The sequence below is a fragment of the Oncorhynchus nerka genome, linkage group LG22, assembly GCF_034236695.1.
Source record: "Oncorhynchus nerka isolate Pitt River linkage group LG22, Oner_Uvic_2.0, whole genome shotgun sequence".
Lineage (NCBI taxonomy): Eukaryota > Metazoa > Chordata > Actinopteri > Salmoniformes > Salmonidae > Oncorhynchus > Oncorhynchus nerka.
In genome coordinates this window covers 38,964,695-39,086,590 of record NC_088417.1, presented here as the reverse complement: position 1 = coordinate 39,086,590, position 121,896 = coordinate 38,964,695, and the positions used below count along the sequence as shown (strand labels likewise).

The 121,896-nt window shown below is 42.8% G+C and overlaps 5 protein-coding genes across 7 annotated transcripts in view; 3 read left to right on the top strand and 2 right to left on the bottom strand.

Moving 5' to 3' along the window:
• The first annotated feature begins 3,838 nt into the window (after positions 1–3,838).
• Positions 3,839–8,883, top strand: LOC115105155 (uncharacterized). Its single transcript, XM_029626826.2, has 6 exons — positions 3,839–4,021; positions 5,519–5,584; positions 7,030–7,158; positions 7,577–7,687; positions 7,947–8,088; positions 8,420–8,883. The coding sequence occupies exons 1-6, from the start codon at positions 3,854–3,856 to the stop codon at positions 8,476–8,478; spliced, it is 675 nt and encodes a 224-aa protein (XP_029482686.2). The 5' UTR covers positions 3,839–3,853; the 3' UTR covers positions 8,479–8,883.
• Positions 8,884–9,805: 922 nt separating this feature from the next.
• LOC115105152 (acyl-CoA dehydrogenase family, member 11) lies at positions 9,806–78,601 on the bottom strand. Its single transcript, XM_029626819.2, has 20 exons — positions 78,332–78,601; positions 78,128–78,227; positions 75,847–75,972; positions 75,511–75,672; positions 75,222–75,386; positions 74,906–75,047; positions 74,567–74,688; positions 66,718–66,824; positions 66,495–66,609; positions 66,019–66,096; positions 65,629–65,767; positions 65,041–65,148; positions 61,953–62,051; positions 22,854–22,923; positions 20,467–20,552; positions 18,627–18,698; positions 17,848–18,002; positions 15,784–15,900; positions 13,847–13,956; positions 9,806–10,378 (listed from the first exon to the last, which is right to left on the bottom strand). Exons 1-20 carry the CDS (start codon positions 78,457–78,459, stop codon positions 10,264–10,266), a joined length of 2,316 nt encoding a protein of 771 aa, XP_029482679.1. The 5' UTR covers positions 78,460–78,601; the 3' UTR covers positions 9,806–10,263.
• Positions 27,308–35,230, top strand: LOC115105154 (atypical chemokine receptor 4-like). Its single transcript, XM_029626823.1, has 2 exons — positions 27,308–27,477; positions 33,640–35,230. Exon 2 carries the CDS (start codon positions 33,667–33,669, stop codon positions 34,798–34,800), a length of 1,134 nt encoding a protein of 377 aa, XP_029482683.1. The 5' UTR covers positions 27,308–27,477; positions 33,640–33,666; the 3' UTR covers positions 34,801–35,230.
• On the top strand, positions 78,224–84,577 carry LOC115105153 (ubiquitin-like modifier-activating enzyme 5). Of its 3 annotated transcripts, XM_029626821.2 has the most exons (13): positions 78,224–78,321; positions 78,934–79,116; positions 79,270–79,315; positions 79,502–79,591; positions 79,726–79,835; positions 80,073–80,159; positions 80,530–80,614; positions 80,724–80,828; positions 81,327–81,454; positions 81,705–81,840; positions 82,739–82,817; positions 82,913–83,019; positions 83,397–84,577. In XM_029626821.2, the coding sequence occupies exons 2-13, from the start codon at positions 78,938–78,940 to the stop codon at positions 83,478–83,480; spliced, it is 1,236 nt and encodes a 411-aa protein (XP_029482681.1). In that variant the 5' UTR covers positions 78,224–78,321; positions 78,934–78,937; the 3' UTR covers positions 83,481–84,577. The 3 variants fall into 3 exon arrangements, with proteins under 3 accessions (XP_029482681.1, XP_029482680.1, XP_029482682.1); XM_029626820.2 differs by lacking the exon at positions 78,224–78,321 and having other exon boundaries at positions 78,812–79,116; XM_029626822.2 differs by lacking the exons at positions 78,224–78,321; positions 78,934–79,116; positions 79,270–79,315 and having other exon boundaries at positions 79,502–79,586.
• Positions 84,578–113,350: 28,773 nt separating this feature from the next.
• LOC115105150 (sickle tail protein homolog) overlaps positions 113,351–121,896 on the bottom strand; it is a 165,480-nt gene continuing 156,934 nt past the window's right edge. Inside the window, 5 exon segments of the mRNA XM_065007142.1 lie at positions 113,351–115,005; positions 116,254–116,394; positions 116,965–117,971; positions 117,974–118,682; positions 120,331–120,414. Coding sequence (XP_064863214.1) covers positions 114,469–115,005; positions 116,254–116,394; positions 116,965–117,971; positions 117,974–118,682; positions 120,331–120,414 — 2,478 coding nt within the window. The 3' untranslated portion in view covers positions 113,351–114,468.

Here is a 121,896-nt window from a genome sequence, read left to right as displayed (position 1 = left end):
TGGTGGGTGGTATAAGGTGCTTTAGTGACAAAGCGGATGGCACTGTGATAGACTGCATCCAGTTTGCTGAGTAGAGTGTTGGAAGCCATTTTGTAGATGACATCGCCGAAGTCGAGGATCGGTAGGATAGTCAGTTTTACTAGGGTAAGCTTGGCGGCGTGAGTGAAGGAGGCTTTGTTGCGGAATAGAAAGCCGACTCTTGATTTGATTTTCGATTGGAGATGTTTGATATGAGTCTGGAAGGAGAGTTTGCAGTCTAGCCAGACACCTAGGTACTTATAGATGTCCACATATTCAAGGTCGGAACCATCCAGGGTGGTGATGCTAGTCGGGCATGCGTGTGCAGGCAGCGATCGGTTGAAAAGCATGCATTTGGTTTTACTAGCGTTTAAGAGCAGTTGGAGGCCACGGAAGGAGTGTTGTATGGCATTGAAGCTCGTTTGGAGGTTAGATAGCACAGTGTCCAATGACGGGCCGAAAGTATATAGAATGGTGTCGTCTGCGTAGAGGTGGATCAGGGAATCACCCGCAGCAAGAGCAACATCATTGATATATACAGAGAAAAGAGTCGGCCCGAGAATTGAACCCTGTGGCACCCCCATAGAGACTGCCAGAGGACCGGACAGCATGCCCTCCGATTTGACAGTCTTAGTTTTAGCGGAGCCGGGGTTCTCCTTGCCACCCCAGCAGCCAACTTGAACGCTCTGCATGGTATTGTGAAATTTTATTGATAAGGACACATTAGGAAAGCCTCAGTCTCAACAGGACTTGTGAGGCTGTCCTAAAAAGGAATATTCTTATTCTAACCAGGCATAGACTATTGAATAAAGATACAGTAGAATATCATGTTGTATGAAATAGATAGGGCCAGGAAGCTAAGGGCTTTTAGTATGCAGACAGCGTAGGAGACTAGTATGACAGACAGTTTTGTCTCAGTTCTGAAATGGAAAACAAACACAGACAATCAGCTTTTACGACATTTCCATAATAGGAGGTTCTATCTATCCCATCCACTCCCGTCAGACTAGGAGTACTAACATTTTATCTGTGCTATCTTAACTGACACACTTGACTATAGATACATGATAATGTCTACTACCCATTCTAAAGAGGCTTTGTTTGATACATAGTAATCAGTGCTTAAGGTGGAATAAAATGGGTGCTCGTACTCATCTTAAATGTAGGTGCCAATACTCAACATATTTTAAGCCAATATTCTATTAGAGGTGCCAGTACTCAAGAATATTTGCCGGTTCTCAGTACCGTGTTCCGGCCCAATTCAAACACTGATAGGAATGAAGTATGATATATTAGTATAGTGAATTTAAACTACATGTTTTTGTTATTTACCCCATGATTCCCGTGACATTTACGCCCCCCCCCCCCCCCCCCCTGGCTACTTTCATCACTAAACTCAATCTACCCACTGAGCAGACACTGTCGTTTCCACGTCATTTCAATGGCAAAAAAAAAAAAAAAACGTGATGGCTGATTCAACATGGAAAACTGATAGGATTTGCAAAAAAGTGATCAATGTAATGGAATTTCATATTGTTTTCACTCAACCTTTAACCTAAATCCAATGACATGGTGATTTTTTTGTTGAATTGATTTTAGCTGACAACTCACCCGGAAATGTTTTCAAAACTAGACGTTGAAATGACATCTGTGCCCAGTGGGTATTGTGGTGCATGTAAGAGGTTCAAGTGAAACTCCATACAGGGATTTGAATATTATACAAAGTACTGCCTCTTCATACTGTATTGCCACTTCTCAGGAGATAGATCGGTATTACACATCTCACCATTTCCCTTCATTTTATTAAATGGCATTGTTTGCCAACTCCTTGCTGCCATAGCAACGCCAGCATAGTGGCTGGATTATAAATCAGCGGAGATAGTGACCTTCACGATGTCTGTGCTCACACACACACACAATCACACACTCACATGCAAGCAGGGATGCTGCAAGGGACCACCCGAAAGTGTCTGAATGTTTAATAACGCTTTTCCTGCTTGAGTCATTACTTGTAAACACTTGATATTCATCAGCTCTGTAGTGTTGAGTACTGAGTGAGATAGACACACAGCCATTGCCTCCAAGGCGTAAACTTTCTGCCTCAGCTACCCTTCACTGAGAGAGGGAGAGGGTATAGTGCGTAAGTGTCTGTGCGTGTGGGCATTTCTGTGTGTGCGTGTGAGCGTGCGTGAGTGTGTCATTATTTATCTCTACTTGTTTGGAGCTGTCGGGGAAATGCCAGAACATCATCACATCCCAGCAGAGCCTCTCGGCGGCCCCAAATGACCCCTTCATTCATAATCTGGCAACCTGACTCTTTCTTACTCTCTAACTCTCTCTGTCTGCCTCGCAAATGGCACCCTATTCCCAACACGGTGCTCTGACTTTGCCATTGATGATGTATTTAAGCACACTTCAATACCAAGTTTGACAATCAGTCTCAGTCCAACACACTTGCTGGCATGGGTGCACAGGCATAGGCACAGAGGGGATGTTGAAAGAGAGAGCGACAACAAGCTTCAATAACCTTGTCCGATGACAGATGCACAAATAACACGGTATAGGTTTTCTTGTTTGTTTCCACCTGAAAGAAGGCTGCGTGCTTCATGCTTCTGTCACACCTCAAAATAAGCTGTTGCTACTGAAGCAGCCACTCGATAAAACTGAGAAAGCACTTTTGGAGGAGTACGGATTGTGATTCAGACTCAGAAGCCAGGTGCTAGCCTTACCTGCAAACAAGCACCGCAAAAAAAGGAAAGAGAGAAAATTGTGTTAGCTAACCTGAGCAGGCTATACTGGGATTAGTACTTGCATGACACAAACAGGGCTGAGGCACACCAGGTCTGTTAATGCTCTCGCTCCTTCCACACACACACACACACACAGCAAACATAGGCATATATATATATATATTATATTATAATGATATGACATATTATCAAATTTCATTTTTTTCACAGCCATTTTATCTATGATGAGGGTCTCATGAGGCGGTAGTTAGAATTAATAAACTCACACTATGTTCAGTATTTCACAGCAGCACGTTTCCAATCACAGCTGAGGACAATGTAATATTCCCTTCTAGCCAAGAGGAACAGCGATAGAAGTGTGAATACAATCGGCCTTTACTCTCCTCTCTCCCTCCTCACTCAATCTTTCCATCCAGCTCCCCCTTACATTCATACACTCTACTTGGATACAGCCATATGCTTGCCAATTTGTTTAAAACAAACAAAAGGTCTGACGAAATCTAATCACAAAAACACACCAGCATAAAACATGTCTTGATAAATTTACAAGCGCTAAAGTTTCCTTACAACTGTCCATTGTGACTTACTGTAGACGAACCCTTACATTGATTGATGTACTTCTGGAAATGAAATACTATATGGGTGGACTAAACATGCCCTCGGCACAACCAGAAGCTCCAAGCCAACAGAAAGGGTTTAAAGGGGCAGTCTACCATGAAAATATTTCAAGACATTTATTTCATTCGGGCGAGGTTGAGCAGTGTGAACCCAGTTAAAAGATCGACGCCTCTTCAGCAAACCAAGGAACAAACTCAAACCTACTGCTCTCTTCCAGGATATTCTGAAAAGAGAGCCACCAATATTTCAAGTGTTGTCAACAGCCTGTGTCCCACACACACACACTTTCTTTCTCTCTCTCTCTCTCTCTCTCTTCAGATGACTGATGTGTTTTTGGAGAACCCGCAGAACCGCTGGCTGGGTTGCGATGTTGTGCAACACTGTTTGTCTGTGTGAAGCTGGCAAGGCCCCCGTTTCTCTGCATCTGGTCGTCATTACGTAAGGAGGGGAGGGTATAAAGCAGGGTGATGACGGGGCTGGGCCCCAGTGCCTGGACCATCATGGAGGTTGCTCTTTGGGTGTGCCTAAGTTTTCTCTGCCTGCAGGGCAGCTTGCCCCAGCTCACACATGGTGCAGACTGTACTGGGACATCACAGGAAAAGAACTGTGTCAGCGGGCAGACCACCGGAGGAAAGGTAAGGGATCGGGACTCCAGGCTGTTCTGTTTTGGGGGTGAGCTCCTTTGATCAGATAGATGGAGTTGAAAAGTGTTGGTGCCGGAAGGAGAGATCCGGGGTGAGTTTTTTTTTTTATTGTACGGATTTTACTATGTATTTCATTATTTTCATGATGAAACACGATGAAATGGCTTTTTACGAGCTATTCAAGACACTTCCCCAGACACTGCAGTAACAACATTAGCTCAGAAGCCAAAGGAAGCCAGTAACTGCTATGGAAGGTTTCTGTTTCCATGGAGTGTGTGCATGTATAGTGGTCGAGGATGTGATATTTTGAGTGGAACACTTGCATGGAGTTAAACAGAGTTACACATTCCAGTAACCTGAAAACAAAGTCTCATAGTAACCTAGTCTCCAGTCGTACTATTACCAAATGCACCCAAGAATAACCTCGATGGAACAAACTCTCGGCAGACCTTTCGTGTGGCCACAGAGCTGTTTGAGCTGCCATTTTTGCGGTTGACATTCTTAGTGGACATTCGCCATGCTCTGTCCAACGGAATCATCCTCATCTGGCCAATAGATCCAGCAGACGCAGTATTTCAATTGCTGTGGATTGTCACCCACAACATGAAAGACTTTTGAGTCGAGATTTCTTTTCCGTGCGGAAGGTTTTGATGTGTTTTGAGTGTAATTACACTATTCCAGTGTGTGCAATGATAAACTGATGTGGTTGGGCTCTCTTTTGCCTTGGGCAACATTACTGAAGAAATCTATTTTGCCTTGGGCAGCATTACTGAAGAAATCTCTTTTGCCTTGGGTAGCATTACTGAAGAAATCTCTTTTGCCTTGGGTAGCATTACTGAAGAAATATATTTTGCCTTGGGCAGCATTACTGAATAAATCTCTTTTGCCTTGGGTAGCATTACTGAAGAAATCTCTTTTGCCTTGGGCAGCATTACTGAAGAAATCTCTTTTGCCTTGGGTAGCATTACTGAAGAAATCTCTTTTGAACAGGGCGAGTCCGTGTTTTGAACAGGGCGAGTCCGTGTTTTAAGGGACATGTGACCCTGAAGAGCACTCCACCTGCACTGGATTGTGGGGTGTACACGGCTCATGTACTGACCTTGGTACATTGTATGACGTCCATATAGGACAGCCTTATCTGTCTCAGCAGAAGTGACCTCAGGGAGAGATATGTCTATGGAGGGGATGTACACCGTGAAGAGAGGAAATACAAAACTTTCTTCGAGTGAAACCTACTCCTAACTCCAACAATGTGGTCACTGTTTTACCTCACTCATCCTGACAGGATATGGTTTATGAATTGTCTTAGTTAACCTAATGGTTAAACTTTTTATTTATTTTTTATTTAAATTTTAAGTTACTGTTATACCTATGTAATAACAACGTAACGACGTACAAACATGTTGTAATTGCATATGAGTGGGGTTAGGGTGTTATTACATACACATAAATACTTTTTTTTCATGTGCTAAAACGTTCTTCTCACAGAATGAAGGGCTTGTGCGCCTGAAGCAATCTGCTGCAAGAAAGACCCATAACCAGAAACAGCCACAGGTATATGAGCCTCTCCCCCCACAAAGACATCCTACCACAGCCTGTTCTCTATCACAGAGGGATCCCACTTTGTACTGGATTACTTCCCACTCTGGGTTGGTCGTATGCATGACATATGGCTCTGTAATGATAACCTCCCAGGAGACATTTGATTCCAATGAGACACTAAGATCAATGCAACTAAAATGCTTGTTGTCCTAAGATATTGACTATTAATATTAAATATAAATTCAACAAATTCATGATACACACACACACACACACACACGATGCATGTGGATTCAATAGATAAGACATCTGTCTGATGTTCTGACTCTAGGCAGATGTCTTTGGCTGCACTTAATACAAGTACATTTGCGGAAGGCGTTTCATTTTTCCCAAACTGCATGAATTAATTTAATGGAATAGCTTTCTTGTGCCCAACAGCGAGGACAACTTGGGGCACTCTCTGCACTTGGTGTAAGCATTTATATAAAGACTACCAACAACTGTAATACACTACAACCAATTGGTCTACTGTAACTGTCCATAGTTATACAACACTACTGTATTGCAGAAGTCACACCCTTACGGAAAAACCACGATTTCACCTGTGAAATTTCCACGTTTTGCACATGGAAGTTTCACGTGGGAATATTTTTCACATGATATTTCACAGATGATGCCCTGAAAACCAAAAAAAGTGTAATTAGGACACACACACACAAAACAGTGCTTTTAACGTAGGGTTTGCAATTGACGTATTTAACACACGTTGACATACATGAACCACAACCTCTAGTTTCGTGGCATTCCGATCTTCCTGCTACGCCGCCATATCTGTGTCAATGACTGATTTCACCGGTATTCCTGCACTTTGGACTTACTTAAGTAAAACCTCAGCTTTGTTTCAAATACACTCAAGAAAAACTATTATAGTTATCATAGTAATTCAGGAGTAACATTAAAACAGAATAATATTGTGCACAAACAGCAGACAACTATTCAGAAAACTTTTAAATAGCTGAAATAAGTACAATTAAATCAATGGCAGAATGGTTGGATTAACTGATAACTGGACATGCCTCTAGCACTGAGATGCAGTGCCTTAGACTGCTGCGCCAGTCGGATAAAAAAACATGTATAATTTGCAGTGACACATGCAAAAATTGCATTTAGCCGATTTCACAAGTTGAGCAGAAATGTTCACATGTAAAAATCAAACTCTCATGTGGAATTGCATTTTGACGTGAAAAACTCATGTTGTCACATTTATTTCACAAGATCATGTTTTCACATGTGTAGTTTCGTGTTATCACGTGTAACGTGTTGCTTTTCCCATTATCACGTGAAATTTGAGTTGTTCTTCCTGTAAGGGCAGTGCATGCATATTATGCTTTTCAGCCCTCTAAAATTGCTCCACATTCATTACGAATGTAATGAATGCCTCATTTATGTCTTAAAAGATGTGGCTAGGTGACGACTTGCCATCGGATGTGCTATTGGACAGACAGAAGAAACAGTTGGGGAGGAACTCCCTTCTTCCTGGGTCCTTCTCAGCCAAGGGCTTCCCCAACACACTCATCAAAGTTCAGGTAAGACTGGAGAAAGGGAAGGAGGGAGGAGAGATAGATGAAGACAGGAGGGAGAGGTCTCAAAAGATCCAATGGGGCTGTTGTGTTGTCATTTTTTGCGATCCCTTAGAAACAGTGGAGTAAGCAAGAATGCGAAGGTGCACTGGAGTTTTTTTTTTTAATCCTGAGTTGCTTTCGTGAAGCACTTGGTGTGCTAACACACCAGGGATGGCTGGTGTCATTGTAAATAGGAGGGGCTCATGCCTGGGATGGAATAAATGGAACCGCATCAAACACGGTTTCCATGGTTTCTTGATACCGTTACATTTATCCATTCCAGTCATTATTATGAGCTGTCCTCCCTTCACCAGCCTCCTGTGTAACATACAGTATCCCCTTCTAGTTTCTAAATGATCCCACGGGAATGTTGTTCCTCCAGACAGAGCGGGCCAGGAGACACCTAGGCCAGTCGGGGACCAAGAAGAACAAGTATAAATCCAGAGTGGGATCCTTCTCTCTCCTCAGCAACAACCCCAGTGCCTCCCTACAGGTACACAACATACCATGACAACACAGGATCAGACCATCATATGATACGGGTCCATATGTTAATATCAGAACTGTTTGTTTCGTGAGATCCTCAAACATACTGATGACATGACACGGTACATGTACAGTGTCCATATTAGGACAGCCTCCGTCTAAGCAAGAGTTGCCCAAGTCTCTGAGAGGCTACCTTAGCAATGCTCGGTCGACCTGCATTCAACCTTGTGTCATTGAAGTCTTACGTCATGTCATTGCTCTTCCAGGTAACCAGAGTACGGAGGCAGGTGCAGAATGAGAGGAAGAAGGGGAAGCCAAGAGGACGAGCCGGAGCGTATTCCGTTGCGGGACGAGTCGACTCATCCGACAAAATCTCCCCCCTCCCATCTGAGTCAATCAATCTTCCAGGTAACCAGAGTACGGAGGCAGGTGCAAAATGAGAGGAAGAAGGCGAAGCCAAAAGGACGAGCTGGAGCGTATTCCATTATGGGACGACTCGCCCCACCCCACACAATCCCCCCATCTGAGTCAATCAATCAAACTGTTTTTGTCCCCAGAGCTAAATTCTGTTTGCAAGCAGGGTAAACATGTTAAACATGCAGAGTTCATCCAAAACATTTAAAAACCAATTACACAAAATAGTTCAAAACTGTTCACCAATCTGTTACATTTATTTGTGACTCTCTATCGAAAGTAAATGTTTGACGTGAACAATTAAATAACTTGACTCTTTCCCCAGGGACAGAGACGCAAGAGGAGCGCACGGAAGAAAAAACTTTGTTTGCTGAAGTGAAGTGATTTGCTGAAGCGCTACTGCTTTAATGAACTGTACTTTATATATTATCTTCGTAAACATATTGGTTTTTACATGTATTTTAAAATGTTATATTATAATATATACGTATAATGGAAACACATTGCTGAGGACAAGTATACAGTATCTTTGAGAGCCCCTTTAATATGGTCTTTTATGATCTGATGATTTACACTTTTTTTGTTTTTTTACAGAATTGTATTTTTGAAAAGGTGATTCTTTGGTAATTCTGTGCATATATCGGATTCAAATTTAGTCCAAATGTAGGAGGATACGTCATGAGAGCTTGCCCCAGCTTCTACATCTGCATTGCTTGCTGTTTGTACAGCGCTTTCTGACATTGGCTGATGTAAAAAGGGCTTTATAAATACATTTGATTGATAAGTCTACAGAGGGTTGTTATTTTCAGTTTAGTCTATGACAGAGTTGGGCTTCACCTTGACAAATGGACTAGTACATTTCACTATTCCCAAAAAAACAGGCTGTTCCTTTAGTCCAATAAATCTTCCCTATTCTCCCTCCCTGTTGCCCAGTGCAACACCTTGAATTCCCACACAACGGGATCTGAGAAACTGCCAGAAGTTATTCAGAAAATAGGGGGGGGGGTGTCACTGAGATTCAATTACAGATGTCAGATCCCCAAATGGCACCTTTATCCCTACATAGTGCACTACCTTAGACCAGAGCACTATGGGCCCTGGTCAAAAGTAGTGCGGTATGTAAAGGAAGAGGGGGGCCGTTTGGGCTGCAGAAAGTGAATGCCCAAGGCAAGGAGGATCAGGGGCAGAGTCTAAACTAGCAGGCAAACATTTGTGCTGAGAGGACGACTATTCTGTAACATTTATGGGCATTGGACCAGTTGCTAGCGGGGGAAAAAAATCCTCAAGATGTAAAACTGTGTAAGCCATCTGTTCTAGAAGTCCAACTTAATTTGGTAGAAAGAAAGAAAAAAAACATTTTTTAAATTAATTTCTCCAGCACTAGGAAGCTCATGACAATGGAGATGCTCATGACAACTAATGGATATGGTTTTGAGTGTTTTTGCACACAAGTTAAGTCTTGAATGCCCAGCAAATCTACTGTGTGAACATACTATCAGAACAAGGGCTTGGTGACTCCAGGGCAAGGATCCAAGGTGAGGTCCAAGTCTAAGGTGTCCATATTAGGACAACTTCAGTCTCAGCAGGTGTTTCAGTTAATCCCTGGCATTATAGCCACAATGTAATTGTAAATACTTAAACATTTGTGTTGTGAAACATGCCTCTGAAGGAGTCCTTGCGATAATCATAATGAATTCAAAAAATGATGCGATTTACCACATATCCAAATCTTTATTTACATATCTTATGAGCATATTAAGGCAGTGTATGTCATTTTAGTTATAAATTACTCAATTCTATTGAATCAATAAACACAATACCCCATTTTGTTAGCGCCATCTGTAGTCCAGCAGACAACACTTTCTCTACCAGATCTTCATACCATAATACAGTAGGCTGCTATTCCCCCACAATAACAAGAGTTGATCATGATCATGTTTCAGATAAGCAAATCTCAGAATCTCTGTATGTGGAGATCTACGATTGGCATCCACAGTGATTAGTAGGTGAGATTGGCCTGTCAATCAATCGCCGTAGCTCCCGTGACAGATGAAGCTCCTTCACGGCACTCTTAATCTGTTAAAACCTCTATTAACCCTTCCGCTTCCCTGCGGTCTGTCTGAGGGCTGCCTGTGTGTTAACCCATCCTGTTAACCCCTTTGCAAGACCTCACAGCTTGGCCTGGGCTTTTCTCATCTGGTCCCTGAGCTCCAGATGGGCGATGGACGACATGTGCACCTCGTCTGGCCCGTCTGCTATGCGCAGAGTCCTGGCGTACGCATACCTGTGGAGGGACAAAATGATAATAATGATAATAATTGTTGTTGTTTAGATGGAGTATGACAAGGGTTCATTCATCAGTGCACACTCCAGCAAAATGTACCAAAACGTTTTGAAGGCGAAAACAAGCGCTTCTTAACTGGACATGTTCCGGGAGTGCCTCCCTGCTTCAGTCCCTTTTCTTCCGTTTGGTGCCTAATAAATACGACCAAACGGAAGAAAAGGGACTGAAGCAGGGAGGCACTCCCGGAACATGTCCGGTTAAGAAGCGCTTGTTTTCGCCTTCAAAACGTTTTGGTACATTTTGCTGGAGTGTGCACTGATGAATGAACCCTTGTCATACTCCATCTAAACAACAACAATTATTATTTAGAACATACTGTAACTGATTGTGGTGATACAGCAGCATCCTAACATGCAATAGAAACGTGTATGGCTTAAGACCTCACAGAGACAGTTAAATACCCTGTAGCCTTGAGGTGAGAGAGAGAGAGAGAAAGAACTTGACCACATTGTGTGGCCATTGATACACCTTGTAAAAAAAGATCCCACACAATGTTAGCAAGGGGACAATGTCAACTTCTGTGCAATATGTACAGTACATTGGCTCCAGACTGGAAGATTAGGCTAATACTGTGTGTTAGGATGGAAAGGAGTAATTAGCCTATTATCAGATGAAAGTGTCATTTGTCTTTCTGACAATAGACTCTACTTGTCACGCCCTGACCGTAGAGAGCTTTTTTATGTCTCTATTTCGGTTTGGTCAGGGTGTGATTTGGGGTGGGCATTCTATGTTTTTGTATTTCTTTGTTTTTGGCCGGGTGTGGTTCTCAATCAGGGACAGCTGTCTATCGTTGTCTCTGATTGGGAAACATACTTAGGTAGCTTTTTCCCCCCATGGGTTTCGTGGGTAGTTATTTTCTGTTTAGTGTTTGCACCTTACGGGACTGTTTCGGTTTAATGTATTCTCTGGTTATTTTATATTAGTGTTCAGTTCAATAAACAAACATGAACACTTACCACGCTGCGCTTTGGTTCCGACTACTCTTCCTCATCCGATGACGTAAACCGTTACACTATTAGTACTGTAGTTTGCATTTGAGACACACAAATGGTAATTGATCATTGATATTCAAAGCTGTTTTCCCCTCTTCTTCCCCATTGGCTGTGTATCTTCCATTGTAAGCGTTGAGCTGCCACCCATCACTGCCTGCATGGCTGATGCTCAGTGGCAGCCTGCCTGCCGACCTCATGAGAAAGCATTTTTCCATCTCAGTGTTTGTCTGCTGTGACTAGAGCTGTTGCGGTGACCATATTACCGCCACACCGGCAGTCATGTACCGGTAATATGTCACTCTGACATCAATGCAAATGCAATCAAAAATCTAATCAAACTACTTTTCATCGAAACAGTATCCTTGCTTTTAAAACTCACCTGTGATGATACATTTGAAGAAAGAATTTCAACACCAGGTTGAAACTGAGTGGAAAACTTGGTCATTGTGGGTGTTTCGAAGCCTAACAAGAAATGGACAGTGCTTTCTAAATGCTCTGCCATTTCCTGGTTGTTAAAATTCGAATAGTTTGCCTAATTTCTGGACAAAACAAGCAAGTATGGTGTAGAGAATCATTGCACCATCTGAACTGCTGTGAAATATATTTTATAAAAAAAGATCGTATTTTCAGATGGTGTATAAAACCGAAAGTAAAAGATGCAAAATAGAAATAGCGCACATAGAACAGATCTACTGCGTCTTAGACTTGATTTCAATGAGAATGACAGATCTATAACTCTATATTCTATGTGAATTTGTTCGGGTAGCCCAAAAAGTGACATATTGCTGCTTTAATTCAAAACACCCAAACGCATATTACAGTTTATGCAAAAAATAATGATTGTGCAGTCATACAATACATAGCCTACAGCATATTACGCACAGCAGAAAAACATGAAACAAAACTGATTTAAGATGTCTTTGGTACAACTTTCTATCCACGAGTCTGGGAGAGAACGTGTAGGCCTAGGCGATGCTGTTGGTTCATTGATTGTGCAGGGCGTCTTACATAGTTACCCTACAATTATACTACATTTCTATATGCAATCCCATGTGAAAGCAGATTTTTGATGGTTGCCACAAGAAAGTGGAGGATCACAGCTGCTACTACATGTATTTCTCAGCTGTTCATATTAAATACATTCTCCGCTATAAAACCAAAGTAGCCTACCCCACATCGGTGAAAAACTAACCAGAGGGAAAGCGGCAACCATTCGCTATTGGAGTGCATACGGAGGACGTGTCTTTTTTCTCCTGCCCCTGTTCCTGCCCATTTGATAAGCCATTCTAAATCGAAACAAATGTCCCATATTAGTGAAGACAGGATTATATTGAGAATAGCCTGATAGGTGAAAACATGATCACCTTTTGAGAGAACTGCGTGTGCAGGCTGAGGCAAGCTTTTTTAAAGCGAATTTCTCAAATCATCAATAGCCTAAAGTCGCATCATGAAGACCATATATTTTTTGATTTCTAAGACATTCTAAGGTTTGTATCATTCACAATTAAAGTTGCCAAATAATTCTAAATCTAGCATACAGGGCCTGTTTCAAATGACCACGTTTACGCTCCACATTGCCACTTCATATGCGCACTCGCTCCAGAATTGGAAAATATCATGTCTATTATATTCCGCTAAGTTCAATTATATTCTTCTTAATATAAAATAATTTAATATAAAATAAAGGCATATATTGTCTACTAAAATGAGCAAGCCTACAGCCTATGGCCTGGTACATAGCCAGATAACATACAGTAGACCAACTCAAAATGTGTTCTGAAATACGTTTTCTTCATATCATAATTTTTCTTTAGACCTGCCTTAAATAAATAATGGTTATATTGTGATGGTGTATATTAAATTTATTTCTTAGACTTTTATTAATGTAGATGTTCCAATGGCACGTAATCAGTGGCTGGTGTGTGGCTTTGTATGGGTGGAGGCCTGGAGATGCTAAATGTCTTTATGTTAAATGAACGGCCAATGACCGTGAGACCGGCAGTCTTTTTGCATGACAATAACAGGCTGCCAAAATGTCATGACGCCACAGTCCTAGCTACAACTGTAGACATTTTCTGAGGAAGCCATTTTCTGAGGAAGCTGGGGGCGAGAGGACAGGTCAATTGTGACATTGTAATGTGCAGCACTGCAGCACCGCCTGGCAGTGTCTGGATCAAAACAAACAAGGGGCATAAGGAAATGCCACCAGCTGTATCACTAAATGAACATTGATCAAGTTTCCTTTGAATGATTCTAACGAAGCTAAAAAAAAAATCAATACTGATCTATCAAAAAAAGCAACAAAGCAGTCACATCAGTTTTAAAAAAAGCAACAAAGCAGTCACATCAGTTAAAAAAAAGCAACAAAGCAGTCACATCAGTTAAAAAAACAACAAAAGACAAAAAAGCTACTTACATCTGAGCGAGGGGGAAGTCTCCGGATACACCCGCACCCCCATACACCTGGATGGCAGTGTCCACAACCTTACACACCATCCTGCCAGCAACCACCTTGATCATGGCAATCTACAAGAGACCATTATTAAGAAATGAACAGGGGGACCAGTAACACTTGAGGTTCGTGAACTGTAATACTACATAGGGAATAGGGGCTCCATTCAGGGTACAGGCTGGGCGAGCCACGCGTCCCAGAAAGAAGCTGGCTGGTGGAGTGTTCAGCGTTGCCGAGGGCTTTGATCATCCAACCCCTGGGACATCTTTGTGCCTGGAAGAGATATCTCATATTTCTCAGAAACAGCACCTGGCCTTTAGATGAGAATCCCCTGTATTCATGTGAGCGTTCGGGAGAATCACAGCGTGTTATTCAAGAAACGAGGTACTCCAGGACACCACTCCTTGTCATAACTCCTTACACTGATGGTGGTGGGGTGTGTGTGTGTGTGTGCTGCTGTGACAGCTACAAGCAGGACATCGGGCGGTGTGGAGCCGAGCGTAAGCGGAGTGCTACTCAAAGCCCTGCAGGATTCGGCATTGTGGGTAAATCTCCACGCCGTGAAACTGATGGAACACAGGCAGGGGTGTGGCGGGATTGACACACACGCACGCACACACACACACACACACACACACACACACACACACCAGTGGAACTCTAGGATAATGGCGAAAGGTTGTTAACATAGTGCTCTATAGCCACTAATTGAATAGGCCTCAGGTTCTCCTGTTCCATTTGCACAGCTGTTCCAAGCTATTTCAACTACTGATGACTCACTGTACATGGTACTGAAACATCATCAACAGAAAAGGCCAATGTATCTCGTAGCATTCCATTCCCTTGGTTACATGAGTAGAATAAGTACTACATTATCTGCTTAGCTCTGACCCAGGCTGTTACGTGCGGGTTGCTGATGCTGAGCCTTGTCAGTGTCAGCAATCCGTGCGTATCGCCCTGGATCAGAGCTACTATTTGTCCAACCCTACAGTATCGTGTCTGTGAGGGGACGTGATATGATAGATGTGAGTGACGGCTCTGTATTCCTGTAGTCACTCCTTAGTCCATCTCTGTTCTGTTCTGACCTCAGACACGGGTCATGCCGCGTCTTCCCCTCTGTCGTCTCCCGCGTCCCCCTTATCAGATTAAACGTGGGGGCGCTGGCTCGGGCCCTTCCCTACCCTCGCTCCTTCACTCACCTCATGGTGTGCATCCCAAATGGAACCCTATTCCCTATATAGTGCACTTATTTTCATCGGGGGGGGGCCCACAAGGCTCTGGTCAAAAGGAGTGCACTATATAGGGAATACAGTAGGGGGCCATTTGGGATGCAAATATGTACTAATCTACCCTCGGGTCTCTTATCCCTCCATCTCCACTATCCTCCATTCACCTTATCCTCACCTCTCCTGTCAGTGCACCTCAGTTCAGCTCTCACATCAGGCTGATATCATGTCAATCATATTATAGAGTCCTAATATGTGAGATACTTCGGGTGACTCTTCACCTCTGTGTGTCCCTTGGTTGGTTTTCGAGTTCGGATAGGGACAGGCCAGCTCGGAATACAACCTAGTGTGTGTGTGTGTGTGTGTGTGTGTGTGTGTGTGTGTTTTTGTGTTTGTATGACAGATCTGAAAGCCTCTGTGTATGCACAGTGACTGATAATACAGATGTGACATGAGAGCCATATCAGGCCGACCTTTCTAAGCAGGAAGCAGACGGCTGTAATTCATATTTACAACCCATTGATATTCTGACGTTTTCAGACACACGTTTACATAACCAGGCGGTCTGTTTCAAGCAGGCACAGTCTTTACGCCATATTACATTCAGAACGGTCACATAACAGTTAGGGAGACAATTAGGCGGTTTGTTCTGCTAATGAGGTGTGCGTGTGTTACCTGTTTCCGGGCGCTCCTGCTGCCCAGTGTGTCCAGAGCGTGAGCAGCATGCAGGGTCAGTAGGCGAGTCTGGTCTATTGCCAGGCGACACTCTGCTATCCAGTGGGCCACAACCTCCTGGACACAGACACACACACAGAGATACAGACAGGCAGAGAAACAGAGAGAGAGCAAATAGACCAGATACAGACAGACAGAGAAACACAGAGAGAGAGCAAATAGACCAGATACAGACAGAGAAACACAGAGAGAGAGCAAATAGACCAGATACAGTACAGACAGAGAAACACAGAGAGAGAGCAAATAGACCAGATACAGACAGACAGAGAAACAGAGAAAGAGAGAGAGCAAATAGACCAGATACAGACAGACAGAGAAACAGAGAGAGAGAGAGAGAGAGAGAGAGAGAGAGAGAGAGAGAGAAATAGACCAGATACAGACAGACAGAGAAAGAGAGAGCAAATAGACCAGATACAGACAGACAGAGAAACAGAGAGAGAGAGTAAATAGACCAGATACAGACAGAGAAACAGAGAGAGAGAGAGAGAGAGGAGCAAATAGACCAGATACAGACAGACAGAGAAACAGAGAGAGAGAGAGAGAGAGAGCAAATAGACCAGATACAGACAGACAGGGAAAGAGAGAGAGAGAGCAAATAGACCAGATACAGACAGACAGACAGAGAGAGAGAGAGAGAGAGAGAGAGCAAATAGACCAGATACAGACAGACAGAGAAACAGAGAGAGAGAGCAAATAGACCAGATACAGACAGACAGAGAAACACAGAGAGAGAGCAAATAGACCAGATACAGACAGACAGACAGAGAAACAGAGATAGAGAGAGAGCAAATAGACCAGATACAGACAGACAGACTCACTCAATCACAATGTACAGCTCATGAAACGTTTTGACAGTAACTCAATTGGACCTCTAGGTCTCAGCAACTAAGCAGTTTATCGAGCAATGTGATTACCTCAATTGAATAAAAACTTGATAAGATAAAATACATGTTCCAATAATGAGTTATTAGGGTTTCTGTCCAGTTGCTGTGCTGTGGGCATCTGCACTGGCTAAGCAACGCACACATCCAGTGATTCCAAATGCAACAAAAATTAGCATATTTCACTTGGCAACAACAGCGCTAAAAGCCTTAGCATGGCATAAATCCAAATTTTATACACTCACTATTTCTAATCCTCACACTGTAAAGTTTTCATTTGGCACTGTCAGATCAACTCCCTATGCCAGGGTATCGAGCACTAAGAAATTCCCATCACTACCCCTTTGTCAGTTTAGCACTAGCTAGATTTCAAAATGTTTAAGATAAACTTGACACGGCAGAGCCTTGAGCACCACTACGTTTCTCAGCTCCAACGCAGACAAATCTGACAGTGGCGGCGTCCTCAATGGCACCCTATTCCCTACGTAAGTGCACTACTTTTGACCAGCGCATTAATGCTAGTCCCTGGTCAAGAGTAGTGCACTATATAAGGAATAGAGTGCCATTTGGGACTCAGCGGTGGCATCTCTGAGGTGATTAATCCCATCGGCTGTCACTAAAATGATGGATGCTTGCTGAGTCACTACTATTGGCCCAGACTCTGTCATGGGAGCACATTAAGACAGGAAATAGTGCTGAGTATGACCTGATGCCTGTTCTGATGCCCCACTATGGGCAGGGAGTCCCAAATGGCACCTTATTTCCTATGTAGTGCACTACTTTTAAGCAGGGCCCATAGAGACACTGATTTATTAAGAAGAGAATATTCCGGGACAGGCGAGATCAATCTGGTATCTCAGAATAAGCTGCTGGCACAGAGAAGTCAGGGAGCAGCACTTCTGTTGAACAATAGATCTTAGACACACGGCTAGACCGATGCGGAGCCAGAGTTGAACTTGGTACGATTACTCTGACGTTGTGCAGCGACGAAAGCCCATAACCATTAGGAATGTCGCTCCACGATGCCCTTGTGGACAGACTACGTAACATAAATGGTATGTTAACGTCTGTCAAATGACTGTGGGATAACATACACATACACACCCCCCCCCAACACACTCACATGCTGGTAGAGTTTCTTGCCGAAGGTTTGTCTATGCGCAGCACGTTGGCACAGCAGCTCCAGTGCCCATTCAGCAGATCCTACGGCCCTCATACAGTGATGCAGTCTGCCAGGACCAAGACGACCCTGGGCTATCTCGAAGCCTCGGCCCTCACCTGCACGGGGACAGACACACAGACAGTATTACAGACAGACACAAAAATGACATTTACTGTCGACTGTCTTTTACAGGTTCCGCATCTCCCCATTAGTTCCATAGATTAGCAGTCGTTGGCTAAAGCTTGTTTAAGTGAAGTTGTAGTGGCATTGTTTGGCAGAAAACGGAACCATGCATTACAGTTTCTCCTGGCCTACAGACCATTTTCAGGCTGAGGAACCATCTAACATTAAAGTTGTAAAATACCGAACTTCCCCTTTAAGGGTCATGCACAGTGTGTATACAGTGGATCATACTAGAATCAGATTATGATTATTTTCTTGAGCGGATTGTCAATCTGTAGACTGCAAATTGACAGCAAGAAACCCAAACAGATGTAATATTTGACAAAACAATGACAATTTCAAACCTGGCTTACATTTGCATACAATCACATCATATTATGTGTGCAAATACTGTACTTGGGAACAGACTACAATCACTTAGGACTGATTTCCTGGTGTTTACAGTGTTATGTCCAACAATGAAAAATTCTCAACGCAAAATAAAACCCCCAGTTGGGGAACCCCAGTGATAGAGCATGTATACCCTGTGTCAATAACGTTAGTATTTGGTATCTTACCCAAAAGAATGTTGGAAGCAGGCACACGCACGTTGTCAAAGTGGATCTCAAAATGTCCGCCGTGAATGGCATCTGATACAACAGATCATAGGGAATCACAGAGAGAGATGAACGACTGACATAACAGCATGTTTTATGTGCATAGAAAGCCTGATCTAATCAAATCATGGCTGCGTCCCGAATGACACCCTCTCCCCCATAAAGTGCACATAGGCAATCGGGACGCACTCAACCGTATGGGGAATGAGTAATCTGCCTGTTCAGATACAATAAATGACCAAAAGTATGTGGACACCGGCTTATCAAACATCTCATTCCAAAATCATGGGCATTAATATGGAGTTGGTCCCCCCCTTTGCTGCAATAACAGCCTCCGCTCTTCTGGGAAGGCTTTCCGCTAGATCATTGCTCCAGGGACCACAAGAGCATTAGTGAAGTTGGGCACTGATGTTGGGCGATAAGGCCTGGCTCGCTGTCGGTGTTCCAATTCATCCCAAAGGTGTTCGATGGGGTTGAGGAACATGGCTTTGTACAGGCCAGTCAAGTTCTTCCAAACAGATCGACAAAACATTTCTGTATAGACCTCGTTTTGTACATGGGGGCATTGTCATGCTGAAACAGGAAAGGGCCTTCCCCTGTTGTAACTTTAATGTGTTACAGAGTTCATGTTTAAGTTAATTCATTGAGCTGTATCTAAAGATATTTCTTAACAGTTATTTACATATGTAATTGTATTGGTTAGTATTGAATTACGCTTTTGACTGCAAGTTCCAGAATGCCTTGCGACAGGAATGAGAGATAACGCGACAGTTATGTGCAGGTGCAAGGTGATTAAGCTGACCTTTCCGCTAGCATCTTACCTGCATTGCTCTGTAGAATCTAAAGTTGTTAAATGTAACGTGAACAAGTATTATTACTAAAAATAAGCTTTCATATCAAGCCCGACGTCCCGAGTCATTACTTTGAAGACAGTTCATCTAAAATCCCCAAACTGTTGCCACAAAGTAGGAAGCTCAGAATGTCTAGAATGTCATTGTATGCTGTAGTTTTAAGATTTCCCTTCACTGGAACCAAGGGGCCTAGCCCGAACCATGAAAAACATCCCCAGACCATTCTTTCTCCTCAACCAAACTTTACAATTGGCACCATGCATTTGGACAGGTAGCTTTATCCTGGCATCCGCCAAACCCAGATTTGTCCGTCGGAATGATAGATGGTGAAGCGTGATTCATCACTCCAGAGAACGTGTTTCCACTGCTCCAGAGTCCAATGGCGGCGAGCTTTACACCCCTCCAGCCGACGCTTGGCATTGGGCATTAGGATCCTATGCTTGTGTGCAGCTGCTCGGCCATGGAAACCCATTAAATTAAGCTCCCGACGAACAGTTCTTGTACTGACGTTGCTTCCAGAAGCAGTTTGGAACTCGATAGTGAGTGTTGCAACAGAGGACAGGCGATTTTTTCGCGGTATGCGCTTCAACCTTTGGCAGTCCCGTTCTGTGAGCTTGTGGCGCCTACCACTTCGCGGCTGAGCCGTTGTTGCTCCGTTTCCACTTCACAATAACAGCACTTACAGTTGACCGGGTCAGCTCTAGCGGGGTAGAAATTTGACAAACTGACTTATTGGAAAGGTGGCATCCTATGACGATGCCATGTTGGAAGTCATGGAGATATTCAGCAATGCCATTCTACTGCTAATGTTTGTCTATGGAGATTGCATGTCTCTGTGCTCGTTTTTATACACCTGTCAGAAACAGGTGCGACTGAAATAGCCAAATCCACTAAGTTGAAGGGGTGTCCACATACTTTTGTATATAGTCTATGAGGGGAAAATATCCTACCGTCCTGTCCAAATACGGTCAACGGTCTGATCACGTTCACACCAGGGGTGTCCAGTGGGACCAGGATCATACTGTGCTGACCGTGTCTGGAACACAAAAACCACCTCACAACCAGAGCTGCATAGATCTGAGCTGACCACATTCATACCACAGATGGATAACCCTTGTCAGTAACACAGAGACATAAAGACCATGACCAAGCCTCTAAAACTGACACAAGTTTCCCAGTCAGCTACAGTTGGAGGAAAGAGAGAGAGAGAGATAACTTATGATCCGGCTAACTATGCTTTCTATTTCATTCCTATTCTCTTTTCTCTGATGCCAAGGTCGTTGCTGACAGAGGAGCAGAGAGGAGAATAGAGAGGGCAGCAGCAGAGGTAGCAGGCAAGCTCTGAATCTTAATAAGCCAGAAACTTCCACGAAGAAGAGAGAGGCGAAACGTCTCAAATATAAATGAGGTGAAGTTCGAGCTGATTCACGGATGAGCTTTCGGGCACAAAATGGCCACCATGGCATCACCCAGGTGGGCACTACAGATGGGTAGTGGATGAAGTGAGTCAGCCAAACAAACCGTCTACACTCTGTCCCAGGACTAACTGAGCAGGATGGGGGAAAGCATGTTTCCTTCCCTTTCTGGCTCTCTCTCTCTTTCTCATCAGCCCTGCGGTTGCCAACGGGAGCTCGGCGTGGATGAGTCTGCTGTGCTGCTGTAGCAACGGAGATCTGAGAGACTTCCCGTCCAGTAACAAAGCTTAAAACAAGGATGGGGGTTGATACTCACAGTTAACTGACGGTAACGTTATATAAACTTCACCCATCTGGCTTAACGTAAGCACTGAAGTGAAAATTACAGACGATCTATCAAGAACATCTATGATAAATGTTTTTTTAAATGTATTGGAAGAAGAGTGCATCACCGAGGTTACTAGGCGGTGGCGCTGGATTTGACAGTGCACCGTTTATTGGCCAACACACCTCACTGGGGTAGAGGGGATGAGCCTTTTCCAGTAACTGGGTGGCGCGCCCGCGTGTGTGTGTGTGAGTGAGTGAGTGAGTGAGAGAGAGAGAAAGGGAGAGAGAGAGAAAGGGAGAAAAAGAGAAACCAAGAGAGAGGTGGTGAGGTAAACAGACAGAGATAGAGAAGAGAGAGAGGAACTTGTCTCTACTTTTCCAGAGAGAGAGATAAGGAGAAGGCGTTTAAGGAGAAACAGATGACGTGGAAGAGAACACACAGTTCTGATTACCGACGCTAATTAGAGGTCTGAATCCTGGTAGGGGACAACACAGGCTGAGTCTCAAATGGCACCCTATTCCCTAAATAGGCTAGTGCACTACATTTGACCAGGATCCATAGGGCTCCGGTCAAAAGTAGTGCACTATATAGGTAATAGGGTGCCATTTGGCACATGAACGCAGACTTAAGGAGAGACCGGAATAAATGGGAACTGGGGGTAGGTTAGAATTTATCTCCATCTAGCTTGCTGTCCTTCTCTCTCTTTCCCTCTACTTTTCTCGCTTTTTCATGTCTCAATCCCCGCCACATCCGAGCTTTGGGGTCATCTGTGCACCATTGCAATAGAAACACAGGAAGCATTCTCCACAGCATTGTGAATGTCATCATCCTCAATGGCCCGAAAAGAGAACCTCACGTCAACGGCCCTGCTGAAATGATATAGACCTCAAGGCCACACCGAGGTCTCTGGGCCACAGAACCGTGTCCTTGGCCAAGGTCAACTATATGTTATTGTTCCACAGGTGCCAGAAACACCTTTTTCATTCAAGACTACATCTGGGACTGGATATAAATGGAGAGCGGATTCCAGCAGAGGCTGGTTGGCAGGAGGAGAGAGAGAGGAGAGAGCAGTGTGTATTGAATTTGGAAAGTCATAAATGGCTGTTTGAATAGCACATAGTGGGTGGTTTTTAGAGATGGCTGCCAAGGTAGATAAATCATTTGGAGGTGTTAGTTGGAACACACACACACACACACAGTTCTGTATAAAGCCTTCTCACAACAGGACTTAAACGCAACTTTTACCACAATCAGACGATTGATTTCCTTCCGACTACACAGGAGCCAGGGGTTTGGACCCAGAATACAAAACTAAACTAATTATATTTTCTATCCTATCGGCTTCTTCTTTGCACTAATATCCCGCCAGGAGGCTGTCTGAGAAGAGTGAAACAAGACAGAAACACTGTATGGAATAAAAGCAATCCAAAACTTAACCACATAAATTTCACCAGCATTGTTACTGATTGCAAACAATACACCTGTTGACATAAATGCGCCCCACGATATCTGGAATGATCCCTAAGGGCTGTGTACCCGACACTTCAATGGACTCCGGACACTGTTTGTGACATGGCTGTGTAGTGTAACGTACCTGTTTCGAGTGCTATTCGACTTGCTCTTGCACATCACGATAGCCACCTTGCACTTTGGGTTACCAGCACCTGGAGGAACAGTCAGACATGTTAAATCAACGTTAAAACAACATGAAAACAATAAACTCCTCTACCTTATAGGAGTGGCCCCTAAACCAAAATAGATTATTTATTCTCAGCTTGGGATGTCTGGACATAAAACCAGTAAGCAAACATTTTCACACTCCCAGAATATACAATCCATGATTATTTTCAGTATGGTGGACTCAGTAGACTCAGTGTTCCTTCTGACGAGCGTGGGCGGAGCTACAAACAGACAGGTCCAAAACGGGGACGCAACCCCGTTTTTAAAAATTTAACTAGGCAAGTCAGTTAAGAACAAACTCCTATTTACAATAACGGCCTAGGAACAGTGGGTTCTGCGCCCCTGCCTTGTTCAGGGGCAGAATTACAGATTTTTTATAGTGTCTGCTTGGGGATTCAATCTAGCAACCTTTCGGTTACTGGCCCAACGCTCTAACCACTAGGCACTACTTTTAACCAGGGCCCATGGGGCGCTCGTCACAAGTAGTGCAATATATAGGGAAAAGGGTGCCATTTGGGATGCAAGCCTATAAGTATTCCCAACTGGAACCACATCCATTTGATCTACACAGTACAGTTCTATTTGACACGTTTCTGTTTCCCTTCTGATGCTTTAACTTGTTTTTAAAAAACTCCACAAGCTTCTCTATCACCACTGAACTCTTTATGGTTTGGCTGGTGTGAGCGTGTTATTGATTGTGAAGAGATTTTTACTATGGCAGAGTAAGTGGTCCTGATAATATGGCTACACTGTAATATTATTACAGTAATGTCAATGGAAACACTGATGAGATGGGGAACAGCCACTAGAGGGCGATATCTATCCTTCCTCTTACTACCATTTTTTTTTTTTACCTTTATTTTAACAGGAAAGATATATTGAGGCTCAAGACTCTTTTTGAAATGCGCCCTGTATAATACAACATAAATATACACATTATACAACACATATACACATATATATATAAGTGGAGGCTGCTGAACGGAGAATGGCTCATAATATTGAAAACCATGTTTTTGATACCAATTTATTTACTCCATTCCAGGCATTATTATGAGCTGTTCCCCTCAGCAGCCTCCACTGATATATATATATATATATATATATATATATATATATATATATATATACATACATACATACATACATACATACAGTACCAGTCAAAACCTACTCATTCAAGGGTTTATTTTGGACTATTTTCTACAATGTAGAATAATAGTGAAGACATATAAACTATGAAATGACGCATATGGAATCATGTAGTAACCAACAAACCAACATGCGTAATATATTTTGATTTGTTGTTATCCACAATAGTATTGAAGACATCTGCAGAAAGGCTCAAAGCTCAATCAGGTTAAGGGATAGCTGAAATACAATCCAGGTCACTAACATAAAGATCACGTAAAAAAAGGCTGTTCACTGAAGTTTTTAAAAGTTCCTATTTGTGATGACACAAGGCTTAGATTTCGGTCCTCTCACATCTCTAGCACAAACAACTGGCCAATTGTCACTAATGTCTTGGGTGAAGACACCGGTAGAAACATATTTCTCTGGTGTATTCGTTAAAATAAGATCAATTAGAGTTGACTTTGAAGAGTTGACTTTAGTGTATAAGGCTTAGTCACCAGCTGGGTTAGGTTTAGATCATTACATATGTCTTAAATTGTCTGAAGCCTGCATTTCCCAATCATAATTGAGGTCACCCAGGATAATAACTTCTGATTCGATAAAAGAAGACAAACAAACTAGTTAACTTCCCGATTGCACAATGGTTAGCTGAGAGAACACAGTAGACACCTTTTACAGTTATGGATACATTTTAAACATAGTAGCTAAACATTTTGGGCATGGGAAATGGATTTCGGTAAAGAGAGAAAGGGAAAGTAGAATGGCCACTCCACCACACTTCTACCCTGTCTGTCAGCTCTAAACACAATATAACCCTCACTATTAATATTCCAAAATGTCCCTAGATACCAGAATGTCCGGATTCATCGGCATAACCCAGATCTTAATGTAATCCAGTTTAGGAAGTAAGTCTTTCACGATTTTTGTATTTTTATTTTATTTTTAATTTTACCCCGTACGGGCTCGGGAGAGACGAAGGTCGAAAGTCGTGCGTCTTCCGAAACACAACCCAACCAAGCCGCACTGCTTCTTAACACAGCGTGCATCCAACCTGGAAGCCAGCCGCACCAATGTGTCGGAGGAAACACTGTGCACCTGGCGACCTTGGTTGGCGTGCACTGCGCCCGGGCCGCCACAGGAGTCGCTGGTGCGCGATGAGCCAAGGATATCCCTACCGGCCAAACCCTCCCTAACCCGGACGACGCTAGGCCAATTATGCATCGCCCCACGGACCTCCCAGTCGCGGCCGGCTGCGACAGAGCCTGGGCGCGAACCCAGAGTCTCTGGTGGCACAGCTAGCGCTGTGATGCAGTGCCCCTGTGAGGCCCTTTCACGATTTTTAAAGTCACATCGAGTCTCCAACTCAAACAAGCTACGTTCAGTTGGCGGTTGCAGGTCTTGTCTGATGGTTGATATTGATATAGTTGGTATGGCTATACGATTGCATTAGAACTGCGCCATTTGGTCTATCCCTATTTGTAATGAAGGAAGGAGTAGAAGTTGAAATGACTTTTCCAAGGTCAGCACCGTAGGGCCTGAGGCCGCAAAATAGGTGGGATGAAACAATCACTGAGGTCTCTGAAGGTGGTAGCCACCAATCTGGAAAAAGTCATTTTCCCCATATGGCGAAAAGTCAGTTAATAATCCACACAAATAAAATAGGTTGGCGAGGAATCAGCTAAAGGTCAATCAATCCACACAGTGTGATAGTTAGTTTGATTGAATCACAACAGTTCCAGGCAGAATGCCAGAACCCAACCATAGACTAGAAATCAGCCAGCACTAGGACCCACAATAGACACAACCAAGGCACAAAACTAGCCAGCATAACAACAGCGAGGAGCGACTTATTCAATGCGTTTAAATGCTGGGGCCCATCAAAACAACAATGCGATAGAGGCCATTTTACCAGTATGATAGCCAGGAGAGAAGCACCTTGGAGGGGATGTAGTTTCCTGTATAGGCCTGCGGAAGCCGGCAGGGAGGCAAGCGCTACACTGAGCCGCGGGAGATAAAATAAATATCTATCCAAGTAGGCTAAAACCAAGTGGAGATCAAGTTTAGCAGTAGCCCAAAAACATCCAAAAGGCACAATGTCAAGTGGAAGGATGAAAACAGCAGTAGGCAGGTGTCTGCTCGGATAAGTAGGGTGCCCAGGTATATCAAAGTCTTGTATGTCTCCTTAAAAAAAACTGTCCAATGTGTTCATAGCCAGACGAAACAAAGCTAAATGGAGCCAAAACAATCCACGAAAACCTTGTCAGCTAAAAACACTGATCAGAGAGAGAAAAAAAAGACATGCTTGCCGCCATCTTGAAAAGATGCTTTGAAATGAGTTCGGAGTAGGGTGAAGCTGGGGTGGGGTGGGTTGTGGGTACACTCTGGAACGCAGAGATCCAGCAGAGTCCCTGGGGCGAGGTGAGGAGGTGACCAAAAGCTTGGCTTCCTGTTTACTGTCCTGCTCTAGTGACCGTACCCTGTCCCCCGGGGACGGACGTGGAGTCACAGACATATGGACACCAGATTATTACAGGATCACACAACTGTAGACCAAAAAAAATCAAATTAATTAAGTCCTGTGGACAAAAGTAGGCCCGAAGCAAGCATGATGTGATTCTATAGTGTGAACTGTGTTGTGTGGAGAGTATCACACACACAGAGAAAGGTGTACTGCACACAATAACAAAAATTCCCTTGTGCTGGAAAGATACTAAGAAAATATGTTTCACACTTTTATGCCCACACTAAATTGTCACTATGAACACACCTGGTCTCGGCCCAATCCTGAGGTTCTCCTTGTGTCTAGGTAAGCCTGTTGTTTGCCCAGGCGAAGACTGGGGTTTTGTTTTGTCATGTGATGTGTATGTATGTATGTGTCTGACAGACTAACATACGCTACATGACCAAAAGTTAATAAGACCAAGATGTGGCCATTTTATGAAGTTTATTGTTGTTTCTTCATCTCATATTTTATATACATCCTGTGAAGACAGGGGAGAGCAACAGGTCATTCACAAAGCTTAACTCTCCTGTAAATAATAGCCAATAAAAAACTATTTTTAAACGCATAATCAAACAATTAATAAATGGCATATATTTAATCTGCAATTACCTAAAAAAATATACTTCAGCATGGAAGCCCCGCCAGCTGTGTGTGTGTGTGTGTGTGAGAGCTAAAGGCTCACACACACAGCTGGCTAAAGGCTCACACACACACACACACACACACACACACAGCAGTGAAAGGTGCTCCCAGACTGCGGGTCATTGTAGGGAGGGGAGGTGGAGCATTGGATTTACAAACGGGCTGACAAAAACTATGAGGAGCGCAGTACCATACCACTGGATGTCTCTCCTGGATTAATTACCACTGCCTCAACATCTCCCACAGGAAGACACTGAGGGTAAGACTCAACCACCTCCTTTATTTACTTTACGTTTATTTACTTTATACACTAAGTTGAAAATGTATTATTTGAAAATAGTTACAAGTATTCCTCACTTACCTACTGTATATGATTCTAGTGAGGGCAGTAACATTTATAGAAAGACTATGACTAGGGTTGCAAAGCTACCGGTAGTTTACCAAAGTTACCGGAATCTTCTGAAATGGCAATTTATGTTAACTTTGGTCATTTATATTCAAATAACTTAAAAAAATATATATATATGTTTTATATACACTGAGTATTCAAAGGATTAAGGCTGACAAAGTGAATCCAGGTGAAAGCTATGATCCCTTATTGATGTCACTTGTTAAATCCACTTCAAATCAGTGTAGTTGAAGGGGAGGATTTTAAGCCTTGAGATATGGATTGTGTATGTGTGCCATTCAGAAAGTGAATGGGCAAGACAAAATATTTAAAGTGACATTAAACGGGGTATGGTAGTAGGTGCCAGGTGCACCGGTGTGTGTCAAGAATTGCAACACTGCTGGGTTTTTCACGCTCAACAGTTTCCCGTGTGTATCAAGAATGGCCCACCACCCAAAGAACACCCAGCCAACCTGACACGACTGGAGTCAATATGGGCCAGCATCCCTGTGTAATGCTTTTGACACCTTGTAGGGTCCATGCCCCGACGAATTGAGGCAGTTCTGAGGAAAAAAACAACAACAACTTAATATTTGTTCCTAATGTTTGGTGTACTCAGTGTGTGTCCATATTGTCCAAACGTTTCTAGTGGATAGACCATATGGTTCAAAAGAAAATAGCCTAATTAATTAATAAGGCATCTGCAACTCTGCAACTCTTCCAACTATTGTATTTTTTTCACAACTGCCACCAGTTTTTCCCCCAAAACATTTACAACAAAGACCTCAAGGACATAAAAAAAAAAAGTGTCAACAAAAATATATAACACCAATGGTTTTCACTAAGTTGATGGTTAATATTTAGGATAATGTTTTACAGCTTTGTCATTCTATTTGACATTTTTAAATAGTCTAATTTGATGTTTTATATATACTCTATATTACATGTGACAGGGCCAGTGATAATAACAATACCCAAAAAGGCCACTAGATGTCATCTGATAAAATTCTATATATTCCTTGAAAGTTATCACTTTGAAATTTTCCAGTAATATACCCTCCCTTTGCAACCCTAGCTATGACTCATAAGTTCCGAAGTTCAATTGTCTGAACAGTGATGGTTAGGACTATTAAAGTTCAAAGTTCTGTAGTGTGTTTATGATTGAACCTAACCATTCTCTGAAATGATGGCATATTCAGTCAGACAGAACATCTAAGCCAACAAATTAGTTTCAGCTGGTTTTCACATAATTTATTTCTATTTTTAAAACACCTTTTGACACAAAATGCTCCTTGAGGTTTAATATCTCGTAGTTAATCAGAGATGGAATATTAATGTGTTTTTGGCCATACATCTCAGACAGAGATCTCAACCAGTAGGAAAGAACAGCTGCGACAGCTGAATATTTGAGATATTTCGACATGAGAACAGACGTTCTGTACAAACACTGGCAGCTCTACGGCTCATTTCTCTCTCCCGCTAGCAGCAACATGTTGATGGATAAGGTAATAGACCTGGAAGCCATCCTAAATACCTATGTTTTTAAACTCAGGTGGCAAAGGAGACGATGCCTCACCTGTTTTGATGATCTGTTAGAGAGCACATGAATATTAAAACACATGTAATACTGTATCTAGCTAAATACTGCCCGGTGCAGTGAAACACGCACACACACACCTACTCGTAGAAAAACTCTCCACTAGGGCTGTTACGGTGACCCTATTACCGCCAGTCACGATTCATGACCGCAGTCAAATTCCACTTGACAGTTTAGTCACGGTAACTAGACTTCGCCAAGTTCTGATGCTGCTGATGGTCAATAGTAGCCTACTAGTAGCCTGCTGAGTGCCTGGTACTCAGCACTCTATTGTGCCGCTAATACACTCTGACATCAATGCAAATGTAATCGAAAATCTAATCAAACACTTCCCGAGAGCCCATGAGCTCGTGTTGCACACCATTTCTATAGGCTAGGCAATTGCGTCAGAAAACAGAGTTTTGATGGCCTCTATTAAAAAGAGGAGGATCCCATTAGCTTTCTATAGGCTAGACCTACTGTATTCATTTCTCAGCTTTCCTAATATTAAGCATATTGTTTTGCTCTACAGCAGGAGTACAGCCTGCCTGGATAGCATGAAAATGAACCATGGGAAAAGTGTCCTCCATTTGCTATTTAAGTGCATAGATGACATGCATTTCTTTCCCCTGCCCCTGTTCCGAGACAGGTGCACGATAATGGTCCATTCTAAATCAAAACTAATTTCACACATACAGTGTATATTATTTAGCATATATAAAAGACTAAGATTAAATTAAGAATAGTCTGATGGGTGATATTAGCCTATCACTTGTGAATGATATATTATCACTTGTGAATGATGTTCAGCATGTGCAGTAAGACAAGAAACAGCGCCTGCTTTTTTGTTGTTGTTTACTTTTTCAAATCATAGTCGCACAGCTCATGTAGCCTAGCCTATACGTTTTGATAAGGTTTGTAATCACAATCCGCTTTACAACTGCTGTAGAACCTAACTGGCATACATACAGTAGGCTGTGCGTGAGTTTCAAGTTTTGGGGATGATCATTTTTACCATAAAAAAAGCAGCTTTATAATAAAACATTACATGCATAATAGCATTCGTGGTCACATGAGAACAGTGTCTTCCCACTAATTGATTGCATTTTGGAACATTCACGCTTATAGCAGTGTGCACACTGCTGCGCTTATAATACAAAGAAACAGCATCATAGTTGATGAACATGTTAGACTAAACGTTCTGATCTGTTGATTCAGCCTCATTGCGGGTGGTTGTATTAATTTGCGATCTATCACATCCCACAACTGTCCCAGAGTATGTTTGGAATATTTATTTCTCGCACAGAAGGACAAGTTGACCAATGGAATAGGTAAACCTTTGTACTATGGGGGAGAGTAGATTGACATAGGCTAGTGCGTTTGCTGTTCGTTAGGCCTACTCATCTTGTTGGCTGACGAAAAATAAATGAAGACAGTTCTTCTAACATCATTAATATGCACCTCAGAATTCGATAAGAAGGATGCACACTCTTGCGTCTGTTTGGGTCTGTTTCACCTGTAGCTTACTTCGGAGCTGAGATGCATGTGAAAAGGACCCAATTAGGTGACAGGCATTGGCCGATAAGAATTGAGATCTCTGAGAGAGCCATGTGAGTGAGCGGTGCTTCGGAACACAGCCGGAAAAAGGGAATTATAGTTATTATATTCAGCCCAAGGGCACAACGGGCACTTTGGCAGCAAAAGGAATGGCTATTTAAGGGGCCATTACGGCCACACAAGGGGGATGCCGCTGTGAAATTCGAGGCCCGGTGAGAATATTATCAGGTCTTGTCAAATTGTGAATGAGAGACTGATGAAGTGTGTGCAGCCTGCGCAAGAAACAAGGCCGAGCTCATGCCTTTCAAGGAACTTTATTTCAAACCATCATTAGAGTCACATCACGTGGCCTTAGAATGTATTAAAATGTAAACGTATAGCCCAACGTTTGTATCACAACTAAAGTTGCAAAAATAACTCCTAAATTAAGCATATAGGAGGACCTTTTTCTTCGTTAACCACAACACAGAATAGCCACATTCGCACTCCCTCTGAAATTGTTTGGAGAAATACCCTTTATTTTATTCACCTATATTCAATTGTATTCTTCATGCTATAAAATAATGCCACGGAATTCTAAGCCAATCTTGTCTGCTAAATGAATTAGTGTACAATAGCCCACAGCTACATGGCATAGCCAGATCAGGGCCTAACATAAGGACAATCTCAGAGTAGACTATTCTGTTCTTCATATCATGGTTCCTTAGACCTGTTTAAAATAAATAAATGGGTTTATTTTGATGGTGTAGGCTATAGTCGTTATAATTGTTTTAAATGTAGATGTTCCAAAGGTCTGCATCAGTGGCTTGAAGGCAATGCGTGGAAGCCAGGAAATGCTAAACGTGTTTATGTTAATTAACTGTAAATTACCGTGAGACTGGCAGTTATTTGCTTGACAATCGCCGACTGACAAAAAGTCATGACCGCCACAGCCCTACTCTCGGCCAGCGGAGCTTCATCCACACAAGTGTTCCTTTGTTAACAATAATACGTGAGAACAATCTGAAGTCAGATATTAACCCAAACAGAGATTCTGGTATGATTTGGTCCATTTCCAGGCAGAGTAAACACAATTAGAGTCAGTATGAATGAGGAACAGCAGCAGTCCTGATGGAGTTGTCTGTTTGGGCACATCCTCACACACTGTGATCTGTAAAAACACACACACACACACACACACGACACAACACACGCTTCCCGCCTGACACAAATGCAGGCACGGTGTATGGATCTAATCCTCAGAGCTCTGCTGTTAAGCTATCTACAGATCTACATCTACAGTAGGGGAATGCAAACCCTTTGATAAGCCCCCCCCCTCTGGCTTCTACCAAATTTGTGGGGAAATTTCCCAGATACAGATTAAGCCTTGTTCTGGACTAAACAGTAAGATTATTGGATAACCTCCATTTAAAAGTGCTATTTAGTCCAGGACTAGGCTTAATCTGAGAAACCACAAAGAGTGTTTAAAGATTAGTCTGATTTTTCTGGGATAGTCACCTTGTCCAGGGGAAAGGAATTTTACAGGGTAAGGAATTTTGTTGTTGTGTTGGGTGTACTCGTGTGCAAGTGACTCCAACTGACAGGTTTTGTGAGGGAAATCAAGCTAGAGAGATTCCTAACAAGAGGGAGCTTAATGTTTGCACTCACGTAGGTATTTGCTCGCACACAAGCGCACAGGGAGTTTTTTTTTGGATAAAGATTAACGGAATAGAGCTAAGCACAGGCAAAATCCTACAGGAAAACCTGGTTCAGTCTCCTTTCCAACAGACACTCGGAAACAAATGTACCTTTCAGCAGGACAATAATCTAAAACACAAGGCCAAATATACACTGGAGTTACTTATCAAGATGACATTGAATGCTCCTGGCCAAGTTACAGCTTTGACTTAAAATCGGCTTAAAAGTCTATGGCAAGACTTTAAAATGGCCATCTAGCAATGATCGACAACCAACTTGACAGAGCTGGGAGAACTTTTTAAAAGAATAAATGTGAAAATATTTTACAAACCAGGTGTGCAAAGCTGTTAGAGCCTTACTCAGAAAGACTGGAAATGGAAATGCTGCAAAAGGTGATCCTAAACATGTATTGACTCAAGGGTGTGAATACTTCATGTAAATGAGATATTCCATTTTGAATTCGGGCTGTAACAACAAAATGTTGAATAAGTGAAATGGTATGAATAGTCACCATGTCAAGGGGTAAGGAATTTAGTTGTGTTGGGCGTACTTGACAAGAAGGAGCTTATTGTTTACGCGCACGCAGGTATGCGCACACACACACACACACACATGCACACACACACACACACACACACACACAGTGGAGGCTGCTGAGGGGAGGACGGCTCATAAAAATGGCTGTAACGGAGCAAATGGAATGGCATTAAACACCTGGATTCCATGATATTTGATACCATTCCACTCAAACCATTAACACGAGCCTGGCCTCCCCAATTAAGGTGCCACCAACCTCCTGTGACATGCGCACACACACACACACACACACTCCTCACCCTGTCAAGCATTGGCCACAAATTCTACCCAATATAAAAAACCCTACGGGTCAGAAAGAGGGACAAAAAGCAGTGAGGGGGAGGAAGGATAACAAAAAATCTATAGTTGTTGACAACTTGGATCGTCATGTTATTGGCTGTAAGTGCATTACAAACTTTCAGATGGATGGCCATTCTCTAGTTCTCTACTAATATATGTTTTCAGATAAAATACACATTTCATATTATGTGATACATTCTGTCTAAAGTATGTGATTGATAATCATTTTAACCAGCAAGCCTTGTCTATAACAGAAAATAGTGATCTTGTCTCTTTTAAGTTAATACAATGCAGCAGTATAGACTAAACTGACTTGATGTCATTCCTAACATGTCATGTTCCTTTAGTCCCTTATATCTCAGAAAACAGAGAGGATGGAGGAAGAGGACTACGACTACGACAACTCCAGCTCCAACGACAGTGACTACTACGACGACTACCACTCGGTGTGCGACAAAGCGGAGGTGCGTTCTTTCGGCCGGCTCTTCCTGCCCGTAGTCTACGCCTTGGCTCTGGTGGTGGGCGTGGCAGGCAACGCTGTGGTCGTGGTGGTGTATACGTCGCCACGGCGACTGCGGACGCTGACAGACATGTGTATCCTGAATCTTGCCGTGGCCGATTTACTCCTTCTCCTCACGCTGCCCTTCTGGGCGGCCGACGCTGTGCACGGCTGGCGGATCGGAGTGGCTGCCTGCAAGTTCACCTCCTTCCTCTATGCCACCAACTTCAGCTGCGGCATGCTGCTGCTAACCTGCGTTAGCGTGGACCGCTACCGTGCACTGGTCCACAACGCTGGAGGCCGGGCCGCGAGTGGCCCGCGGGCCAGGAGACAGTGGATATTAGTGTGTGTCGTGGTGTGGGCCACGGCGGTTTGCCTGGGCCTGCCTGACATGCTGTTCTCCACGGTGAAGCACTCGTCTCATCGTCTAGCCTGCGCGGCCGTCTACCCCCTTAGCATGGCTCGGCCGACCAAGGCTGCCCTGGAGCTGCTGGAGGTGCTGCTGAGCTTCCTCCTGCCGTTCCTGGTCATGGGGGTGTCTTACTGTCGGGTGGGCCTGGCGCTGGTTAGGGTCGGAGCCAATGTGTGCAGGGACAGGAGGCGGCGGGCCCTGCGGGTGCTGCTGGCCGTGGCGGCGGTGTTCCTGCTTACCCAGCTGCCCTACAACCTGGTGAAGCTGTGGCGGACGCTGGACGTCATCTATGGCCTGGTGACCGACTGTGACCTCAGTAAGGGTCTGGACCGGGCTCTCCAGGTGACGGAGAGCCTGGCGGTCACACACTGCTGCTTCAACCCAATGCTCTACGCCTTCATAGGCTCCTCTTTCAGAGGACATGTCCTCAGGGTCGTCAAGCGCCTCGGACAGCGCCTCGGGGGGAGGTGGTGCGGTGGTCACTACGGCAATGAGGAGAGGGCGTTGGAGATCTCGCTAAATACACACACCCCCGCCAGGCAAACACACTCACACTCTGTCTCGGAGGACGAGGACACCAGCACCTTCACCATCTAACATGTCTAAAAACTCTGAACTCTCATTATGGTGAGAGTGGCTCACTACGGATCGTGGTGACCGAGAGGGCAAATGCACAACACTTCTATTGACTTTTCTGAAAATACTTAAAGGGGCAATCTGGGATTCAAAAGGTCCAAAAATGAATGTACCAATCACAGATGTCCCCCTTTTTTTTTTAAAGCAGTTGCTCTATACCAGCATTTCGAAAAGCCGTTGCGATACATATATAACTGTTAAGTAACTTTGACATCAAGATAAATCTGTATTTATCTAAGTAAATAATATATTACATCTAGTCAATCTTTAGTATAGCAGAATCTTGTGTAAATAAAATAAGTTGTTATTATGTGATCCCCCCCACTATTTCTCATATATGAAAACATCAAATAAATCTAAAAATGAGAAGGAACGGCTCCCTCAAGCTAAATCTCTCGTGTTATTACTCATCCTCCATTCAACCTCAAACAGCCATGGTGCCTGCAGATAGGAAGCATATGATTTCAATGTATTATGTGGCTTTGGGAGAGAAGAAAGCAGGCAGTCTGATTGCACAGCGGGTTGCCAGTGAGAAAAGGCTGGAGAGATCCGCCAAATAAAGACAGAGAAGTTGACAGGGAGTGTGTGTGTGTGAGTGTGTGTGTGTGTGTGAGAGAGAGAGAGTGTGAGTGTGTGTGTGTGTGTGTGAGAGAGTGAGAGAGAGAGAGAGAGAAGGCGAGGTAGAGAGAGATCAAGAGAGAGTGAGGGTGAGGGAGAGAGGGCTTCCATCCGGCCATCACACAGGCAGGAAGACCGTACTCAAACAGCAGGCTTCTTCTTTAAGGGTTCAGTCTCCAAAGGCACCCAAAAGTAGTGCACTATATAGGGGAAAGGGTGCCATTTGGGACACATTACCCATGAAGAGGATTCCAGCATTTAAATTACCCTGCCTGTCCTCTCATGTTTCCCCCCATTTAAATAATCTGGGCTTAGAAGTGCAATAGAAGTTGTTGTTGAGTGCAATGCATCGAACAGGGGTGAACCATTTCAGTATGGCCATTTATCCTCTTCCTTAAAACTCCTCTTCAAAAGAGGACTTTTATATTAAACCCTTTGAAATCGATAAGGCACATCATATCACGTTTAACTCCAGCGGGCTCAAAACTCCTTTGACAAAATGGTGCATTTAATTTATTATTATTTTTATTTATTTTTAAGCAAATGTATCCCATGAATAACAAAGTCGGCCCCCCAAAGCATAGTCAGATGCATTGTATGGTGTGGAGAGTTAAACAGTGTCTTACTGAAAACCTTTACACCACCACAGGAATGATTCAGAGGATCTTGTAAAAGCGGACAAACTCCTCAGAACCCGGAGCCACCAGAGATAGAGCTACAGTAATATCCTCAGTGTTTACCTCCTATTCTCTTACAGGATGTGTTAGTCAGACTGTTCTCTCTGCTACTGCACGGCAAGCGGTACCGGAGCGCCAAGTCTAGGACCAAACGGTTCCTTAACAGCTTCTACCCCCAAGCCATAAGACCGATGAACAATTAATCAAATGGCTACCCAGACTATTTACACTTTTACTTAAGTTTATTTACTAAATATTTTTCTTAACTACATTTCTTAAACTGGATTGTTGGTTAAGGGCTTGTAAGTAAGCATTTAAATGGTAAAGTCTACACCTGTTGTATTCAGCGCATGTGACAAATTAAAACGTGAATTGATATCCTGATAAACTCAAACAGCAATCTCCTCAACTTTCTCCCAAAACACTGACAATGACTGATTTGGTGCTGTTTTTTGTTGTTGTAATAACTTATGCCATGTTAATATCATAGTGAGAATGACTAAATCTAATTGGGGGCCCCCTGGAAGTCAGGGCCCATGGCACAGGCCCTGTGTTGGTATTCGGCCATGATTACTACAAGTTTAGATGGCTAGACATGGCTAATTGAGTGACTGTTGGTGACTGTCACAGCAAGAGAAGAACTGCTGATAGGCAAACAAATTTCAAAATTGCACCGGTTGTATTTGACTATTCTTTCAATAGTAAGTTGAAACCCAGACGGAGTTCCCCCATCAAAACAAAAAAATGAATTGTTATTATAATTGTAATTTCATGTGCCACAAAGGCCTGGAACCGACCCCGCATGAGGGACTTCAACCTTAACGCTGGCTAGAGACTAGATGATTTTTGGCCTGTCTGCAGACTCCCAGTGATCATGTCTTACAACAATTCCGAAGGTGCCTGTTCAACCGATAATCGATCCACTCTGAGGTAGTGTAAGCCTCATACTGATAACCAGCTCAGTACGATTTGGCTTGACTGACTAGTTCAAATGTGAGAGGTTCTCTGAAATGAAGATTGAAAAACATTTAAGGGTGTGTCAGGTCAGCAAGAGTGACATACTACTACACCCTAAACCACATGTGTCAAACACAAGGCCCACAGGGCCGAATCCCGCCAATGACGCATTTCTATCCAGCCTGCGCAATGATTTGGGTTGTCAATTCATTTTGGTCCACTTCAATACCGCCAGCCATATGGGTCATTCTACGAAAATGTTGGCTTTCCTGTCCCGGCCTTATTCACCAGGAAAAACACTTAAAAGTGTGAGATAATGACACCCCAAAATGTTTATTTATTTTTTATTTATTTTTATTTAATTGAAGTGTTTTATTATTAATCAAACATATGTAAGAGCGTTATTATTGCAAACAATTGTTTTTATATATTGTAGAGCACGGTCAGTACCATGAAATTAGCTTGTCCCTCAGGTCCTTAGTCATGGTTTAATGACATATTTTGAGTTTCAAAATATACATCTTTCTCCCTCTTTAAATGTCATAATACAAAGTAATATAGTTATTTAGTGGACTACTTAAAAAAACTAAAATATCAACTAAATATTACAAATAATTTACAAGTAATAGCTGTCCCTCAATTTCATGTCACTGGTGTTAAAATGTATAAAAACCACCACTTTGAAAAAATGCAACATCCTTGCCAAACTCTTCCTGGGACAAAGGTTTATTGGAGATGGGACTGTCTTGAAAAGCACATGGTGAGTGTGCACTCTCTCTTCATATGTTAACAATTTGATGATTAACTTGGTAATTTAATGCGAGGACTTAAGATGTGTCACTGGTGTTATACAGTTTATAGTAAGGGGAAAGGAAATTGGATTAAAGTTATTGATAAAATTGCACGATTAAGTGATTTATTTACAATTTAAGAAGTGTGGTTTGAGCAAGTGGCCACCATCTTAGATATTAGTGTGTAACCCTAACCTGGCATCTAAGGAGCATGAATGAATCCTATGATTGCTGATTAGAGGTAGAAGTGATACTTAACCCGGTGTTCTTCAATGTGGCAGATAGTTTGGTCCTAAAGGGTTACTTCACTTGAATTATTTAACATACTATGAATAGTCAGTGTTTCTACCTCGGAACTGCAGCTCAATTTCTTTCTCACCCACCCCACCACACACTGGAGAGACTTGGGTCACTCTGATTTCATATATATATTATATATATATATATATATATATATATATATATATATATATATATATATAAAGCTCAAGCACAAAGGAGATAAGATTGCAATTTATGTAACACAAATGCTTAGGTTATTTACAAAAAAAGTACATTTACAAAAAAAACACTGCAATTTGACATACCAGGTATCAAGTAGAAATGGACATGAAAATGTCAAATAAATTTGGTGCCCATCAATATTAAACTTACAGTATCATATCTCTGTTCATATATATTATGTTAACTAATAGCAAAGAAATTTGGGGGAATTGGCCTAATCAAGACCAAATTAAATCTGTGATTTACCCTTTGGATTGATCATTTTAGAACGTCAGTGTACTAGTTAGGACACAGTGCAGGTTTTAAATCATGACCAGAGGGACCGCCTGAGTGCCAAATTATCCCTGGTAGATTTAATAACAGCATAATTCTGTGGTTCAATGTTTCACAAACTCATCCTTGTTGAGGGCGCGTGCCCCCCTCGACTCAACACTGAGAATTCCGAGGTGACTTAACCTGTCATCGACCATTGTTGTTTTAAAGATGAGAAACTTCTCTCGCAAGAAGCACTGCCGACTGGAGTAACAGCAGAAATCTTACAAAGTCAAAATAGCTCATGGAAGACCTCTTTTTAAGGTTCTAGAAACACAACAAAGTCAAGGAGAGTTGACAGTCTGTCCCTTCCACTTCTCTCTCTCCTATCAAGAAGCCTCATGTTTGAGGTCCTCCAAATCTGACTCAAAGGCCTGAGCAAAGGCAAACAGAGGCTCCTCATTCAAGAATATTGTCCTCTTCGGGTTGAGAGACTGGACCCCTTGCATTATCTCACAATTATTCTTTGAAAAACACCTCTGCAGCTCAGCTGTGAGACTGTCAAGAGCTTGTTCTTCCGATGGCATTGAGGAGTACACCACATCAGTCACTGGCTTTATCAATAAGTGTATTGAGGACGTCGTCCCCACAGTGACTGTATGTACAGTGGGGCAAAAAAAAGTATTTAGTCAGCCACCAATTGTGCAAGTTCTCCCACTTAAAAAGATGAGGCCTGTCATTTCCATCATAGGTACACTTCAACTATGACAGACAAAATGAGAGAAAAAAAAAATCCAGAAAATCACATTGTAGGATTTTTTATGAATTTATTTGCAAATTATGGTGGAAAATAAGTATTTGGTCAATAACAAAAGTTTCTCAATACTTTGTTATATACCCTTTGTTGGCAATGACAGAGGTTAAACGTTTTCTGTAAGTCTTCCCAAGGTTTTCACACACTGTTGCTGGTATTTTGGCCCATTCCTCCATGCAGATCTCCTCTAGAGCAGTGATGTTTTGGGGCTGTTGCTGGGCAACACTGACTTTCAACTCCCTCCAAATATTTTCTATGGGGTTGAGATCTGGAGACTGGCTAGACCACTCCAGGACCTTGAAATGCTTCTTACGAAGCCACTCCTTCGTTGCCCGGGCGGTGTGTTTGGGATCATTGTCATGCTGAAAGACCCAGCCACGTTTCATCTTCAATGCCCTTGCTGATGGAAGGAGGTTTTCACTCAAAATCTCACAATACATGTCCCCATTCATTCTTTCCTTTACACGGATCAGTCGTCCTGGTCCCTTTGCAGAAAAACAGCCCCAAAGCATGATGTTTCCACCCCCATGCTTCACAGTAGGTATGGTGTTCTTTGGATGCAACTCACCATTCTTTGTCCTCCAAACACGACGAGTTGAGTTTTTACCAAAAAGTTATATTTTGGTTTCATCTGATCATATGACATTCTCCCAATCTTCTTCTGGATCATCCAAATGCTCTCTAGCAAACTTCAGACAGGCCTGGACATGTACTGGCTTAAGCAGGGGGACACGTCTGGCACTGCAGAATTTGAGTCCCTGGCGACGTAGTGTGTTACTGATGGTAGGCTTTGTTACTTTGGTCCCAGCTCTCTACAGGTCATTCACTAGGTCCCCCCGTGTGGTTCTGGGATTTTTGCTCAGCGTTCTTGTGATCATTTTGACCCCACGGGGTGAGATCTTGCGTGGAGCCCCAGATCGAGGGAGATTATCAGTGGTCTTCTATGTCTTCCATTTCCTAATAATTGCTCCCACAGTTGATTTCTTCAAACCAAGCTGCTTACCTATTGAGGATTCAGTCTTCCCAGCCTGGTGCAGGTCTACAATTTTGTTTCTGGTGTCCTTTGACAGCTCTTTGGTCTTGGCCATAGTGGAGTTTGGAGTGTGTCTTTTATACTGATAACAAGTTCAAACAGGTGTCATTAATACAGGTAACGAGTGGAGGACAGAGGAGCCTCTTAAAGAAGAAGTTACAGGTCTGTGAGAGCCAGAAATCTTGCTTGTTTGTAGGTGACCAAATACTTATTTTCCACCACAATTTGCAAATAAATTCATTAAAAATCCTACAATCTCATTTTGTCTGTCATAGTTGAAGTGTACCTATGATAAATTACAGTGGGAGTGGGAGAACTTGCACTGACTAAATACTTTTTTGCCCCACTGTACATACCCCAACCAGAAGCCATGGATTACAGGCAACATTCGCACTGAGCTAAAGGCTAGAGCTGCCGCTTTCAAGGTGAGGAACTCTAACCTGGAAGCTTACAAGAAATCCTGCAATGCCCATCGATGAACCATCAAACAGGCAAAGCGTCAATACAGGGCTAAGATTGAATCATACTACACCGGCTCCGACGTTCGTTTTGTGTGGCAGGGCTTAGACTACAAAGGGAAGTACAGCTGCGAGCTGCCCAGTGACATGACAAGCTAAATCACTTCTATGCTCACTTCGAGGCAAGCAACACTGAGGCATACATGAGAACATCAGCTGTTCCAGACGACTGTGTGATCACGCTCTCTGTAGCCGACGTGAGTAAGACCTTTAAACAGGTCAACATACACAAGGCTGCGGGGCCAGACGGATTACCAGGACCTGTGCATGTGCTGACCAACTGGCAGGTGTCTTCACTGACATTTTCAACATGTCCCTGATTGAGTCCGTAATACCAACATGTTTCAAGCAGACCACCATAGTCCCTGTCCCAAAGAACACAAAGGCATCCTGCCTAAATGACTACAGACCCGTAGCACTCACGTCCGTAGCCATGAAGTGCTTTGAAAGGTTGGTAATGGCTCACATAAACACCATTATCCCAGAAACCCTAGACCCACTCCAATTAGCAACACATCTGCCACACTCATCCTCAACACTGGAGCTCCACAAGGGTGCGTGCCCAGTCCCCTCCTGTACTCCCTGTTCACCCACGACTGCATGGCCAGGCACGACTCCAACACCATCATTAAGTTGCAGACACAACAGTGGTAGGCCTGATCACTGACAATGACGAGACAGCCTATAGGGAGGAGGTCAGAGACTTGGCCGGGTGGTGCCAGAATAACAACCTATCCCTCAACGTAACCAAGACTAAGGAGATGATTGTGGACTAGAGGAAAAGGAGGACCGAGCACACCCCCATTCTCATCGACGGGGCTGTAGTGGAGCAGGTTGAGAGCTTCAAATTCCTTGGTGTCCATATTCCCCCTTAGGAGACTGAAAAGATTTGGCATGGGTCCTCAGATCCTCAAAACTTTCTACAGCTGCACCATCGAGAGCATCCTGACTGGTTGCATCACTGCCTGGTACGGCAACTGCTCGGCCTCCGACCGCAAGGCACTAGAGGGTAGTGCGTATGGCCCAGTACATCACTGGGGCTAAGCTGCCTGCCATCCAGGACCTCTACACCAGGCGGTATCAGAGGAAGGCCCTAAAAATTGTCAAAGACCCCAGCCACAGACTGCTCTCTACTACCGCATGGCAAGCGGTACCGGAGTGCCAAGTCTAGGACAAAAAGGCTTCTCAACAGTTTTACCCCCAAGCCATTAGACTCCTGAACAGGTAATCAAATGGCTACCCGGACTATTTACATTGTGTGCCCCCCAACACCTATTTTTTACGCTGCTGCTACTACTCTGTTTTATCATATATGCATAGTCACTTTAACTATACATTCATGTACATACAACCTAAATTGGGCCGATCAACCTTTGCTCCCACACATTGGCTGACCAGGCTATATGCATTGTGTCCCACCCACCACCCACCAACCCCTCTTTTACGCTACTGCTACTCTCTGTTCATCATATATGCATAGTCACTTTAACCATATCTACATGTACATACTACCTCAATCAGTCTGACTAACCGTCTGTATGTAGCCTTGCTACTTTTATAGCCTCACTACTGTATATAGCCTGTCTTTTTACTGTTTTATTTCTTTACTTACCCATTGTTCACCTAACACCTTTTTTGCACTATTGGTTAGAGCCTGTAGGTAAGCATTTCACTGTAAGGTCTACACCTGTTGTATTCGGCGGACATGACAAATACTTTGATTTGATTTTACAGACAACAAATCTGTTGACACATTTTAGTCAATAAGCTTTATCTTTTGGTCTAAATCTTTGACCAATAACCCTCATTTTATTGAGCAAATTAAAATCAACCCTCTTATTAAATCTGAGATTATTTGTAATTAAAAAGATTAATAATAAATTGATCAAATTTGTTTGAAATAATCTTGTTTGTCATTGGTGTTACATTGCGTCACTGATACTGCTGTACTGTTCTGGCATCAGAGTTGCCCAATTTAATTGTATATGGTTTTTGTATCTACATAACTGTAGCTACACTCATTAGTAAACATTTTAAGGATATGATCATTCAATGTGATGAATCAACCTCAATTATTTCTAACGTTACAAAAACAAGAATAGTATAAATGGAAAAATGTCAGACAATAAAACTTTACACATGCATGTTTAATGTAAATTATTACTAATCCAAACAATTTCTTAGTATTATCATTAACCCTTTGTCTTTAATTATAATCTCGGCAAAAAAAAAAAAATTGCCTTTTTCAGAACATGCAGGTGCCTTGGTGGAAGAGTGTGGTAACATCTCACAGCAAGAACTGGCAAATCTGGTGCAGTCCATGAGGAGGAGATGCACTAGAGTACTTAATTGCAGCTGGTGGCCACACCAGATACTGACTGTTACTTTGGATTTTGACCCCCCCCCCCTTTGTTCAGGGACACATTATTCAATTTCTGTTAGTCACATGTCTGTGGAACTTGTTCAGTTTATGTCTAGGTTGTTGAATCTTGTTGTGTTCATACAAATATTTACACATGTTAAGTTTGCTGTAAATAAACGCAGTTGACAGTGAGAGGACTTTTTTTTTGAGTGTATATGCAAATTAAGACTGAAATTACATTCTAGCCTGAATTGTCATCTAAGGTAACACCAGTGACAAAGGCACCACAAGCATTTTTTAAATGTAATATTGTAAAAAAAAAAAATGCTAAGCTGTCCATTTATGTTGATTTATAATGTTAAGAGGTTAACTTTTCTCACTATAAATTTTGACTTTATTTTATTTTAAATAATTACAATTTGTAAAAGTTGGCTGTTCTCAAAAGCCACCATTTTCATATGCTGCATTACAAGTCACAGAAAGCACTGCCAAAGTGCTGCATGCCAAACGACAGTGCATTGCCACACACACACCTCCTCCCATATACACACACACACACACACACACACACACACACACACACACACACACACACACACACACACACACACACACACGAGCCAGACAGTGCGCGCTGTATCATATCATCACTAATGGCACTGACCAAATCTTCTACCAGCCCGAAAGTTTGTAGGCTCAACTGTAGCCTACGAGGAGTTAAAACGTTCAGTCTGGTAGAAAATTCAGTCAGTGCCATTGTCCATGCTAAGTTTCGGGTTCCAACGACTGTAGCCTAAAGAAAATGTAATATTGGTTGTCAAAAAATGATAAAGTATTCACACGCAGGGTACAGTATACCTTACTACAAAAGGACAATAGGACACACAAGGGAGTATAAATGCGACAACAGTTTTTTTTCTTCTTCTGAAATTACAGCCAATTTGCTCTGCTGTCGTGTGTTCCGTTTACAGCGCGCAGCAGAGGGAAAGTGTACAATATGGCCAGAACGCTGATTGAGTTTGACACCTCTGCCGTAAACCGTCAAGTGTGGTTAGTGTGTAGGTAAACAAGCAGACGTTATCTATACTGTATCTATCTATACATACATATACTGTATCCATCTATACATATATCTAGACATATCTATACTGTATCTACCTATTCATATTTACACTGTACATTATTCACTAAGATCAACCTCTCCTTTTCAGACCAACCTGTCTTTCTTCATCCATCACTTTATCCTTCGTTATTCTACTTTGCTCCCTACTGTCACGTCTCTACTCTATCCATCTCATGAAAAGGCCTACAAGTACAATACAAGCCAGGATAACAAGCAAAACCAATCAGGCTCATCAGTGGCATTAAAGTATCCTTTTCTAAGCTGAGCTAAATTGTCATTTCCCAAGAGGTTTAACCGAAGAGCTTAACCAATTCCACATCCTCTGATAGTGAGCCAGAGGAAAACGACCAAACAGCCATTCTACTGTACACCACATAGTCATCATTCATAATATCCCATCATAGGACCCATGTTTCAATGAACAGAGAGTCAGCCTAGGTATGAGCAGATATCAACGAGTCTTGCATGGAGTCGATGAGTCCAGATGGTTGACATCTGGGTCTGCTTGTAATGCCGGGGTCACTATGGCCTCCAGATAAGAGGCTCACCATGGGTCTGGGAGTCATTGGAGTAAATTACCACACTCCTGGAAGTGTGTTACAGCTAAAACTACAATCACCACACACACACACACACACACACACACAGTAAAGGGCTGTAGTCGTCACGGTCACACAGCTCTGAAATGTACCCCAAAGCGACTCATTTTAAAAGAGAAGGAAAAAGGAGATCAAGGGCAGAATAGAAAGAAAAAAAAAGTGCAGCAAAAAAATAAAATAAATATATATATATATACAGTATATGAGTCCAGATTCCTCCATAAAGAGAGGGTAGATTTACATGAGTCCAGGGTCAAATCAGGTCATTTCTAGTGGCACTGTTGCAGTCATGATAGAGAAGACAAACCACAACTATCCCATTTGGGAACAGTGTCAATTACTCAAATCAAACGCAGCATGGAAACGAGCTGTTTTTCTCGTTAAACATCTCCTATGGATATAAGTGGGAGAAAACATAAATGCTGGAGTTATCTATATATAAGTTGTAGGCCTATATCTGGACAATATTATGATGCAAGTAGAATTTTGAATCCTATAAGAAGAAGTGGTGACAAACTCTAGACACTGAATGTACAAAACATTAGGAACACCTTCCTAATTGAGTTGCACACCCATTTGACCTTAGAACAACCTCAATTTTTCAGGGCATGGATTCTACAGTGTCATTGCGTTCCACAGGGATGCTGGTTCTATGTTGACTCCAATGCTTCCCACAGTTGTGTGGGTGTCCTTTGTGTGGTGGTAGGCCATCATTGTAAATAAGAATTTGTTCTTAACTGACCTGTTTAGTTACATAAAGGTTAAATAAAATTTTAAAAATACTAAAATACTCATTTTAAAAGGACCTTAAATATTTGGTCTTGTCCATTGATCCTCTGAATGTCACACATACACAATCCATGTCTCAATTGTCTCAAGGCTTAAAAATCATTTTTGGATTTGTCTCCTTCTTCTACACTGATTTGAAGTTGATTTAACAGGTGACGTCAATAAGGGATCAGATTTTACCTGGTCAGTCGATGTGATGAAAGAGCAGGTGTTCCTAATATTTTGTCCACTCAATATACGCTCCCAATAATTTAAGGGGTAAGGATACAGTGATGGCGAAAATAGTGTTACGTAGGACATCAGTTACTTCATCTACTGGGACAGCGTCATCCCCAAACAAGGTGGAACTGAGGAGGACGTAAAGGCCAGAATACAAAAAGAGAGTAACCTCCCTTACATGCTGACCAGATCGGACACGTCGGGTGCGCGAGCGTCGCGAAATACATTTAGAAATCCATGTTATTCAATTATTGCGCGCGTCTGCGACGCCAAGGGCTAAAATAGAACTCATTCCTATTTCTGACGCAGATCGCGCTGCAAGTCCTGGCTCTCCCATCTCCTCATTGGTTTATAGAAGCAGGTACCCACGTGCCATCTCCTCATTGGTTATACCCACGTGAGTGACTTTAAAGACAAACTTTGTTGCCGGTTGTCGTGGAAATACAATGAAAGTTTAGATGGATCGCCATATAAATTCAAAGATGAAAAAGCCTGGAAGGAGGAGAGATGACTAGAAACGATTCGGTTGGCCGTTTTATGTGTGCATTAATTGTCGGAGTAGAGGTCCTTGTGCATTTCAGGTAAAATAACTCAATGTTTATATCCCAGGACAAATTAGCTAGCAACAGCAAGCTAGCTAAATAGGACAAATTAACGTTAGCTAGCAGGTGCAAGCTAACTAGCTAAATTGCCATACATGTTTAATGCTTTTCGACCTGTCCCCAAATTAATGTCATTGGTTCAGAGTTTTGTTTTGATATTTTAGCCTGCGCACTTGATCGCGTTTGGTGTGGGGGGCAAAATACATTTATGCACGATAGCGCACGATGGCGCACGCTCGCAGCCGGTTTGGGTTCCGTGTTAGAAACATCCGGAGCTACAAGAAAATAAAAAAAAACACCCCAAAATATAATTTCAACACTGACATTAACTCAGTGCTGTTGTGTGGCCCAGAAATATGGAGGACAACAAAAATCACAATAACAACAACTCAGACCTTCATAAACAAGTGTCTGCGATGCATCCTTAACATCAGGTGGAAACGCCAGCAAGAAAGAGGCAGGATGTCACTTATACTCCCTCTCCGGCCTCTAGGTCATCAGGCTGCTAATTAGCCCGCACACCTGTCACCATCGTCAAGCGCACCAGCGCCTCATGACACTTACCTGGACTCCATCACCTCCTTGATTATCTTCCCTAAATCTGTCACTCCCCTTGGTTCTTTCCTCAGGTGTTATTGACTCTGTTTCATGTTGGTGAGTGTTTCAAGTTTATTTATTTAAAAAACACTCACTCCCTGTACTTACTTCCCAACTCCCAGCGCAGTTGTTACACAGGAGAGCGAGCTTCCTGGTGAGACTAAAGCGAAGGGGAAACCAGCCACTACTTCCCGCCATTCTATTGGCCAAAAGGAAAGTCACTTGATAATAAGATGGATGACCTCATATCCTGGATTTGCTATCAACAGGGCTCTCATAAGTTCAAAATTCCTAATTTTTCTGAAACATGGCTTTCGGACAAGATACTCAACATGGCTATCCAACTCGATTGATTCTCCATTCACCGAGTGGACAGGACATTGGATTCAGGGAAATCCAGATGGGGAGGGGTATATGTATATACAGTGCCTTGCGAAAGTATTCGGCCCCCTTGAACTTTGCGACCTTTTGCCACATTTCAGGCTTCAAACATAAAGATATAAAACTGTATTTTTTTGTGAAGAATCAACAACAAGTGGGACACAATCATGAAGTGGAACGACATTTATTGGATATTTCAAACTTTTTTAACAAATCAAAAACTGAAAAATTGGGCGTGCAAAATGATTCAGCCCCCTTAAGTTAATACTTTGTAGCGCCACCTTTTGCTGCGATTACAGCTGTAAGTCGCTTGGGGTATGTCTCTATCAGTTTTGCACATCGAGAGACTGAATTTTTTTCCCATTCCTCCTTGCAAAACAGCTCGAGCTCAGTGAGGTTGGATGGAGAGCATTTGTGAACAGCAGTTTTCAGTTCTTTCCACAGATTCTCGATTGGATTCAGGTCTGGACTTTGACTTGGCCATTCTAACACCTGGATATGTTTATTTTTGAACCATTCCATTGTAGATTTTGCTTTATGTTTTGGATCATTGTCTTGTTGGAAGACAAATCTCCGTCCCAGTCTCAGGTCTTTTGCAGACTCCATCAGGTTTTCTTCCAGAATGGTCCTGTATTTGGCTCCATCCATCTTCCCATCAATTTTAACCATCTTCCCTGTCCCTGCTGAAGAAAAGCAGGCCCAAACCATGATGCTGCCACCACCATGTTTGACAGTGGGGATGGTGTGTTCAGGGTGATGAGCTGTGTGTTTTTTACGCCAAACATAACATTTTGCATTGTTGCCAAAAAGTTCAATTTTGGTTTCATCTGACCAGAGCACCTTCTTCCACATGTTTGGTGTGTCTCCCAGGTGGCTTGTGGCAAACTTTAAACAACACTTTTTATGGATATCTTTAAGAAATGGCTTTCTTCTTGCCACTCTTCCATAAAGGCCAGATTTGTGCAATATACGACTGATTGTTGTCCTATGGACAGAGTCTCCCACCTCAGCTGTAGATCTCTGCAGTTCATCCAGAGTGATCATGGGCCTCTTGGCTGCATCTCTGATCAGTCCTCTCCTTGTATGAGCTGAAAGTTTAGAGGGACGGCCAGGTCTTGGTAGATTTGCAGTGGTCTGATACTCCTTCCATTTCAATATTATCGCTTGCACAGTGCTCCTTGGGATGTTTAAAGCTTGGGAAATCTTTTTGTATCCAAATCCGGCTTTAAACTTCTTCACAACAGTATCTCGGACCTGCCTGGTGTGTTCCTTGTTCTTCATGATGCTCTCTGCGCTTTTAACGGACCTCTGAGACTATCACAGTGCAGGTGCATTTATACGGAGACTTGATTACACACAGGTGGATTGTATTTATCATCATTAGTCATTTATGTCAACATTGGATCATTCAGAGATCCTCACTGAACTTCTGGAGAGAGTTTGCTGCACTGAAAGTAAAGGGGCTGAATAATTTTGCACGCCCAATTTTTCAGTTATTGATTTGTTAAAAAAGTTTGAAATATCCAATAAATGTCATTCCACTTCATGATTGTGTCCCACTTGTTGTTGATTCTTCACAAAAAAATAGAGTTTTATATCTTTATGTTTGAAGCCTGAAGTGTGGCAAAAGATCGCAAAGTTCAAGGGGGCCGAATACTTTTGCAAGGCACTGTATATCTTCATCAACACCAAATGGTGTGCAGACGCTAGCGCAGTGGAAGTCTCAACCTATTGTTCACCTGTCTTGGAATATCTGATGATCAAATTCTGACCCTTCTACCACCCAAGGGAGTTGTCATCTGTTATTCTGACTGCTGTATATATTCTGCCTCAGGACAACAACAACAAACTGTACAAGGCTATAAACAACCCAGGAGAACAAGTACCCGGAGGCTGCTTTTCTTGTTGCCGGTGATTTTAATTCCGAGCCACTAAGACATGTAATGCCCAACTTCTATCAACACATCTCTTTCGCCACTAAGGATGATAAAGACCACTGTTACTCAACCCACAAGCAAGCATACAAAGCCTCCCCCCCCACTTTCAGCAAATGAGATCATGACTCTATACTCCTGCTTCCTGTTCAGAAACAAAATCTCAAACAGGAAGTACCAGTGGCATGTTCCGTTAAAAGAAATGTCTATCGAGGCGGACGCTTTGCCGCAGGACTGCTTTGCTAGCGTTGACTGGAATATGTTTAACATTTAACATTTAAGTCATTTAGCAGACGCTCTTATCCAGAGCGACTTACAAATTGGTGCGTTCACCTTAAGACATCCAGTGGAACAGCCACTTTACAATAGTGCATCTAAATCTTTTAAGGGGGGGGGGGAGAAGGATTACTTTATCCTATCCTAGGTATTCCTGAAAGAGGTGGGGTTTCAGGTGTCTCCGGAAGGTGGTGATTGACTCCGCTGTCCTGGCGTCGTGAGGGAGTTTGTTCTACCATTGGGGGGCCAGAGCAGCGAACAGTTTTGACTGGGCTGCGCGGGAACTGTACTTCCTCAGTGGTAGGGAGGCGAGCAGGCCAGAGGTGGATGAACGCAGTGCCCTTGTTTGGGTGTAGGGCCTGATCAGAGCCTGGAGGTACTGAGGTGCCGTTCCCCTCACAGCTCCGTAGGCAAGCACCATGGTCTTGTAGCGGATGCGAGCTTCAACTGGAAGCCAGTGGAGAGAGCGGAGGAGCGGGGTGACGTGAGAGAACTTGGGAAGGTTGAACACCAGACGGGCTGCGGCGTTCTGGATGAGTTGTAGGGGTTTAATGGCACAGGCAGGGAGCCCAGCCAACAGCGAGTTGCAGTAATCCAGACGGGAGATGACAAGTGCCTGGATTAGGACCTGCGCCGCTTCCTGTGTGAGGCAGGGTCGTACTCTGCGGATGTTGTAGAGCATGAACCTACAGGAACGGGCCACCGCCTTGATGTTAGTTGAGAACGACAGGGTGTTGTCCAGGATCACGCCAAGGTTCTTAGCGCTCTGGGAGGAGGACACAATGGAGTTGTCAACCGTGATGGCGAGATCATGGAACGGGCAGTCCTTCCCCGGGAGGAAGAGCAGCTCCGTCTTGCCGAGGTTCAGCTTGAGGTGGTGATCCGTCATCCACACTGATATGTCTGCCAGACATGCAGAGATGCGATTCGCCACCTGGTCATCAGAAGGGGGAAAGGAGAAGATTAATTGTGTGTCGTCTGCATAGCAATGATAGGAGAGACCATGTGAGGTTATGACAGAGCCAAGTGACTTGGTGTATAGCGAGAATAGGAGAGGGCCTAGAACAGAGCCCTGGGGGACACCAGTGGTGAGAGCACGTGGTGTGGAGACGGATTCTCGCCACGCCACCTGGTAGGAGCGACCTGTCAGGTAGGACGCAATCCAAGCGTGGGCCGCGCCGGAGATGCCCAACTCAGAGAGGGTGGAGAGGAGGATCTGATGGTTCACAGTATCGAAGGCAGCCGATAGGTCTAGAAGGATGAGAGCAGAGGAGAGAGAGTTAGCTTTAGCAGTGCGGAGCGCCTCCGTGATACAGAGAAGAGCAGTCTCAGTTGAATGACTAGTCTTGAAACCTGACTGATTTGGATCAAGAAGGTCATTCTGAGAGAGATAGCGGGAGAGCTGGCCAAGGACGGCACGTTCAAGAGTTTTGGAGAGAAAAGAAAGAAGGGATACTGGTCTGTAGTTGTTGACATCGGAGGGATCGAGTGTAGGTTTTTCAGAAGGGGTGCAACTCTCGCTCTCTTGAAGACGGAAGGGACGTAGCCAGCGGTCAGGGATGAGTTGATGAGCGAGGTGAGGTAAGGGAGAAGGTCTCCGGAAATGGTCTGGAGAAGAGAGGAGGGGATAGGGTCAAGCGGGCAGGTTGTTGGGCGGCCGGCCGTCACAAGACGCGAGATTTCATCTGGAGAGAGAGGGAGAAAGAGGTCAGAGCACAGGGTAGGGCAGTGTGAGCAGAACCAGCGGTGTCGTTTGACTTAGCAAACGAGGATCGGATGTCGTCGACCTTCTTTTCAAAATGGTTGACGAAGTCATCTGCAGAGAGGGAGGAGGGGGGGGGGAGGGGGAGGAGGATTCAAGAGGGAGGAGAAGGTTGCTAGGGTTAGAGGCAGATGCTTGGAATTTAGAGTGGTAGAAAGTGGCTTTAGCAGCAGAGAGAGAAGAGGAAAATGTAGAGAGGAGGGAGTGAAAGGATGTCAGGTCCGCAGGGAGGCGAGTTTTCCTCCATTTCCGCTCGGCTGCCCGGAGCCCTGTTCTGTGAGCTCGCAATGAGTCGTCGAGCCACGGAGCGGGAGGGGAGGACCGAGCCGGCCTGGAGGATAGGGGACATAGAGAGTCAAAGGATGCAGAAAGGGAGGAGAGGAGGGTTGAGGAGGCAGAATCAGGAGATAGGTTGGAGAAGGTTTGAGCAGAGGGAAGAGATGATAGGATGGAAGAGGAGAGAGTAGCGGGGGAGAGAGAGCGAAGGTTGGGACGGCGCGATACCATCCGAGTAGGGGCAGTGTGGGAAGTGTTGGATGAGAGCGAGAGGGAAAAGGATACAAGGTAGTGGTCGGAGACTTGGAGGGGAGTTGCAATGAGGTTAGTGGAAGAACAGCATCTAGTAAAGATGAGGTCGAGCGTATTTCCTGCCTTGTGAGTAGGGGGAAGGTGAGAGGTGAGGTCAAAATAGGAGAGGAGTGGAAAGAAGGAGGCAGAGAGGAATGAGTCAAAGGTAGACGTGGGGAGGTTAAAGTCGCCCAGAACTGTGAGAGGTGAGCCGTCCTCAGGAAAGGAGCTTATCAAGGCATCAAGCTCATTGATGAACTCTCCGAGGAACCTGGAGGGCGATAAATGATAAGGACGTTAAGCTTGAAAGGGCTGGTAACTGTGACAGCATGGAATTCAAAGGAGGCGATAGACAGATGGGTAAGGGGAGAAAGAGAGAATGACCACTTGGGAGAGATGAGGATCCCGGTGCCACCACCCCGCTGACCAGAAGCTCTCGGGGTGTGCGAGAACACGTGGGCGGACGAAGAGAGAGCAGTAGGAGTAGCAGTGTTATCTGTGGTGATCCATGTTTCCATCAGTGCCAAGAAGTCGAGGGACTGGAGGGAGGCATAGGCTGAGATGAACTCTGCCTTGTTGGCCGCAGATCGGCAGTTCCAGAGGCTACCGGAGACCTGGAACTCCACGTGGGTCGTGCGCGCTGGGACCACCAGATTAGGGTGGCCGCGGCCATGCGGTGTGGAGCATTTGTATGGTCTGTGCAGAGAGGAGAGAACAGGGATAGACAGACACATAGTTGACAGGCTACACAAGAGGCTACGCTAATGCAAAGGAGATTGGAATGACAAGTGGACTACACGTCTCGAGTGTTCAGAAAGTTAAGCTTACGTAGCAAGAATCTTATTGACTAAAATGATTAAAATGATACAGTACTGCTGAAGTAGGCTAGCTGGCAGAGGCTGCGTTGTTGACTATGTAGGCTAGCTGGCATTGGCTGCGTTGTTGACACTACACTAATCAAGTCGTTCCGTTGAGTGTAATAGTTTCTACTGTGCTGCTATTCGGGGCTAGCTGGCTAGCTAGCAGTGTTGATTACGTTACGTTGCGTTAACCTGTTGCTTCTACTCGGGACGCTTGCGTCCCAACTAGAGCTCTGGAAATGCAAATGCGCTACGCTAAATGCTAATAGTATTAGTTAAAACTCAAAAGTTCATTAAAATACACATGCAGGGTATCGAATTAAAGCTACACTCGTTGTGAATACAGGCAACAAGTCAGATTTTTAAAATGCTTTTCGGCGAAAGCATGAGAAGCTATTATCTGATAGCATGTAACACCCCAAAAGACCCACAGGGGACGTAAACAAAATAATTAGCATTTCGGCGTTACACAAACCGCACAATAAAATAGAAAACATTCATTACCTTTCACCATCTTCTTTGTTGGCACTCCTAGATGTCCCATAAACACTATTTGGGTCTTTATTTCGATTAAATCGGTCCATATAAAGCCTAGATATCGTTATATGTAGACTGTGTGATAAACGAAAAAAACATAGTTTCAAAACGTAACGTCATTTTTTAAAATTCAAAAAGTCGACGATAAACTTTCACAAAACACTTCAAATACGTTTGTAATGCAACTTTAGGTATTAGTAAACGTTAATAAGCGATAAAATTCATCAGGAGGCGATGTAAAGATCATTAGCTGTCCGTCTGGAAAAATGTCCGGCTAGAAACTCAACGAAAATATCCGGTCCTAGACCTGAAGAAATACGGTGCCCTGCATGTGTTTGACCAAGAAAAAACTCGAAGGGAAATGACAAGACTCTAGACACCGTGTGGAAGCTGTAGGTACTGCAACCTCAGTCAATTAATTGTGGTTCACCTTTATCAATGGGTTCAAGTAGCGCATGGATATATTTTCCCATTTTCAGTGATCAGTTTTTCCTGTGCTTTTCGATGTAAATGCCGTTCTGGTAAAGCCACAGCAGTGATTTAACCAGTTTTTTAAACGTCTGAGTGTTTTCTATCCACACAGACTAAGCAAATGCATATACTATATTCCTGGCATGAGTAGCAGGGCGCTGAAATGTTGCGCGATTTTTAACAGAATGTTCAAAAAAGTAGAGGGTCGACTTAAGAGGTTAAAAGAACGACAATAGCTGGCTAGCTAACCTAGGAAATCGCTCTAGACTACACAATTATCTTTGATACAAAGACGGCTATGTAGCTAGCTACGATCAAACAAATCAAGCCGTTGTACTGTAATGAAATGAAATGAAAAATGTGATACTACCTGTGGAGCGAAGCGAAATGCGACCGGATTGTTGAGTGCGGAAGTTCTGTTCGGTAGACGTTGGCTAGCTGTTGGCTAGCTAGCAGTGTCTCCTACATTAAGGACGACAAATAGCTGGCTAGCTAACCTCGGTAAATTAAGATAATCACTCTAAAACTACACACTCTAAACTACACAATTATCTTGGATACGAAGACAGCAAAGACAACTATGTAGCTAGCTAACACTACACTAATCAAGTCGTTCAGTTGAGTGAACGACTTGATTAGTGTTCATAGCATGTAATAGTGATCTTGAAAATGATCTACCCATTTCCAAGCTCCCTTGCCTTGCGAAAATACTAGAATCATTGGTCAACAAATAGCTGTTATTTTCAATCTGTAAATGTTATTCGTAATGTTAATCTGGATTCAGACCTAAACACTACTACGGCTACCATGCTAGTTGTAAATGAAATTACAAATACCTTAGATCAGTGGTTCCCAAACTTTTTATAGTCCCGTACCCCTTCAAACATTCAACCTCCAGCTGCCTACCCCCTCTAGCACCAGGGTCAGCGCACTCGGTTGTTTTTTGCCATCATTGTGAGCCTGCCACACACACACACACACACTGTACGATACATTTATTAAACATAAAAATGAGTGAGTTTTTGTCACAACCAGGGCACAAATAATAATATATTAATAATCAATAATTTTGCTCTTTATTTAACCATCTCATATATAAAACCTTATTTGTTCATAAAAAAATTGTGAATAACTCACTACAGGTTAATGAGAAGGGTGTGCTTGAAAGGATGCACATAACTCTGCAATGTTGGGTTGTATTGGAGAGAGTCTCAGTCTTAAATAATTTTCCACACAGTCTGCCTGTATTTATTGTTCATGCTAGTGAGGGCCGAGAATCCACTCTCTCAGAGGTACGTGGTTGCAAAGGGCATCAGTGTCTTAACAGGATACTCTGAGCGTAGCCCAATCCAGAAATCTGGCAGTGGCTTCTGATTAAATTAAATTGATCATATTTGACATTGTCCGTAAACTTGTTCATTTGCACACAAAAAAAAAATCATACATTGATGGAAAGACCTGTGTGTTTTCCTTGTTAATGCAGACAGAGAAGAGCTCCAACTTCTTAATCATATATTCAATGTGCGGGACAAAATTGAGGCTAGTTGCAGAGAGAGTCCATGTAATCCTAGATTCAGATCATTCAGGCGAGAAAAAACACCACCCAGAGAGGCCAGTCGTGTGAGAAACTCGTCATCATGCAAGCGATCAGACAAGTGAAAATGGTCAGTGAAAAACTTTAAGCTCATCTCTCAATTTAAAAAAATACACGAGAGTTCAGGGGCCTCGCTTTAACAAAGTTAACCATTTTCACTGTAGTGTCCAAAACGTCTTTCAAGCTGTCAGGCATTCCCTTGGCAGCAAGAGCCTCTCCGGTGGATGCTGTAGTGTACCTAAGTGGCGTCGGGAGCAACTGCTTGCACGCACATTACCACTCCACTGTCTCCCTGTCATGGCTTTTGTGCCATCAGTACAGATACCAGCATGAGCAGCAGCTACTTTTGTCTACATACAGACCATTAGTGGAATTCCCGCGAGAGAGTAACGGTTAATGTGATTGGATGTTAATTATTTGAGTATACCTGTATATGACATTGTGTTGTTATTTCGCTGAACACTAGATGGCTAAATGTTATTTTTGGCAGTGAAACGAAGCTACTCAGGCGAGGGGAAAAAAACTCACCCAAATGTATTGCCCTGTTGGAAAATAGAAATGGACTGTCTGAAAATGTGAAGACCCCCCCCCAAAAAAAAAGTTTAAAAAATTGTGAATCACATTTTTATTTGGCGTACCCCGACGGCATTGCGCGTACCCCAGTTTGGGAATACCTGCCTTGAATGATAGAAATAATTGTGCTGCCATATTTGTAGACTGATGGTTTCATAATTATCTCAATGACGGAACTCAGGCCATCAAGGTAGATGGGTTCAAATCTGAGTTCCTTGAAATACATAGAGTGGTGACCCAAGATACGATACTCAGCCCACTACTGTTTACAATTGATATAAATAACAATGTTAACAATGTAATGTTATTAGATCTAAAGTTAGTGTTAAGTGCAAACAAAACAAAACAAAACGCATGCTTTTTTTCTAGGTCCCATTACCCAGATTTACATTACATTTCTAATGACTACTTACAACAGTACACAAATGGAGAGAGTTCCTTCCTACAAATATCTTTGTATCTGGCTTGATGACAAACTGTCTTTTAAAAAACATGTCACTGAGCTGGTGAAGAAGTTGAAGTTCAAGGTTGGGATCTTTTACGGAACCAAAGCATGTCTGACTTTTGTTAATAGGAAGGAAATTGTCCAGGCCACTTTTATGTCTATTATAGATTATGGGGATATTATCTATATGCATGCTACATCATCTACACTTAAACCACTAGATACTGTTTTCCATTGTGTCCTTAGGTTGATTACTGGTGATGGTTATAGAACTCACCATTGTGTTTTGTATCAAAAAAGTGGGTTGGGCCTCTTTGTATGTAAGGAGAGAGCAGCATTTTATTGTGTTTATCTACAAAGCACTCATGCAGAAACGTTCTATGTATCTATCATCATTAATGCAATTTAGACTTGACAAATGACCAAAGCCGGTCTCAGGCTTGGAGAACACTGGAGGCCCCTTCAGTCTCCACAGTTGAGTAAAGTTGATTTTAGTTTTTTTTTGTGCCCTTCATGTGGAACAACTTCCAGTTCTGGCCCCCCTTGGTCAGTTCAGAGTTATGATCAGAGACCTCTATGTTGATAAATATGTCCATTTTTCTTCATATGTTGTGTAAATTGTATACGTTTGATGTATTTATGCAGGGCTCATCTGTTAGAGAGACCCTTGTCTCAGTATGACTTCAAAACGAAGGTCATTTTTTCAAAATAAATGTGCAGACCAGCTGGCAGGCGTCTTCACAGACACGTTCAACCTCTCATTGTCCCAGTCTGTAATCCCCCACATGTTTCAAGCTGACTACCATCATTCCTGGTCCCAAAAACTCTATGGCATCCCACCACAATGACTACCGCTTTGTAGCACTCACATCTGTAATTATGAAGTGCTTTGAAAGGTTGTTCATGGCACACATGAACTCCATCCTCCCAGACACCCTGGACCCACTCCAATTTGCATTCTGCCCCAACAGATCTGCACCAACAGACGACACATTCTCAATTGCACTCCACACTGCCCTCTCCCACCTAGAAAAGAGGAATACCTCATGTGAGGATGTTGTTCATTGACTACAGATCGGCGTTCAACCCCATAGTCCCTTCCAAGCTGGTCACCAAGCTTGGGACCTTGGGACTGAACACCTCCCTCTGCAACTGAATCCTGGACTTCTCGACCCCCGGGTGGTAAGAGTAGGCAACAACACCTCCGCCACCCTGACCCTCAACATGGGGGCCCCCAGGGGTGTGTACTTAGCCCCCTCCTGTACTCCCTGTTCACCCACACGCGACTCCAACTCCATCATCAAGTTTGCTGACGACATGACGGTGGTAAGTCCTATAGCCTATAGAGAAGAGGTCAGAGAGCTGGCAGTAAGACCAAAGAGCTGATCATGGACTACTGGAAACAGGGGCGGGTGCACACCCCCATCCACATCGACTGGGTCGAGAGCTTCAAGATCATCAGTGTCCACATCACTGAGGACTTAATATCATCACTGAGGACTCAACACCAGCTCCGTTGTGAAAAAGGCACAGCAGTGCCTCTTCTCCCTCAGGAGGCTGAAACAATTTGTCATGGCTCCTCAGATTCTTAAGAACTTTTACAGCTGCACCTGACTGATTGTATCACGTGCCAACTGTCACTTCTGTGCCAACTGTCACTTCTGTGCCAACTGTCACATGATACGACTCAAGTATCTTGACACTTGGTTTAGTTGGTGAAATACATTTGCTCTGCTGTCATTACTGTATAACACCAATAAATAAACAGCTGTAAAAAAAAATATTTGAATATCTACCAAATGCAAGGCCATCTCTAAGCTACATGTTGTGTAAAGTATACACATTTATATTATAGTCGAGAAATTACCGTCTCGGTAAGTGATTGGCATCTCTCTATATCATCAATGACTAAATGCATAATGTTCCTCCTTCAATTGAACCCGAATGCTGGAAATCCAGGAGAACCACTAGTTTCCAGGATAATGATGTCTCGGTTATTCACTCAGACCACGACTCTGTTTGTTCATGGGTTTAGAAACCACCTACATGTACATCCAATTAGACGTTGTCAAACGTGATAGGAAACGTCACTGGCATTAGAGACAGTCGTCTCCGCAAAAAAGTGAACCGTGAATTAGAGGCTTTAGAGGGAAAACAATGCGGGCACAGAATGTATTCATATCCAAAATATGTTATCCAATGCCAGAGAACATTGTGTGTTCAATACAGTGTCAACACCGTCATACCAAGTGTTATCAGATGAATCACAGGTAAATGGGCAACATAATAATATATGCCTTTTAGAAGACTTTTATCCAAAGCGTCGTACAGTAGGGCGCGCATACATTTTCATATGGGTGGTCCCAAACGGGAATTGAACCCACGATCCAGTCATTGCTCTACTAACGGAACCAGACAGGACCATACATTCTCAACTTCTCTCAGATTGAATTAATACAAGACAGTCTTTTTAAAATATTTTTTTACTCTTTAAAAAAAAATTAGCCCTTTTTTCTCCCCAATTTCATGGTTTCCAATTGTTTTTTTAGTAGCTACTATCTTGTCTCATCGCTACAACTCCCGTACCACTGCGCCACCCGGGAGGCCCTTTACAAGACAGTCTTGAAAGGGTTAAGGATATGTTCCGTGCCGATACTGAAAACAACAGGCCAGTGTTCCAAGAGAATGTTTAAATGAAGAGGGCCTCAAACCACAGTTTGTGAGTGGGGGAACATCTGTAATATGTCCTACAGCGGACAGTGATTGAGGGGGTCAGTTAGCAACATCTACAGGCATACAATGACTTCGGAAAGTATTCAGACCCCTTGACATTTTCCACATTTTGTTACATTACAGCCTTATTCTAAAATAGATTTTTTTTTAAATTCCCCTCATCAATCTACACACAATGCCCCAAAATGAAAAAGCAAAAACAGGATTTTATATATTTTTTTGTAATTCACTAAATAAAATATAACGGAAATATCGTATTTACATAAGTATTCAGTACTTCACTCAGTACTTGGTTGAAGCACCTTTGGCAGTGATTACAGCCTTGAGTCTTCTTGGGTATGACGCTACAAGCTTGGCACAACTGTTTTTGGGGAGTTTCTCCCAATCTTCTCTGCAGATCCTCTCAAGCTTTGTCAGGTTGGATGGGGAGTTTTGCAGCACAGCTATTTTCAGGTCTCTCCAGAGATGTTCGATCGGGTTCAAGTCTGGGCTCTGGCTGGGCCACTCAAGCAGGTTTTCATCAAGGATCTCTCTGAACTTTTCTCCATTCATCTTTGCCTCGATCCTGACTAGTCTCCCAGTCCCTGCCACTGAAAAACATCCCCACAGCATGATGCTGCCACCACCATGCTTCACCGTAGGGATGGTGCCAGGTTTCCTCCAAACGTAACGCTTGGCATTCAGGCCAAAGAGTTCAGTCTTGGTTTCATCAGAGCAGAGAATCTTGTTTCTCATGGACTGAGAGTCTTTAGGTGCCTTTGGCAAAGTCCAAGTGGGCTGTCATGTGCCTTTTACTGAGGAGTGGCTTCCTTCTGGCCACTCTACCATACATACCTGATTGGTAGAGTGCTGCAGAGATGGTTGTCCTTCTGGAAGGTTCTCCCATCTCCACAGTGGAGATGAAGCTCTGTCAGAGTGACCATCGGGTTCTTGGTCACCTCCCAGATCTAGGAAGAGTCTTGGTGGTTCCAAACTTCTTCCATTTGAGAATGATGGAGGCCATTGTGTTCTTGGGGACCTTCAATGCTGCTGACATTTTTTGGTAGTCTTCACCAGATCTGTGCTTTGATACATGCCGGTCTCAGAAATCTACGGACAATTCCTTCGACCTCATGGCTTGGTTTTTGCTCTGACATGCACTGTCAACTGTGGGACCTGATATAGACAGGTGTGTGCCTTTCCAAATCATGTCCAATCAATTGAATTTACCATAGGCGGGCTCCATTCAAGTTGTAGAAAGATCTCAAGGGTGATCAATGGAAACAGGATGCACCTGAGCTCAATTTCGAGTTTCATAGCAAAGGGTCTGAATACTTATGTAAATAAGGGATTTACGTTTTTAATACATCTGCAAACATTTCTAAAAACCTGTTTTCGCTTTGTCATTATGGGGTATTGTGTAGATTGCCGAGGAAAAACATTTATTTAAATTAACTTTTAAATAAGGCTGTAACATCAAAATGTGGAAAAGTCTAAGTGTCTGAATACTTTCCGAAGGCATTTAACAAGGCACTTAACAAGGCACACCTGTTAATTTAAATGCATTCCAGGTGACTCCCTCATTAAGATGGTTGAGAGAATGCCAAGATTGTGCAAAGCTGTCGTCAAGGCAAAGGGTTGCTACTTTGAAGAATCTCAAATATAAAGTATATTTTGATTTGTTTCATACTTTTTTTGGTTACTACATAATTCCATGTGTGTTATTTCATAGTTTTGATGTGTTCAATATCATGCTACAATGTAGAAAATAGTAAAGATAAAATAAAAACCCTTGAATGTGTAGGTGTGTCAACTTTTGACTGGTACAATTTTTTGTTTGTATCATTGTTGGACATAAAAGACTGCAAAAGCACCAGGAAATTAGCTCCAATTGATTAGAAAAATCGTCCCCGGCTGAATCTAGTTGATGATCCCTGGCTTATAGGGTGGAGATACTGTTTGGCCGGGGAGTAACTGGTATCTGCATCTTTGTCAAAGATCCCACAAATAAACCTTTTCATTCACTATATAAAAACTGAGTCAATATAAGAAATAAACAGTCACACAATCCTTAAAATGGCCTTTAAAAGCACAAACTCACACGTCACAATGTTTAACATGGTCCTTTCAGTGTTTGTTTGTCTTGGTTCCATGAATGAGTTCTGTAAGCCATGTGTGGCTGAGAGGATAAAATGTTTACCTCATTAGTGTGTTTGGGTAGAGAGATGAAAAGAAGCGCTGCTTTTGGGTAGTAACTGCTCTCAGGCAGTTAGAGCATTGTTCAAATAGCACGGGAGGAGTCACAATTAAGCTTAAACACTTTAGGCCTTTCTGCTTCGGTGGCATGCAAACAGAGAGAGAGAGAGAGAAATGGAGAGAGAGCCCTTCAATATTTATTCATTCGCGACTCATTTAAGAGTGTCAATGGTCTATTTTGGAGTAATTGAACAATGAATAGGCTTCCCTGCTTACCCAGTCTCCAGCTGGAATTATAAATAAACCCGGAATTCAAAAAGTGAGTGAGACAACAAGTAGGTTTTACGCACCACTGCTCCACCACTTCCTCCCGTGGACGATGTAATGGTCTTGGTCCCTCTGAAGGGTACACTCCATGTTGGTGGCGTCACTGGAGGCCACATCAGGCTCTGTTGACAGGGTAAAACGGCAGAGCTAAAATTGTGTGGGAGTTATTGGTACAGTACATGTTTTTTTTACCGACTATGTCAACTTTGGGGCTGTAGCTGCACCGCAAACAGGAAAAGCATGGCAATGTGCGGGTTAACCCTTTTCTTAAGTCTTGTGGACAGGAAACGCACCCACCCAGAGATCACTGGGTAGTGTTTAACACAGCGGGACACACTACCTCTCTGTGTACGCGTGTGTGTGAACCGCTCTTTAATTAGTCCAAACACTGATCCACTCTAGAGTGAAGGTTTCTCTGTGCACAGTAAATTCCCAGGAATGTGTACACAGAGTGTACACAGGAGTGGGAGGCTCATCTGAAATCAACCAGACCGATGACGCACACAAACACCTCGGAAACAACATCTGTGTTTGCAGGAACACAAGGGAACCTAACGCCCACTATCGTCCCTTCTGACATCATTACATTACTATTTATGTGTTCCAAATGGCACACTATTCCCCACTTAGTGCACTATTTTTGACCAGAGCTCTAACATAGCCCCAGGGACCCTGGTCAAAAGTAGTGCACAATATAGAAAATAGGGTGCCATTTGCGATGCATACAATTTCTCTGTAATGGGTAACAAACAGAGGGGGATGGCTCATTCTCAACATTCTGACTCATGGTGTGGTCCCACAGGCCTCGCTCAGAGTGTTCAGTGTCTTTATGGAGATAGCTCTACTCAGAGCTGGGATGAATATACAACCTCCTCTCCCCTCAGGTGGGGTCGTCTGAGTGGAGGCAGCACCCCCACAAGCATGCTAACAGGGTTATTACACTCGTAGAAGAGGTAGGGTTCTACCAAGAACCGTTTCGATCAGAATAACCCTTTTTGGAAGGGTCTCTTGACTTTATATTGCGATTGGCAACTTTCATAAATTAGGTGCATTACCGCCACTGACCTCGTTCGTCTTCAGTCACCCACGTGGATATAACAAATGAGGAGATGGCACGTGAATACCTGCCTCTATAAACCAATGAGGAGATGGGAGAGGCAGGACTTGCAGCGCGATCTGTGTCAGAAATATAACTGAATTCTATTTTTAGCCCTTATACCCGGACTACACCGCTCGCGTCATGTGTGCCAGCGTTGCAAAATAAATTAAGGAATCTATGTCATTCAATTATTGCACCCACACTGCTCGTGCACGTCAACGAGCGTCTGAGATTCCTATTTCTTTTTTTTACCCATTTTTTCCTCCCCAATTTCATGGTATCCAATTGGTTGTAATTACAGTTTTGTCTACAGTCTTGCTTCTTGACACAATGCCCATCCAACCCGGAAGCCAGCCGCACGAATGTGTCAGAGGAAACACCGTCTGCGACAGAGCCTGTACACCTGGCGACCTGGTCAGCATGCACTGCGCCCGGCCCGCCACAGGAGTCGCTAGTGCGTGATGAGACAAGGATATCCCTGCGGGCCAAACCCTCCCTAACCCGGACGACGCAGGGCCAATTGTGTGCCGCACCATGGGCCTCCCGGTCGCGGCCGTCTGCGACAGAGCCTGGACTCGAACCCAGAATCTCTGGTGGCACAGCTAGCACTGTGATGCAGTGCCTTAGACCACTGTGCCACCCAGGAGGCCGTCATTCCTATTTCTGACGCAGATCGCACTGCAAGTCCTGCCTCTCCCATCTCCTCATTGGTTTATAGAAGCAGGTACCCACGTGCCATCTCCTCATTGGTTATACCCCTCGTGGGTGATTTGAAAAGACAAACTTTGTTGCCGGTCATCGTGGTAATACTATGAAAGACCTTGTGCATTTCAGGCAAAATAACAACTCAATGTTTATATCCCAGGACAAATTAGCTAGCAACAGCAAGCTAGCTAAATAGGACAAATTAGCTAGCAACAGCAAGCTAGCTAAATAGGACAAATTAGCTAGCAAAAGTGCAAGCAAGCTAGCTAAATTGCTATACATGTTTAATTCTTTTCGACTTGTCCCCAAATTAATATAATTGGTTCAGAGTTTGTTTTGATATTTTAACCTGCGTGTCGTGATCACGTCTGGTGTGGGGGACAAAATAAATGTATGCACGCACGCAGCCGGTTTGGGTTCCGTGTTAGCAACGCAACACTCGTTGGCGGGCGTGAGCAGTGTGGGTGCAATAATTGAATAATATGCATTTCTAAATGTATTTTACAGGCTGTACTCAGCCTGTAACACCACTATGTTGAGGTATAACTAGACCCTCAAAGAAAGGTCTTATGATATATGTAATGTACTGTCTGAAATAACAAAATGTTAAAGCCTAATAAGGCTGGTGGAACTGCTCATAAGAGGGTTCTAGGAAGAACCATCCAAAGATAAAAGGGTTCTCGGTAGAACCCTTCATAGGCGGTTCTAGGAAGAACATTTAGATGATAAAATGGTTCTTGGTAGAACCATTTATAGAGGGTTTTAGGCAGAACCCTTCATAGAGGGTTCTAGGTAGAACCATATACAGGGAGTTCTTTGAAGAACCCTACATACAGGGTTCACCCCAGCACCAAAAATGGTTCCCCTGTGGGGACAAACTGAAGAACCCTGTACGGTTCTACTTAGCACCTTTTTTCTTCTTCTAATAGTGTACTTTCCAAAGGGTCATGTGTGGTGAACGTACTGCCACAAAATGGCTGCCATTTAAGCATGTCACTAGTCTATTTATGAGTAAGAGAGCTTTCCTAGCCTCCTGTCGAAATTATAAATCAAAACTTAATTAAAAAGAAGGAGGAGCGAATTCATTTAAGAGTGCATATTTGTGGCACAAGGGATGAGTTATCACCATATAATGTTTGGCGACCTTTACTAACTTTATTAATGCGATCCATCACGTCATATCGTCTTGTGCTACGTGAACTGACACGACTAGGATGAAGCAGAGCCTTATATAGAGATACATGAATACACAGCAGGGATATAGTGTAGCCATATATTAAAGCATGGCCCTGGGCCTGAGGGCGTACCTGTCATACAGAAGCAGGAGCGGATCTGTCCACTGAGCAGGGGCTGGAGCCACTCTCTCTTCTGCTCCTCAGTACCAAACATGTGGAGGACCTCCATGTTCCCGGTGTCTGTAGGGGCAAACACAACCATAGATCTAGGAATTATCCAATGACACCATCATATCAATGCAACCTAATTTATAAATCATTTGTACACTGCAACTTGACCACAACTAAGCCCCAAAATAAACTGCTTATTTAAAGAACACTCATTTCATACCTTGATTACATTGAGACACGATCACACACTGTATGCCTCTTTTTATTCATAGGAATACTTGGGAACAGATTTCCTAACTTAAACACATTTGTTTTTCTCAATTCCTGGTGATTTTACAGTCCGATGTTATAACTCATCATGACTTAATTTATGACATAATAATTACGTAAACATGAAGCATGATTCACATCATTAGATAAGATACATATATTAATCATGAATGGCTCCGAACATGAAAATCATCTACCTGGTGCATCAGCCTGGTGCATCAGCAAAAGACTATCAGACAGTAACTTCAACAGGCTTAGTCAGTGGTGACCATGCCTTACCAGGGGCCTGGCAGTTGAAGAGGTCGGGGGCGTAGAGGCATCGTCCCGTTTCCTCTGCGATGTGGGCGTAGTCTAGCTGACTGAGACCGCTTACTGCCGGCAGGAAGAGGTTCCAAAGCCCCGCCTCTCTGGCCTTCGCCTAGGGGGGGGGGGGGGACATCTTAAATGACCTCTGAACTCAAACACCGCTCTAGGGTGGAGTTTCCCCGTTGGTACAGATTAGGATCAGCTTCCCCTCCCCCAATCCTAACCTTAAGCATTAATGGGGGTAAATGCTAAACTGACCCAAGATCAATGTCTAGGGGCAACTTCACCTTATTCCGCAAACACTCTACAAGAGCTGACCATCAAAAAACACCAACATCACCCCCCCACCATGTCCTTCCTTACCTTCAAATCCTCTATCACCTGCGGGGGGTGCCATCTCTGGGGCGAGTGGGCGTGTTTAGAGTAGTACTCTGATACTTCCTGGGGGAAAACAGTCAGTCATCCACTGGTGAATATACAAAGCGTGGACTAATTCAGGAGGTTGCAACTTCACAATACAGTACATTTCAGACAGAAATGTATAATGCCCACAGAAGAGACCGACTCAATGAGGATATGGAATCTTCAGCTCTTCTACAAGCGCTTGTCTTATATCCGCCGTGGTTTCCATTTAATACGTCCCAGATGCTCTTTATGAGGCATGTGACAGAATGAACAATTTTGTCTCTTTGTTGACGGATGTAAGTGTGAGTGCACTTAGCTTGCTCCCTCCGGCACTCTCTGTACCTCATTACCCTGACCGCCACTCTGACTCATACAGTGCCCTGTAATTCCTCCTTCTGTCTTCTCTGCTCTTGACCCCTGACCTTTCAACTGACCTGCTGAGCAGGAAGCACGTGTTGTTTCATGAACTCTGTGACCTGCTGGTGGACAGCCTGGCCTTTAGCAGTCTGGAGGAACAGTCTGGCATCAGCAGGGCCCGACCTGGAGGGGCTACAAACAGCCAGACACGCACAAACATACCATTTCACACCATATTACATACAGGCACTAGTATGAGATGATAAGACTGTAGTTTTAGTATCATGTCAACCAACATACTTCTCTGCAATCTGCAGCCCAACCTGGGCCAACGGCTCCACACTCTGGCCAAACTGGGCAGCATTGGGAGCACTGGCATTGCCCAGGAGGTGGCGCGCATAGATCCCCTATAACAGAGAGAGAGAGAGAGAGTGAGCGAGAGAGAGAAGGGGTTACAGACATACACACAGAGACAAGATCTTCTGTGAGCAGAGACAGTCTAGAGAAATATCTCAGTCCTAGGAAGTCCTCTATTAGTAAGATAGTATTATCAGCAAGAAAGAGGCAAAATGGTGTCAAAGACAGATGAAAGCTGATTGATGAAAAATAATGATTTGTATAGATCATAACACAGGAGTCTGCTTTGGTTTGCTGTGTTCAGGTACAGAATAAAGAATGAAAGCAGATAAGACAAAGTGTGTGTGTGTGTAGTGTGTCTTGATGAGATAGATGAGAATGTGGACCTGGGAATAGTTTGAGCTCATTAGCTGCCTCTTCAGCCGAACAGTGCCAAAGAGATGACAAGTAGAGAGATACAGAGAGAGAGAGAGAGAGAGAGAGAGAGCATCAAAAAACGGTTACTGTGTGTGTGTGCGTGTGTGTGTGTGTGCGCGCGCATATGCGTGTTCCTTCATTTACACCAGTCCATTTGGCATTTCAATGGCCATCATGTGCCATCAGTGAAAAGGTGCATCTTATCTAGTGGTGTAAAGTACTTAAGTAAAAATACTTTCAAGTACTAATAAGTCGTTTTGGGGGGGTATCTGTACTTTAATATTTATATTTTTGACCATTTTTACTTCACCAGATTCCTAAAGAAAATAATGTACTTTTTACTCCATACATTTCCCTGACACCCAAAAGTACTCATTACATGTTGAATGCTTAGCAGGACAGGAAAATTGACAAATTCACACACTTATCCAGCGAACATCCCTGGTCATCCCTATTGCCTCTGATCTGGCGGACTCACTAAACACAAATGCTTCATTTGTAGAGATGTCTGATTGTTGGAGTGTGCACTTGGCTATCTATAAATAAAATAGAGCTGTAAATTATTTATATTTTTACTTTGATATTTAAGTATATTTTAGCAATTACATTTACTTTTGATTACTTACAACCTCACCCTAATCGCATCAGTCTACGTTAGCTAAACCGCCCCGTGGAAGGGACACCGATCCGGAAGAAGTTTTAAGTAAAAAGAGAATTTCCCAAGACATAGACATATCTGATATTAGCAGAAAGCTTAAATTCCTGTTAATCTAACTGCACTGTCCAATTTACAGTAGCTATTACAGTGAAAGCATACCATGCTATTATTTGTGGAGAGTGCACAATTTTGAATAAACAAATTAGGCACATTTGGGAAGTCTTGATTCAAAACTTTTAACAGAAATGCATTAGTTCATTGGATCAGTCTAAAACTTTACACATACACTGATGCCATCTACTGGCCAAAATCTAAATTGTGCCTGGGATGGAATAATACATTATGGCCTTTCTCTTGCATTTCAAAGATGATGGTACAAAAAAAATACGAAAGAACGGCTTTTTTTTTCTTTGTATTATCTTTTACCAAATCTGTCGTATTATATTCTACTACATTCCTTTCACATTTCCATAAACTTCAAAGTGTTTCCTTTCAAATGGTACCAAGAACATGCATATCCTTGCTTCAGGGCCTGAGCTACAGGCAGTTAGATTTGGGTATGTCATTTTAGGCGAAAATTGAAAAAAAGGGGCTAATCTTTAAGAGTTTTTTTTTTTTTTTCAATTTAAAGTTTCTTAAAGTTCTTGTTTTTCAATCAACCAACAAAACACATTCCACATTCACAGATGTGACAGGCTTTAAAAAAATAAAAAGTCAAAAAATAATAATACATTTGAAAAAATTAAAATACAATTAAAATGAATGATAAAGTCAAATAAAAGCATTTATTTTTCTTAATCTATATATTTTCCTTGGTACCTGTATATACATACATACATACGCACATATACATACACACACACATACGTACTCAAAAACTAAATTAAAATAAAAACACACACACAACAAAAAAAAACATACCACTTGCAGCAGCACTATCAAGGTTCTTATCAGCTATTTCAAGCATTCGCTGAGACGATGGGCCAATAATTCGTTTTTAGGTTTTACAGTACCTTACACAAAATGTATCTGCGCATTTCCCTAGTCACCCCGTTCACTCTGTCCAGTTTGAAATATAGTTGAATAGTGGGGACCAGAGTCTATCAAACTTGGGCTGTCTCTTGTGGAGGTCATAAGTGAGCTTTTCAAGAGGAAGGAAGTCAACAATCTGGTCAATCCACATTTTAAATGTAGGGGGGGTATTAGAGGCCCACAATAGAAGAATACATTTCTTAGCAAAGTATGTAATAGTCATAAGCAAATTTTCTCTGTCAGGATCAAGAACAAAGTCCTGCTGGGCATTAAGAAGATAGATACATGGGGTCATATCAAACTGTACCTCTAGTATTTTCTGTGCAGCGGTATGTACAGATTGCCAGAATCTGGCAATCTCCCTACAGCTCCAAAATACATGCATATAGGTTCCACATTCAGAGGTACATCTTTTACAGTTAGGAGACATATCCATTTTCATTCTATGGAGTCTCAAAGGAGTATAATAAAATTTGTACAAAAATGTGTAATTAGATTCTTTCATTTTTACACTGGTAGAGGAGCAGTATACCTTGTCGCAAACCTCCGCCCATAACTCATCACTAATAGTCAGACCAAGGTCATTTTCCCAGATTATTTTCAAAGGAGTAAAGGAGGAGCTTCCTTTCTCAGAAAGGAGTCTATAGATGCAAGATATTTTGCCTTTAATGGATTGTGCTGTGACAAGAAGGGTTTCAACTTCGTTCAACTGAGTTCTAAACCTCCTCTTGGAGGTAAATGAGGAAATGACATGTCTAATTTGAAGATATTTAAAAAAAAATGGGATCTTGGCACATCGAATTCACTGCAGAGCTCTTGAAAGGATTTCAGTGTAGTGGTTTTCTGATGAAATAGGTCTGAAAAGGTCCTGATTCCTAGAGTATGCCAAAGATTAAAGTTGGCATCCCTCAGGGCTTTTGGCAAGTCTGGGTTGCCTACTATAGGTGAGTGAGAACATATTTGGGAGGAAATGCCCAGGTATTTCTTACAGTCCCTCCACGCTAGTAGGGTGCTGTAAATCACAAAGGATTTGGCTATGTTGCCCACTTCACTAAAGTTATTAATGAATATAATTGAGCTTAAGGGCAATGAACCACAGGATTGGGCTTCTATCTGAATCCACGTTGACTCTTGTCTGTTTGTGATCCATGTTAGCATGTTGCAGATTTGGGCAGACCAGTAGTACAATTGAAGGGAGGGAAGGGCAAGGCCACCTTTAGATTCGGGTTTTGATAAAGTGGAAAACTTGATCCTAGGTTTTTTATTGCCCCATATAAATTTGGTGATGCTTTGGTTAGTTGTTTTGAAGAAGGAAACTGGGAGATAGCATGGGAGCATCTGAAATAAGTAGTTCAGTCTAGGGAGGACGTTCATACGGATTACATTAATTCTTCCTACTAAGCTAATTGGGAGGGAGATCCAGGTTTGGAGATTGTTCTTGATTCGATCCAGGAGTGGAAGATAATTTTCCTTAAAAAGGCTATTCAGATCTGGTGTTATGAAGATCCCGAGGTATTGAAACCCCTGTGTTTTCCATTGGAAAGGACAAAGTGTCTTCATAGAGCTGGTGAGTGTAATATTGAGAGGGCAGACAGTGGATTTGTTAAAATTGATCTTATAACCTGAGAACTTGCCATACTGGGCAATTGTGTCTAAAATGAGAGGGAGGGATTTCTCAGGGTTGGATATGTAGAGCAAGACATCATCCGCGTAAAGCGAAATCTTGCCACCTGCAGAAACACCCATAATACTTGGATTGCTCCTTATCAGCTCTGCCAGAGGCTCCGCCCCCAACAAGTAGAGCAGCGGGGACAGCGAGCACCCTTGTCTTGTGCCCCGCTCCAGAGGGAATCTGTCAGAGTTCAGTCCATTAGTAGTCACCATGGCATTTGGATGAGAGTATAGTGATTTGATCCATTTAATAAAATTTGGGCCCATATTGAACTTTTCTAAGACTGAAAACAGAAAGCTCCACTCCATCCTGTCAAACGCCTTCTCAGCATCCAGTGAAGCCAGCAGGACAGGGGTCTTTTGTGCGTTTACTTGATCAATAATATCAAAAAGACGGCGAATGTTATCAGAAGAGTATCTGTCTCTAATAAATCCAGTTTGGTCCGCTTTTATTATTTTGGGAAGAAGAGTGTTTAGTCTTATGGCGAGCAATTTGGTAATTATTTTATAGTCGAAATCCAACAAGCTTATGGGCCGGAAGGACGAGCAGGATAGGGGTCCTTGTCCTTTTTTAGCAACACTGTAATGCGAGCTGTGTGCATTGAGTCTGGGAGAACTCCGTTTTTGCAAAAATCCTCCAGCATTGGCATGAAGATAGGGCTGAGCTGGGGCCAAAAAGCTTTATAGAACTCTCTGGAGAATCCATCTGGGCCTGGGGACTTATTAGGTGGCATGGAGGTAATTGCCTCCAGGATCTCCTCAGGAGTGAAGGGGGAGTTGAGATCTTCCTGGTCGGTCTCTGATAGTTTAGGTAGCGAGATTCCCTCTAGGAAAGAGTGGAGTTCTGCCTCCGTGTGTTTTCTCTCAGAGGTATATAGTTTGCAGTAAAAATCATGGAAAGTTAAATTGATATTTTTTGGGTCATATGTGACCTCGTCCTCTGCTGTTCGGATAGCCATGATTGTACGCTCTGACTGCTCCTTTTTTAATTGGTAAGCAAGCAATCTACTGGGCCTATTGCTATACTCATGGTATTTCTGTTTAGTAAAGAAAACTTTTTTTTTTATCTCCCGAGTGTAGTCCAAATTCAGTTTGGCTTTGGCTGCTTTAAGATGACTCCAGGAAGTGCTGTCTAGGGATTGTTTATGTATTTTTTCACAGCATTCCAGCTCCCTCTCAAGATCTAGCCTGTGTGCTTCCATTGCTTTTTCTTAGAGGAAGCATATGCAATTAGATGACCTCTTAGTGTGGCTTTAGCAGCGTCCCACATTGTGGCCGGAGAAACAGGGGAATCTTTATTGTCTTGTGTGTAGTTGTCTATCCATGTAGTTACTAATGTATGGAACTCGTCATTTGATAGCATGGAGGTGTTGAATTTCCAGCTCTTTGACCTCGGGATGTTTTTGCAGAGGTCAAAGCGGAGGTGGACAAAGGCGTGATCTGAAAGTGCTATGGGTCCGATTGTACAAGTGGCTGAATTTATGAAACTCTTTGGGATAAAAATGTAATCTATACGGGAGTAGGTGTTATGGACATTAGAGTAGTATGTATAGTCCATAGATGAGCTATTATTCTCTCTCCAGATATCTATCAGCCCCATCTCTTTAGTAAGAGAGTTCAACATCTTTGCAGATCTAGGATTTGTGGTGGGGACTTGAGATGATTTGTCTAGGGTTGGGTTAAGGGTACAATTAAAATCTCCGGCCACCACACCAAAGGAGACACAATGCTCATTGAACAGGGTTATAATTTTTGACATGAAGGCAGGAGTATCTGTGTTAGGGGCGTATATGTTTAATATAGTAATTGGTTGACCATATAGTGACCCAGTTATCAAAATAAATCTCCCGTCCGGATCAGATATGTTTTTGTCTATTATGAATGGAACATTTTTATGGATAAGTATGGCTGTGCCTCTACTGTTTGATTTGAAAGATGAGAAATAAACCTGTCCCACCCAAGCTCTGCGGAGTTTGGCATGTTCAGCATCACAGAGGTGTGTCTCTTGTAATAGCGCATGCTTTTTTAGAGCACATAGTATCTTTTTCCGTTTTATTGCATGCCCTAGACCATGGCAGTTCCATGTCAATAGATTTAAGGTACTAGTCATCGTCATCGAGCAGTAATCGAACTTTAGTGCAAGTCATCGCTGGGTAAAAGTGGATAGTAATTACAGCTGCGTTCACATAAAAGGAAAATAAATGGTGTACATAAAATAATAATCTCTGAACACCCCAGCCGAGTTCCCAAACAACTCGACACATCCCGTTGGATCTATTACCCCCCCGCTCAGTCTCAATTCTGTGTTCCGAATAAAACAAAACCGGGAACAGTTAGCAACGCACAACGTCTCCCTCGCCCCACCAAAGAAATGCCTCATCCTCTCCACCCCGCATTGAGTAAGTAACACAGTTGCCCTCGTCCAGACCTCAGTAAAAGAGGGGAGAAAAATAAAATCAATAGCCCAGCCTACATATACCTACCCAAGGGACATAGGGAACCCCAGGTAATAATAGCAACAACAACAAAAAAACAGGGAAATAAAAGTAGGCTGAAACATTAGTAGGCCTAGGTTAGGCTATACAGCCCATCCCTCTCAGTTAAAGGAAAATAAATATAAATTGGACGGCTGTAATGACATTTAGGGGGTGGGTCTCTGGATATCGGCTATATGTCGTCTTACCTCCTTTAGTAATGGCATTAATCGCATTTAGTCATTGGTCTGTTTCTCATTGGCCAGGATTGTCTTTCAAAAAACGTTTTGCCTCTTCGGGAGTTTTGAAGTGTCGCAAGGCTCCTTGGTGAAGAATCCTGAGCTCGTTTGGGTATTTGAATCCCCTGAAGATGCCTCGGTCAATGGAGTATTTCTTCACTTCGTCAAATTCTCGGCGCTTTCGGCGTATTCCAGCTGACAGGTCCTGGTGTAAAGCGAGTTTGGCGTTTCCCACTGTGATGGTGTTGTTTTTCGCCGCCTGTAGGACTCGTTCCTGGTCGGTGAATCTCAGGAAACGTATGGTGATTGGGCGCGGTGGTTGTCTGGCTGCTGGTGGGGGCCTCAGTGCTCGGTGAGCTCTCTCGAGTTCTATGGGCCTGTCGGTGGGCAGGTGGAGCCACTCGGGAAGTTTGTCTTGCAGGTAGCGGATCAGTGGCATGTTTCCTCTTCTTTTCGCCCAGATTGAATAGAACACAATTATTCCTTCGCCCCCTGTTTTCCAGGTCCTCTGTTTTCTCTTCCAGATGCTCGATTTTCTTTTTAGCATATGCTATTGTTTCCATGGCATCTGTCAATAAGTTTTCCATGGATAGGATTCGCCCCTCTGCCTCGTCCAGGCGCCCGCGTTTATGGTTATCTTGTTGTTGATGTCAGGCAATGCGTTTTCCAGGATTGTCACCTTGCCCCCTATCGCACTGAGCTGAGAGTTAATGGCATCTAATTTGGTGTTTAGTTCTGTACGTTGGGATCTCAACTCAGAGAGGATGTCTTCGACAGAGTGCGAGGTTGGCATTCGTTGTGCCTCGTGGGGGAGCGGGTTCTCTTGCTCCTGGCTAATGGCGCTAGTTTTTTCTGAAGCTAGCTTCTTCTTGGAGGCTTTTTCCGTCGCTAATACTCGAGTCCGGGTAAAAATGTCACCTGTAGTGTCGCCTTTTGTAGCCGCCATGACTTTTTCTTACTAAAGCTAAATGAGTGTGAACTTGGAATGGAGGTAAGATTAGGAATTGGAAACTACTTGTGCGGAGCTCTTAGTTCACGCGGCCATCTCGTTCAAGGGTCACGTGATCCCCTCCTTTAAGAGGTTTTAAGTATATTTAAAACCAAATACTTCTAGACTTTTACTCAAGTAGTATTTTACTGGCTGACCTTCACTTTTACTCGAGTTATTTTATATTTAGGTATCTTTACTTTTATCACCACTGATCTTATATTATCATATTATGTGTGTGTGTGTGTGTGTGTGTGTGTGTGTGTGTGAGAGAGACCGACAGAGAGAGAGAGAAAGAGAGTGTGAGCCAAACCTGAGCGATCCCTGCCATCTTAAAGACCGAGAGGGCCAGGTAGAAGTTGAGCTGATGCAGAGAAGATGGGATCTCTCGGCACCGGCAGTAGATGGAGATCAGGTCCTCAGGAGAAGGTATACCTGGCCATTTGGAAATAAATAGACAGAAGAAAAAAAAAAGAGAGAAAGTTCATCAATAGCATTACACAGATGAAAATCAAATCAGGGCACATAAAATCCAAGCTGTAGAGAACAGAGTAGGATTACGTTGCGTTCTTGCTTCATGGTTTAAGTTAGGGTTTAGAGCTCGTAAGCTGATCCTAGATCTGTGTCAGATATAAGAGCTCAGAGGTCATACCTTCCACACCCCTGAGGCTGCCCATGCAGCTGAGGAGGCTGAGGCCGCTGGGCAAATAGTTGGGCATCAGGAAGTAGGCCAGGTCTGCCATTGGCTGGCCCGTGGTGGAGAGCTCCCAGTCCAACACAGCCACCACACGAGCCTAGAGAGAAAGATAAAAATTTGTCTATTAGATATGCACACTTCAGTCATCCACTTTCTCTACAACATTAGTCTCATATACAATGAAAAACACTTTAGGAAAAGTGCTATAAAAATGCTAATATGTTTTACAGTATTATTACTGTTTAATGTAAGCTTCAAGCCATGTTTCAACCTCAGTAGGATGGAAAATCAGGTTGTCCACTCGAAAGTCCCCATGGACAAGGGCCACTTCATTGTCATTGGTGGGCAGGTTGCTCAACAGCCAATCAGAGAGCTTATCCATGACGGGAATTTCTTTGTGGGCAGCTGCTCTGTATTGCTTTGTCCAGGTAGACACCTTTTGGGTAATAAACGGTCAAAGTGAAAATTATATTTTAAGACCAAAGTGGGATGCAAATGGGAATAGAAAGGGGGTGGAATAAAAATGGAACGGGAATAAGTAGAGGATATCTATCTTCTACCTGTCTCTTGCAGTAGCCAGGCCCTTTCCCGTACCCCTCTAGGTCCATGGTGGTTAGGTCCAGGGAGTGAAGACGGGCCAGAACCTCCACTGCAGACACATACAAGGCTGCCCTCTCCGCTGCACTCACCCCTGGGAGCCTCAGGTCCTGAAATATACGCCCCTACACCACAGAGAGGGGAACACAATGATATCTGACCAAACGATATACAAAACGTAATACCGCGCTCATCAACCGGACATAACAGAGGGAGAGTTTGTGCGTAACTCCTACTACAGCTCAACGGTGCATTTTAAAGGCTCACACAAGTTTGTGCGCTGAGCAGCATTGACCTACTTGTACATGCTCCATCAGGTAGAACTCGGTTCCGATCACCTCTGCGTCAGTGCAGTGTAGCAGTGGCTGGGGTACTGGGAACCCAGCAGAGAACAGGGCCTTCTGCACTCGATATTCCCTGTCCACCTCGCACACAGAAGACAGAAAATGTGATCGGACAGCCCAACGGGGGGGTGACGCTAGTTTCTACTTCACAGTAGGGCCGTTTTGCAGAAATGCCTTCTTGAACATGTGAACTTTCATGTGCCTTAATTGCAAACTTGTATGGGATCCATAAATATCAATACAAATGTTAAATGACGAGCCTAGTTTAGCCAAGGAGAACGCACTGAGCTATAAATCAAATCAAACGTTATTGGTCACAGACACATTTAGCAGATGATATTTCAGGTGTAGCGAAATGCATTTTTTAAATATCTTTTTTTGATTGTTATTGTATTTTTTTAATGTAATAACACAAAAATGTTTTGGGCTAATAATGTAAGAAACAATAATACACACAAAAAAACTAAACACTGCAAAGTTGCTTAGGTGCTAGAAGCAGTGCTGCCATGTCTATATAGGGAGAAAGGCAGGATCCTTCCTGGCTAGCCATGATTGGCTGAGATAAGGGGAGGGGTATACCATGCGTTTATATGAGATGTTGAATGGGGGCGTAAACAAAGTAGAGCTCTCTAGCACTCAACACAATCTTTCAAGGACATTTTTTTCTCTTACTTGTCTCCTAAGTGGGATAACAAATGTATCAACTTTCACATGCACACAGTGTATGATATGCCATTTTGGCGCTCTGAAACTAAATGTTTGTAATAAAACATTTAAAAACTGTCGGGATTTTTCGACATAAGCCTCGGTTGGGACGGGCTGTCACAAATGTCAATGCTTCCAAATAAATAAAAGTAATGCATACATTACATAATGTACACAATCAAAAGCAATTTGTTGCGGTATTATTACTACATTCTCTAGTCTATCCCAAGCATTGACAAAACTGTAAAATAAAAAACAGCAAAAAAGCTGTAAAAACTAAGATATTTGTCCTCCGAAGAAGGGGGGTGGTGGAGGGGTTCATATTATTATATATATATTTTTAAATGTTAAACACTCCAGGGACCCGAGCTATAGACTGTTCTCTCTGCTTCCGCACGGCAAGCAGTACCCGTGCATCAAGTCTGACACCAACAGGCTCCTGAACAGATTCTATCCCCAAGCCATAAGACTGCTAAAATAGCTAACAAAAATTGCTACACGGATGATCTGCGTTAACCCTTGTATTTACATATTTATTTTTGCACTGTCTCCATGCACACTCACATGACTTTACATATATACGCACACTAACACACATATTTATCCTGATGCCTAGCAGTGGTGTAAAAATACTTTCAAGTACTAATAAGTCGTATTTTTGGAGTATCTGTACTTCACTATTTATATATATTTTTTACAACTTTTACTTCTACTTCACTACATTCCTAAAGAAAATAATAAACATTTTACTCCATACATTTTCCCTGACACCCAAAAGTACTCGTTACATTTTGAATGCTTAAAATGGTCCAATTCACACACTTATCAAGAGAACATCCCTGGTCATCTCTACTGTATCTGGTCTGCTTCATTTGTAAATGATGTCTCAGTGTTTTAAGTGTGCCCCTGGCTATACATTAAAAAAAAGGGAAAAAAAGAAAATAGTGCCGTCTGGTTTGCTTTATATATGGAATTTGAAATTATTTATACTTTTACTTTTAATACTTAAGTATATTTTAGCAAATATATTTACTTTTGATACTTAAGTATATTTAAAACCAAATATTTTTAGAATTTTACTGGATGATTTTCACTTTTACTTGAGTCATTTTCTATTAAGGTGTCTTCACTTTTACTAGATTATGAGAATTGGGTATTTTCTCCACCACTGATGCCTAGTCACCTTACTCCTATCCAGATCTACCTCTACCACTCAAGTAGCCTATCCCTGCACATTGGAAATATGGTCCCTGTATATAGCTTCTTACTTTCTCGTGTTTCACTTGTTTTTATTTCTCGTGTGTTTTGTTCTACCTTATGCTGTTTTTTTTAGTACTACATTGATATTGTGTTGGGTTTAGACCTTGCAAGGCATTTCACTGTACTTGTAACGTTAAACTTTGTCTCCCTCTACTGGAGAGAAATAATACAGCTAAAACAACTAAAACTGTGTCAAAGAGCACAGTGCCTTTTACTACTGTTCTTGCTCATTATTTATCTAATTATTGAGAAGGTTTTGCATCATAACTACCTTGTGAGCCCCTGGCAGAAGCATACCCGGCGGTTTCTTTCTCAGGACATAGCTGTCAGAAGGGGTCTGGATAAGGAAGGTGGGGTTGGATTGTCCAGCACTGGAATGATCAGACACGGAAGGCATGGACAGTGATTCACTCCATTTTACGAAGTATGCTCATTTCTATGGAACTGGAACACTTCAGATAAAAGGTGAGCATACCTGTATTGTCTGACAGTGAACCTGTCGTTGTTGGACACACCTCGTGTCTTTCCAGCCAGATATCGCTGAAGATTGACGGTGTTGAACCTGTGCTGCTCCCGAACAGGAGTTGCTGTTTGGTCTTCCATATTTCAGTGTGGATTAATTATTTGTCAAAGTCGTAAAATTGAACGAATTAGCTAATCTCGTACAATATGGAAAGTCGAATGGTGTCGTTTTGGTCAACGGAGGTGAGAGTCAGTGTTTTGCAGATCAAACTTTGCGCAATCCGCAGTTTTCTGTAAAACGTCGCTACAAAAGAGTGACTGAGCTCATCTCACAGATCGGTAAATGCACAGATTTGCTGATTGCACGCACTGGCCGATGGTCGAATTTTTAGATGCCGTAGAGATCATGTATTTATAGGACTTAAAAAACATTTTTACTCAACGCAGCTTGTTTCTGCCCGGACTGTATTTACAGAAACTCGGGTTGCCAGTTGATTCGAACTGTGTAGACGTGTACTAGCCCGTCGCTTGTGGTCTTTATGTGATTGTCAAGACTTTTCAATCCAGGCATTTTACACTTGAACAACGGAGTAGTGTGGCTTATTCTTTTTATAGAAACATGACCTCAATCGAAGAGCTGAAGCTGCGAGTGAGGGAGCTTGAGAATGAGTTGATCAAGTGTAAGCAAAAGCGATGTACGGCGATGTGTGCCGAGGAAGCTGCCGACAACAACCAACCTCATCACAGACCAAGGATCGACAAAATGAGTGCAGAAGTAGTGGATTCAAACCCTTACAGGTATATGTAGCTGTCGAAATCTAACTGCCGCAAATTGAGTCATTTGTGATCATGAATACATAAGAGAGTACATGATATGGTTGACACCCCAGAAATAAGGGCCACATACCGGCATATGGTGTAAACTGCTTACCTCGCGTTCTTACCTTGCAGTCGTCTGATGGCTTTGAAGCGAATGGGCATTGTTGAAGATTACGAGGTAAGATACAATCGTATGTTATATTGTTATCCGATACACATCGAAGGTTGCACAATGTCCCCAATATTCTGAGGCTTTCTATAAATCCCTATTGGAGGAGTCCTGAAATTCGGGCATTTTAAAACCCTACACCGATCTAATATGACAAAATGGGCATGCGTTTATTTATATTCTACTGTTAAACAGAAAATCAGGACGTTCACTGTAGCTGTGGTGGGTGTTGGAGGAGTTGGAAGTGTGACTGCAGAAATGCTCACAAGATGTGGCATTGGTAAGGTAATACAAACTTCACGTTACTAAATCAACATATCTTTATATCGTTCGTTTTCAACCTTGTGTTTCCGATGGACAATCAATGCAACAACGTACACCGAGTCATTCTGCCTTGTTGCCATCATCTCTTTACACAGCTCATCCTGTTTGACTATGACAAAGTGGAGCTGGCCAATATGAACAGGCTGTTCTTCCAGCCTCACCAGGCCGGCCTCAGCAAAGTAGAGGCAGCTGAACACACACTCAGGTACAGTAGTGACCTGAGGGGGCCACGTTCAGTAGGCAAACGTTGTGGAACGTTGCCAGAATAAAAATGTCATCAACATAAATCCTCATTCTACATGTCAGAGATGTTGGTCCTGCGTCATATATTTACATCTGAACATACCACAACATCGTGTCCTGCAAAACGTACCACTGGTCTGATTTATATTATGTAACGTCACGATAAGGTGCTTACATGTTTTTACGTTCGGTCAAACAGGAATATCAACCCAGATGTGCAGTTTGAGACCCACAACTACAACATCACCACCATGGAACATTTCGCACATTTCATGGATCGCATAAGGTGAGAACTTGTGTCCTCTCCTATCTCATAAGTGCAGTAATAATACTGCTTTTGTGGTCATTTCCGCAGAGCATTTTCAGTATTGAATTGCTCCACTGTGCTGTCCCATGACAGTGTTGCCTCTCAGTTCTCTGACTTTCAAGTTGATTTAAAAATTAAAAATAACTAATTGCATTACAGTATGACATTGGATGCTTTACTTTACGTGATGAGGACAACTGAAGAAAACACATACAGATCACACCAATAAATCTAGAAGGCGAGGTTGTTTTTGTTCAACTTTCAAGATCTACCATAACACATAACTTCTGAAATGTCCACGTGATCGCCACATGGTCATTCTGTTTCTAAGTACTCTGTGTTGTCTCAGTTATGGGGCGCTTCAGGAAGGAAAGGCCGTAGACCTGATTCTGAGTTGTGTGGACAACTTTGAGGCCCGGATGGCCATCAACGCAGTCAGTACTAAAATATATATATATACATCTCCCTCATTCCCTGACAATAAAACATACAGTATTGAGTTGAAGATCAGATGATGAATGTTGGTCATTTTCTCGTTCCTAGGCGTGTAACGAGCTGGGTCAGATCTGGATGGAGTCGGGTGTGAGCGAGAACGCTGTGTCTGGACACATCCAGCTCATCATCCCGGGGGAGACGGCCTGCTTCGCAGTACGTCACATCACACACTTAGGATGGGTCCCAAATGGCACCCTTTTCCCTATTTATGTCCAGGGCAAAACAATTATTTTGACCAGGGCCAATATGGCTCTTGTTAAAAGTAGGGCACTATATAGGAAAAAGGGTACCATTTCCAATATCACTGTTCTACTTAAAGACATGCTCTGGTACTTTGGCGACTACTAAGTCTCTTTTAAACCTTCTGCTTTGGGCTGGATGTGTCGATGTCTAGTTCATGTTTTACCTCAATTAGCCACGCAACCCCAGTTTGAAAGCGACAATGAGATTCAGCCCCTCGCCATTTGAGTGACAGCTAGCAAGTATCACACCCAGCAGAGCGAGAGCAATGTCGTGGCGCACACATCTGCACTTTTGGCTCGTGGGCACTACTTTCAGAACTACCGAAAAGTATACAAAAGTACCGGACAGTCCCTTTAATTGAAACGGATGGCACGTTGCAAACACAAGCTTTGATTGTCCCTGTGACAGTGTGCTCCTCCCCTGGTGGTGGCGGCCAACATTGATGAGAAGACCCTGAAGAGGGAGGGGGTGTGTGCTGCCAGCCTACCCACCACCATGGGTGTGGTGGCAGGGATCCTGGTCCAAAACGTCCTCAAGTAAGATCTGGGTTACATTTGCTTGTAAATGGGACCTGGGTCATATTCATTAGGCCCCACATGGAAGAAAACAGAAAGAAACAGAGGCACTATCAGAACTTATCCATTCAATAGGAAACACTTTGTTTTCTTTCGAGAAGCATTTTGCGACGGTGTGGCCTAATGAATACGACCCTGATCATAGCCCAACACAAAGACCCATAACGGGGTTGCCTATGAAGATATCCTAACAGTGGTTCATGGTCCTCAGGTACCTGTTGAAGTTTGGCACAGTCAGCCATTACCTGGGCTACAACGCCATGCAGGACTTCTTCCCCACTATGGCCATGAAGGCCAACCCCACATGTGATGACCACTACTGCAGGAAACAGCAGGACGACTATAAGGTGACTGACCAAGGAGGCCCTTTCCTCCTTTTTCTTTCTGTCTCTCTACTTCATATTATATTTCTTTACAGTTATTTACATATGTAATTGTATTGGTTAGTATTGAATTACGCTTTTGACTGCAAGTTCCAGAATGCCTTGCGACAGGAATGAGAGAGATAACGCGCCAGTTATGTGCAGGTGCAAAGTGATTAAGCTGACCTTTCCGCTAGCATCTTACCTGCATTGCTCTGTAGAATCTAAAGTTGTTAAATGTAACGTGAACAAGTATTACTAAAAAATAAGCTTTCATATCAAGCCCGACGTCCCGAGTCATTACTTTGAAGACAGTTAATCTAAAATTTGGTGCCGAATCCCGGGATATGAGCTGCGACGAAGAAGCGGCTAAAATGGCTGAGGAGAAACGTTGGCATGAAGCAGAAAGAATGAGACGAAAGCGGGGTACCATTCGAGGCGCCACAACGAGGATTTTGAATCAGATTGACGTGGAAATAGCCCAGTCAAATCCGGATTACCGATCACTTCAGTACATTGTTGGAATTGCTATCAGCTAAGGAGGACAGTTCGTTTGAACTTGATTGTGGAATTGAACAGTATTGAATTACGCTTTTGACTGCAAGTTCCAGAATCACCTTGCACCTGCACATAACAGACTCGTTCTCTCTCATTCCTGTCGCAAGGCATTCTGGAACTTGCAGTCAAAAGCGTAATTCAATACTAACCAATACAATTACATATGTAAATAACTGTAAATAAATATCTTTAGATACAGCTCAATGAATTAACTTAAACATTAACTCTGTAACACATTAAAGTTACAACACCCATCATGACCTGGGGTGTGTACAGGACGGGGTACAGTTGTAATTCAGTGGTGTGCGTACTTTGTGGTCCACAGAAGAAAGAGGCAGAGCGACCAAAAAAGATTGTAGAGAAGGTGGTGGAGGAGGAAGTGGTTCACGAGGAGAACGACTGGGGTGAGTGTAGCTGGAGCGTTGATATTGCCTCAATGTATTGTCCATAGCAAGTGATCCTGTCTAGGGACCATTACTGACCTATGTTGCTCTGTCAGGTATTGAGCTGGTGTCGGAGCAGACAGAAGAGGAACTCCATGCGGCTTCAGGCCCCGTCCCCGACCTCCCAGAAGGCATCACTGTGGCCTACACCATCCCTGAGAAGGTCAGTACCATACAAACCTCATAAAAAATACTATGATATTCTTTTTTTTTTTTTTGATGAACGCAGACAATGCATAGCCCCTTGAGGGTCATAACGCCTATCACAGGAGATTGGTGGCACCTTAATTGGGGAGCACTGGCTCGCGGTAATGACTGGAGCGGATTAGGTGGAATGGTATCAAACACATGGTTTCCGTTCCGGCCATTATTATGAGCCTCCTGTGATGACTTAAGTAGGCAAAGTTTGTTATAAGCTACTCTGTATGGTACAAACAAGCTAAGTCACTATTTCTGGGCCAGTGGAAGTAACCGGTACAACCTCAAGGAGGCATCTCAAGCCAGTTTGAACTAATAATGACCTCTGTCCTCCTTTTCCAGGAGACCGGGGCGTCAGGAGGGGAGACGGTGGAGGAAACAGAACAGAGTCTAGAAGAGCTGATGGCGCAGATGAGGAAGATGTAACCGGGACCAGGAAGACACCTCAACTATCAGACGACCATCATCATCGTCGTGCATCCGCGTATCTCCGCAACATTGCAGTGAACCTACCACCCCTTTTTTTAATAACGGAGCATTGACACCGTACAGTATACCCCCTGCAATGGAGCTTTGCATCTCCATGTTCTTAAATCAAGCACGATTTGTAATACCCACTATACGTACTACAGTATCAATACGACTTAATGCATGTACTTCTGCTCCTTTGACATGAAAGGGAATGCATTGCATGGTTGATGAACTCAAGTGCTGCTGTTTATGATCTTCATATTCCCCAAGGCTGTAAATTTACTAGTGTAAGCCTGTTCAATATGGAAGCATATAACTGTTGAAATTCAATTCGAATATCAGCATCGGAGAGCACAAACTGGACGCTGAAATGTATGTAATTATCTTAAATGAACTTTTGCTTGATGTAATGGACCAGGTACGTACAGATGTAAGCTATGTAAGTCATTATGCTTGTTGGCCGAGAGGAAATACTGTTGTAACACTCAGCGTTGAATAAGTAATTGCTGTTATGGATAGTCTCGGACCAACTATTACTACTGTATGGAATGCTAATTAATTAAATTGTTAATGCATTACATCCTTTCTTCTAAAACATTTTGAATGATGGCGAATGAGGTCTAATGTTTCTCTGCATGACAAACCTGCCTTAAATGTATCTGTTCCATGTCTAGCTCTGGTCCGCAGTGCGATAACGAGTGGCCTCTGCTACATGTTGTGGCGCTATGGGGCGGCAGAGTAGCCTAGTGGTTAGAGCATTGGACTAGTAACCGAAAGTTTGCAAGTTTAAATCCCCGAGCTGTACAAATCTGTCGTTCTGCCCCTGAACAAGGCAGTTAACCCACTGTTCCTAGGCCGTCATTGAAAATAAGAATTTGTTCTTAACTGACTTGCCTAGTTAAAGGTAAAACAAACACAAAAAAAATGGACCAGTGCTACTCTCAGCTGTTTAAACTGATATAGCTGAAACTGAAGCTTTCTCTGCTGAAACTGTACTGACTAACTCTCTGTTTCCACACTTTGTTTCAATAAAGTATTTATTAGCCAGTTGATTATAGTTTATGGTACTCCCTTAATTTTCTTACACAATGATGTGTGCCATTCAGAGGGTGAATGGGCAAGACAAAATATGTAAGTGCCTTTGATCGGGGTATGGTAGTAGGTGCAAGGCACACCGGTTTGTGTCAAGAACTGCAACTCTGCTAGGTTAACAACCACTTCCCGTGTTTATCAAGAATTGTCCACCACCCAAAGCACATCCAGCCAACTTGACACAACTGTGGGAAGCATTGGAGACAACATGGGCCAGCACAGGGATGCTTTCGACACCTTGTAGAGTCCATGCCTCGATGAATTGAGGCCGTTCTGAGGGCAAAATGGCGGGGGGGGGGGGGACATCTCAATATTAGGACGGTGTTCTTCATGCTTTGTACACTCAGTGTCAATTCTATTAGCATGGTATAATCCTGACAGAGATGATTGTGTTGTCCACAGGAACCTGGAGAAGGCTTTGTACAAGCAGGTTCTGGATGTCAGGGAGTTGTTGAGGGACTGGGCACATTCAAGGTGATCTGGCCAACAGATGTTGACGCATCTCCAGCGAACGAGTCAGGAACATTTTGGCTGCCCTGGAAAACACAGTAGGGAGGGGCACAGCTTTGTATTTGCCAAGGCAGCAGCTACTCTTCCTGGGGTCCAGCAACATTAAGGCAGTAGTACAATTTTTAAAACATTACAATACATTCACAACATATTAAGTGCACTCAAACTCCTACTCTACTACCACATATCAACAACAAAATCCATGTGTACGTGTGTCTATACTGCGTATGTTATCGTGTGTTTGTATGCATGTGTCTGTGCCTATGTTTGTGTTGCTTCACAGTCCCGCTGTTCCATAAGGTGTCTTATCTGTTTTTAAAATCTAATTTTACTGCTTGCACGAGTTACTTGATGTGGAATAGAGTTCCATGTAGTCATGGCTTTATGTAGTACTGTGTGCCTCCCATAGTCTGTTCTGGATTTGGGGACTGTGGAGAGACCTCTGGTCTTGTGGGGTATGCATGGGTGTCCGAGCCTTGTGCCAGTAGTTCAAATAGACAGCTCGTGCATTCAACATGTCAATACCTCGCACAAATACAAATAGTGATGAAATCAATCTCTTCTCCACTTTGAGCCAGGAGAGATTGACATATTAATGTTAGCTCTCCGTGTACATCCAAGGGCCAGCAGTGCTACCCTTTTCTGAGCCAATTGCAATTTTCCTAAGTCCCTCTTTGTGAAACTGTACCTACTGACTCTCTGTACACACTTTGTTTCAATAAAATCTTTTAGTAGTCCAGGTGCAACAAATCTAGGGCCTGTAGTACCTGCCTTGTTGATAGTGCTGTTAAGAATGCAGAGCAGTGCTTTATTATGGACAGACTTCTCCCCATCCTAGCAACTGCTGTACCAATATGTTTTGACCATGACAGTTTTCAATACAGGACAGTTTAGTCTCCTCAACTTGCTCAATTACAGCCTCCCGGTTGGCGCAGTGGTCTAAGGCTGTGCCACCAGAGATTCTGGGTTCGAGCCCAGGCTCTGTCATAGCCGGCTGCGACCGGGAGGTCCATGGGGCGACGCACAATTGGCCCAGCGTCATCCGGGTTAGGGAGGGTTTGGCTGGCAGGGATATCCTTGTCTCATTACGCACTAGCGACTCCTGTGGCGGGCCTGGGCGCAGTGCACACTGACCAGGTCGCTAGGTGTACGGTGTTTCCTCCGACACATTGGTGCGGCTGGCTTCTGGTTTGGCTTGTGCATTGTGTCAAGAAGCAGTGTGGCTAGGTTGGGTTGTGTTTCGGAGTGATGAGACAAGACTGTAATTACTACCAATTGGGGAGAAAAATGGGTAAAATTTAATTAATTAATTAAAAACTTGCTCAATTACCACATAATTCATTACAAGACTTGGTTTAGGGTTCAGTGAATAATTTGTCCCATATTTAGGACTAATTTATTCCTTGCCACCCATCCCAAACTAACTATAGCTCCTTGTTTAGTATTGCAGTCATTTCAGTCGCTGTGTCGAGTCATCCGCATACATAGGTTTTACTCATGTCTTTAGTAAAGATTGAAAAAAGCAAGGGGCCTAGACAGCTGACCTGGGGAATTCCTGATTCTACCTGGATTTTGTTGGAGAGGCTTCCGTTAAAGAACACCCTCTGTGTTCTGTTAGACAGATAACTCTTTATCCACAATATAGCAGGGGGTGTGAAGCCATAACACATACATTTTTCCAGCAACAGACTATGATCAATAATGTTAAAAGCCGCACTGAAGTCAAGTAAAAACAGTCCCCACAATCTTTTTATCATCAATTTCTCTCAGCCATTTGTGTAAGTGCTATGTTTGTTGAATGACCCTCCCTATAAGCGTGCTGAAAGTCTGTTGTCAATTTGTTTACTGTAAAATAACATTGTATCTGGTCAAACACAATTTTTTCCAAAAGTTTCCAAAGGGTTGGTAACAGTCTGATTGGTCGGCTATTTGAGCCAGTCTTTACTATCCTTAGGTAGGGGAATAACTTTTGCTTCCCTCCAGGCCTGAGGGCACACATTTTCTAGTAGGCTTAAATTGAATAAGGAGTGGCAAATAGGAGTGGCAATATCATCCACTATTATCCTGAGTAATTTTCCATCCCAGTTGTCAGACCCTGGTGGCTTGTCATTGTTGATAGACAACAATCCTTTTTTCAACTCTTCCACACTTACTTCATGGAATTCAAAATTACAATGCTTGTCTTTCATAATTTGGTCAGATACATTTCAAGTTGGAAGTTTACATACACTTAGGTTGGAGTCATTAAAACCTTTTTTTCAACCACTCCACAAATTTCTTGTTAACAAACTATAGTTTTGGCAAGTCAGTTAGAACATCTATTTTGTGCATGACAAGTAATTTTTCCAACAATTGTTTACAGATAGATTATTTCACTTATAATTAACTGTATCACAATTCCAATGGGTCAGAAGTTTAAATACACTAAGTTGACTGTGCATTTAAACAGCTTGGAAAATTCCAGAAAATGATGTCATGGCTTTAGAAGCTTCTGATAGGCTATTTGACATAATTTATGTCAATTGGAGGTGTACCTGTGGATGTATTTCAAGGCCTAGCTTCAAACTCAGTGCCTCTTTGCTTGACGTCATGGGAAAATCAAAAGAAATCAGCCAAGACCTCAGAATAAAAATTGTAGACCTCCACAAGTCTGTTTCATCTTTGGGAGCAATTTCCAAATGCCTGAAGGTACCAGGTTCATCTGTACAAACAATAGTTCGCAAGTATAAACACCATGGGACCACGCAGCCGTCATACCGCTCAGGAAGGAGACGCTATCTGTCTCCTAGAGATGAACGTACTTAGGTGCGAAAAGTGCAAATCAATCCCAGAACAACAGCAAAGGACCTTGTGAAGATGCTGGAGGAAACAGGTACAAAAGTATCTATATCCACAGTAAAACGAGTCCTATATCAACATAACCTGAAAGGCCGCTCAGCAAGGAAGAAGCCACCACTTGAAAACCGCCATAAAAAAGCCAGACTACGGTCTGCAACTGCACATGGGGACAAAGATCGTACTTTTTGGAGAAATGTCCTCTGGTCTGATGAAACAAAAATAGAACTGTTTGGCCATAATGACCATCGTTATGTTTGGAGGATAAAGGGGGAGCCTTGCAAGCTGAAGAACACCATCCCAACCGTGGAGCACGGGGGTAGCAGTATCATGTTGTCGGGGTGCTTTGCTGCAGAAGGGACTGTTGCAATTTACAAAACAGATGGCATCATGAGGCAGGAAAATTATGTGGATATATTGAAGCAACATCTCAAGACATAAATCAGGAAGTTAAAGCTTCATCGCAAATGGGTCTTCCAAATGGAAAATGACCCCAAGCATACTTCCAAAGTCGTGGCAAAATGGTTTAAGGACAACAAGTCAAGGTATTGGGGTGGCCATCAGAAAGGCCTGATCTCAAATCGTAAAGAAATGTTGTTGGTAGAACTGAAAAAGCATGTGCGAGCAAGAAGGCCAACAATCCTGACTCAGTTACACCAGCTCTGTTAGGAGGAATGGGCCAAAATTCACCCAACTTATTGTGGGAAGCTTGTGGAAGGCTACCTGAAACATTTGACCCAAGTTAAACAATTTAAAGGCAATGCTACCAAATACTAATTGAGTGTATGCAAACTTCTGACTCACTGGGAATGTGATACAATAAATAAAATCTAAAAATAAATCACTCTCTCTACTCTCTCTCTCTCTATTATTCTGACATTTCACATTCTTAAAATAGTGGTGATCCTAACTGACCTAAGACAGGATCAAATGTCAGGAATTGTGAAAAACTGAGTTGAAATGTATTTTGCTTATGTGTATATAAACCTCTGACTTCAACTGTTTACTTGGATGTGTAGTGTCAGTGTTTGTTGCTGGCATGTCATGCCTAAATTTGCTAATCCTGCCAATGAAAAAATCATTAAACTTGTTGCCAAATTCAGTGGGTTTTGTGAGGAATGAGCCATCTGATTCAATGAATGATGGAGCGGAATTTGCCTTTTTGCCAAAAATTTCAATTTCGAAATGAAAAAATAAAAAATTCGTAATATTAAACATTCATGAAAATACAAGTGTTTTACATCGGGTAAAATCTTAACCTCTTGTTAATCCAGCATTTTGTCAGATTTCAAAAAGGCTTTAAGGCGAAAGCATACCATGCGATTATCTGAGGACAGCGCCCCCGCATACAAAAGCATTAAAAACATTTTCCAACCATGCAGATGCATCACGAAAGTCAGAAATAACGATAAAATACATCACTTACCTTTGAAGATCTTCCTCTGTTTGCAATCCAAAGGGTCCCAGCTACATCACAAATGGTTGTTTTGTTCAATAAAGTCCTTCTTTATATCCCAAAAAATAAGTTTTGTTGGCGCGTTTCATTCAATAATCCACCGGTTTCCCCTCGTTCAGAATGCATACAAAATGAATCCCAAATGTTACCAATAAACTTTGTCCAAACAAGTCAAACAATGTTACTAATCAATCCTCAGGTACCCTAATATGTAAATAAACGATACAATTTAAGACGGACAATAGTATATTCATTACTGGAGATAACTAACGAAGTGCACCGGAATGCGCTACAAATACTACAGCCAAAATGGGAGCCACATAATAACGTAATGAATATACCGGAGATAAATAGCCAAAAATTACGTTTTGTTGGCGCGCTTGACTCAGTAATCCACTGGTTTCCCTTGTTCAAAATGCATACAAATGAATCCCGTAAGTTACCAATAAAAGTCTTCCAAACAAGTCAAACAACGTTTCTAATCAATCCCCAGGTGATAACTAACGAAGTGCACCGGAATGCGCTACAAACACTACAGCCAAAATGGGAGCCACATACAAAAACTACAAATTCTAGCTCATTTTTCAAAAACCAAGTCTGAAACTATTTCTAAATACTGTTGACATCTAGTGGAAGCCCTAGGAACTGCAATCTGGGAGGTATTCCTTTTATATTTCCATTGAGAGCCATAGTAATCAGGGGTGTGCTGAATTTTTTTTCTGGATGGATTGTCCTCGGGTTTTCGCCTGTAATATCAGTTCTGTTATACTCACAGACATTATACTCACAGACATTATTGTAACAGTTATTTCCTAGCTTCTGGGCCTGAGTAACAGGCATTTTACTCTGGGCACCTCATTCATCCAAACTTCCGAATACTGCCCCCTATCCCGAAGAAGTTAAGATGCTCCAAAGCTTTTTACAATCATTCTTCATGTAATTTATATTTGTTTCATAGTGTAGTTTCTTCCTCTTTTTATTCAGTTTAGTCACATGATTTCTCAATTTGCAGTACATTTGCCAATCGGTTGTACAGCCAGATCTATTTGCCATTTCTTTTGCCTCATCTCCCTTAACCATAGTTTTTCAATTACTCATCAAACCTTGGGGATTGAACCATTTTAACAGTCATTTTCTTAATGGGTGCATGCTTATTAGTAACTGGGATAAGCAATTTCATAAATGTGTCAAGTGCAGCATCTGGTTTCTCCTCAATACACCACGGACCAACAAATATTCTTCACATCAACAACATAGGATTCGCTACAAAACTTATTCTATGACTCTCTCTATCTTATATCTTGTTAAGTCTTAATCTTAATGAGTGCTTGTTTCCTTTGAAATGGGGTCTGTTTGAATGGACTAAAATGTGACCGACTGGCTCAAATCGGTCTTATGTAGTAACATTTGAAATGACGTTTTTTACATTGGATAACAGTAGAGATTCAGGGCTACAAAATGGTATATCATACACTACAGTTGAGGAACAATGGGAAAGTAATTCTGCTTTGAAAGTTGATAAACTTGTAAACTCACTTTTGAGAAAATGGCCTTTCAATGTTTTGGCACTATTACTGGAGAGCCCTTCTTTGTCTACACCCATTCAGCATCGTTCACACCCTCTTAAGCTTTAGCTCCACCCGTCTCTTTAAGGGTTGATCCGAGTGTTCTGTACTAACAGCAGTCAAGCACCCAAACTAACTTGCTAGCTGCTTCCAGACACAAATGAGAGAACAGCTCACTGAACATTACTGGCCCTAGCAGAGCTGGTTAGGCTGTTATGTTATCCAGAGCATTTTTTGACTGCAACTGTGCGGTCAGATTATCCGTTCGTCGGATGCCATGTTTGACCTTAGTTTGAAGATGTTAGCCGGAGGCAGGTGTTTTTCCATCTCCTTAGCTATCATACTCAAATTCCAGAAAGGGGAGAGCAACACTTATGCAGTTTTACTATACAATACTTTTTTTTAAAGCAGCGTTAGACAGGATTACCTAGACATATTGACCAGCTCAAATGGACAGACGCGTGCTGTACTCATCTCTCGGCATGTCCAGCCCATTCATTATCTCAGCCAATCATGGCTAGCGGGAAGGTTGCTAACTTTTTCTGTGGCTAAACCAACAAGGCTTGTAATTTAACAATTTTATTTGTATTTACAGATGGCATACACATTTGTTATTAAGGCAGGTGAAAGTTCACATGTTTGAGAAGCCATTTCTGCATCAAAACACATTTAGATTTTTTTTAAACGTTTACATTCACATGATTCTCCTGTGAAGTAGTGACCCGTGACATACACTTAGTTTCCTGAAACGGGTCACAAATGAACACCTTTGTATATGTAAACAAAAAATACATGACATGCTCGCTCCATCCTGGTGGCGCAGTGGACTAATTCCATGGATAGAGAATATAAGATCATAATTTTGAATCTCACTGATGTCATGACACAATAAAACAGAAATGTGGTTGCATGATTAATTCCTCAGCAAATTCATTTCCATGTTACACAGGTCTTTTCACCCCAGATCTTTTTCAGAGCTGATCTGATTGGTCAGATAACAATGAAAGAAATGTCTGCCTGTGTAAACGCAGCCCATGTGTCCTGTTTGTGCTTGGAGTTCAAAACGGTTCACCCAATCTAAGCTAACAGTCTTATTGAAACATGTTCTCAGAACATTATTTAATTTCCTTCAAATATCCTATGATTCCTGTTCTCCGAAGGTTAATAAAACCTCCTATGAAAACTTCCAGGAAACCATAGTAAAATGTTCTCAGAACCTCCTCGCAACCAAATCATTTTTGTTCCAAGAATAGGCGTATTTTTCACTTCTGTTCTCAGAACATTTAAAAAACATACAATTTAACTGGTCAGGAAACATATGGCATCATTCCCAGAACCAATAGGAAACTAGAAACGCACATTCCCTCAACTTCCAAGGAACCAAATGTGCTAGCTGGGATGTGACAATCAACCCACTGGGCACACATTGGTTGAATCAACGTTGTTTCCAAGTCATTTCAATGAAATTATGTTGAAACAAAGTGGAATAGACGTTGAATTGACGACTGTGCCCAGTGTAAAATGTAACAACAGGGTTGTATTGATTAGTGCACACCATAGAAAAACGTATCAAAATAATTGTTTCTTATTGGACGAGATAGTTCCTCCCCGTTTCAATCCATTTTCTTCCACTTGGTACCTATTGAATACGACCCACATGTAATTTTGAGGGTTCAAGAAAGTTGTCACCAAATTCTCTGATCTAACATCATAACAATCACATGTTGTTGTGGATCTACAGTGGTAAGTGTGTGTGTGTGTGTGTGTGTGTGTGTGTGTGTGTGTGTGTGTGTGTGTGTGTGTGTGTGTGTGTGTGTGTGTGTGTGTGTGTGTGTGTGTGTGTGTGTGTGTGTGTGTGTGTGTGTGTGTGTGAGACTCACTCCAGGTTGTTTAGGAGGTAGTGGAGGACGCGTTGAAGGCTATAGTCTGCTGGGTCTTTACCTAGAATCATCTGCTCTAGCTGGAGGGCCCGCCGACGGATCAGAGTAAAGCCAAACTGTACAGAAAGAGACACACACAGTCAATTCATTGTTAAAACATATACATTACACAACCAACCCCCCCCCACACACACCGAAGCCACACTGCAGAGAAAGACACAGTCAATACACTATTCATGTATATGGCAATTCCACTGTGACAGAGTGATGCGGAGACTCAGATTTTCACTTTAAAATGTATGTCAAAAAAAAAAAATTATTGCAAAGTTAAACCATACAACTGTATCCACAACGACTATTTTGATCAATTTCCACTACACTTTAAGTGAAAAAGAGTCTCAGTATCACTCTGTACGGGATCGGTGTCCCTAAACCGGGGCAAGAAAACATTGTATACAACAACCAACTTTCAAATCAAATCAAATGTTATTGGTCACATACACATGGTTAGCAGATGTTAATGCGAGTGTAGCAAAATGCTTATGCTTCTAGTTCCGACAGTGCAGTAATATCTAATAAGTAATCTAACAATTCCACAACAACTACCTAATACACACAAATCTAAAGGGATGGAATAAGAATATGTACATAAATATATGGATGAGCGACGACCCGAGCGGCATAGGCAAGATGCAATAAATGGTATAAGATACAGTATATACATATGAGAATTATAATGTAAGATATGTGGCATTATTAAAGTGGCATTATTTAAAGTGAATAGTGATCCATATATTAAAGTGGCCAATGATTTGAGTTTGTATGTAGGCAGCAGCCTCTCTGTGTTAGTGATGACCTTGAGATAGAAGCTGTTTTTCAGTCTCTCGGTCCCAGCTTTGATGCACCTGTACTGACCTCGCCTTCTGGGTGGTAGCGGGGTGAACATGCAGTGGCTCTGGTCGTTGTTGTGCTTGATGATCTTTTTGGCATTCCTGTGACATCGGGTGCTGTAGGTGTCCTCGAGGGCAGGTAGTTTGCTGCGTTGTGCAGGCCGCTTCACCCTCTGGAGAGCCTTACGGTTGAGGGTGGTGCAGTTGCCATACCAGGCGGTGATACAGCCCGACAGGATTCTCTCAATTGTGCATCTGTAATAGGTTGTCCTGACAACCTGTCTTAGGTGACAAGCCACATTTCTTCAGCCTCCTGAGTTTGAAGAGGCGCCGTTGTGCTTTCTTCACCACGCTGTATGTGTGGGTGAACCATTTCAGTTTGTCTGTGATGTGTACGCCGAGGACATTTACACCTTCTCCAGTACTGTCCCGTCGATGTGGTGAAGGGGGTGCTCCGTCTGCTGTTTTCTGAAGTCCACGATCATCTCCTTTGTTTTGTTTACATTGAGTGAGACACACTCAGAGTGCCCTCACCTCCTCCCTGTAGGCTGTCTCGTTGTTGTTGGTAATCAAGCCCACTACTGTTGTGTAGTCTGCAAACTTGATGATTGAGTTCGAGGCGTGCATGGCCATGCAGTCATGTGTGAACAGGGAGTACAAGAGGGAGCTGAGCACGCACCCTTGTGGGGCCCCAGTGTTGAGGATCAGAGAAGTGGAGATGTTGTTTCCTACCTTCACCACCTGGGGGGTGGCGGGGTTGAGACCCAGTGCCTGAAGCTTAATGATGATCTTGGAGGGTACTATGGTGTTGAATGCTGAGCTGTAGTCAATGAACAGCATTGTTACATAGGTATTCCTCTTGTCCAGATGGGATAGGGCAGTGTGCAGTGTGATGGCGATTGCATCGTCTGTTGACCTGTTGGTGTGGTTTGCAAACTGAAGTGGGTCTAGGATGGCAGGTAAGGTAGAGGTGATATGATCTTTGACTAGTCTCTCAAGGCACTTCATGATGACAGAAGTGAGTGCTACAGGGTGATAGTTATTTAGTTCAGTTATATTTGCCTTCTTGGGTACAGGAACAATGGTGGCCATCCTGAAGCATGTGGGGACAGCAGACTGGGATAGGGAGTGATTGAATATGTCCGTAAATACACCAGCCAACTGGTCTGCGCATGCTCTGAGTACGCGGCAAGGGATACCGTCTGGGTCAGCAGCCTTGCGAAGATTAACACGTTTAAATGTCTTACTTACGTTGGCCACGGGGGAAAGGGGGGCCCACAGTCCTTAGTAGCAGGCTGCGTCAGTGGCACTGTATTATCCTCAAAGTGGGCAAAGAAGGTGTTTAGTTTGTCTGGAAGCAAGACACCGGTGTTCATGATGTGGCCAGTTTTCTTTTTGTAGTCCGTAACGTAACACGTCTCGTGTCTGAGCCATTGAATTGCGACTCCACTTTGTCCCTATACCGAGATTTAGCTTGTTTGATTGCCTTTGCGGAGGGAATAACTACACTGTTTATATTCTGCCATATTCCCAGTCATCTTTCCATGGTTAAATGCGGTGGTTTGCGCTTTCAGTTTTGCGGGAATGCCGCCATCTATCCACGGTTTCTGGTTAGGTAGGGTTATAATAGTCACAGTGGGTACAACATCTCCAATGTACTTCCTTATAAACTCCCTCGCCGAGTCAGCATATAAATTAATATTATTCTCTAAGGCTGCCCGGAACATTTCCCAGTCCGCATAATCAAAACAATCTTGAAGTGTTACTTCCGATTGGTCAGACCAGCATTGAATGGTTCTAGTCACGGGTACATCCTGTTTGAGTTTCTGCCTATAGGACGGTAGGAGAAAATGGAGTCGTGGTCAGATTTTCCAAACAGAGGGCGGGGGAAGGCCTTGTATGCATCGCTGAGTTAACAGTGGTCCAGTGTATTGCTCGCTTGAGTGCTGCAATCAATATGCTGACAGAATTTAGGTAGCCTTGTTCTGAAATTTGCTTTATTAAAATCCCCAGCTACAATAAATTCAGCCTCAGGATATATGGTTTCCAGTTTACATAGAGTCCAGTGAAGTTCCTTGAGGGCCATCGTGGTATCTGCTTGAGGGGGGACATACACAGCTGTGACATAAACCAATGAGAATTATCTTGGGAGATTATATGGTCAGCATTTGATTGTAAGGAATTCTAGGTCAGGTGAACAGAAGGACTGTATGTTGTTATGATTACACCATGCGTCGTTAATAATGAAGCATACACCCCCGCCCTTCTTCCCAGAGAGATGTTTATTTCTGTTGGCGCGACGCATGAAGAAACACGGTGGCTGTACTGACTCTGACAACATATCTTGAGAGAGCTATGTTTCCATGAAACAGAGAATGTTACAATCTCTGATGTCTCTCTGTAAGGCAATCCATGCCCTAATTTCGTCCACCTTGTTGACTGGACATTGGCAAGTAATATACTCGGAAGCAGTAGGTGGTGTGCTCGCCTTTGAAGTCTGACCAGGAGGCCGCTCCATCTACCTCTTCTGCGGCAACGTTGTTTTGGGTCGGCCTCTGGAATTAGATCCAATGTCCTGGGTGGTGGTCCGAACAAAGGATCCCCTTCAGGAAAGTCGTAATCCTGGTCGTAATCCTGGTAAATTGACGTCGCTCTTATATCCAATAGTTCTTCCCGACTGTATGTAATAACACTTAAGATTTTCTGGGCTAACAATGAAAGAAATAATAAAATAAATAAAAAGGACTCGAAGCGAGTTGACCATCTCTGTCGGTGCCATCTTGCTGAACAACTTTCCGGGACATAGACATATCTGATATGCGCTTAAATTATATTCTTGTTAATCTAATTGCACTGTTTAATTTACAGTAGATATTACAGGAAAAAAATAACATGCTTTGAGGATAGTGCACAACAACAAAACACTTTTATCACAGCAACTGGTTTGATACATTCACCTCTGAAGGTAAATGATGTACTTACATTCAGTAATCTTGCTCTGATTTGTCATCCTGAGGGTCCCAGAAATAAAATGTAACATAGTTTGTTTGATAAAATACATTTTTATATTAAAATGTAGGAACTTGGTTCTACAGTTTGATCCCACCGCTGTCTCTGGCTCCACACCCCCAACCCTTGGCCATCTACCTGTGTGAAAGTTGGTGTATTTTCTGTAGGGAAGCTAATGATCCATCATGTATGACATTCCGGGGAGTCTATAAACTTAAATGTTTTATTACCATAGCATTTTTGTATGTTCTCTATAGTTATGTACTTGAACATGTATAAATTGACCAATTTGGCACATTTGGGCAAACTCCTGGCAGACTTAATGCAAAATATTGTGTAGTGAGCTAATTCTTCACTGGATCAGTCTGAAACTTTACATACACACTGCTGCCATCTTGTGGACAAAATCTAAAGTACACCTATATACTATGTTAATGTATGGCATTTCTCTTGCATTTAAAGATTATGGGATTGTTGTTTTTTTTGAAAATGCATGTTTTTAGGTTTGTATTATCTTTTACCAGATCTAATATGTTATATTCTCATACATTAATTTCACATTCCCACAAACTTCAAAGTGTTTCCTTTGAAATGGTAGCAAAAATATGCACATGCTTTAGGTCCTGAGCTACAGGCAGTTAGATTTGGGTATGTAATTTTAGGTAAAAATTGAAAAAAATGGTCCGTTCCAGGAATTTCCCATACACATTACCCACCCCACACACTACAGCCATACTGCAGAAAGAGAGCGGCACAGTGCTCTCATGTGTCCTCACCATATGGCCTTTCTGGCGGGCAGTCTTTTGGCTGAATCCTCACAGACCTCTTCTCAGTTTGTTGATTTGCTCATACCTGTTAACAGATGACTTGTCAATCACAAAGCATTATTTCTTACAATACAGCATGCAGAGATGACAAATTCACTTGAAACCAACCCACACACCAGGGTTTCTATTAGCCAGTTATTATCAGATTTTGTCCCAAAAAATATATGAAAAGCCAATAAATAAAATGTGTAGTTGGCCAAATTGTCCGGGGATGCCCTGCTGCTGATGGGAAGTAGAAAGCGAGAGAGGAGCCTTGGCCTAGGCTACTGTTGATTGTGAACATGGAGGCCTTTCACATTTTAGTAAAATGAAAATTAGAGAGTATGTCTATAAGTGATTTGGCTGTAAGAGTTTAAAAAATGTATTGGTTGCCTCGGTGCTGCACATTCATTCACCTTACACTAAAACCATGATTTGGTCAAACAGTAAAGTACACTATCCTCATGATCCCTGTAATAAAAGTGTCTGCCTGCTGGGGCCTGCTGCTGTGTCAAGTGAGCCACTCTCTCCCTCCTTTCCCGGGGGAAAAAAATGCTCCTGGGGAAAGAAAAGTGTTCTGATTGTATAACATTTGAATATCTAATTGCTGGGAAAAGAGAGGATGTTCTCAGCTTTCTGTAGTTATACTTTGTATTGTTCAACCCCCATTTTGAGCTCAATAGCAACTATTTTACAAACAAGATATTTAATATTGATTTGAGTGCATACTGTAGGCCTAATCAAAAAATATATCATCATTATATCATTAAAATATATATACATTAAATGTACTATTAGATTAATACATGGCTACTATGTGTTTTGAGTTCACTTCCTCATGTGGTGAATTAGCCCAAAATAATTGTGCCGATGATATTAGTGCACATAAAGAGGTAGGCAAGTTCATCTCCATTGAACAACAAAAATCAGAAAATTCAGGAGCCCTAGTTTAACCATAAAATATAACAACAATAGCATAATTATCCACCCAAAATGCATGACAATCACTGGACTGCGGTGCACATTTTGCACACAAAAGTCGTTTTAATGACCACATGAAATGATGAAACAACGTATTTCTTCAATACCATGTCTGTAGTCTATTACACTTTTTAATAAAGCACTGTGAATTAAATCAGGGCGACCTAATCATGGGCTGATGCCACCAACTGAAAAACTTAGTGGCACCAGTGGGAAATGTTCACCTGGAGCCTTGCTACAAGGGAAATGTCCATCATATCGACAACTTTTAATATTGTACTGGACAAAGATGAGAAGAATATTGGCAAGGCCAAATGCAGGCTACTGTGCAACTCGCTATTCAAGGTAGGATGCACTTTTAGAACTAAATTTATTGGAACTTAATTGATTAATTGAATTTATAAACATTTGTTTCATCAATATTATTATTGTATATGTCATTGTTGTTATTATAGACCTATTTATTAATCTAAACCAGTTCTTTAAATATCCAAAACGGGTTTTGTGAAGGTTTAAACCAAGTGTTTTCGCAAGGGCTATGGTGTGGGTTCGCAAGTGTTTTCTTTCATTCTGTTGAGCCATTTTCTTTGGCCAAATTAAGTTCCAGCTGTAATGTTGTGCTTTCTGCAATATAATATTCTGCTTGTTTTTTTTCCCTATAAACAGTGCCTTGACTTACTTTTTATATTACCCTAATAAAGTTTAGAAACTATTGTGAAGGTTTGGTGTGGTGTGGCTATTAGCCTATTACACTGCAGGCCTATGATATGAAAGCAGTGCACAACAGCGTGCTCCAACTGACTCTGACAGTTGAACTTGAGGGGAGGAAGAATGCTTTATGCCTACCAGAGTTACTCCTATACTATAACAATATAATGCTTATCTTAAAAAATATATATCCTACTAGAAAATGTACGAATTAGCATTCTTCTGTATGCCTATTTTTTTATTTTTTTTATTTCACCTTTATTTAACCAGGTAGGCTAGTTGAGAACAAGTTCTCATTTGCAACTGCGACCTGGCCAAGATAAAGCATAGCAGTGTGAACAGACAACACAGAGTTACACATGGAGTAAACAATTAACAAGTCAATAACACAGTAGAAAAAAAAGGGGAGTCTATATACAATGTGTGCAAAAGGCATGAGGTAGGCGAATAATTACAATTTTGCAGATTAACACTGGAGTGATAAATGATCAGATGGTCATGTACAGGTAGAGATATTGGTGTGCAAAAGAGCAGAAAAGTAAATAAATAAAACAGTATGGGGATGAGGTAGGTGAAAATGGGTGGGCTATTTACCAATAGACTATGTACAGCTGCAGCGATCGGTTAGCTGCTCAGATAGCTGATGTTTGAAGTTGGTGAGGGAGATAAAAGTCTCCAACTTCAGCGATTTTTGCAATTCGTTCCAGTCACAGGCAGCAGAGTACTGGAACGAAAGGCGGCCAAATGAGGTGTTGGCTTTAGGGATGATCAATGAGATACACCTGCTGGAGCGCGTGCTACGGATGGGTGTTGCCATCGTGACCAGTGAACTGAGATAAGGCGGAGCTTTACCTAGCATGGACTTGTAGATGACCTGGAGCCAGTGGGTCTGGCGACGAATATGTAGCGAGGGCCAGCCGACTAGAGCATACAAGTCGCAGTGGTGGGTGGTATAAGGTGCTGTAGTGACAAAACGGATGGCACTGTGATAGACTGCATCCAGTTTGCTGAGTAGAGTGTTGGAAGCCATTTTGTAGATGACATCGCCGAAGTCGAGGATCGGTAGGATAGTCAGTTTTACTAGGGTAAGCTTGGCAGCGTGAGTGAAGGAGGCTTTGTTGCGGAATAGAAAGCCGACTCTTGATTTGATTTTCGATTGGAGATGTTTGATATGAGTCTGGAAGGAGAGTTTGCAGTCTAGCCAGACACCTAGGTACTTATAGATGTCCACATATTCAAGGTCGGAACCATCCAGGGTGGTGATGCTAGTCGGGCATGCGGGTGCAGGCAGCGATCGATTGAAGAGCAGTTGGAGGCCACGGAAGGAGTGTTGTATGGCATTGAAGCTCGTTTGGAGGTTAGATAGCACAGTGTCCAATGACGGGCCGAAAGTATATAGAATGGTGTCGTCTGCGTAGAGGTAGCCTATCTGTATAGCAGACACAAGAGCCATATATTTTTAAAATCAGTGTGTCGTCGAAGCCATGCAACTAATGCTATAACATACATTTACAGTGCATTCGGAAAGTATTCAGACCCCTTCCCTTTTTCCACATTTCGTTACGTTACAGCCTTGTTCAAAAATGTATTAAACACATGTTTCTACACATGTTTCTCATCAATCTACACAAAATAACCCATAATGACAAAGCAAAAACAGGTTTAGATTTTTTTGTACATTTGTATTTTTTAAGAAATACCGTATGTACATAAGTATTCAGACCCTTTACTCAGTGCTTTGTTGAAACAGCTTTGAATCTTCTTGGGTTTGACGCTACAAGCTTGGCACACCTGTATTTGGGAAATAATGGAAAATGAAATGTATTCTACAAGAACCAGTATCAGGCCCTAAAAACACAATGCCATGGAACAAAGCACCTATAAATTGGCCCACATGGAAAACTAAATGCATAGAACCTGTAAATTACTAGGTAACAGGAAATACATTTATTTCCATGACAGAATTAAAGAGCAATTTTGGACTGACCAATTAAGATATTTTCAATACAATCAAACTTAAAAGTTACACATCACAACATTTTGATTTGAAATATTTTGGACATCGGTGCAACCTTGAGGTAATCTAATTTGAGTCAGAAAAGGATGTTCATTTGATAGCAAAGATATACAAAACCTTGCAGAGAGCGTATTGGAACGAAGACTTAAAAATAACTGATGTTAGCACAAGATGGAGGGAATGTTGGAGCACAACTAATGAAATCACAGTTAAAGAAAATGTACGCTTAATCCACTATAAACTAATATATAGAATGGTGTATACAAGAGACAAAATTCACCAATTCTTCAGCACAACGGCATGTCTTAAGTGTCAAACTAGCAATGACTCAATAATCCATGCTTTCTGGGAATGCTATCAAGTCCAAAAGTTATGGGTGGACCTAGAAAGTTGTCTGTCAGCAGCATTACAATGTAAACATACTTTTAATCTGTCTGTCTGCATATTTGAAGACATGGCATATGGGAGTGTAGTGATATACCCAATGGGCTGGATGATTCTCTTCTCATCACTCATCTTGAAAAAAACGTATAATAACAACGTAGAAATCAATCAATCGGCCATCCTTAACACAATGGAAAAATCAAATGATTTATGATTGAAATATTGAGTTGTCATGGGCGACTGAGAAACATAAAACATTATTGTGTTGTGGTGTGTTTTGTATTGGGGTTTAGTAGGTATTGGGATTGCGGCTGAGTAGGGGTGTCTAGAGTAGGCTTGGCTGCCTGAGGCGGTTCTCAATCAGAGTCAGGTGATTCTCATTGTCTCTGATTGGGAACCATATTTAGGTAGCTTGGGTTTCACTGTGTGTTTGTGGGTGATTGTTCCTTTCTTAGTGTTTGCACCAGATAGGGCTGTTTCGGTTTTCGTTACGTTTATTGTTTTGTAGTGTTTTGTGTTATTTTGTGTTTATCGTTTGTTTGAATAAACATGGATCGCAATCTACACGCTGCGTTTTGGTCCGACTCTCCTTCACCACACCTAGAAAGCCGTTACAGGCCCAAAATATACACTACCGTTCAAAATGTTGGGGTCACTTAGAAATGTCCTTGTTTTTGAAAGAAAAGCACATTTTCTGGCCATTAAAATAACATCAAATTGATCAGAAATACAGTGTAGACATTGTTAATGTTGTAAATGACTATTGTAGCTGAAAACGGCTGATGTTTTATGGAATATCTACATAGGCGTACAGAGGCCCCATTATCAGCAACCATCACTCCTGTGTTCCAATGGCAAGTTGTGTTTGCTAATCCAAGTTAATCATTTTAAAAGGCTAATTGATCATTAGAAAACCCAAGCTCTTATTTTGAAACCGTTGTGTTCCTATGCACCCCTATTGGCCATTGAAAGGGACATCAACCAGATTCCTTTTTCTACTATTCCCTAAAGTGTCTACAGCATTTTGACGTAGTTTCACGCCTTTATGTTGAAGAATGAGCGTAAACGACTACATTGCGTAAGTGGCCAGCTGAGGGCTCTCAGAGTGATTCTTGCGTAAAAGACAGAGGTAGTCATTTTTCCTCTCGCTCCTACTGAAAAGCCAATTGTCCCAGTTGATATATTATCGAATAGATATTTGAAAAATACCTTGAGGATTGATTATAAAAAACGTTTACCATGTTTCTGTCTATATTATGGATATAATTTAGATTTTTTTTCGCCGTTGTCGTGACCGCTATTTCCGGTGGATTTCCCAACATAACGTGACAAACAAACAGAGGTATTTTGGGTATAAAAATAATCTTCATGGAACAAAAGGAACATTTGCTGTCTAAAACATCCGAAGATCAAAGGTAAACGGTTCATTTGATTGCTTTTCTGATTTTCGTGACCAAGCTTCCTGCTGCTAGCTGGACATAATGCTATGCTAGGCTATCGATAAACTTACACAAACACTTGTCTTGCTTTGGCTGTAAAGCATAATTTCAAAATCTGAGATGACAGGGTGATTAACAAAAGGCTAAGCTGTGTTTCGCTATATTTCACTTGTGATTTCATGAATATGAATATTTTTTAGTAAGATTATTTGGCCGTTGCGCTATGCTAATTAGTGTAGTTGATGACAATTCTCCCGGATCTGGGATGGGTAGTTCCAAGATTAAGTAAACTGTTCAGCAATTAGGGTTATTTCTGTCCATTCAGGATTTTTTTTATAACATGAATTGCAATATTAGTTTCTCAATTTAACTGCATTGAAATACTGGTTAAGGGAATTGCTACACTCATTCCTATGTGACTCTGCAGGTGTGGAGACTGCCAGAGGCCCGGACAACAGGCCCTCCGATTTGACACACTGAACTCTATCAGAGAAGTACTTGGTGAACCAGGCGATGCAATCATTTGAGAAACCAAGGCTATCGAGTCTGCCGATGAGAATGTGGTGATTGACATTGTCGAAAGCCTTGGCCAGATCAATGAATACGGCTGCACAGTATTGTTTCTTATCGATGGCGGTTAAGATATCGTTTAGGATCTTGAGCATGGCTGAGGTGCACCCATGACCAGCTCTGAAACCAGATTGCATAGCAGAGAAGGTATGGTGGGATTCGAAATGGTCGGTAATCTGTTTGTTGACTTGGCTTTCGAAGACCTTAGAAAGGCAGGGTAGGATAGATATAGGTCTGTAGCAGTTTGGGTCAAGAGTGTCCCCCCGGCCTCCCGGGTTCGCGCCCAGGCTCTGTCGTAACTGGCTGCGACCGGGAGGGACCGGGAGGTCCGTGGGGCGACGCACAATTGGCCTAGCGTCGTCCGGGTTAGGGAGGGCTTGGTCGGTAGGGATGTCCTTGTCTCATCGCGCACCAGCGACTCCTGTGGCGGGCCGGGTGCAGTGAGCGCTAACCAAGGTTGCCAGGTACACAGTGTTTCCTCCGGCACATTGGTGCGGCTGGCTTCCGGGTTGAATGTGCGCTGTGTTAAGAATCAGTACGGCTGGTTGGGTTGTGTATCGGAGGACGCATGACTTTCAACCTTTGTCTCTCCCGAGCCCGTACGGGAGTTGTAGCGATGAGACAAGATAGTAGCTACTACAACAATTGGATACCACGAAATTGGGGAGAAAAGGGGGTAAAAAAATATAAAAAAATATATAAAAAAAAGAGTGTCCCCCCCTTTGAAGTCAGAGTTTGTTTTGATATTTCAAACTGCGTGTCCTGACTGCGTCTGGTGTGGCTGGATAAAATCAACATGTGTTGAAAGCACACGCGAGCGGTCTGGTCAGCATGTAACTGCTCAACAGCTATCGAAAGTATTCCAGAAGAATTTAGAAAGAAAAACACAATCCAAGTACAAAAGAGCATAGAAAACATGCAGGTAAAAAAGTACTGTATATATGAAATGTTTTATATGAGTATACACAGTACTGTAAGTACAGTACTTACTTAAACATGTGTGGGGAAGTAGGATAAAGTAGAATAAGTGGACATTTAGAGATTGTTACGGTTTCATAAAGAGAAGCCTTAATAGATTTGAGATTTAAAGGTTCATGTCAAGCCCTGCATGTTTTTTTTCTCCAAAAGTCTCATGGAATGTAGGCCTATATTGAACACCACACACTGGCTACTAATGTAGGTTAAATGACAGAACAGCTATCTCCATGTTAAAATGTTATGGGATAGGCCTCTGGAGTGGTACAGCGGTCTAAGGCACTGAAATCGCAGTGCTAGAGGCATCACTACAGATCAGGGTTTGATCCCAGGCTGTGTTGCAGCAGGCCATGCCCGGGAGACCCATGAGGCAGCACACAATTGGCCCAGCGTCGTCCGGGTAAGGAGAGGGTTTGGACGGCTGGGATGTTCTGTAAGGTGTTTCCTCCAACACATTGGTGCGGCTGGCTTCAGGGTTAAGTGTTCAGTGTGGCTTGGTGGGTCGTGTTTTGGAGGACGCATGGCTCTCGATCTTTGCCTCTCCTGAGTCCGTACAGGAGTTGCAGCAATGGGACAAGATTTTAACTACCAATTGGGGAAAAAAAGGGGGGAAAAGTACACCCCAAATCTTTTTATGGGACGTATTTTCTCCATTGTGTTTGATGGTAGGTGACTCTGATAGGCCTATATTATGATCAAATAGCCACAGTAACCTACATGGCCACTTAAAACTGTAATTTAAAGCGGGTACAACCTCAGTGTTCACAGTAAACGGGAGCTGGACATTGCACAGAATTTTCACAATGTCCAAGTTTGCGTTTAGCAGACGTGAAAAGAAGAGCTGGTTGACGAGGCCAACTAGCTCTTCTTATGTGAGGGAAAATGAAGGAGAATGCAACCTACAGTATCAATTTATAATCTTACTCTGCAAAATGCAGGGTTAACAGATTTAATCAAACAACAGAACTGTTGCTTGTTCTGTCTGTTTGCCGTCTTGCTTACTCCTACGGTCGTTTTCATACGTGACAATGGCCATGGGAGTTGGCAAAACCACACAAACAGATCTGAGACCAGTGGGGTCTACTAAATAACGGGGTTTAAAAAAATATTTTACCTTTATTTAACTAGGCAAGTCAGTTAAGAACAAATTCTTATTTTCAATGACAGCCTAGGAACAGTGGGTTAACTGCCTGTTCAGGGGCAGAACGACAGATTTGTACCTTGTCAGCTCGGGGGTTTGAACTTGCAACCTTCCAGTTACTAGTCCAACGCTCTAACCACTAGGCTACCCTGCCGCCCCGATAGGGATCTCTGAGATCAACTCGGGATACCTGGTCATATGAAAGTGCCTCACCTTTTAGCGAGGTAATTTTCCATGGAAATGAAACCTTCAGAACTAACCTGCTCCGGGGCAGGCTAACTTCAATTGGTTTTCCATGTTGATTCAACGTCATCATGTAGATCTTTTTGGGTTGAAATGAAGTTGAAACAATGTTGATTCAGACAGTTTTTGCCCAGTGGGATGTGTCCAAACTACGTTTTCAAGCTATTGCATTTTTAAATTTGCCCAAGGAAAACCAACCATAGACATATCATCCATACCGTAGATGGCAGTTCCCATTCAAGTCAGGACTGGCAGCCATTGCTAGTGCCATGAGTTTAACAGTCAAATTGACAGGTTTAGAGGTTCCAAAAACCCCTCTATGGGTAATGTCCATGGCCAACACAACGCAACTGTTCTGCATAAAGAAGGAGCGATAGGAGTGGGGAAAAAGGTGCTTGTAAATGAATATGTACACCAAAGATGGTATTAACGATAAGTAATAAAATACAGATGGCACTTCTTAAAGCTTTTTTCACACAATAAGCCTGCTGAATTTGCAAGATAACTTTCATTTTGATTTTGTAAAATGTGGCACTTACTCGCCCATGGATTGATGTTTGAGCATCGTCTCAATTAAGAATTCAGCGTTCGACTAGCCTGGTAAGACATGCATGCGCAGTTACAAGCCTGCTAGAGTTTGAGGCAGGTCGGAAGAGCAATATCCACCGTCGTAGTGTGGATGAAGCCTGAGCTGGAATGTGAAGCGAACTGAAGCTGGCTAGCTTTATAAAAGCCTGAGTAGATCTAGCTTGCTCCGTAGTATACCCCTCAGGCTAGAATTACTCTATTACAATCAAAGGTTCTAACTCAGCATACCCTCTGATATTTTCCCTCAGCTCCTGTGGTTCCGGACTCCAACAATGTTGGAGTCTGATGTGCCTGGGATTTACTTCTTCAAATATGAGCTGGGCTCGGAGGGCTATGACTCTGGGACACACAACCGGGATGTGGATGTTGGAGGCCAGGAATACTGGAGGCTGGGTTTGACCGACGGAGCAATGGAAGGACCAGGTGACCAGCCAGACTGCGGTCTCTTGCAAATACTTTAATGTTGTCAATGCTCAGTTCATGTTAGCAATCAACAACAATGTCACGACTTCTACCGAAGTCGTTGCCTCTCCTTGTTCGGGCGGTGCTTGGCGTTCGACGTCACCGGTCTTCTAGCCATCATTGATCCATTTTTCATTTTCCATTGGTTTTGTCTTGTCTTCCCACACACCTGTTTTCAATCCAATTCATTACCTGTTGTGTATTTAACCCATCTGTTTTATTGTGTTGTTTTTTGTTGTTGTGTTGGTGCGCGACGGTTCCTCGTACCCATGTTTGTTTATGTCTGTACGTTTAGTGTTATGGAGCATGTTCCGTGGACATTTATTAAAATACTCCATTTTGACTCTCCTGCGCCTGACTTCCCTGCCACCTATACACACACGACACTGACAAACAAAAAGATACACAAACTAGCCTACCTAGAGAAAGGGGAAGTAATCATGCCATTCTTGTTTCTTTATTCAGCTCTGATGATGGGGATTCATTTCTTGCAGTCTTCTTTGGAGATTATTTTGACCCCCTTTGCATATGGAATACAGTACCGAATTAACGTATGAAGTTAAGACAATAGACAATCTTACATTTGTCAACACTTATAAACAGACATTTTATTTGAACAACATAGCAGGAGCTAAGTGGCCCAGGCTCTGCTATTAAAATGACCATAAGAGAAGTGGCTTGATATGTTTTTATCAGGAATTGGGCTTTATATGACCTGATAAATACATGTATATGACCTGATAAATACATGTATATGACCTGATAAATACATGTATATGACCTGATAAATACATGTATATGACCTGATAAATATATTTTCCTTTGTCAATCTTTTTAGGCCTCTCCTGCTCTGTGTTGTTTGAGAGCATTCCTTTCAACCAAAGGAGAGAAGTGCTCACTGGATGAAGACATAAGGAGGCTTTTCGTTTGGAAGAAATACGGTTTGTTTTCTGGCATCTTTTTAAGGGATACTTATTAAACCCACTTGAACTATTTGGGAGAAAGCAATGCCATGAGTTTTTCATTCATTTTGGATAAAAAAGAAAAAGTAATAATATGACCAGTGCATTCACTTTTTTCCACATTTGGTTGTTACAGCCTTATTCTAAAGTTGATTCAATACATTTTCTCCTCATCAATCTACACACAATTCTCCATAATGACAGAGTGAACAGGTTTTTAGACATTTTGCAAATGTATTAAAAATAAAACCAGAAAAGTATTCACACTCTTTGCTATGAGATTCGAAATTGGGGTCAGGTGCATCCAGTATCCATTCACCATCCTTGAGATGTTTGTACAACTTGATTGGAGTCAACCTGTGGTAGATTCAATTGATTGAACATGATTTGGAAAGACACACACACACACACACACACACACACACACACACACACACACACACCTGTAAATATAAGGTCCCACAGTTGACAGTGCATGTCAAAGCAAAATCTAAGCCACGAGGTCGAAGGAATTGCCTCCATCATAATTAAATGGAAGAAGTTTGGAACCTACCAAGTCTCTACCTAGAGCTGGCCGTCCGGCCAAACTGAGCACTCGGGGAGAAGGGCCTTGGTCAGGGAAGGTGACCAAGAACCCGATGGTCACTATGACAGCCATCTCTACAGCACTCCACCAATCAGGCCTTCATGGTAGAGTGGCCAGATGGAAGCCACTCCTCAGTAAAAAGCACATGACTGCCCCCTTGGAGTTTGCCAAAAGGCACCTAAATACTCTCAGACCATGAGAAACAAGATTATCTGGTCTGATGAAACCAAGATTGAACTCTTTGAAGTGAATGCCATGTGTCACGTCTGGAGGAGACCTGGCACCATCCCTATGGTGAAGCATGGTGGTGGCAGCATCACGCTGTGGGGATGTTTTTCAGTGGCAGGGACTAGGAGACTAGTCAGAATCGAGGGAAAGTTGAACAAAGCAAAGTACAGAGAGATCCTTGATGAAAACCTGCTCCAGAGCGCTCAGGACCTCAGACTGGGGCGAAGGTTCACCTTCCAACAGGGCAACGACCCTAAGCACACAGCCAAGACAATGCAGGAGTGGGTTCGTGAGAAGTCTCTGAATGTCCTTGAGTGGCCCAGACAGAGCCCAGACTTGAACCCGATCGATCGAACATCTCTGGAGGGACCTGAAAATAGCTGTACAGCGACGCTCCCCATCCAACCTGACAGAGATTGGGAGGATCTGCAGACGAGAATGGGAGAATCTCCCCAAATGCATGTGCCAAGCTTATAGCGTCATACCCAAGAAGAATCAAAGCTGTAATCGCGCCAAAGGTGCTTCAACAATGTACCTAGTAAAGGTTCTGAATATTTATGTTAATGTTATTTTTCAGCTTTTTATTTCTTTATACATTTGCAAAAATGGCTAAAAACCTGTTTTTGCTTTGTCATTATAGGGTATTGTGTGTCGATCGATGAGGGGGAAAAAACTATTTATTCCATTTTGAACAAGGTAGTAACGTAACAAAATGTGGAAAAAGTCAAGGCGTCTTAATACTTTCCGAATGCACTGTATGCACACCATTTCCAAGAATACTATGCCTACAATAATGATAAAACAACCTAGAAATAAACTTTATTTTCATACAGGGCCATAGGCCTGCCAACCATTCTTATGTACTGTAAGTCTGTATTGCTCAACACCACAATGCTATCATACCGTAGAATTCAACACTGAACATTATCACTGTAATATAGTCATTGAATCACTTCAAGCATACACTTTTTCAAGTCCCAGAGCAGGAGGAGTGCTGACCTAGGATCAGTTTTGCCTTTTTGTTTTAAATCATCATGAATAAGATTATGGACAGGGGGGACCTGACACTAGATCACCCCTGTCTATACAGTACAGCTGAAGCAGTATACTTTGATAACTCCTTGCCAGAAAGAAATACATAATAGGATCCAACACTCCACTCACACAGGTTAGTGCGGAAGTGACTCGATTGGCTAGTGCCATAGCCTTAATGGACGCAGTTTCAACCAGGAAGTTCACCATGACGAGTATGATCATCCTGATAGCATGGTCTCCAACTGGTCTCTCCTGTTGCTTGACACCCCTCAGTTTCAATAGGATTAGAACATAGGAAACCACTATGGTGACCAGAGGAATAGTAAATGCCACCATGGTTGACACCAAAGCCTTGGGAGAAGTATTTTCCAAGTACAGCTGGTTACACATGACCACGGTCTTGTTGTCGACCTGAACAGTCATCATTTGGTTGTTGGAGAATAGCAAGAGAGTCATAGACGTGGTCACTGTGACCCACAGGCTTACCACGCGGTCTTCCGCATTGCCCGTGACTTAAGCGGTAGGACCAGGACCAGGACCAAGAGACAGTCCAGGCCAATGCAGGTCATGAAGTAGAGACTGCAGTACATGTTGAGGTAGAATAGAAACCCCACCAGGCGACAGGGGACCTCTCCAAAGGGCCAGTGGCTGTCGGACAAGTGGTAGACCATCCGCATGGGCAGGATCAGCACGTAGGAGACATCCGCTATGGCCAGGTGCCTCAGGAAGAGCTTGGAGGGCGAGGTGACGGCCTGACGACAGAACACCCACAATGCCAAGGTGTTGCCAGGCACGGCGGCCACGAATACCAGGATGTAAAAAGCTAGCAAAAATGATGTTCTCGCAGTGGGAGGCTTTGGCGTGTAAGCCACGTCTCTCCTCCTCAGTGTAGTTCATAATTGAGCAGTGGGCTCTTAGCCTATAGGACATAACAAAGACATAAAGTCAAGACACTAGTCTACAGAGGTGTGAGATTGAGATCTCTGCAGTTGCTACTAGTGAGTTGTGAAGGACTGTTGTTGCACATCACTGTGGTTTAATTTGTGGGGTCTACACCGTTTCAGCACACACCTATGGTCTAGAGGATTTTAACAGAATAACCCATGGCTGTTTCTCAAATGGCACCCTATTGCCTATGTAGTGTACTACTTCTGACCAGAGTGGGATAGGGTGCCATTTGGGAACCACACCGCGTGATTTCTATAGCATCAACAAGTTTACTGTAGGAGGTAGATATGGTGTTTCTTAGGAACAAGGAAATGCCAAATATAGTCTTCCAGTAGCCAACACAGATCAGGGTGGTTATCAGCAAAGAACAAAGTGAGAACTATGAGAAGGAACTGATCAAAATGATGGCGATTGTCAGTAATGGTAACCCATACATGAAAATGAACAGTCATTCCTACCATATTAAATACCAAAAGGTTATTGAGCGCAATGCCATAGAGGAACTATTTTAGGGAGTCTGAAGAACCATACATGGGTTGGTTCTTTGAAGAACCGTACAACAATTCATAACCTAGAATGTTTTGGCCACCCAGGACCGGAGTTGAATGGCCCTGCTGTAGGGTTTTCAGGCTTATTTGCATATTTACCAGGGTGCCATTTGAGTGAATCTTTGAGTTACCAGTACCACCCATGACTTTGTTTGCTAGTGACAGTGACATGGTTGTTGCATTCATATATTATTAGTCGTGTGGATTTCACCAAGTGAAAATGTTGCCATTCAAATGAAATTCTTTAAGACAATATATAATTCATTGACCTCAAACCCATAGTTATGAGGCTGCATCAGGGCTGCAAATCACATTATGCTGGCTTGCAAAGTGATGTGTAATGCCTATTGGAATCCAGCCAGAGTGGGGCGATCTGACATTTTACATTTTTATTCAACTGCAACCTGCATTCAGAATGACTGCCAGGTTAGGGAAGTCTAAGACATGGGAATACCTTCAACATGTCAACTGGAACAAGTAATGGGTACAATAAGTCCTCAATAAAAGATTGGAATAGTTTAGAAAAATGTATGTCACATAGTTGAGTAGCATAAGATTGATTGATGAATCAACCAATGTACATGCAAAAACATAGATATTGAAACAAAACCATTCTAAACCTGCAAGAGAGAATGCTGAGAAATATGATAATGCTGGGGGTCGTTTTGCTTCAACTCTGGTTATTTACACAAACACTGGGGTTATTTTACACCACTGAGTGGTGGTTTAAACCTTTAGTGTTAATTTAATTCCTGAATCAACACTAGAATGCTACATTGGATAATGTATGGTGTTCTCTTTCACTTTTCCCAGTTCATTTAAATCAATTTAACGGGGCAATCTGCAGTTCAAACAAAAACAAAGTGTCAACCCTGTCACTGATTTGGTAAACAGCTGAGGGCTGGTGAAATGTAACCACTCTCATATTCCTAGACAGAAGCTATGGATGTAAGGACTGACCAACCATGAGATCAAAATGATAGTTTTACCAGTTTTGAGGCCATACAGTGTTGGTTTACAATTACATTGTTTACAAAATGTATATAGTGGGTTCTTGATTGGTTAAGACAGTTGAACTAAGCTCATGAGTTACATTCTTCAAGTGGGTATATACCATTAATTTAAAAGTCTAAAAAAATGTATGCATCAACTGCAGACTGCCCCTTTAAAATTTAAATTTAAATCAAATTAACATAATTTCTTACCTTAAATGAAAGTTGATCATATATGAGTAACAGTAAAGAATAGTATATAACCACTTTAATACATAACTTACCAGTAGGCCCTTTTCCTTCAAGGGGTAATGCTGGATCTCTCTTTTCAATGGATTACAGACACCTTCAAGTGGTGTTGGTTGTTGCAGACTGGGATAAGAGTAGTTCTGTTGTTTCTACTCTTTAGAGATGTATTCTCATAGGTTAACTTCCTCTTACACAGTTTTCACACCCTCAAAGCATGGGTCACTTTCCAGACTGACCACAATGCAGACGCGGCATTGCATCAACCAATGGTTACGTGCCACTTCATTGATTGTGTAGTCAAGCATCCGGGGTGGCAGGTTAGCCTAGTGGTTAGAGCTTTGGACTAGTAACCGGAAGGTTGCAAGTTCAAATCCCTGTGCTGACAAGGTACAAATCTGTCGTTCTGCCCCTGAACAGGCAGTTAACCCACTGTTCCTAGGCTGTCATTGAAAATAAGAAGTTGTTCTTAACCGACTTGCCTAGTTAAGTAAAGGTAAAAATTCAAGAATCTTATGATGTGGTTAACTGATACGACCCATTGCAAGGGTTTTGAGATCTGACTCGCATCTGCAACTTAGTCAGCCTGGAAGGTAGCCATTATGTGGCCCGGACACTCACTGACACCTCCTGGTCAAGTAAATGTAATGAATCTGTTAATACAGAGTTCAATTCTGCTTGGTACATGGTTGAAACTGTGTGCAGAACAGGAGAGGAACTCAACGTGACTAGAACTTAAATGCATTACAAGCATGCAGACCTTTATTGTTTTTAGTCCAACACAATTCTTTACCTTTTATGTAGTATGGTTTAAAGCTTTACAAAAATGAGAGCAAACCAAATATTTACAAAATCTATCTGTGCAAACATAATTCTTCTTTTAACATGAATCACTCTCCTAAAGTATCTTAAAAGGCATGCATACAAATAAACTTTGGTATGTTAACAAAACTACTAAAGGTTCTTATAAGAAGCATTTATGTACACTTGCGAGAGCATTTTGTGAATTTCTTTTGTTTTTAGTACTGTATACATTTAGACATCGATAAACATCAACGTAGGAAACATAGACCTCCAGTCAAGCTATTGAAGGTAAAGACGTCAGCCATCAATCACACCTTGAGTGTATGTGTTGAGTTTCCACTTGGTATGTCATGATTACAGTAAAACAGTCAGGAAATGACATAACTTTGGCAAGTAGGCACAATAACTACAGAAATAACTGATAAATCTCATAAATCTCCTAAAAAAATACATTGGCAGTGCATGGATAACTATATGAGAAAATAGTCTTAGCAAAATAGAAGTCAGGTCAACGCAATTCCACTTTAAACATCTGTATACTTACAGTATACATTCATAAAAGGCATTTACAAGGGCTATACTGAATGAGAACACAAGAAATAGTGTAAGATGAAGATATACTATGGTTATCCAGTCTCTGGTTTTCAAAAATAAAACTTTTTTTTAACACGGTAATAGTGATTGTACATCAACTGTATTTTCTTAGATAGTCAGAAAAATCTTTATTTTTTATTTTTTAAATCTTTAAAATAATTTCCTCAGTACTCTAATACACCTTTTTAAAATCCAGGATTCAAGTTCAAAGCATCAGCCAAAAGAAAATGCAACTTAAAATGAAGTCAAAGCATCAGTGTGAGAATGCCAGTGACAAATCAAATTGAAATATGAATGGTTGGGGAAGTGCATCCATTACCCTTTTTACAACAAAATACAAACCAATAAACAACAGAATAACAGAATAGCTCCTAAGGGGGAGAGAGAGAGAGAGAGAGAGAGAGAGAGAGAGAGAGAGAGAGAGTAGTAACCCAAACAGGGCTACTGTATTAAGTGGAGTCCTTGGCTGCTGTGGCGGTTGGGATGCAGGATTTGCCGCTGCTGCCATTCTGGGGCCTGTAGCTGGTGAAGCTGGGGGTGTGTATGGTGCGGATGCTCTTCACACCGGGGCCCAACGGGGTGGGCGACAGAGGGGAGGGGGAGGAGGAGGAGAAGGAAGAGGAGGGTGCTCGGCCGTTTTGAGTCTGCGAGGAGAACGAGAGAGCTTTACCTGTGTGAGAGGGCTTGGGGAGTTTGAGGGAGGAACCGTTAGAGAGGGAGGGGATGTGGGAAGAGGTGGGGAGGGCTGAGCCAGGGTGGCGGGGGGCGTGAGGGGACGGGATGGAGGACTTGGTGGTGTGGGGGGAGGAAGAGGAGGAGTTGGAAGAGGGGAAAAGGGTAATAGGGTTAGTAGCATCTGAGTTTGGAGCAGACTGGGAGGAGCTGCCTTTAGCAGAGCTAGGATAAAAAGCAGGAATTTTAGAGGCAGGTATAGTAGGGGAAGTAGTTTTATGACCCTCCCCTGCTCTTTTAGCGCTTCCGTTAGCCTGCAAACAGAGATGCCAGAACAAAGACTGGTTGTCAAAATGGGAACTGGTTATTAAAGTAACACATGTAAATGTAAAAAAAGGCAAGACAACATTGACTTAAAGTTATAGACAAGAGACAATCACAAAAACAAACATTGCTACTAAGAGAACTAAAAGACACACAAAAGGCTCAAACTAGCTACAGTATGTATTTTTACTGGGTTACTTGAGGTAACTGAGAAACACACTGTTAATTAAAAAGGAGAAAGAAAAGATTGAAAGGATGGAAGGAGGGATGAAGGAAGATTGAGATGGGGGAGGGGGCACTGCTTGGTGATGCCTGTGTGTTAAGAGTGATTGTCAAGCTGTCTGAGAGGTGGAGACAAAAACAGAGGGAAAAACCAGAGATACATCTTGGTTGGGGAGGAAAGAGGAGTATGTTAGATAAAAGAGGGGATATTTTTGAGGGTAAGAAAGATAAAAGTGCAAATCTGGAGAAGTAAGGGTGAATATTCCACTGACTGGTACTGCAAGTGCAATGGGGAGAGGTGGGTGGTAGAAGAGCATCCTTCAGAGGAGGGCCGGAGGCAGCCTGGTGGAACCAGCCTGATTGCTGCATTCACACCATTCTGTTTAACTGGAATATAATGGTGAACGCAGCGATCAGGCTAGTTCCAGCAGGCTAGAAGGGAGGGGTATTAAAGTGTGGTTTAGTAGCTGTTGCATTGTGAAAATAAAGGAGCGTATCAGGTAGACTGTGTGGGTTTAATAGAGGTGCATTGTGGGCAAGGAGGGAGTGTGGCTAATGAGAAATATTGGTTTAGTAAAGCATCCTGAGGTTGGTTGGCAACACTGTTTAGGAACTCAGCTGTGATGGAAACTGGGGAGGTGATGGAGAACTCAGTCGATGACAGGATGCATCTGGAATATTTTTCTTTCTCTTTTCTTTTTTTCTCTTTCTCGTAACCAACACATTAAAAGCCGCCATGAGCAGTGTGGACCATGCAGAAGCATACAGTGATGTTATAAGGGTAACAGTCAAGAGTCAAACATGCCTTTCAGTCAGAGCAGATTGAGAGAACATAAACAGAAGCCAAAATGGCCACCTCAACCCCATTTAAACAAAACACTTCAACTCTCGCAGCTTTGGTTGTTTTTATATTTTGTCCCATAACACAGGTCTCTTGTTTTCTACACCCGGTTCACTATACAAGTTTGTTCCCTCTAGTCCCTATGGTCCCTGGTAAGGTCCTATAGTAAAACTACCTGTCGGAACTGCCTCTGAGCGCTGTCCTGTAGCTTTTGCTGTTTTCCTGCTTTGTCAGTAGTAGTCCCTGGCGACTGCCTGGACTTCGCAGACATGGGCACTGGCATCCGACTAGATGGGGAAGCGACACTGGTTGCGTTCTGCAAGAGGATCCAAACGAAACAAAACAAGAAAGAAAATAAAAGAAAGAAAAAAACAGAACACCATATTGGAGGTATGACAAACTGATAGAAGCAAGGCAATGACAGGTCACAAACCTGTTCATTCAAGATTACCACTAACCGTTAAAAGCTTAACACCAGTAGGAGCACATGCACCGCCTGTACCGTAGTAGCCTATACCAAAACGTACAACCCTACAGTTAATGCAGTCCAAGGACAACAGATTCAAGAAACCAAAAGTGTCATCAACATTGAGTGTCATTGTCTGATTAAAAGTCTGCCACTCGCTGAGACCCCAGTTAGAGTTTGAGCAGCCAATCGAAGTAGAGATATGAGAGACAGGGGGACCGGACCCACTGAAAATGCCACTCCCCAATAACATTGGACCATGGAGGGAGAAACCAACAGAGAAGGGCTCTGTCATTTCCAAAACACCTGGGAAGTGATTCATGAGTGGTTGGTTTGTAAACCAAGTGGTTAGGATGGAGTGAAGGGAGGAGTAAAAAGGGGACCCAAAGCCTCCAGACGGACAAGAGCTTAGAAAGAGACCTGTTGGCTGGGGGTGGGTAGGGTGGCTGGCCTGGGGAGGAGCTGAGGTTTGGTCTTCTTCCTCAGAGAGGAGGCCTTATTGGGCTGGGGGACCTTGGGGAGTGAACTCTTAGAAGGGAGTGATAAGGACCTCTTCAGGCCTTCACTCTCCCCACTCGAGACACACCCAGCCTGGGGCTCCACGCTGGCTGCACTCCTCACTGGTTCCTCCTGGTGGGGCCTTGCGGGGCCCATCTCACTGATGGTGGTCTCTAGCTGCTTGATGGTCTGCTCCAGGCTGTCCAGGGTCTTGTAGGTGCTCTTCCGGATCTCGTCCGTCCTGCCTTGGGAATCTGAATGCTCCCGCCTTACTACAGCTGGAGCCTGGGCCTTGGGTGACATGTCTGCTGGAAGAACAGATTGTTTGGAGCGGCTTTGGATCTCAAACCTCTTGGCCTCCTTGTGCTGTCGGACCGTGCCGTCCGACTCCTCCTCGTCCTCGTACACCACCACCTGCAGCGTCTTCTTGCCTGTCTTGGTGCCTGTGCGGATGGCTTGCGACAGAGCGGCCAGCTGCTTCTTGGGAAACTTGAACTTGAACTTCTTCTTCCCGTCTGGCTTGCCGTCGCTGGACGATTCAGCGAGGTCCGCAGACGAGGAGGAAGAGTGCGACAAGTCAGTACTGGAAGAGCAAAGAGCGCCGCTGGGGGCCTTGATGGCCGTGGGAATAGCCGCCCTCTCTCCCCCCTCGGGCCTGACCTTTACCTGCAGTCCACCGCTGCTCCCCCATGTCTCCTCCAACTCCTCGTCCTCCTCGTCTATGCGCTCCGCGGCCAGCATGCTCTCCAGCTCCTCCTCACACTCAAACACCGTAGACAGGCGCTTGTAGGCCGAGCGGATGTCCATGGGCTCGTCAAAGATGATGATGACCGGCTTCTTGTTGTTGAAGCTGTCGTCCTGTGACCCCACCGAGTTGCCGCCGTCGCCACCCGGGGTAGTGTGGGTCATGTCCCGGTTCCCAGGCCCCCCACAGTCACAGTCTGGATTCCCCGTTTGGCATTGACTAGATCCTGGTATTCCCCACAGGACAGGGCCTGGACCTTGGTGTTGGTGATCATGAAGGCGATGTTGTCTGGGGGCGGAGGGCCTTCCTCACCAGGGAGGTCAGGGCTCAGGAAGGCCTCCTCTTCCACTTCCTCATACTTGGGTCTGGGCTGATCTCTGGGTTGATTGGTGGCCTCACTAAGGGCCTTCTCTGTGGGCGACGCCACTGCCTTAGGAGCCTCTGTTATGGTGATTGGTGGAGAAACTTTAGGCAATGCAGCGGGCAACACACCACTCTTTCTAAGTGAAATGCTGGACTCCTGGATGACTGGAGACTCAAGTCTCTTGACTGTGCTTATCGGAGGCTTATCTACAGTGTTGGCCATTGGGCTTTCCAGAACCCCATCTACCACTCCTGGGCTGGTCTTCAACGACTCTGAGCTCACCACCTGTTTCTGAGACAGAGGGCTGGGGAAATTCAAGAACAGAGGCTTGGGAGATATAGGTGGCCCTAACTGCTGGGGTTTCGGTTGCGGCTGCTGTGGCTGCTGGCTTGGAGAATTGTCATTAGCATTCACATTTGACACCTGTGAGGGGGACAGTGTTGGGTTGTCTCTGCATTCAGGAGCCTCCTCCACTGGGGCCAGGGGTGGTGGCTGCTCTTTGGAGATCTGCCCAGTTACGTAGTATATCACCTGCAAATAGCAAAGGAAGGATGAGAGAGTACATGTTAAAAACTACAACACATGACAAGCCTATCAATAAGAAAAAATATATCATGACATGTAAAGGCATGCGTTTGGGTTTCATACGGCCCATACAATATGCCTTCATAAGGCCCACATAACCATACAACATGACTTCATATGACCCATAAAACCATACAACATGACTTCATAAGGCCCATAAAACCATACAACGACTTCATAAGGCCCATATAACCATACAACATGACTTCATATGGCCCATATAACCACACAACATGCCTTTGTAAGGCCCATGTAACCATACAACACGACTTCATAGGCCCATATAACCACACAACACGACTTCATATGGCCCATAAAACCATACAACATGCCTTCATAAGGCCCATAAAACCATACAACATGCCTTCATAAGGCCCATAAAACCATGCATGACTTCATAAGGCCCACATAACCATACAACATGCCTTCATAAGGCCCACATAACCATACAACATGCCTTCATAAGGCCCACATAACCATACAACATGCCTTCATATGGCCCATAAAACCATACAACATGACTTTATAAGGCCCGTATAACCATACAGCAACTTCATAAGGCCCGTATAACCATACAACATGCCTTCGTAAGGCCCATAAAAGCATACAACATGCCTTCGTATGGCCCATATAACCACACAACATGCCTTCGTAAGGCCCATATAACCACACAACACGACTTCATATGGCCCATAAAACCATACAACATGACTTCATATGGCCCATAAAACCATACAACATGCCTTCATAAGGCCCATAAAACCATACATGACTTCATAAGGCCCACATAACCATACAACATGCCTTCATATGGCCCACATAACCATACAACATGACTTCATAGGCCCATAAAACCATACAACATGACTTCATATGGCCCATAAAACCATACAACATGCCTTCATAAGGCCCATAAAACCATACATGACTTCATAAGGCCCACATAACCATACAACATGCCTTCATATGGCCCACATAACCATACAACATGACTTCATAGGCCCATAAAACCATACAACATGACTTCATAGGCCCATATAACCATACAACATGCCTTCATAAGGCCCATATAACCATACAACATGCCTTCATAAGGCCCATAAAACATGCCTTCATAAGGCCCATAAAACCATACATGACTTCATAAGGCCCACATAACCATACAACATGACTTCATAAGGCCCATATAACCATACAACATGCCTTCATAAGGCCCATATAACCATACAACAGGACTTCATAGGCCCATATAAACATACAACAGGACTTCATAGGCCCATATAACCATACAACAGGACTTCATAGGCCCATATAACCATACAACATGACTTCATAGGCCCATATAACCATACAACAGGACTTCATAGGCCCATATAACCATACAACATGACTTCATAGGCCCATATAACCATACAACATGACTTCATAGGCCCATAAAACATGACTTCATAAGGCCCATATAACCATACAACATGACATTTGTAAACATTCCAAGGCACGTTTGGAACTTTGGATGTCAAGATGAATGTTAGCATAGTAAATGCCCTGAGATTTTGACTATGAAGTTTTAGCGGTGAAAATATGGTATTCGTACCCCAGGGCTCTGACGAAGAGGGGTGGTGTTTCCGTTTTCATCCGCGTTGGGATCTTTGTCCTCACGAGTGTTCTCAGAGCTCTGCTAGGAAAGTTCGTGAAGGGACAGCATTATTGTGCAATTGCACTCTATGGGTGAATTCTAACTTGGATTCTCTCTACTATGCAACACAGCATAGTAGTCCTACAAGGCATACTTTGATTGGAGTTTCAAGATACGTGCTTATAACATATTAGATACCTTATAGGATCATACATGCAGGCACAAGTGAAGAGTTATGGTATGTTATGGCTATTATGTAAAAACCTTTAAAGGGACAATCTCGGATTCAAACAACAACAAAGCAGTCGATATATCATTGATTTGAAAGTTTAAAAACAAAAGATCCTACCAATCCCAAATTGTTAGTTACCAAATTGTTAGTTACTCTAATCTGAGGTATAGACTGACACCCATTCTACCAACAGACTAGCTAACATAATACGTTCAGTGTTGCACGTTTCTATATATTCTCAACTTTGTTGTTGGTTTAAAAGAACGTTTAATCAATCATTCCCATTTGGTGAGTGGAATGCAACGTTGTATGTCTGAAAATGTGTACGCAGTAATAACATGACCAATGCATTGCTGGTGTTTGAGCTGAACATTGTGTTTACCAGGAAAAGATCATATCTGACCCTCAGAATAACTGGATCTCTCATACAGTCCACGTACAATATCTTGTGACATGGTTTCTGAGCGAGTTAGAGAGGAGCATGAGATAAAGAGTGCATCCCAAATGGCACCCCGTTCCCTTTGTAGTGCACTACATGCACTCTTAGAGAAAAAAAGGGTTCTAAAATAGTTTTCCAGCTGTCCCAGGTAGAACCCTTTTTGGTTCCAGGTAGAACCCTCTGGGAAATGGGTTCTACAGTGCATGGAAACAAATAGGGTTCTACCTGGAACCAAACATAGTTATTTAAATGGTGCTCCTATGGGGAGAGCCGAAGAACCCTTTTAGGTTCTAGAAAGAACCTTATTTTCTAAGAGTGTACTTTTCAACCGGTCCAATATGGCTCTGGTCAAAAGTAGGCGAATAGGGTGCCATATGGAACGTATGCACCGTAGTTCCCTGTTCTCCTGTGGACAACAACCACATTAGGCATCTGTTTGGGTATTAACATTAATTAGAATATAAGAGTTAAAGTTATATAGAGATTAAGAGCTATAGTAAGGTGTCATTCCCAAGAAATAAGTAAAGTAAAGAAATTGGTCCCAGTGACCTAAAGTAAACCAAGTCTGCAAAAACAAGTCTGTAACCTAGGCAACAAATAATAAAACCTGGTTTCCCTCAATAGCCAATCAAAGTACTTTCCTATAGCAAAGTCTATAACCAAATTATTATTTAAATAAAGGGCAGTTATTCCCAAGAAACAGACAAGACCATTCGATTAGGTCTGGATGCAAGATAAAGGATTAGTTTATTGATTGGATCAAGCAAGACAAACATAACGCAATCAAAAATCAGTAGCAACAAGACACCATTCATTTGTTGGATACACACAATTACACTTTTCCAGACATTTT

What these genes read in the sequence shown, in the direction of transcription:
- LOC115105155 (XM_029626826.2), top strand. Translation starts at nt 3,854, where the DNA reads ATGACGGGGCTGGGCCCCAGTGCCTGGACCATCATGGAGGTTGCTCTT. An exon ending in ACACACTCATCAAAGTTCAG is followed by an intron (nt 7,159 to 7,576) that starts GTAAGACTGGAG and finishes TTGTTCCTCCAG; the next exon opens with ACAGAGCGGGCCAGGAGACA. An exon ending in ACCCCAGTGCCTCCCTACAG is followed by an intron (nt 7,688 to 7,946) that starts GTACACAACATA and finishes TTGCTCTTCCAG; the next exon opens with GTAACCAGAGTACGGAGGCA.
- LOC115105154 (XM_029626823.1), top strand. Translation starts at nt 33,667, where the DNA reads ATGGAGGAAGAGGACTACGACTACGACAACTCCAGCTCCAACGACAGT.
- LOC115105152 (XM_029626819.2), bottom strand. Translation starts at nt 78,459, where the DNA reads ATGGAAGACCAAACAGCAACTCCTGTTCGGGAGCAGCACAGGTTCAAC. An exon ending in CTCCTGCTTCTGTATGACAG is followed by an intron (nt 62,052 to 65,040) that starts GTACGCCCTCAG and finishes CCCTGTCAACAG; the next exon opens with AGCCTGATGTGGCCTCCAGT. An exon ending in GCAGGAGCGCCCGGAAACAG is followed by an intron (nt 13,957 to 15,783) that starts GTAACACACGCA and finishes GGTCTCTTGTAG; the next exon opens with ATTGCCATGATCAAGGTGGT.
- LOC115105153 (XM_029626821.2), top strand. Translation starts at nt 78,938, where the DNA reads ATGACCTCAATCGAAGAGCTGAAGCTGCGAGTGAGGGAGCTTGAGAAT. An exon ending in CATTTCATGGATCGCATAAG is followed by an intron (nt 80,160 to 80,529) that starts GTGAGAACTTGT and finishes GTGTTGTCTCAG; the next exon opens with TTATGGGGCGCTTCAGGAAG. An exon ending in CCTACACCATCCCTGAGAAG is followed by an intron (nt 83,020 to 83,396) that starts GTCAGTACCATA and finishes CTCCTTTTCCAG; the next exon opens with GAGACCGGGGCGTCAGGAGG.